We start from the raw sequence: 144,179 nt of genomic DNA, 5'->3' as shown, positions 1-144,179 counted from the left end.
ACTTCAACTGCGTCGTCTCCCCGATAGCCATTTTGTGGTTTATAACGCTTCCATATGGATTTTACTGACAAAAATAACTTCCAAGCTGGCACAAGACATTAAAAACAAGGTAAAGTACTTGTCGAATTAGGTCCTGAGGTTGAGAAACTCAAACCTAACGTTGGAACAACGTGCTCTTTGACAACGTTTAGTCAACGTTGTGCTCTGGCATTGTTTTGGCCATTGAGTGCTGGTCATTTTCCAAACAATATTTTACAATAACGTTGAAACAACATGCTTTTTGACAACGTCTATTCAATGTCAGGTTATGGGGTTGATTTGACCATTCCAACCAAACAACGTGGATCCAACGTTGGGACATCAACATTGTCTCAATTTACAAATTACTATTTTGCAACGTTGTTTCAAAGTCAGTTTTTAAGGACATGTACTGTAAGTATAATCAACGTTGTATCAATACCTTGTGCCTGCTGTGACAGAGGGCAGCCAGAATACGTTGGTAAACCTTACTATCTGACAACTTGAAGAGTAGTGCTGGCTCTTGAGTGGAAATGCTTGCCTCTCATGCCGGCGACCTGGTTTGGCGCCCCGCTCTGTGCAGTAGATATAAAACACAACGCAGCCGAGAGAGACTACACAACCGCTTCATAAACGCTACTTTGTATTTGGATTGGCAAAAGCTGTGGATGCATGTGCATGTACGAGCCAGTCTGCCCTACAACAGAGGATATAAGAAAAAAGGAACTTATGGTGCGTTCCATTTGTACTGGGAGTTCTGATTTCTAGTCGGAATTTCAACTGGAACGACCATTGAAGTTGGATTTCCAACTCCAAAACTCTGCACATTCTTAGTTTCAAAGATGGCTGCCCTGGATATAAACACTGATTTGTGCTTGGGGCGGTATAGCTCGGTTGGTAGAGCGGCCGTGCCAGCAACTTGAGGGTTGCAGGTTCAATCCCCGCTTCCGCCATCCTAGTCATTGCCGTTGTGTCCTTGGGCAAGACACTTTACCCTCCTGCTCTCAGTGCCACCCACACTGGTCTAAATGGAACTTAGACATTAGGTTTCACTAAGTAAAGCGCTTTGAGTGACTAGAGAAAAAGCGCTATATAAATATAATTCACTTTACTTCTATAATATTCGTTTATAGCACTTCAGATTTGTTTTTGTCGCACTAAATAGAGTACAATGGCACAGAAAATAATGCCTTTTATTGGCACTATACACAGGTACAATGAGATTAAAGGCAACTCCAGTTTCAGTGCAACAGTCTACAAATATGCGAAACATAGGAAGGAAAGTAAAAAAAATAGTGCAAAAGGAGGTAAGGTGCAGTCCTGTGAACGAATTTTCTGAATGTTGTTTAAATATTTAATATACTGTACACATATATACAGAAGCACACAGACTGTGGGTGGAAAGTAAAAATTGCACACAGAGAGGTGCTGAACTATAAAATCAGTGCACCAGCCATATAGGATGGATGGTAAATGTTTATATATGGTAACGTTACTGTAGCGTAAACCAGTGGTCCCCAACCACCGGGGCGCAGAAGAATGTTATTAAAAAAATATATATATTTATATTTTTTTAAAATCAACATAAAAAGCACAATATGCACTTACAATTAGTGCACCAACCACAGAGACCTCCCTTTTTCATGACAAAAACGTCCCTTTTTCATGACAATGAAGAAAAGAAAAAAAAAAAGGATATCTAGTACACTAATTCCAAACCATCAGCCAGGACCTTTTCGTCCAAATAGCAACTGAGTCCAAGTCAAGCTGCTGGTGTTATTCTCATACTTGCCAACTATCCTGGATTTTCCCGGAGACTCCCAAAAACTTCCCGGGACAAATTTTCTCCCGAAAATCTCCCGAAATTCAGGCGGAGCTGGAGGGGGCCCTCCAGCTCCATGCGGACCTGACTCAGCAATGTTGTGACCCTCTTAAACAGGACCATACTGCCATCTACTGTGCATAGAATAGAATAGAATGTACTTTATTGATCCCTGGGGGAAATTCAGCCCCACAGTTCGCTCACAATAAACAATGATAATAATAAATTATATAAGATATGATGTATTATATATATAATATATGAATAACATAAATATATTCTACATTTAAGTGCAGTCAAGGAACATATGCATTAGGGACTCTGTTCTGAAGCCCACAGTAAAGAGACGTAACTTCATCACGTCACCTGGTTATTGACTCCAACCCAATATATTACACCCTCGACGAGCAAAATGAAGAAATACGCTTGCAAGTTCCAAAACGAATGGAAACAAGAATTTCAGTTTATTCAGGTGAGTTCGAAGGGGAAGGGGTATGTTTCCTGTAAATTTTGTAGAACAGACTTCTCCATTGAACACGGTGGCCGAACGGATATACTCAGTCATGAACGGTCAGCGAAGCACAAAGAGTCCGCAGCGCAGAATCATTCACAACCCAGTATTATGGGCCACCTCGCAAAATGGAGACCCGATGGTGTAACTTATGCTGAGATAAAATGGCTATGCTGATAGCTGGAAGCAACATCCCGTTCTCATTTGCGGATGTCTACAACAAATCTGTGAGGGATACGTTCCCGGATTCGGAGATCGCTCGCCAGTAAGCAAATGGCAGAACAAACGTTACTCAAATAGTGAAAGGTAAGTGTTGTTGTTTTTTTTAGTAACCAGCAAGCACAGTACATTTAGTAGAACAACTGTGTTTTTATTACTGTGTATTTGATAGGTGCCGTCTGAAATTCAACCATTTATTTAATTTATATATATAATAAATATATATAGCTAGAATTCACTGAAAGTCAAGTATTTCATACATAACTGAAAGTGAAGTATTTCATACACACATATATATATATCTATATATATATATATAGATATATATATATATATGAAATACCCGAGTTGGTGAATTATACTCCTCCCCTCTTAACCACGCCCCCGCCCCAACCATGCCCCCAATCACGCCTCCGTCCCACCCCCGACCACGCCTCCCCACCTCCCGAAATCGGAGGTCTCAAGGTTGGCAAGTACGGTTATTCTGGAAACGATCGTAACGTTGTTTGTGTGACGCACCTCCTCAAAGTGCATGACCAGCATTGGCGGTGGGACAGCATCGCCCTCATTGGTCCCCCCGGACGATTTCTCCTCCTCATCACTCTCTTCGTCCTTGTCGAGGGCATACTTGAAGACGGCCCTTTCCTCCTCGGAGCCTGGGAGGAGGAAGCGCACGTAAAGGTGTGAGATGCTGGGATGGTTGGGGGACAGGGGTTGGGTGTCATCTCAATACTCACCTTCTTCATGCTTGTAGAGGTGGGTGATGTTCACTCTCTTTTTGGAACCCACCGCCTTGGTGGAGATTTTCTTGCCAACTCGCTTGGTGTCAGAAAACATGGAAAACTTGGTCCCGTCCGATAAAACCTGACACAAAAACACGCGCATGCACAGGTTTTATTTGATTTAAATTGTGCTATTCTCACTTCACGCTCTTTAATACAATAAATCTATGTTATTAGCTCTGGGAAATATATCGATATACTCGATATATCGTGGGTTTGTCTCTGTGTGATATAGAAAATCCCTATATCGTGATATTCGAGTATATGTTCTCACGCAGTTATAGCTGCAGGCATTACACTGCAAGTTTTTTTATCACTATTTCCTGTCTCTCCTGACAGACAAGCGCACCTTCTTATACATGTCACATACTATCGCGTAATACGCCCTCGCATGAGAGGTAGCAGCATGGGTAACATTAGCTGTAATGCTAGCGGAGTGGTAATACGAGGGAGAGAAGGTGCCGATATGGTAACAAATGGAGGAAGAAATAATTCCTAAGAAAAACAGCACACAATCCATCGTCTGGCGGGGGTTTGGCTTCAAGGGGGAAGATATCGAACAAGTGTGCGGCAAAAGCGTTAAAGTAGCACCCACTGCTAATTTGTAGCATCATTTGAAAAGATCCCCGTTAGAGAATGAGGAGTGCTTGAAACTGCATGTCAACATCTCCCTTCCGTGCCATACCCACAAAATGCCGAAGCAACCATTTCCAGATCGTATGAAAAAAATAGTCAACAACAGAATTTAATCACGTCGGTAGTTACCTACAACATAGCAAAGGACATACACTATTTTATTTCCTGTTATGCAGCTCATTCTTATTTGACGGTTATTGAAATATCTTGTGTGACATCATGCACAAAAGTGCGCTTTATTTGTTTTAAACTATTGTAGTTGCCTTCTGTCCAAAAAGTGCACTTTAATTTCGTGTTGTTTTGATATGTCATCTTAGTGACATCATGCACAAAAGTGCACTAATAACTTGTTTTAAAATATCTCTGACAATCTTGCACTTTCTGTTTTGACATAGATGGATAGTACTTTATTGATTCCTTCAGGAAGGTTCAGACAGAAAAATGTGTGCCACTAATTAATAACTGTTTAATAAATACAGTTTTGGCCAATTGACTTAGCTGTGGGTTCCCTCTCTGCATGAAGTTTAAAAGTAGCATATATTAATGCTGTATGAACAAGAATGTTTTAATGTAGACACATAGAATCATCATACTGCTGTGATTATATGCATCAAGTGTTCATTCAAGGCTAAGGCAAAATATTGAGATATATATCGTGTATCGTGACATGGCCTAAAAATATCAAGATATTAATAAAAGGCCATAGCACCCAGCCCTAGCTCTGAGATCAGGTGACTTGGATCTGCGTACTCACCATCCAGTCCACGCAATCGGCGTTGACCTCGGCGAAAACAAATGGGAGGTCGAATGGGAGAGTTATTTCACCGTCATGGATGGCGATGACTGAGGCGGGGCCACACTGGTAAATGCCTACAAGAGAGGAAACTGTTTAAGTCAGTGGTGTCAAATATATGTCCTGCAAACAGGTTTTATTCTGCCCGCGTGATGAGTTTGCCAAGTATAAAAATGAGCGGCTTTTCTTTTTGAACGAAAGAAACTGCTGTTCTAAATGTGTCCACTGGATGTCACAATAGCAATTATTTTAGGCAAGCAAACGGTTTATACCGGGGCCAAGCAAGAGGTACACAATAAAGGGGGACTGTGGCTCCTCCTCCTCGACCCACATGAAACCACAAACCTGCTGTTTTATGTCTAAGCTTCGAATGGAACTGGTGCTTTAAGTGGGACAATGAAAGAGGAGGGTTACCTCCAAATTCTTTAGGACAACCTAAAATAATCAGAATGGAGGTTGGGTCTTGGGCGCAGTTGGTTGTTCCAACAGGACAAAGACACCAAACACGTCAAAAGTGGTAAAAGAATGGCTCAATCAGGCTAAAATTAAGGTGTGGAGAGGTGGATCCTACGGTCTAGGTCTATTTTGGTTTCATCTGACCACATGACATTCTCCCAATCCTCTGCTGTATCATCCATGTATCCATTTTGGTATAAACTCAACTCGTGTTTGGAGGAAGAAGAATACTGAGTTGCATCCCAAGAACACCATAACTACTGTAAAGCATGGGGGTGGAAACATCATGCTTTGGGGCTTTTTTTCTGCTGAGGGGACAGGACGACTGATCCGTGTTAAGGAAAGAATGAATGGAGCCATGTATCGTGAGATTTTAAACCAAAACCTCCTTCCATCAGTGAGAGCTTTGAATGGTTGACCAAATACTTATTTTCCACCATAATTTACAAATAAATTATTTTTAAAAATTCCTACAATGTGAATTCCTGGATTTTTGTTTTCACATTCTGTCTCTCACAGTTGAAGTGTACCTATGACGAAAATTACAGACCTCTGTTATCATTTTAAGTGGGAGAACCTTACACAATCGGTGGCTGACTAAATACTTTTTTGCCCCACTGTATGTATGTATGTTAAATATTTTATCTTGATATTCAAGACAAATTTGTCCTCTAAGACAATAAAGCTAATTATTATTATTATTATTATTATCATCATAAATACGTACCATCGCTGGCTTCCTGTGGTGTCGGATCCAACACTTGCCAGCCGTCGTATTTTCCGTCTGTATTCAGGTCGGGACGGGTCATCCATGACTCCACCCACACATGGAAGTTCCTACAGCAGAAGGCAAAATACGACGTTAATTATCTTAATTTCATGTTGGATCAAATCTACAGAAGGAATTATGAATGTTAATGAATACAGTCATGGACACAATGACATGACGGGCCTGACGCTGACCAGATGCTGTCGTTCGACTCGATGTGCTCGGCGCCTTCTAACGGGTGGTACACGTCGATGGTCAGGTTGGCATCAGTGTCGTGGGCTGACTGGAAGTTAGTGATCACACGAGTGGGGATGCCCAGAAGCCGCATGACTGGTGGAAAAATGCATTGGGTTGTCGTCAAAGTTCAAAGGTCAGGCCTCAATGGTACCAAAAAACAAAGATCAAAGGAATAGGGTAAAGAGTGAACATGGGACTTAGCAAAATCTTGATTGAAAACAGAATCTTACAAAAAGTGCCGTGTACGAAAATCATGGTATCACTGTACTAATAATCCATTCATCCATCCATTTCCTACCGCTTGTCCCTTTTTGGGATCTCGGGGGATGCTGGAGCCTATCTCAGCTGCATTCGGGCAAAAGGCGGGGTACAACCCATTGCAAGGCCAACACAACAACATTCACACACTAGGGCCAATTTAGTGTTGCCAATCAACCTATCCCCAGGTGCATGTCTTTGGAAGTGGGAGGAAGCCGGAGTACCCGGAGGGAACCCACGCATTCACGGGGAGAACATGCAAATGCCACATAGAAAGATCCCGAGCCTGGGATTGAACCATGACTACTCAGGACCTTCGTATTGTGAGGCAGACACACTAACCCCTCTTCCACTGTGAAGCCTGTAAAGGAAACGATTTGGAGCAATTGTCATGTGACTATCAGGGATGTAGCTTCCCCAACATGTCAGGTAAACTAGCTTTTTTCTAAAGTCTTAGTTCTTTCCAATAAAGATCATTTTAAATATTTTACCAACTCATGCTTTAAAAATCTGTTGAATATTATATCTTTTACCGATAATTTCCATATATGTTGAATGAATCCATACAAAACAAGTTAGGCAAATACCACTGTTCCTATCGCGATAGCTATCGGGCTTTTAGTTTTAGAATTGCTTGCCTGACCTGACATACGTGTCATGATAGCAAAAAATAAGGTTACTTAATTAATTTAACTGTTTTAAATATTTTCAGATGGGACTGTTTGGTACAATTCAAAGTATACATTTGAAAATAATGTGATATGAGAAATGTGTATTCATTTAAATGGGAATTTTTGGGGCCAGAAAAAGTGGAATTTGGAATGTTGATAATAGAATGCGTGAATATTTTGAATGTGCTGAATTTTTTAGTTTTGGAAGGGTTTGAATTGGTTTAGAAATTTAAAAGTAATAAAAACTTTTATATGGATTTTTGCCAATTATTAATAAACCTTTTGTGAGACAAACACAACTATGTTTTTCTTTTTTTATGCATTCCAACTTGTAAATAAACAAGCAAATGTCAGCTAACAGTGGAGGTAATGGGGTTTGCTCTATTATGCCAATTAAGGGTTCTAAAAACATTCACAAATCTCTGTTAACGTTGTATATACATGATATAAGTATATATGTAATGCAGTAACAGGCACATTTATAAGAACATTTTATATTTACATATTTCAAATCAAATCAAATCAAATCAACTTTATTTATAAAGCACATTTAAAATTTACCACAGGGGTAGCCAAAGTGCTGTACAATGGGCAGGTTAAAAGATAATACAAGGACCGAGCAAACAACACAACACAAACAGAACGTGATAAAAAATTTAAAAAAAAATAAAACATAAAAACAGGTTCACAGCAGGTGTTTAATAGGGCGCCATTGCAGGATGGATATCACTTAGTGTTAAAAGCCAAGGAATAAAAGTATGTTTTTAAGAGAGATTTAAAAACAGGAAGAGAGGAGGCTTGTCTAACACTCAGAGGTAGGTCGTTCCAGAGATTGGGAGCAGCAGCAGCGAAAGCTCTGTCACCTCTAAGCTTCAGCCTTGTGTCAGGGACCGTCAGTAGCAGCTGATCGGGGGATCTTAGGGATCGAGTGGACCAGTAAGGCTGAAGGAGGTTGGAGAGATATGTTGGCGCGAAGTTGTTTAGACATTTAAAAGCAAGTAGAAGGAGTTTAAAATTGATTCGATAACGCACAGGGATATTTGGCTCATTTTAAAACGGCACACGACATGCGTATTAAATTCACAAATATTTTGCAACATTTGCTAGTTTCTTGAACTTAATCCACAAACATAAAAAAAATGGAAGACTTAATGAGAGCCAACAATAACTATTTGGGGACGAATGATGAATGAGCTTCAAATATTTTGATGCTATTTTAGAGGGCTTCATGTGCACAATAGACATTTCCCTTTAGCTTCATTGTTAGCCACCTCGTGCTTGCCATATATTACAAATTAGAATACATAAAAAACTAGAAAAAAATGTGTGGTATTATAGGGATTGTGAATGATAGGCAAAATACAAATAAAAAGTGCAGTTTTCCTTTTAATTCAAAGATAATCTGTGTAAATGTGAATTTACCAAACATAACTGGCAAATTGTGAGCTTCAATATTCTTTGATGCAGTTTAAATAGGTTAAGAAATGTTAAAAAATGCTATTTGTTTAAATGTCAATGCCGGAAAATGTAAAATTTTTTGGACGTAAAGAATCTCTGAGGATTTGAATGAACTTAATGTTGGAATTGATTGAGAAATGTGTAAATAAGAAGAATTATTTAGAACAAAAGGGAAATTTTGTTTGGAAAACTTGATTTAATTGAATTGAATATTGTAATGTTGATAATAGAATGCGTGAATAGAAATGTTAAGAAATGTTAAGAAATGTGGAAATGGATTTTTAATGGAAAAAATATCGCAGATTGTGCAATACCACCGGGATTTCCGGGCTTTTTGTGGTTGTTGAAAGATTGGCTTAAAATGCTTGATTTTTCTGCAGTATTTTTTAAAAGTTATATGCAAAAGTTGCCATGTTTTAAGGCTTACTTTATTCATCAACATTACATCCCCTTTTGATTAGGGGTATTTATAATTCATATGGGACAAATTCGATTGGAGAAAATGTTGATAATCGACCAAATTTAGTGGGGAAATAACGGAGATTTGACAAAGTTGCGCAGCTCTGCAGAATTTATGGGGTGTGGTTGAATTTGCGACTATTAGAGCTATCGCAACATCGTGAAAAAAAAATGTGGCCATTTTTTGGGGAGGGAATGTCTATTTGACGCCATTGTGTCCTGAATGAGTGGAACATTTTGATGTCGAATATAGTTTATATTAGTTGAGGAATGTGGAAGCGGTTGAGCTTTAATAATTTAACAAAGAGGACATTTTATATAGGAGAAGTCAAATGCAATTAGATCATGAGATAAGTACAAAAGTCCAGAGGTTACCTGAACACATCACGCCAGCGAACACCCAGCACTGACCAAACTTAACAGGGTGGCAGTCATTTTTTATCCATTTAGAAAGAATGTCATGGCTGCCGCTCCAGTGGGAAGGGGATTCTCCGCCCTCAAACGAGTCTGACCAGTTGCCCTGCAGGACGCCAGGGTCATCGAAATTGTTGATCTACGTATACGAACGACATCATCAAAAACGTCAACAAGTCATTAAACAACAGCCACTGCGTCCAGTCACCATGGAAACAAGCCGTACCATGGCGCTGACCACGCGGCTGATGTAGATGGGACTGCCGCGAGAGGCGAGGTCTTTGCTTGGGTTGTTTGTGTAATTGAGGTTCTTGTCCAAAATCATGAGGCAAATGTCCACCATGTCGTCTTCAAACTGGGCGGGAATACAAGACAAGCGTTTATGGAGTTTCTTATCAAAGAATACCATAGCGAAAGGTTAGCATTAAACCCAATGTTTACATACGTGGCCAAAGTCCCAGTTCATTCCAGATATGTAATCAGTACTTCCTCTGTAAATCACTCCTTGTTCATTCATCACATATTCCTGTCTCTCCAATTCATCAGACAGGAAGACAGAGTCTCCTGCAGAGGAAATGAATGAATGACTGAGTAGGTGAATGAATTATACTTGTGTGTCTGCAGCTGGACAGAGAGTAGACAAGCCTACCTGAGAACCAGGGGTTAAAGAGCACCACGAGCGTGGCCAGCTGTATTTCCTCATTCCAGAGACTTCCTGTCAAGGTGTATTTTCCGATAGGGGTGTCCGGCGGGGGGGTGATGAGCAGGATCAGGGACGTCAGCGAGGAGCTGTCATGAAGTTGGACTGTCCAAATAGCCTTTGCTGTCACTGAACGATCGGGGTAGTCTGGGATACCGAAGCGTGACAAGGTGCCCTGGTCCTCAGAGGAGAACTCTCCTGGTGAGGTGTTGGAATAATCATGTATATTATTATCACTCAACTTTAGTATGCTTAAAGTCCGTTGCTATGGTTATTAGCTATTGGGCTCAAGTTGCATTTTTGTATCTGTGCAAGGACAAAACCTATTGTCTGGGGGGGTGGCCACAGGTGCAGATGTTATCTTTGTTTTAGCCCGCTATCAGCCGAGGACTTCAAGGACCTTAACAAGGATAAGATGACAGCACGCAGACGAAGCAGAAACAGGGAAATCACAAGGCCCAGCACACTCTGTCACAAATTGTGCGTACTGGACCTGCTTTGCAAAATATATGTCACCACTCCTTTTAGAGGCGGCCTCAGTGATGTTGACAATGGAACCCCCGAATAAATAGAGGGACACATGAGCTGAACCTTAGAGCATGGGGCGAGACTGTGATTTAGTGCACAGCTCCATGCGTTTCATGAGCTAAATTGATCTCTGTCTCTGCATGGTTCCTTGCTTCTTGTCTGTTTAATAGATTTCATCAGTGTTTGAACCTGACATGAGGTAATATTTGTCCGATTTCACAATGAATTCTATCAATGTCAACACCCCTGAAGTCGTACAGTAATACTTGGTGCAAAACCTACAAATGACAGATTCCCCCTTTTATTGAGTTATTTTGTGCATAGCCGCCAAAGAAGCAAGGCCAAGATGATGATGATAACCACAGCAATTTAAAAAAATGCTTGTTGGAGAGCTAATGATTACCTACCCTGGGCCCCACCAGTTGCGGCAGTGAGTAAGAGGGAATGAAGGTCGGGCTTAAAAGGCTTCGCCACTTTCACGGTCATCTTAAAGGACTGGCCTCTCCGCACGATAAGCTGATCTCCAGAGAGTTCACTGGTGTGGTGCTCCTCATTATTGGTCTTACTATGGAGGTCCACCTCCTGGAGGACTGACAAAAGACAGAAAAATTATATATATATATATATATATATATATATATATATGTATATATATATATGACGTAATTGGATTATCCAGATAATAGAGCTCGATACCGTGGTAGAGCGCAACATGTATGTGTGGGAAAAATCACAAGACTACTTCATCTCTACAGAACAGTTTCATGAGGGGTTCCCTCAATCGTCAGGAGATTTCATCAAAATCATCAAAATCTCCTGATGATTGAGGAAACCCCTCATGAAACTGTTCTGTAGAGATGAAGTAGTCTTGTGATTTTTCCCACACCTACATATATATATATATATATATCCATCCATCCATTTCCTACCGCTTATTCCCTTTCGGGGTCGTGGGGGGCGCTGGCGCCTATCTCAGCTGCAATCGGGCGGAAGGCGGGGTACACCCTGGACAAGTCGCCAACTCATCACAGGGCCAACACAGATAGACAGACAACATTCACACTCACATTCACACACTATATATACAAGGCAGTCCAGAGACTGAGGTTGCAAATCGGCTGGCTACAAACTTTATATGCCACACATATTATCACGGCATTGGCTGTGATAAATATGCGTAATATTGTGTGCTGCATTGTCACTGACATACTAAACAAAACAAAAAAACACAATATACAAATGAGTTGTTTAAAAAAAAAAAAGAATAAATGTATAAATAATACAATAAGTATAATTCAATAACATTCTATGAAAATATATAGAATAATGTATTTATGTAATGAAAAATATATAACACAAATGCATATAACAATATATGCATTTTTTGTTTTTTAAATAATTATATTATGCTTGTGTCTATACCTCCACCATGTGATCAGTACTGTTAGTTTGTCTGTTAGTTATTTAGTTAGCACCGTAACTAAAAATGTTAAGGTCGTATTTTCATCAAACTTTCTGGAAATGTCCGAAATGGAACAAGGAACAACTGTGTCACGATCTTCTTGAAAGTTTTATTTTGTGTTGTTTTTCCTGTGTTTAGTATTTCTTCCTATCTAGTTCTTATTTTCATTCAACTTTTTTGGGGGGTTTGCATTATGCAGTACTTTGGCATTGGAGTATCTAAGCCTCTAGCTTCAATTCCGCCCATAAGACCCGATAAAAAAAAACATCCAAAGCCGCCCACAATACTCCATCTACATTTCTCGACTCGAGTATTAACCGAGTATTAGTGATATTGTTATTATAAGTGCTAACGCAGATGATCTATAGCAGTGATTCTGAACCTTTTTTCAGTGATGTACCCCCTGTGAAAATGTTTTTAATTCAAGTACCCCCTAATCAGAGCAAAGCATTTTTGGTTGAAAAAAGGACATGAAGTAAAATACAGTATATTCTCACTAATAACAAGCGCACTTTTCTTGGTAGAAAAAAAAAAATGAGACCTTTTTTCTTAATATGTTGAAAAATAGTCTTAAATATTTGCCAATAGAACAAGAAAATGTGGCTTGTCAAGACTTTCCAAAACAATTTGAACCCCAAAATACAGTACCTTACAATAAGTATATTCTCACTTATAACAACCGCACTTTTCGTGGTAGAAAAAAAAAAGAGACCTTTTTTCTCAATATGTTGAAAAATATTCTTAAATTACGTAAACGCTAGTGCCATTATCTTGACAAAATGATATGCGCTCGGCATTACATTTCTTGAAACCAGTAAATTTATACTAAAAACAAATGTATTGTTCTTAATGGAAAGGCAACAAGGCAACCGCTAGTTCAGTGGTTCTTAACCTTGTTGGAGGTACCGAACCCCACCAGTTTCATATGCGAATTCACCGAACCCTTCTTTAGTGAAAAATCTTTTCTTTTTTTGTTTTTAAATTCAAGACAAAGTTATGTTGTTGTTTTTTTTACTGGTGCATGAACATCACCTTTTTCAAAGAACAAAACCAACACAGTGCTTGAACTCACAAAAAATGGCACTGGCAAATCAAATGGAAAATTATAGGGAACATTGTTTGATGGTATCCATAATACGCCGATAGGGAGAAGTTTTTATTTACACGATGAGTCGGGTGTGTCTGGACCTCCGCGAACCCCTGAGGCAGACTCACCGAACCCCTAGGGTTCGATCGAACCCAGGTTAAGAACCACCGCGCTAGTTACTCCCGGGGTCTCCTAGCCGCTCAGGAAAATCATATGGTCTAAAAATGCATTTTTCCATCGACAACATGTCATCATTGCGCCAAGTGCGTGCTCTTTCGTTAATTAGTGTGCATGTATACAGCCCGGCCCCCAGCCAAAATTGTAATTTTGAAGAATTTATCTGAATGTGCATGGACTATTTCTGTTCAAAACTGTTAGAAATGTCATATGTTGAATGTTTAAATATTAACTGTCAGTTTACTGTACTGTGCCAACTGTACTACGATATGAGTACGTGGTTTCTATTGTTTCTGTCACACCGCGGTGAGGGATGTCTTGTCTTGTTTTTTTGTCTTTTGAATTGCGTGTTTTATTTTGAAAAGCAACTCCTCTTGTTTCAGATCACTTGCCTTTCCTCTTGTGTCATCAGTCTGACGTCATTCCTGACCCCTGCTTGTTTCCACCTGTTTCCCATTACCCTCATGTGTCATATAAGCCCACGCCTCCCATTGTAATGTGCCAGATTGTCTCGAGTTTTCGTGCCTGTCTCGCGTCCATGCTTTGCCTCGTCCCACGCTTATTTTCCTGGATCCTAAATTCCTAGGCTGCTATTTTGAGTTTGGCTTTTTCTCCTCCTCAGTAGAGTGAATTTGGTTATTTGGTTTTTTCAACCGAAATGGAAATGAGGTTTTTTTTTTCCCTACGAATCTTTCCATCCTCAAATTTCTTGAGTGATTTTGTGTTTACCAATATGAGATTATGATTAAGTGTAGAAAATGTCATAGTCATTGTTTTCTTCCTCCTGTTGGAGCGTTTTATGTTAATAAGTTTCATAGTAGATATGGCGCAAATTAAAATTTGTCTTTTTTTTTGTATTTTCCTCCATTTAGGAGTGATTCTCGGTTATTACCTTTTTTGGAACCTTTTTCGCTGACCGTTTTTGTTATTTGTAGATTTTGTATTACTCTGACTCTGGAGGTGAAAGAGCCGTCAAAATAAAAGCCCTCTAAAGTATCCCTACTCTGCATCGGAGTTCATTCCTTTGTCCAAGCCTGACAGTTTCATTGAAAATAAAACAGCAAAGTTAATTTGGCTGTCATCTTTTTTAATTATGAGACACAATTGTGTCAAAATCATGATTTTTTTTTTTTTTCATGCTTGATATAAGAAATTATTACTTTAAAAAAGTAGTTTTATACTTGTGAGTGTTGTTGACACAGCTTTGCAACAGTTGATATTCTAGTTTCAAGCATGTTTTACTCAATGTAGGTCATAAAATCTCAGCAACAAGCCGCAATATATTACTGAGATCATTTAGGACCAAAACCCTTCAAACAAGTAAAACACTCGAACATAAAATCTGCTTAGTGAGAATAATTATCTTATCAGACAAAAAATAAGCAAATATCACCCTTATTTGAGATATTTAATCCTAATTAGATTTCAGTTTTTGCAATGTTTTTTGAATACGATCGCTGTAGAACCTCCACCTGATGGAACAACTTTGACCAGCAAGACTTTTTGCTCTGTCGTAGGAAAGGTGCAACATTATTTTATGTTTTTAGTCCTTGTTTAATGACAAATCATGAAGTTAAGTTGCGTGTCTTTGCATCCTGGGTCTTCCCCGTGGCCTCCTACCGGTTGGACGTGCCCTAAAAACCTCCCTAGGGAGGTGTTCGGATGGCATCCTGACCAGATGCCCGAACCACCTCATCTGTCTCCTCTCGATGTGGAGCAGCGGCTTTACTTTGAGTTCCTCCCGGATGGCAGAGCTTCTCACCCTATCTCTAAGGGAGAGCCCCGCCACCCGGCGGAGGAAACTCATTTCGGCCGCTTGTACCCGGGATCTTATCCTTTCGGTAATGACCCAAAGCTCATGACCATAGGTGAGGATGGGTATGTAGATCGACCGGTAAATTGAGAGCTTTGCCTTCCGGCTCAGCTCCTTCTTCACCACAACGGATCGGTATAAGGTCCGCATTACTGAAGACGCCGCACCAATCCGCCTTTCCATCTCACCATCCACTCTTCCCTCACTCGTGAACAAGTCTCCTAGGTATTTGAACTCCTCCACTTGGGGTAGGGTCTCCTCCCCAACCTGGAGATGGCACTCCACCCTTTTCCGGGCGAGAACCATGGACTCGGACTTGGAGGTGCTGATTCTCATTCCGGTCGCTTCACACTCGGCTGCGAACCGATCCGGTGAGAGCTGAAGATCCCGGCCAAATGAAGCCATCAAGTCCACATCATCTGCAAAAAGCAGAGACCTAATCCTGCAGCCACCAAACCGGAACCCCTCAACGCCTTGACTGCGCTTAGAAATTCTGTCCATAAAAGTTATCGACAGAAGCCTATGTTGGGAAGACTATGTCTCCCGGCTGGCTTGAGAACGCCTCAGAATCCCCCGGGAAGAGCTGGACGAAGTGGCTGGGGAGAGGGAAGTCTGGGCTTCCCTGCTTAGGCTGCTGCCCCCGCGATCCAACCTCGGATAAGCGGAAGAAGATGGATGGATGTAAGGATGGTCTTTGCATCCATTTTTGTAGATGGAGCCGGGCGCGACCGTGCTCACGCGTAAAAAACGACCAAGTAACTAAAAAATGATGATGTTGCGTCCTCCTTGTAGTGTGTACTGATGTTAAAGACAATATACACTTCATGACACATGTACCATAATCACTATATCAATGATTAAATGCTTTATAATTCCACAAGAGTTTTGCAGCGGTACACGCACGTTCATGCACTTTGTAATGGCACCAAAACTCGTTAGTGCGTGCTGATTTTACAAATAATGTAGACTTCACTGCACATGTAATACAAACCCCGTTTCCATATGAGTTTGGAAATTTTGTTAGATGTAAATATAAACGGAATACAATGATTTGCAAATCATTTTCAACCCATATTCAGTTGAATATGCTACAAAGACAACATATTTGATGTTGAAACTGATCAACCTTTTTTTTTTTTTGCAAATAATAATAAACTTTAGAATTTGATGCCAGCAACACGTGACAAAGAAGATGGGAAAGGTGGCAATAAATACTGATAAAGTCAAGGAATGCTCATCAAACACTTATATGGAACATCCCACAGGTGTGCAGGCTAATTGGGAACAGGTGGGTGCCATGATTGGGTATAAAAGCAGCTTCCATGAAATGCTAAGTAATTCACAAACAAGGATGGGGCGAGGGTCACCAATTTGTAAGCAAATTGTCGAACAGTTTTAGAACAACATTTCTCAATCAGCTATTGCAAGGAATTTAGAGATTTTACAATCTATGGTCCGTAAAATCATCAAAAAGTTCAGAGAATCTGGATAAATCACTGCACGTAAGCGATGACATTACGGACCTTTGAGCCCTCAGGCGGTACTGCATCAAAAACCGTAATCAGTGTGTGAAGGATATCACCACATGGGCTCAGGAACACTTATTAAAACCACTGTCAGTAACGACAGTTGGTCGCTACATCTGTAAGCGCAAGTTAAAACTCTACTATGCAAAGCCAAACCCATTTATCGACAATATCCTGAAACGCCACAGGCTTAGCTGGGCCCGAGCTCACCTAAGATGGACTGATGCAAAGTGGAAAGGTGTTTTGTGGTCTGACTGGTCCACATTTCAAATTATATTTGGAAACAGGGGACGTGGTGTCCTCCAGAACAAAGAGGAAAATAACCATTCGGATTGTTTCAGGCCCAAAGTTCAAAAGCCAGCATCTGTGATGGTATGGGGGTGTATTAGTGCCCAAGGTCTGGGTAACTTACACATCTGTGAAGGCACCCTTAATGCTGAAAGGTTCATATAGGTTTTGGAGCAACATATGATGTCATCCAAGCAACGTTATCATTGACGCCTCTGCTAATTTCAGCAAGACAAGTGTTACAACAGCATGGTTTCGTAAAAAAAGAGTGCGGGTACTTTCCTGGCCCGCCTGCAGTCCAGACATGTCTCCCATCGAAAATGTGTGGCGCAATATGAAGCGTAAAATACGACAGCGAAGACCCCGGACTGTTGAACGACTGAAGCTCTACATAAAACAAGAATGGGAAAGAATTCCACTTTCAAAGTTTCAGCAATTGGTTTCCTCAGTTCCCAAACGTTTATTGAGTGTTGTTAAAATAAAAGGTGATGTAACACAGTGGTGAACATGTCCTTTCCCAACTACTTTGGCACGTGTTGCAGCCATGAAATTCTAATTATTTGCAAAAAAAATAACGTTTATGAGTTTGAACATGTAATATCTTGTTTTTGTAGTGCATTCAATTGAATATGGCTTGAAAAGGATTTGCAAATCATTGTATTCCGTTTATATTTACATCTAACACCATTTCCCAACTCATATGGAAACGGGGTTTGTACGTCACCATGTTGCTGAACACGTTATAATTCTATGAGTGTTGGGTTTCAGCAGCACAGGAGTGCATTCGCTCTTTAATAATGTTCCCAGGGCTGTGTGTACGTGAAGGCTGGTTTTAAAGATAATGTCATTGTATGTCTAAAGTCCATCAAAATAAACATAATAGGAGGTGTAATGCCACCAAGTCAGATATGGCTGCTTTTTTTCAGGCTTCTGATTGGACAAAATGTGCATGACATCAGGTGTATGCGTTTGTGTGTAGACATAGACAGTTTTGAAACTACACGTTTGTGGATGGAGATTGTTTTAACCCCAAATATGTGTTTTTGAAACTGTCTGTGTTTGAGTAGACATGACAGCTCATGTTTCGCACGGACTGTCTAGGTGTTGCACCGCGTCTTTACGTCACAGATCATCATTGTGCACTGCACAACACTGCTCTTTTTAAATACGTTTGAGTTTAGAAAACTTTTGCGCCGACATAACTTGCAATGGCACAGGCCGCAGAAAGCAGAAAGAGCCATAGCAAAACGAGGAAATTAAGGAGCAAAAAATGTTGTCTAAGGCAGTGTTTTTCAACCTTTTTCGAGCCAAAGCACATTTTTTGCGTTGGAAAAATCCGGAGGCACACCACCAGCAGAAATCACTAAAAAACGAAACTCAGTTGACAGTAAAAAGTCGTCATCGCAATTGTTGGATATGACTTTAAAGCACAGCCAAGCATGCATCACTATAGCTCTTGTCTCAAAGTAGGTGTACTGTCACCACCTGTCACATCGCACTCTGACTTATTTGGACTTTTTAGCTGTTTTCCTGTGTGTAGGGTTTGTTCTTGTCTTGCACTCCTATTTTTTGGGCATTTTCCTGTAGCAGTTTCATGTCTTCCTTTGAGCGATATTTCCCGCATATATTTTGTTTTAGCAATCAAGAATATTTCAGTTGTTTTTACCCTGTGATGAGGTGGCGACTTGTCCAGGGTGTACGCCGCCTTCCGCCCGATTGTAGCTAAGATAGGCTCCAGGGCCCCCTGTGACACCGAAGGGAATAACCGGTAGGAAATGGATGGATTATCCTTCTTTGTGGGGACATTGGTGATTGTCATGTACGGATGTACTTTGTGGACGCCGCCTTTGCTCCGCAGTAAGTCTTTGCTGTCGTCCAGCATTCTGGTTTTGTTTACTTTGTAGTTCAGTTTTAGTTTTGTTCCGCACAGCCTTCCCTAAGCTTCAATGCCTTTTCTTAGGGGCACTCACCTTTTTATTTTTTTCGTTTAAACATTAAATACCTTTTTTACCTTCACACTGCCTCCTGCTGTTTCCAACATCTACAAAGCAATTAGCTACCGGCTGCCACCTACTGATATGGGAGAGTTTTACACGGTTATTCTAGACAACACCGACACAACACATCATTTGCAGACTACAATTACTGGTTTGCAAAAAACATTTACCCCAAATAGGTGGAATTAGATCATCTCCCACGGCCAGAGGTGGGTAGTAACGCGCTACATTTACTCCGTTACATTTACTTGAGTAACTTTTGGGATAAATTGTACTTCTACGAGTAGTTTTTATGCAACATACTTTTACTTTTACTTGAGTATATTTATAGAGAAGAAACGCTACTTTTACTCCGTTCCATTTATCTACATTCAGCTCGCTACTCGCTACTTCTTTTTATCGATCTATTAATGTTTGTTTTGGTTAATGACAGAGCTTCAAAGTACAATCTACGCATGCCTGCGTTTCACCAATCACATGCAGTCACTGGTGACGTTGGACCAATCATACAGATCCAGGCGGTCACATGACCCGACTTAAACAAATTGAAAAACTTATTCGGGTGTTACCATTTAGTGGTCAATTGTACGGATTATGTACTGTACTGTGCAATCTACTAATAAAAGTTTCAATCAATCAATCAAAAGTGCAAAGGAAAAAAGACACTTTTTATTTCAACCGTACTTCCCGTCAAAAGCCTAAAGACTGATCGCACAGTTCCTTTCTTCACAATAAAAGTGCCGCTCCATCGCGTCTGCGCTAACAAAATAAGAGTCTCCAAAAGCAGCGCAAACAAGCTAGCAAGCCACGGAGTTTGCCGCCAATGTATTTCTTGTAAAGTGTATAAAAACAAATATGGAAGCTGGACAAATAAGATGCCAAAAACCAACGACTTTCATGTGGTATTAGACAGAAAAGAGGAACTTTTTTTCTCCTCCATTTGAAAACGTGAACGTCTGATTCCAATCAATGCAAGTCATCAAAATCAGGTAATACACCAACTTATATTCTTGTTAAACATGTATGTATATTCATTAAAACACCCTCAACATGTGAACAAAAACGGTAAAATAAATAAATATAAATTATATACTGTGTATATAAATGTATATATATATATATATATATATATATATATATATATATTTAGTATATATATATATATATATATATATATATATATATATATGTGTGTGTATAAATGATTTGTGTGTGTATGTATGATATGTGTGTGTATAAATGATTTGTGTGTGTATGTATGATATGTGTGTGTATGTATACGCATATATGAGGTAGATCACCTCGACTTGGTCATTTACTAAGTAATTGATAAATGTTGAAAAACTTATTGGGGTGTTACCATTTAGTGGTCAATTGTACGGAATATGTACTGTACTGTACAATCTACTAATACATGTTTTAATCAATCAATCAAATCAATCAATGCCTACTGAGGCTATGGTGCTGTTAAGTTATTGTGGCTCAATGTGCCATTTTTTCATTTTATTTTGATGTACTATTATTTAATATATATTATTGTTTTAGTTGCTTAAGAGATATTCCTGGCTCTGAATTTGTTCATTGCTATTTTTATGTTTTTGTGCATTATTTTTTGCCGTAATCAGGTTACTCATCAGTTACTCAGTACTTGAGTAGTTTTTTCACAACATACTTTTTACTTTTACTCAAGTAAATATTTGGGTGACTACTCCTCACTTTTACTTAAATATCTAAAGTAACTGTACTCTTACTTGAGTACAATTTCTGTCTACTCTACCCACCTCTGCCCACGGCACACCAGATCTGGTCTAAGGTGTGGGAACACTTCACACTAAAATCGAAGGAAAACGCAGTAGTATGCAAATATTGTAAAGTGGGGCTCGCATACCACAATAGCACAAGTTCGATACTGTAGCACCTGTCGGGAAAGCATCTGATTGAAGGACGTCCAGAGGTGAGGCAAGTCATCTATTATCAAATGTAAACGCAAAAGTTGTATTTGTAAAATAAATGTTATTCATAATGACATAGGCGCCGATCTACAAAATTAACTACAACAAGATTGATTTTTCTAAAATTATTTCAAATACTGACAGTTGTCATCAATCCCACGTGGGTGCTCGGCATTGTCCGTGGGTACCTCATGCCTTACCATGAATTGATTAACGTGGACCCCGAATTAAACAAGTTGAAAAACTTATTGGGGTGTTACCATTTAGTGTTCAATTGTACGGAATATGTACTGAACTGTGCAATCTACTAATAAAAGTTTCAATCAATCAAAATCAATCAAAAACGGGCCGAGCATTACGATAACCAGAATGTCATCAAATGCCGCCAAAAGGTATTGAAAACTAACAATGCCATCCGAGATGTCGTTTTCAATTTTCCTTTCATCAGTAACCACGCGAAAATAGTCGTGCGAAGTTATTTGGGTTATTCACGTCATGCAACCACATGTTACTTGGATAGCTGGCACTTGCACACACTATAGGTTCTGTAGAATGCAAGATTTCAAGTCCTTCTTCACAGTGGTAGCACTTGTGTGCCAAGTTCCTGTCAGCCGGATTGGTTCTGAGTATGAAGTTACACATTTCAAATGCAGTATTAAAGGCACTTCCCAATCCACTTTTTATCTGTTCTTATTGTTTTATTTTTGATTCTAAGAATCTAGTTTTTTTTTTAACTTTCTCAGGGAATATTCATTTTGAACTATTTCTATACACATGTTTTCATCTCAGACATGTTATGATGGCAAAATGAACATTGATTACTATTTTGCATGCAAAGAAGGCAATGAACGGTATTGCATTCTTAAAATTTAAGAACTGTTGTCGTCATTATTAAGTGGTTTGTCTTTTTATATTTTTATGTATTGTTGGCAGGTTGAAAACAGCTCAGCGGATTAAACGGCACCGTATAATAATCAAAAACGCTGGAGAAACAACAATTCGATTTATGCGGTGACACCACACAGAACGTAGGGCTGTGAGTGCACCTGTTTTTATTAGCACACACAAATTGGGACAATCAACCACGGACGCATTTCAGCTGTGCATGTCAGCCTTCAACAATGAAAACAGGCGTTTAGGAATTTAAAGACAATTAGGCCAAATCCAATAATTGAGGGCACATCTTAACATGTATAATTAAACCTTAATTAAACAAAAATATTGCTACGCCTGGCTGCACCAAACATAAATATAATTGCGTTTAATAAAGTCGAACTACAAATAAGGCAACAAGAGACATATCCCACAATTTGTACAGCCGATATGGGCATCTACATCAACAATATCATTTGCCTGAAAAGCTGGACAGGACCAAAAAAAAAAAAAAATATATATATATATATATATATATATATATTTAAATTTTTTGTTTTATTTTTGAGCAAAAATAAGATTTATTCGTATATGTGTGTGCGTATGCGTGTGCGATAGAATACTCGATTACTAAAATATTCAATAGCTGCGGCTCTAAGCTCCATTCACCTTTTCTTTGCAAGGACTTTTAGTCATTCTTCATCTAAAACTAACCTGACTCTCGCCCATACTTGGCAACCTTGAGACCTCCGATTTCAAGAGATGGGGGGTTGAGGTGGGCGGGGTTGGCGGGGCGGGGTTTGGTGGTAGCAGGGGTGTATATTGTTGCGTCCCGGAAGAGTTAGCGCTACAAGGGGTTCTGGGTATTTGTTCTGTTGTGTTTGGATTAGATTAGATTAGCTAGTACTTTATTTTTAAATTTTCAGCGCAATCCCATTCAAGATCAGGCAAACATTACAGGGAGACAGAACAGGATGGCTGACGGGTCTGCCGGCTTCCAGCGCCCCTTACAAAAAAGGTGAGATACAGGTAAACCATTGGGTGGAGGTGTGGGGGGGGAATGGGAGAAAAAAATAGAAGATTAGAATAAAATATTTAAAAAATCAGTCTAAGCCTGAGCCCTGGAGAGGGGGTCCAGACTGAGGCCAAGGGAAAAAAACAACTCATAGCTATAGTACACATCCCTCTTACATGCGTGTAAGAGGGAAACATCAAACATCAAAGAACACAAAGAACATTAAAGACATTAAAGTAACGGAGCTGATACAACCAGCCAATTCTACATACAGCTATGAATAAAAACTAAAAGAAACATACACTCTGGTGGCCTCTGCGGGGTTCCACTCCATCGTCCACTGGGGTGGAGGGAGCATGGCCAGAGACAGGAACCAAGAGAGCCGACTCCACTCTTGGCCGCCAAACAATCCCGGCCAGTGTCCAGTCCGCATGGATGAGAAGAGATACGTCCAAGGAGACTGAGGTGTCCGACACCTGCTTACCCAGCCAAGACACCGCAAAGCCTCTCCGTCCCGGCGCTCAGTGCTAGCTCCGCAGCCCTGTCCCCTCATCTGCCTCTCCTCCAGTCCCTCCAAACCGACTACGGTGTGGCAGAGACCCAGCAGCTGGTCTCCATGGCCAAAAGGCTCCCGGGAGACAGATCCAAAAGTCCACAAAAAAGCACCACAGAAGTCACGAAAGTGCCACCCCATCCAAAAGGCAAAAAAATACAATAACACATGAAAACAAGAGGGAAACACGAAAGGATGACACAAGAGCACAGAGCTCCTGCCAACAGCAGCCACTACAGTAGCGCCATCTTGGGAACAAATTTATATTGTGTTACGGTGTGGATGTTCTCCCGAAATGTGTTTGTCACTCCTGTTTGGTGCGGGTTCACAGTGTGGCGCGTATTTGTAACAGTGTTAAAGTTGTTTATACGGCCACTTTCAGTGTGACCTGTATGGCTGTTGATCAAGTATGCCTTGCATTCGCTTATGTGTGTATGTTAAAGCCGTATGTGTATCGTGACTTGGCCGACACGCTGTATGTACGGAGGAAAAGCGGACGTGACGACAGGTGAGAGAGAACGCTAAAGGCAGTGCTTTTAAGGCATGCTCCCCGATATTGTTGTCCGGGGTGGAAATCGGGAGAAATTCGGGAGAATGATTGACCCGGGAGATTTTCGGGAGGAGCACTAAAATTTGGGAGTCTTCCGGAAAAATCGGGAGAGTTGGCAAGTATACTCTCGCCAGAGCCTTGTAGTTTGCTGAGCTCCACACAAGGATCTGGGCTCAAAGGCATTGCAATTCCAGATAGCAAAAAATAATGAACCAATCAGGATTGCCGGGCGGTGTTTCATAGATGTGACATAGCGCGGAAGCGACTGTTTGATTCAAACAACAATTGCTATTGCAACTATTTTGTCGAACCTATCGAATTAATTGTTTAAAAGATGAACAGAGAACTTTTCGCTCTGTCGGTATTCAATATGTCGGCTGTTCTGTTTTGGATTTCGCAGCGTGGCTCTCATCAGCGTCACGTTTTGATTTCGATGTTAGTGGTTGAAGTAGCACGTCATTCAAGATAAAATACAAGTGGTTTATCCAATCAAATAAAATGATTATTTTACAAGGCCCCTCTTTCTGAAATACATCTCCTATTAAGAACTCCCACATCCTTGTGTGGAGCTCAGCGAACTACAAAGATCTGGTGAGCGTCAGGTTAATCTAAAACAGGAATATAACTAAAATCTATCCCTCAGCATCTAATGACAGCCGACTTTGTACAGTAAGTGATGTTTTATTAGGTTTTTGGCTCTGCAGTGAGTAATGATCAGTGACGTTGTTGAATAAAGTTGTGAGGCATTTTTTAAAGTAATTTGTCGCGTATGCTTAAATAATTAAAATAGGACTTATATTACATGTGTCTTACTACAATACATATATACTTACAGGATGTATATAAAACCTTAATGGAGGTGTTTTTTTTTAGGTCTTTATAGGAAGAATAGAGTGACTCCCATAGCCTCCATTCTAAGATGACTTTTGATCACATTTTCACAACTACATGTCTTGATAAACACCGCCAACGTTTGTGTGTCAAAGGTAACTCCAGGTGTCTTTCTTTCAATTTCGCTTTACAAACGCAACGATATACATATTTATTCCTGTTTTCATTTTAAACCTGCAAAGTGCAATGAGTATGATGCTATTTCTAAACCACACCACAATGTGTTAGATCAGTGGTTCTCAACCTTTTTTCAGTGATGTACCCGCTGTGAACATTTTTTTTAATTCAAGTATCCCCCAATCAGAGCAAAGCATTTTTGGTTGAAAAAAAAGAAATAAAGAAGTAAAATACAGCACTATGTCATCAGTTTCTTATTTATTAACAGTGCAAAATATTGCTCATTTGCAGTGGTCTTTCTTGAAGGATTTGGAAAAAAAGATATAAAAGTAACTAAAAACTTGTTGAAAAATAAACAAGGGATTCAATTATAAATAAAGATTTCTACACATAGAAGTAATCATCAACCTAAAGTGCCCTTTTTGGGGATTGTAATAGAGATCCATCTGGATTCATCAAATTCATTTTAAACATTTCTTCACAAAAAAATAAGTCTTTAACATCAATATTTATGTCCACAAAAGCTGTCAACACTGAATATGGCTGTGTTGCATTTCTTTTCACAGTTTATGAACTTACATTCATATTTTGTTGAAGTATTATTCAATAAATATATTTGTAAAGGATTTTTGAATTTTTGCTATTTTTATAATATTGAAAAAAAAAACTCACGTACCCCATGGCATACCTTCAAGTACCCCCAGGGGTATGCGTACCCCCATTTGAACCACTGTGTTAGATCAATGTTCATGTGTATCTAAAGACATTTACATTTGTGAAATAATTTAAAAAAACAAAAAATGTCACGACCCTCCTGAAATACCTAAAGTTGTGGACCCACTGTTGAAGACCCCTAATCTGGAAGGAAGTGTGTTACTGTAAATATAGATTCAAAACATCACAGGTCCTTTTTAAAGTTGAAAAACTCCAAAGGCTTATGACACTAGAATAAAATTATAAGATGTCAACAAACACAGATACTGTAGCATGAGAGGTGGGACAAAGACTGTATAAATGAAAGAAGCATGGAAATAAAATAAAACAAGTAAAAGGACTTACCAGAGTGGTTGCCTACTGAAGTCATCTTTACTCTGCTTGTTCTCAAAGAAGCACAATGGTGCAAACACTACTAGAGGACGCAATCTTGAAATACCTGTCAAGCTCAACCCTCTTCTTTTTTTTTTTTTTTTTGGCTTGGTCCTGTCCAGCTTCTCAGGCACATCATATAGTTGATGTAGATGCCCATATCGGCTGTTCAGATTTACTTTACAAAAGAAAGGTGTGGAATATGTATCTTGTTGCCTAATTTGTATTTGACTTTATTAGATGTATTTATATTATCATTTGGTGCAGCCGGGTCAGAGCAGGAGGGGATAGAAAGAGGAATAAAAGTTAGAGGGGGAAATTGCGGGGATAAGAGGATGAATAGACGGAGAGACGACAACAACAACAGCAAACACAACAATAACAACAACAACAACAATAGAGGAACATCAGCAAATATGATATGTACAAATATGATGGTAAAAGTGATAGCAAAGAAGCAGTTAGTGAAATAAATAATAATACAGAAATGACAATGAGCCTTTTTACAAATGGATCAATACAAATACCAATAGAAATAGTGCTATTGATCATGAATAATAACAATAATTTACCTCTATTATCAACAATACAATTCTTCAAATGCAACAATAAATATATGTAATGATAACTAGAGATACAAAAGAAAGCAGATACTGTAAATGGAGGGGAAGAAAGAGAAGCCATCTATATTAACCTTGTAGATTGTTATAGTGTTAATAGGTTAAGCTTTGTCAGTGTGCCATGTGTTACCCAGTTTACCGTAGTTTAACAACGTTAATTTATGTTTGATGAAAGGTGATTATATGCATGAGTGTATGTATGTGAAGTGGGGCAAAAAAGTATTTAGTCAGCCACCGATTGTGCAAGTTCTCCAACTTAAAATGATGACAGAGGTCTGTAATTTTCATCATAGGTACACTTCAACTGTGAGAGACAGAATATGAAAAAAAAATCCAGGAATTCACATTGTCGGAATTTTAAAGAATTTATTTGTAAATTATAGTGGAAAATAAGTATTTGGTCAACCATTCAAAGCTCTCACTGATGGAAGGAGGTTTTGGCTCAAAATCTCACGATACATGGCCCCATTCATTCTTTCCTTAACACGGATCAATCGTCCTGTCCCCTTAGCAGAAAAACAGCCCCAAAGCATGATGTTTCCACCCCCATGCCTCACAGTAGATATGTTGTTCTTGGGATGCAACTCAGTATTCTTCTTCCTCCAAACACGACGAGTTGAGTTTATACCAAAAAGTTATATTTTGGTTTCATCTGACCACATGACATTCTCCCAATCCTCTGCTGTATCATCCATGTATCCATTTTGGTATAAACTCGACTTGTCGTGTTTGGAGGAAGAAGAATACTGAGTTACATCCCAAGAACACCACACCTACAGTGAAGCATGGGGGTGGAAACATCATGCTTTGGGGCTATTTTTCTGCTAAGGGGACAGGACGATTGATCCGTGTTAAGGAAAGAATGAATGGGCTTATGTATTGTGAGATTTTGAGCCGAAACCTCCTTCCATCAGTGAGAGCTTTGAATGGTTGACCAAATACTTATTATCCACCATAATTTACAAATACATTCTTTAAAATTCCTAAAATGTGAATTTTTCACATTCTGTCTCTCACAGTTGAAGTGTACCTATGATGAAAATTACAGACCTCAGTCATCATTTTAAGTGGGAGAATTTGCACAATCGGTGGCTGACTAAATACTTTTTTGCCCCACTGTATATTTACTTGTATATGTACAGTATGTAAATATGTACGTTTGTACAGTGAATGTATATGTACAGTATGTACATATGCATGTTTGTACAGTGAATAGATATGTACAGTATATGATTATGTATGTTTGTACCGTGAATGTGCTTGTGGATGTATTAACTTTGAGTATGTATTTGTGTATATATGTGGGAGCGTAGGTAGCCATGTATGTATGTATGAGTAATGGTGTGTGTGTGAGTATACATGTGTATTTGCATGTACAATATATTTGACTCCCAGTTTGTGTGGGAGCCAGCCACCCAGAGAGCCCAACCCACAAACAGCAGGTTTGGCGCCCAGGGAACAAGGGACCACCAGCCCCACCCAGCCAGGCCGGCCAGCCACAGGAAGCCCAGAGCCCGGCCCACCGTGCCACCCGGAAGAGCCTACAGCAGGCCGCAGACAGACGCACCCGGCAGAGGACAAGGTACGGGAGAAGCAGGGGACAGCCAGCCCTCAAACCAGCAAGAAACCACGTCCCCCACACGGGCAGAAAGGCGGGACGCCCCGCCTGAGGGGCCCAGACAATCGCTGCAATCGGACGGGAAGACAGTCCCCGCCCCGCCAGCAACCGGGCCCCTACGAGCCCCCCCCTTTCCCGGAGAGCACAGCGCGGCCCGCCCCAGGCCACCCCACACAAGTCGGCTGCCGCAGTACCGCCCAGCACAGGGATTTAGATGGAACAACCAGCAACCACTTGGTCGAATCCACCCTCTGAGGGAGGGGAAAAAGAATAATCCAAATAATAATAATAAAATATATAATAAAATAAATAAATATATATAAAAAGGAGAATTAAAAGAAGATCACAGACACGCTGACACACAAGATCACTACCCCAACAGATGGCTGACTTGCAGCACCCCGGAATATCTTTGCAGCAACAAGCTACCACAATAGACGCGGGGACTAGGCCCAGCAGGCCCTAACCAAGACAGGCACCCGGAAGGGATGTACAGTGGGACCCAGGAGCTCCAGACACGCAGCCCGGATGCAGTAGCCTGAGGCGCCGAGCCCTGTCTGACAAGCAGGCCCAGAGCGTACATATATACTGTACATATATACATACACACATATACCCATATATATATACTGTATGCATACACATATATACATATACATATACATACTGATACATATACACATACTCACACACACACATATATATATATACATATATAGATATATATATATATATATATATATATACATATATATATATATATATGTATATATATATACACATGCACACACATACGCACACACACATATATATATATATATATATATATATATATATATCTATACAACAACAAATCTATACACAGGCCGGCGGGACAGCGATCAAGCCCTGGCACCCACTGAGAACCAGCCGATTTCCTCCCCCCAGCTCCACAGGTCCGGCCGCACACCCAGGTACAACCCCTGACAAGCCCGGCCCAGACAACGACATGACACCGGGCGTGAAGGGCGGCGTCCCAGGCCGCAAGGGCAGCCCGGGCCTACAACCAGTACGACAATAAACGAATATGAAGCCGGCAAGTTTGCCAGCCCCGACAACTACCATGTGCACGCACTGCCACAAGTCACCCCCCTGTACCGGACCCAGCAGCCACGGGCGCCCACAGCACAAACAAACAGCAGCAGAAACAGCAGCTGCAATACTCCATGACAGCCAGCTCCACTCGATCAAATCAAAGCGATTGAAAAAACTGCGACCGGCAACCACACGCCAACAGGATCATGGAGACCAGCCAGCGCCAGCCTGCCAATCAACCCAAACGCCAACATGCAAACAAGAGATATTAACACTTCCCACACCAAAAGACCCCCCCCCCCCCCATAACCCAAACCCGCACAAACACACCACCACTCAAACAGCCAAGACACAGCATCTAGACCAGACAAGGGGGCTGTGGCTCCACCACATTAGGTCAGCAACACAGACCACACCGCGCAAGGCCAGGCCACACGGGCACGGACCCCACCCAACAAGAAGCGAAATCCCTGCGACTCCACACAAAAATAAATAAATACATTTAAAAAATAATTAAAAAACTAAATAATAATAATAATAATAAATAAATACAAGTACATTCAAAAAATACTTTAAAAACAAAATAATAACAATAAATAAATACTAATACAATTAAAAATAATAAATTAATAAAAGCCTCGCACCCTAAGCGAGGTCTCTGCCCGGGAATGGCAGGCCACCAGACCAGAGTCCCCGCAACCCGCCGCCGGCCGAGGAGGCAATGAGTGGTGCGCCGTACTCCCGAACCCCAAGCCCCCCATGCATGTGTACAAGGCCCCCAGAGTGTCTACTGTGTAGTTAAAATTAGGAGGTCAGCCGTTAACAGCCGACCTCCATCAATCAATCAATCAATGTTTATTTATATAGCCCCAAATCACAAATGTCTCAAAGGACTGCACAAATCATTACGACTACAACATCCTCGGAAGAACCCACAAAAGGGCAAGGAAAACTCACACCCAGTGGGCAGGGAGAATTCACATCCAGTGGGACGCCAGTGACAATGCTGACTATGAGAAACCTTGGAGAGGACCTCAGATTTGGGCAACCCCCCCCCCCCCCCCCCTCTAGGGGACCGAAAGCAATGGATGTCGAGCGGGTCTAACATGATACTGTGAAAGTTCAATCCATAGTGGCTCCAACACAGCCGCGAGAGTTCAGTTCAAAGCGGATCCAAGACAGCAGCGAGAGTCCCGTCCACAGGAGACCATCTCAAGCGGAGGCGGATCAGCAGCGTAGAAATGTCCCCAATCGATACAGGCGAGCAGTCCATCCTGGATCCCGACGAGCGGTCCATCCAGTTCCTATTGATGTGTGTACTCTAGCGTGAGTGAGATAGGTATGCTTGTGGGAATTTATAATCCGATTAAAATTGGGGGACATCAAAATCATGGTGGGTCCCTAACAAGCCAAGCCACTCAAATCCTAAGTGTGTAATATGCAGTCAAGATTGAGGGATGGATGAGCAGGGGACAAGACAGGAGGACTGGAGCCCCCGCCGTGCACTTCATCCTCCGCCATGCCTCTCCGCAGGACAATCCCCCACAGTCTTAAATGTGTGTGTGTGTGTGTGTGTGTGTGTGTGCGCTATAAGTAGGAGGAGCATACCCCCCGCCCTCCAGTCAATGCAGGCGACAAACAGGAATTACGGCCACCCCAGCGGCCCATTACCCGCAGCTCAACCCTCTGAAAACTAGTCAGCTTATCAGCATGTCAGTGATTTGACAGCAACCAGTCAGTCAGGTTTGTTTCTACTTTTAGCGACCCAGGAAGCAATTACAGTCTTGATGTTGTGACTTGACCTTCAACCTGCTACCTCACCCTTTTATGTCGCTCACTACGTTATTCCTCTCCACAACCGCATTAATTGTAAGCAATTATGCAAATGAGGCAATGGTGTCTTTTCGCAACTTCGAGCAGTTTCTATGACAGCCAAAAGCAACTTTCCTTACTGAGGAGTTGGCAACACTGGAAGATGAAGAGAGATCAGAAGAGATTGAGGACTGAGTTGTAGAATGGATGCAAATTAAGAACACAGATGCAGAGGATGAGTCAGAAGAGCCAGCAGAGAAAACTGTGGAAATGATCTTCATTTTGAAATTTCTGCATAATTAGACTTTCGGAGGCCACAGTGCAGGTGAGAACGTCCGTCTTAAGGTAAAAATCGATGTCAAAACAGGCCAAATCGGTGTTAAAACAAAAGTTGGAGGTGAGAACGTCCGTCTTAAGGTAAAAATCGATGTCTAAACAGGCCAAATCGGTGTTAAAACGAAAGTCAAAATGACAGGGGAAAAAACCCTGAATAAAACCATTAAAAAAATATTAATATTTGTCCATTAAACTACTATGAATGCATTTTATGTATGATTCAAATCTCGTTTTAACATTTACTCGAATGCATCTTGCCCCTTAAGTCTCACTCTTGTCGTTTTCTGAAACTTGGCAGCCCTGAACATGTTTAGCTTGATCCTAAAGTGATGATGACACTTGAGAACGATAATTAAGTTACTAAAAAATGCAATTTGATTTCCCTAATTGAGGTAATGACTATTATTAACTTACAGGAGTGGCTTCACAATCTGTGTGGAGACGGGTAATTAAGTCAATACAATACAATGCCAACCAGAAGTACTGGTAGTTTGTGTTTTACGATCGTCATTGTGGGTAAGTGCGCAACGATAAAAATTTAAATTGTACACAGTATCGTAAATATTGAAGTGTACTATTGGAAGTATTCCCTCGCTCATCCATGCAGACTGGACACTGGCCGAGACTTAGTGGGCAGCCGAGGGTGGAGTCGGCTCTCTTGGTTGCTTTGTTGGGTCTGCTCCTGTCTCTGGCCATGCTCCCCCCACCCCAGCAGACGATGGCGTGGAACACTGCAGAGGCCACCAGAGTGTATATGGGCGTTGAAATTATGTTTTTGTTTGGTTGCATGGTGCAATTGTTTGATTTTTTTTTTCACTTATGTAGCTGTATGTTGAAATGTATGTTGCATCAACTCTGCTCTTTAATGTCTTTAATTTCCTTTGTGTTCTTTGATGTCTCCGTTTTACACACGTTCATGTGTGCTATGGCTATGCGGATTTTTTTTCTTGGTCTCAGTCTGGACCCCCTCTCCAGGGGCCCAGGCTTAGACTGAATTTTTTTTTTCACCCCCCCCCCCCAAGCGTTTACCTGTTTCTCACCTTTTTTGTAAGGTGCGCCGGAAGTTGGCAGACCCTTTAACGATCCTGTTCTGTCTCCCTGTAATGCTTGTCTGCTCTTAAATGGGACTGAGCTGAACATCTTAATTTCCCCTCACGAATTAATAAAGTACCTCTGTTTAGGATACCACTTGATCTGCCGTTTCTTTTCTTTTCTTTTCTACTCTGTCCCCCTCTCCCTTGTGGAAGGGGGGGCACAGGTTCAGTGGCTATGGATGAAGTGCTGGCTGTCCAGAGTCGGGACCCGGGGTGGACCGCTTGCCTGTGCATCGGTTGGGGACATCTCTGCGCTGCCGACCCGTCTCCGCTCGAGATGGTCTCCTGCTGGCCCCACTATGGACTGGACTCTCACTATTATATTAGATCCATTATGGACTGGACTTTCACAATATTATGCTAGACCCACTCGACGTCCATTGCATCTAATCTCCCCTGGGGGGGGGGGGGGGGTCCACCCACATCTGCGGTCCTCTCCAAGGTTTCTCATTGTCATTGACATTGACATCCCACTGGGTTGTGAGTTTTTCCTTTCCCTTGTGTGGGATCTGAACCGAGGTTGTCGTTGTGGCTTGTGCAGCTCTTTGAGACACTCGTGATTTAGGGCTATATAAATAAACATTGATGGATTGATTGATTCCGGACAGGCAGGTATTTTGTTTTAACAATCAAAAAAGGAACACCTCGCCACCTATAGCGTTGTGGAAGTGTAATGGATACAAGCTGGCGCAAGTCTCTGCACAAGTATGTTGTGGCTTTTAGCTCCTTGGCTAGCACTGCTTGGCTTAACTCTCAACCGGTGAGGATTTCTTTAGGGCTGGACAGGCGTTACAATTGTGCCGTGACAGGAGTGAGTGTAACAGATATCAGCAAGTGTGGCCTTGTGACAGTATGTTGCGTAAACCTCACTTCCCAGCGCCTTCGGATCGCTGCTAGACAATGAGTTGACAGCCTGTGGCTTATAGCTCATGGACTGCCACTACTTTAAATTACTTTCAGTCAGTGTGGATTTGTGAAGCCTAGTTGAAACCCAGCATGTGCCAGACAACCACAGTTACAGAAGCAGAAAGACAACATTTCAAAAGTATCTGATTACCTCAGGGCTACAGAAGAAAGGTGACCAACGTCTGCAGGTTAACTTTAGCTTTCAATGAAAACAGTGCTCACCGGATGATTGCCGCAAAGTTCTTTATGTCAGACTTGGATTTGGATTAAGGTTGTTTCTTCTGCGCAGAGGGAATTTAGCACGAGCGAGATGTGAATGTGAGTATATATTTTTATTTTAACACTATAACTAACAAAAGACAAACAAAAAGCTCTCACAATGGAGGTACAAAACTTGGCTATGGAAACAAACACTTGCACTATGGCATAAACTATGGACATAAACAAAAGACTTAGCACAAAGGCAATTAACTATGAACTATAAACAAAAACTTACACGACATAGAACTGTGAACGATGGCATGAAAGTAGGAACAGCATGGGTAGGGTGTAGATGCCAGGACAAAAACGGAAAAAGATTGACTTAAATAGCAGCTGTGATGATTGGTGAAAACAGGTGTGAGGGTGAGGACAGGGACGTGACTAGGAGACCAGGTGAAACTAATGGGTCGGCATGGAGACGAAAACAAACCAGAAAGTGCAAAGACAGAACTAAATGTCCAAACAACTAAACATAACCTGACCAAACATGGCAAAAAACAAAACATAATCTTACAGGCATGACACTTTATCAGTGCAGCCAGTTTTGTCACCTGCAAACATAGGCACAGGTTTATGAGGGGCCGTTCGGGACATTTTTCAGAATTACCTCTTCCATACCCTACTGAAGTGCTCTCACATAAACAACTGAAATGTTTTTCTCTCACACACACTACTGAAACACTCTTATATACAACGATACAGGTGTATTATTCTGGCTACAGTGTAGTCCATCCATCCATTTTCTATCGCTTGTCCCTTTCGGGGTCGCTGAAGCCCATGTCAGCTGCATTCGGGCGGAAGGCAGGGTACACCTAGATATGTCGCTACCTCATCACAGGGCCAACACAGATAGACAGACAACATTCACACTCACATTCACACACTAGGGCCAATTTAGTGTTGCCAATCAACCTATCCCCAGGTGCATGTCTTTAGAGGTGGGAGGAAGCCGGAGTACTCGGAGGGATCCCACGCAGTCAGGGGGAGAACATGCAAACTCCGCACAGAACGATCCCGAGCCCAGGATTGAACTCAGGACCTTTGTATTGTGAGGCAGACGCAGTAACCCATCTTAATTGATTGATTGATTGATTGATTGATACTTTTATTAGTAGATTGCACAGTACAGTACATATTCCGTACAATTGACCACTAAATGGTAACACCCGAATAAGTTTTTCAACTTGTTTAAGTCGGGGTCCACGTTAATCAATTCATGGTACAAATATATACTGTCAACATAATACAGTCATCACACAAGTTAATCATCATAGTATGTACATTGAATTATTTACATTATTTACAATCCGGGGGGTGGGATGAGGAGCTTTGGTTGATATCAGAATTTCAGTCATCAACAATTGCATCAACAGAGAAATGTGGACATTGAAACAGTGTAGGTCTTATTTAGTAGGATATGTACAGCCAGCAGAGAACATAGTGAGTTCAGGTAGCATAAGAACAAGTATATACATTAGAAGTACATTTGAGTTGTTTATAATTCGGGTAGATGGGATGTGAATGGAGGAGAGTATTAGTAAAGTGTTGAAGTTGCCTGGAGGTGTTGTTTTAGAGCGGTTTTGAAGGAATATAGAGATGCACTTACTTTTATACCTGTTGGGAGTGCATTCCACATTGATGTGGCATAGAAAGAGAATGAGTTAAGACCTTTGTTAGATCAAAATCTGGGTTTAACGTGGTTTGTGGAGCTCCCCCTGGTGTTGTGGTTATGGCGGTCATTTACGTTAAGGAAGTAATTTGACATGTACTTCGGTATCAAGGAGGTGTAGCGGATTTTATAGACTAGGCTCAGTGCAAGTTGTTTTACTCTGTCCTCCATCCTGAGCCAGCCCACTTTGGAGAAGTGGGTTGGATTGAGGTGTGATCTGGGGTGGAGGTCCAAAAGTAACCGGATTAGCTTATTCTGGGATGTTTGGAGTCTAGATTTGAGGGTTTTGGAGGTGCTGGGGTACCAGGAGGTGCAAGCGTAATCGAAAAAGGGTTGAAATAGAGTTTCCGCTAGAATCCTCAAGGTGCTTTTGTTGACCAGAGAGGAGATTCTGTAGAGGAATCTCGTTCTTTGGTTGACCTTTTTGATCACCTTGGTTGCCATTTTATTACAGGAAAGATTGGCCTCTAGAATGGAACCTAGGTAGGTAATCTCATCCTTCCTGGTGATCACAATGTCACCCACTTTTATAGTGAAGTCACTGACCTTCTTAAGTTTGATATGGGACCCAAATAGGATGGATTCCGTTTTACCTAAGTGTATGGATAGCTTGTTGTCAGCGAGCCAGGTGCAAATATTGAGGAGTTCAGCACTGAGGATTTGTTCCACCTGTGACTTGTCCTTGCCGGATACCAGCAGGGCCGAGTCATCCGCAAACAGGAACAATTCACAGTGGCATGCTGATGGCATGTCATTCACGTATATTAGGAACAGTAAAGGTCCTAGTATACTGCCTTGGGGGACTCCACAGCTTACTGAGAGGGTTAGGGGACATGGTGCCGTTCACCTCTACCACCTGTTTCCTCCCCTCCAAGTAAGATTGCATCCAGCTTGATGAGGTTTCGTCGAATCCGATTGCTCGGAGCTTATCCAACAGTATAGCGTGGTTAACGGTGTCAAAGGCCTTCTGAATGTCCAGCATGACCATGCCGCAGTATTTGCCCGCGTCCACCTCATGTTTGATGTGGTCGGTCAGATAGAGAAAGGCATGTGTCAGTGGAGTGGTTAGTTCTGAAGCCGGATTGGAATTTGTACATTAGTTTATTAGTAGCAAGGTATCTATCAACCTGTTCATAAACTATTTTCTCCATTACTTTCGAAATGGAACTGAGAATAGAAACAGGTCGGTAGTTACCAGGTTCTAATTTGCTTCCTTTTTTATAAAGGGGGGTTACTCTTGCTATCTTGAAATCCTTGGGTACTTGTCCTTGTTTGATTGAGAGGTTTATTATATGAGTGATTATTGGGGCAATGGTGGTGGCAGAGTCCATGAGGAATCTGGAGGGGATATTGTCAAGGCCGGTGGCCTTGTTTGGGTGGAGCGCGCTCAATTTATTAAGCACCTCGTTAGCTGAGACCATTTCTAATTTGAAATTGTTGTTGAATACTCCTAGCTTTCTGTAGAAGGCTTTAATGTGTTCTACACCAAAGCGACCAGAATGTTGGGATAGCTTGTTTACGAGAGTTGTGGCTATGTTGGTGAAAAAGATGTTAAGTCTGCTTGCTACCTCTATTTTGTCTGTAATGAGGGCGTCACCCTCCTTGATGTTGATGTTGGTGAGTATGGTTTTAAGTTTCTGGCTACATCCAGGAAGCTGGTTGTTGAGAATTTTCCAGAGCTCACGTGGCTTATTTGTGTTTTCCTCTATTTTGTCATTGATATAATTTTTTTTTTTAAGGATTTAGTCAGGTTGTTTGTTTTATTTCTTAATTTATTGCATTGCTTTTTGAGCGTTGAAAGGAGTGATTTGAGGTTATTATTATTGGGTTGTTTATTTACTTCGGTTTTACACCTTTGGTATTCGAAATATTTTCTGTCCCTGTCTTTTATGGCAGCTAATAGGTCTGGATTGATCCACGGTTCAGAGCGGGCTTTGATCCTGACTGTTCTCATGGGAGCCATATCATTTAGTATAGCTAGGAACGCTCTTTTGAAGCGATCCCAAGCATCCTCAACCAGGTTGCTTGTGAGCACAGGGGACCAGTCCCACTCATCTAATTTGAGGTTGAAATTATCACTGTTGTATTTTTTAAGGGATCTGGATTGAGCTGTTATGTGGCCATTGGCTTTAGGTTTTCTTATTTTGCGCGTGCAGAAGGTTATATAGTGGTCGCTAAGACCACAGATCATGACCCCACTATTTTTAATATTATGCCGGTCCGATGTGAGGATGAGATCTATGGTTGACTGGGTGGAAACACACACCCGTGTGGGGAGTGTTATTAGCTGGGAAAGAGCATGCAGATTACAGAATTTGCTGTAAGATTTGAAGACAGGTGCATCTCTGCGTTGAATATCTGTGTTCAGATCTCCAGTTATAATAATCTCCATGTTTTCTACACCAGCTAAGCACTCCTCCAGGGCACCATAGAAATCACTCTGATTGGGGGGTCTGTATATAGTCCCTATTAGTACCAGCTTAGCGTTAGTGAATTTGATTTCTGCCCACACAGATTCAAGGGTATTGTGGTTGAGATCAGAGCGAGTTATGTATTTAATATCCTGGTGAATATTCATACAAACACCACCACCATGTTTATTCCTGTCCTTTCTGATGACCGAGAAGTTTTCTATCTCTATCTCTGAATCAGAAACACTATCATCTAATTTAGTTTCGGAGAAACACAGGATTTTTACCTTATTGTTGTGGAACATTTCTCTGATTTGGTCGAGTTTATTTCCAGAGAGGCTGTTCACATTAAGATGGATGATGTGTAGTCCACCGGAACCAAAGAGAACATCAGAAACTTGTTAAACTGTCTTCAATGTATTCTTTTTTTAAGTCCTTAATGCTGTTGAATAAAGGTTGGGAAAAGTTTTTTAATCACTTTCCAGTGCCACCCACGCTTGATCGTCTGATTTTACAGCCAACAAAGTTATTGCTCAATAACCCTTTCTGGCAAGGTGCTGCCTACAAACTGTTCCCAGCAGTTTCCTCCTGGGCATGACATGAAGGTGAGGTATCACGCTTCGTTTGCTTGACTGTAAAGGAGACACGAGTGGTACGAAAACAGGTTATAAAAAAATAATGGGAGCTGCCTTTTTTAACGCAAGGTGTAGGTGACAGAATTGAGGTTTCGAGAAGCATGTGTGGATGCGCCTGCTGGGTTGGAATGTGGTCGCTAGTCATGTGGTTATAGGTGGATGAACACATACGGGAAAAATTTAAGCAAAGTGCATTCACCTTTGAGCCAGGAAAGTGGAAAGATTGAGTTGGCCGTACTTAAGTTGACTTCTACATTACACTAGACGCAATATTTTTCACTCTGTGTGCCACAGTATGAATTATTGCCGTGACAAAAATTGTTAATATATTCGTAAAAGGCATTTCAGAATTATTATTAAAAAAGAATATAAAATTACCAAGTTAAAAGATTAAAAATAAAAATATATATATCATAAAAATATTACAAATATGTTTAAATAAATTAAATGAATTCACTAAAATATATTTAATTATAGTGTACAAAAAACAAACATTTTAAAAATTAATTTAAAACATTTCCTAAAACATTTTCAAGAACTCCCTTGATTTGTGGAAATTGTGCTTTTCTCAGTATTTTATGACTCATCTACTACTTATAATAAATCATATTATATTGTTCCACTGTGACAACCCCCCAAAAAACACAAGAACACAATAATCTAGAAATGTTGCACCTTAATCAATATCTTTGGAATGTGAATGTCTACATTTGCATTTCAAAATATGGGATTTCACCCGGGAAAATGGATACATAATAAGGGAGGTTCCTTTTCATCACAGATTGCCGTTAAATCAATAATTTAAAAAAAATGTATAGCCAGTACTGACCCATGTTACTAACGTTACAAAAGCATATTATTTATGGATTTAATACAATATGAGGTTTCCTCATGAAGAAGCTTGAAATATTATGTACGGTTCTGTCAGAAACTGCTGGAGACGAACCCCAAGATGCAGAGATGGCAGGTGTGTTGCAAGAAAACATGACTTCAATGTCAAAATAAAATTCAGGGGAAACAGGAAGTAGGAGACAAGCAAACAATCCTCGAGCACTAACTGGAGGGCGAGGCAGGCATATAGCAGCCATCTGAAAATTTTAATTTCCCCTCGGGGAATAATAAAGTATGTCTGATTCTGATTCTGATTGACACCAGGTGTGGCCAGGCTGCCACTCAGCAGCAGGTGAGGGGAAACGGCGCTCAGGGAGACGAGCAGGAAATGGAACCAAAAACAAGAGCGCTGACAGGAAATAAACACAAACACAGAAGAAAACCCAAACCTAACCAAAATGTCAGTGACGAGCCTGACAATTGCAAAGTTCTGGAATCCTTCAGGAATCGCATGCTTGAGACGTGTTTCAAGCTGGCTCAAGTCATGTCTACCTCAATGTTAAGGAAAGTATAAATAAGTGTTCCAGTTTAGGTGAATACAATCATAAAAGCCGATCAACATTTCTGTCAGTGGGTGCTCGATGTGTGTGTATTAGGGTTATCCCGATACTAATATTTTGGTACCGGTACCAAAAGTATTTTGGTATTTTTCGGTACTTTTCTAAATAACGGGGAGCACAAAAAAGGTCATTATTGGCTTTATTTTAACAAAAAAGTCTTACGGTACATAAAATATATTTTTCTTATTGCAATTTTGGTGGCAGAGGGGTTAGTGCGTCTGCCTCACAATACGAAGTTCCTGCAGTCCTGGGTTCAAAATCCAGGCTCGGGATCTTCCTGTGTGGAGTTTGCATGTTCTCCCCGTGAATGCGTGGGTTCCCACCGGGTACTCCGGCTTCCTCCCACTTCCAAAGACATGCACCTGGGGATAGGTTGATTGGCTACACTAAAATTGGCCCTAGTGTTTGAATGTGAGTGTGAATGTTGTCTGTCTATCTGTGTTGGCCCTGCGATGAGCTAGCGACTTGTCCAGGGTGTATCCCGCCTTCCGCCCGATTGTAGCTGAGATAGGCGCCAGCGCCCTCCGCAACCCCAAAAGGGAATAAGCGGTAGAAAATGGATGGATGGATGGATGCAATTTTGTCCTTAAATAAAATAGTGAACATACAAGACAACTTGTCTTTTAGTAGTAAGTAAACAAACATCCATCCATCCATTTTCTACCGCTTATTCCCTTTCGGGGTCGCGGGGGGCGCTGGCGCCTATCTCAGCTACAATCTGGCGGAAGGCGGGGTACACCCTGGACAAGTCGCCACCTCATCGCATACGTCAGCAGCTAAATTAGGAGCCTCAGTAAACAAACAGAGGCTCCTAATTTAGCTGCTGACGTATGCAGTAACATATTGTGTCATTTATAGTTCTATTATTTTGTCAAAATGATAAAGGACAAGTGGTAGAAAATTATTAATATTAATCTACTTGTTCATTTACTGTTAATATCTGCTTCTTTTATGTTTCAACATGTTCTATCTATACTTTTGTTAAAACGTAATGATCACTTATTCTTCTGTTATTTGATATTTTACATTAGTTTTGGATGATACCACAAATCTGGGTATCAATCCGATACCAAGTCGTTACAGGGACATAAATTGGTCATATTCAAAGTCCTCATGTGTCCAGAGACATATTCCCTGAGTTTATAAACATAATATAAATAAAAAAAAAAAAACGAAAGAACATTTTGTGATTGTGACGGACTCCTGCCGTCGTCATGCGGGTTGCATGGACCATTCAGGAAGGACATTTTGCTCAAGCAGGTTTAACTCTTGTTTTTTCTTTCAATAAATCAAGTATTTTGCCGGGTATCTTTTCAGCTCCTCCTCTGCTGCTCGCTTTCGTCGTCGCCGTCTTCTCCATGTCGCTCTTGCGCTGCATGTGCCGCGGACTCTCCAACTCCTTCTCTCTGTTCTCTCCTCCTTTGCCTCTTTTATACATTGTCAGGAGAAATGTTAATAATTTCCCGGTGTATGAGCCACGCACCTGAATTTGATTGCAGCGGCGTCGCTCCCGGTACGCCTCGCCTCTCCGTTCCGCCACATTCTCCGCTTCCTTGCTGCCATTTCGAGCAGGGCTACAGCGTGTCCTGCCCCGCCGTCGGCTCCGCCTCTCCACAGTGATGTTAAAAAATATCGATGTAATCATAGTAGTATCGACTAGATACGCTATTGTACGTGATATCATTACAGTGGATGTTAGGTGTAGGTTTCTATTGTAGCGTCCTGGAAGAGTTGTTGCTGATGGGAATTCTGGGAATTTGTTGTATAGTTTTTATGCTGTGTTGCAGTGCAAATAATGTTCCAAAATGTGTTTGTCGTTGTTGTTTAGTGTGGTTTCATTATATGGCACATGTTAATGACAGTGTTATTATTGTTCATACTGCCACTCTTAGTGTGACATGTATGGCTGTTGAGTAAGTATGCCCTTCGTTTGCTCGTGTGCTATGTGTCCATAGTCAAGATGATGTCATTAGTTCTTATACGGGCACAATGAAATCTTGGTCAGGCTTTGTTAATTATTTACTATATGATTTGTGACTTTTTTAGTCTGTAAAACGGATCAAACCCGCCACTAAATTAACAATAACAAGATTAATTTATTAAAAAAAAAATTAAATATTGAAAGTTGCCATCAATCCCAAGTGGGTGCTCGGCATTGTCTGTGGGTGCTGGGGGCCCGAACAACCCAGGGGACCGCTGCCTATGAATGGAATAAGTGCCCTCCCTATTTGTCAGAAGATTTACAGAAGTTTGCATTTTGGCAGAAATGTCATTTGTGTCCTCTTCAAGTCAAGCCATCTCTCTCACAGTTACTTTGATGAACTTACATGACATGCAACTCGCCGCACTCCTCTGATGAGAACCCCCACGCCGCCGCCTACATAGATTCACCCCGCCTCCTCCAAAAACATTTTCAGTAAATGTGCCTGTAATTATTGGATTAGACAAAGCTACATTCCACATCACTTCACTTGTTTGATTGATTTGAATCGACCACAAAACAGTTTGAGGCATACTTCTACCTTTTTGAGGGCGTGCTCTATAGTACAGTAAGAATCTTGACAATTACCGCCTGACTCGACTCTCCCAATGCAAACGTCAATCCAGTCATGGTGCAACCGAAACAGAACAAGTACCACATGGTTTCTCATTGTCATCCCATTGGGTTGAGTTTTTTCTTGCCCTGATGTGGGATCTGAGTCGAGGATGTCGTTGTGGCTTGTGCAGCCCTTTGAGACACTCGTGATTTAGGGCTATATACTGTAAGTAAACATTGATTGATTGATTGATGACATATGGAACACACAATGTAACAGCACCACGCAGACTACGGTGAACCATCGTTTATGGCTTCTAATGCAGTGGTTCTTAACCTTGTTGGCGGTACCGAACCCCACCAGTTTCAAATGCGCATTCACCGAACCCTTCTTTAGTGAAAAATAAAATGTTTTTTTTTCAAATTCAAGACAAGGCTGTATGTTTTTGGTTACACTTTAGTATGGGGAACATATTCCAAGTAACAAAGACTTAATTTAGAGTTTTTTGGACACTAGAAGAACATATTCAAAGTAATAAAGACTTCATTCAGAGTTATTTGGTTAGGGTTAGGGTCAGGGTTAGAGGGTTAGGGTTATAATAAGGCCTTGCTGAATAATCAATCAAACAATCAATCAATGTTTACTTATATAGCCCTAAATCACTAGTGTCTCAAAGGGCTGCACAAACCACTACGACATCCTCGGTAGGCCCACATAAGGGCAAGGAAAACTCACACCCAGTGGGACGTTGGTGACAATGATGACTATGAGAACCTTGGAGAGGACGGAAGCAATGGATGTTGAGCGGGTCTAACATGATACTGTGAAAGTTCAATCCATAATGGATCCAACACAGCCGCGAGAGTCCAGTCCAAAGCGGATCTAACACAGCAGCGAGAGTCCCGTCCACAGCGGAGCCAGAAGGAAACCATCCCAAGCGGAGGCGGATCAGCAGCGCAGAGATGTCCCCAGCCAATACACAGGCAAGCAGTACATGGCCACCGGATCGGACCGGACCCCCTCCACAAGGGAGAGTGGGACATAGGAGAAAAAGAAAAGAAACGGCAGATCAATTGGTCTAAAAGGGGAGTTTATTTTAAGGCTAGAGTATACAAATGAGTTTTAAGGTGAGATTTAAATGCTTCTACTGAGGTGGCATCTCGAACTGTTACCGGGAGGGCATTCCAGAGTACTGGAGCCCGAAATGAAAACGCTCTATAGCCCGCAGACTTTTTTTGGGCTTTGGGAATCACTAATAAGCCGGAGTCCTTTGAACGCAGATTTCTTGCCGGGACATATGGTACAATACAATCGGCAAGATAGGATGGAGCTAGACCGTGTACTATTTTATACGTAAGTAGTAAAACCTTAAAGTCACATCTTATGTGCACAGGAAGCCAGTGCAGGTGAGACAGTATAGGAATAAGGCATTGTTTAGTACCTAATGACTAATTAAGAGCCAATATGTTACTAATTTGCAAGTTAATAAGCAATTAATTAATGGTGAATATCTTCCCTATACTAAAGTGTGACCATATTTTTTTTACTGGTGCACAAAATGAACCGTGTATGAACATCACCTTGTTCAAACAACAAAACTAAGACAGAGCATAAACTCACAACAAATGACACACCTCCAAATCAATCAGCTGTTGCCGTATCTGTAATATGGCAACAGGGAGAAGTTTGTATTTGACCTCAGGGTGAACCCTGGTTAAGAACCACTGTTCTAATGGGTTCGAGGATTGACTGAGGTAAATTATTTTTCCACCTGGTAGGAATCATTACAATGAACTTTTCGGTTTACAAACCACAGGCCAAGTAAAAAGGGGCTTTGTTGTACAAACCTTGTCTCAGCGTACCAACGTTTCATCCACCCATTTTGTGCCCAGCAGCAGATCGATCTCCAGTGCTCAGTTAGTGAGCACAGCAGTGATGTTAATAGCTTCTGTGTTAGTTGTTACCTTCTTTACATCATTTTCCCAGATTTGTTAGAGTCATATGAGCCCACAGACAGCAATGGACAAGCTATGTCTCCCGTCCAAAGGCAAAACCCAGTAACTCAATTTTGGTCAAAACTCAGCTGATAATTTTGGAGTTCCTAGGTGATATGCGATATTGTAATTTGTTCCGTAAGTAAGCTGTTGCGCGCATGGCAGGACCTAGCAACTACCACATAACCGCGTGGATACAACAGAAAAACCTAGTATCTCAAGGGACCAATCGAAGCTTCTTTGTCAGTCGCCTTATTGTCTTTAATGAGACATTTGCACGAATGGGGGCCGACGGTCAACCTGATTATGTGATATTATGGCACGAGGAGATATTTGGAAGATTGGCCCAGGACGTTGCAAGCACCTTCATTAAATGTATTGTTCTTGATTCTTCCCCTTGCATACTCTTTTGGGCAGATAACTGTGGAGGTCAAAATAAAAACTGGATGCTGTGCACGGCTCTTGCCCAATGTGCAAACGCAGAATGGGGCCCACCCGAGATTGTGGTAAAATATTTGGAGAAAGGGCACACGTTCATGAGAGCAGATTCAATCCAAGGCTCAATCGGCAAGAAAATGAACGCTCAAGAAAACATCTATACGTTTGATGACTTTGTAGATCTTTGTAAGACAGCATCAAGATAGATTGGTTTACCTTTGTTTTCTCAAAATCAGCTAGAAGTGAGTTACTAGGTTTTGCCTTTGGACAGGAGATGTGTGGTTTGAAACATATCCACAGCATTGTCGACACTGCCTCAACCCTCTCTACCTCTGCATGCCATTAACATTAACCAACAAAGTACGGTGTTTTCTTGATTTTTTTTTTTTATGCCAAATTGTTGTAACGACCTGGTGTTACGTTCCACGTAATGGTGGTTTGTTTTTGTGTTTTTTTCTTCTTTTGTTTGAACAGGTCACACTCAATCATGACCTCTGGTGCCAATCAACCGGTTCCTGTTCCCATCTGTTCCTCATTTCACCTGTTAATCAGCCAGCCAATCCCGGTCCACTATTCATCCTGTGCTGCTTAAAACCACCTGCTCACCACTGGAAAGGGGGAATTCTTTTTCTGACATGCTGTCTGAAGCTTTTGAGAGACCCTACTTTGTCTTTGTCTTCAATTTTTTGGACTTTTCAACCTCTGTAAGTATCTGCAGCCTAGTCTTGGGAAAGGTTTGACAGAAGCCTCTATACACTACACACGTAGAATTTGTTTCTGTATAGAGACACCAGGCTTAGTGGTGGCAGTCACCCTTGTAGGTTCTGGACCCCCTCTTTGGTTAGTTAGGTAGGTTTTTGGTTTATGCTAATTAAATAGCTTTAGTTAGTCAGCTTACCTTTGTTTTCGAGAGGTGAATTTTGGTATGTTTTGTTCATTTCTTTGACAGCACCTGTATTCCCAAGCTAGGCTAGTGTTTGTCTTTGTTGTAACACTTCCCCCCCCTCCATGGTTACTTTTCAATACACTACTTTTTGTTTTCAATTCCTGGCTTTAGTGTCTTTAATTTACAACTCATTTGATGTATACACTTATGTTGCGTTCCCGTACGTTCCCTAGACTTTGAGCCATCTGGGAACGTAACACCTGACTGTCAAAGTTAGGGAGTTTTGTGATTTCAAACTGTGAATGCACCACAGCGCTAGTGACCGTGTGTCGGTGTGTCAGCAGGGAGGCTGTATAAGAGGACGTCATTTTAGTTGTTTTTGTTTAGTCTTTGTTATTAAACAAAATGTTGATCCATCACCCCTTGGTATGTTTGTTTGATATACAGTACTGTATAACATTTCATGACCTGAATATTAACCAAGTGTTAGTGATATTGTTATTAAAAGACAAACTATTTTATCAGCGCTGTGATCACAGAGAGCTAACTAGCTCTGCAGGTATTGACAGGTGTTGGTTGTCTGTGAGTGTTTCATTTTTATTTAAGAATTTAACAGTTTTTCAGTAATTTTTGAAAATTATGGAAGTAGAAAAACAGGTTTGTAGTTTGTAAACTGGTGTTATAAATCAGTACGACTTTTGCCATTTTCATTTTATCTGGGAATTTGCCAGTTTGAAATCATAGGTTGCTGATATATGTTAAACGTTCTGAAATCTCATCAATGACCTTTTTTTATCGTTTCCATATCATTTTCAGTTGAGGTCTTGGATTTACATTTTGATTATTCCCCCTTTTGTCACTTCTTCTCGGACAGGGGTCGGCAACCCAAAACATTGAAAGAGCCACATTTTACCAAAAATACAAAAAACAAATCTGTTTGGAGCTGCAAAAAATAAAAATTATAAATAGGGGTGTGGGAAGAAATCGATTCGAATTTGAATCGCGATTCTCACGTTGTGCGATTCAGAATCGATACTCATTTCTAAAAAATCGATTTTTTATTTTTTTTATTATTTGTTTTTCGTTCTTTTTTTTAATCAATCCAACAAACCACTACACATCACTACCATAACAATGTAATCAAATTCCAAAACCAAACCTGACCCAGCAACACTCAGAACTGCAATAAACAGAGCAATTGAGAGAAGACACAAACATGACACAGAACAAACCAAAAGTAGTGAAATAAAAATGAATATTATCAACAACAGTATCAATATTAGTTATAATTTCAGCATAGCAGTGATTAAAAATCCCTCATTGACATTATCATTAGACATTTGTAAAAATTAAAAAGAACAATTGTGTCACAGTGGCTTACACTTGCATCGCATCTCATAAGCTTGACAACACACTGTGTCCAATGTTTTCACAAAGATAAAATAAGTCATATTTTTAGTTCGTTTAATAGTTAAAACAAATTTACATTATTGCAATCAGTTGATAAAATATTGTTCTTTACAATTATAAAAGCTTTTTACAAAAATCTACTACTCTACTTACATTTCACTGAATTCATTGTCCCAACTGTTTTCTCAGATAATTTTTGAAAGCTCTCATACTTTATTCTGTGCATATTCTTTGAAAAGTGTTTTTGTCATCAATTTTTACTCTTCTTGTACAAACCCCGTTTCCATATGAGTTGAGAAATTGTGTTAGATGTAAATATAAACGGAATACAATGATTTGCAAATCCAAATGTTCAAACTCATAAACTTTATTTTTTTTGGCAAATAATAATTAACTTAGAATTTCATAGCTGCAACATGTGCCAAAGTAGTTGGGAAAGGGCATGTTCACCGCTGTGTTACATCACCTTTTCTTTTAAAAACACTCAATAAATGTTTGGGAACTGAGGAAACTAATTGTTGAAGCTTTGAAAGTGGAATTCTTTCCCATTCTTGTTTTATGTAGAGCTTTAGTTGTTCAACAGTCCGGGGTCTCCGCTGTCGTATTTTACGCTTCATAATGCGCCACACATTTTCGATGGGAGACAGGTCTGGACTGCAGGTGAGCCAGGAAAGTACGCGCACTCTTTTTTTACGAAGCCACGCTGTTGTAAAAATTGTATCAATTCATCAGGCAAATAAAACTTATACTTTGACCTGATGGCCAGAATGTGTAATCTTTATTGTGGTTCAAATAGCAAACAATAAAATTCTGCCCATTGGAAAATATATGCTTGTCTGTTCCTCAATAATTTGACTTTACAATAAAATGTCATTAAAAAACACGATAAATCTTGTGTTTTACATTACTTAAAGCTTTTCTTGAAAAAAAAATATTAAAATGCACCTTTTAGTCCCTGGTTTTCGCTCAGTCCTGTTACCCTATGTATTATCATATTCAGAGTTGGAAAAAGTGACTTTGAGGGCTAACAAATAGCAAATGGTTGAATGGTTATTTATGGACTATTGTGTGTGTGTAGGCCTGTAGGGGTGTGTAATTGTGCATTTATCTTGAAAGTATTTTTCCTGCAGTCTACATAGAAAAGCAATTGCATAACTATATGCAAATACTGTATGATACTGTATAAATTATCCACTAAATAACTGTAGTTGTGGTAGCCAAAATATTATTTGACATGTTCTGGATTATAAAAGCAATGCAGTGAATGCATAAAAAGGTAATTAAAGTGGTTGAGTTACAGTTATTAGTTTAAAGTTATGTAAATATGGAAGCTTTATTTTATGTTTAGGTTGCTACTATTAGTGAAGTGAAGTGAATTATATTTATATAGCGCTTTTCTCTAGTGACTCAAAGCTCTTTACATAGTGAAACCCAATATCTAAGTTCCAATTAAACCAGTGTGGGTGGCACTAGGAGCGGGTGGGTAAAGTGTCTTGCCCAAGGACACAACGGCAGTGACTAGGATGGCGGAAGCGGGAATCGAACCTGCAACCCTCAAGTTGCTGGCACGGCCGCTCTACCAACCGAGCTATGCCACCCCCATTAGGGGATTAGCATCGATGTTGTCTCTGAGAAAATGATTTTCTTGAGCACCTTAGATGCATTTCAGTTCATTGAGAACCAAGCTACTCAGTTTTATTATTGTAGTGTTTTGGTTTGCTAATAACCTGTTTATTATTTTTTTCTCCTCTCTTAGCTCTCACGCTGTCATGGTGGAAGAGTTTGCGTGTCCCAATGATCTCAAGAGGCATGTTGTCTGGGGCTTCGATGCCCGTGGTAGGGTCTCTCATGACAAACAGGTCCTAGGTGAGAGACCAGACAAAGAGCAGCTGAAATACTTTTATGAAGAGACAAAAGCAAGGATTGAGGTTTCCCTCGCCCCGGACGCGGGTCAAGGGGCCCACCCTCTGGAGCCAGGCGTGGAGGTAGGGCTCGATGGGGAGTGCCTGGTAGCGGCCGGGCACTGTTCAAAGAGGTAACATGGGTCCCCCCTCCTATGGACTCACCAGGATGGTCTATAGAAGTTGAGTGCTTTCCACAAGTCTCGTGGGGGGAACATCCCCATGCTGCACAACAGGGCATAGAAAAATTAACGAGAAAGCGCCGCAAACATATAGCACCAGCTCAAAGTTAGTAGCGCTCATGGCGGCCTGTAGTCACATGAGTGACTTTTGACCAATCACTGAGGAAATCCAGAGTTGGCCATACTCTCTTTATACACAACTTGTGTATTACCGCCATCTAAAGGACAGTAGCGGCACAGCATCTTCTGGCATGGGTTTCTTGCCAAATACATTTATCCCTACATATTTTAAACAAACCTTAAATCAGCTGGGATACGCTCTCGCTCACCCTTGACCCGAATGAGAACAAGCAGGGAATCATTGTGGAAACACCAAACAGACTTCCAGCAAATGTTTTAATAATGCAAGCCTCTCCTTTAGGCAAGTGTCAATAATTTTAATTACCGAGATGTTTCAACCAAACTGCATGCCAAAGCAGGACACATTCTGCCGATATTTGCTTTCAAAGCACCATGTGGAAATCCAGCTACACACATCTGGTCTCTTTTGGAGACAAAGCACCTGTTGATTTAAAACACACACACGCAAAAGCATCTAAAAGCGATTAACTTTAAAGGTGCAGTTGCCCTTGAAATCTTTAAAAATGAAAGAGTGAATGTCGGCCACCAGCGTCTTCTCTCCAGCCCGATAGGGGACGAATACGAATCCGACGCGGATGCGATTATTGGGAGGCAAATCTGGAAGCCTAGGAGTGGGGATGGAGGAGGGAGGAAAGACTTAAAGATTCAAACTGATGATTCCATGTTTCATATCTTCACTATGAATGATACTTAATGACAATCACAAATGTATGTCGCTAAATCAATGTTTTCCAAATCTTGTAAAAAAAATATTAAAATTTGTAATCAGATTGATTACAAGGATGGGATGATTCCAAATGTTTAACTGACAAAAGAAATAGACCAAAAACTGTTTTTGTGACATAAAAATTGTCTCAAAAAAGTTGGAACACAAAAGACTCTGACCTGAATTCCTTCTCCTCCTTCATGAGACCACTTCCAGACAGAGCCAGCGTCATGCCCGTCATGGCCACAGTGGTGGTGTTCATGAAAGACACTGCTCCGGACGCCTCTTGGTGCTGTGTGACATAGCCGTTAACCTGGAATACAGACGTTCAACTTTTATTTCTTCTCACAAAGTCATCGTTGTTTCTGCTCTTATTTGGGAGGGTATGTTTGGGTCTACCGACCGACACGTGGACGGGCAGGTCCTGCAGCAACACATTGTCCTCCGCAAGGTAGATTCTATCAGGATGTCGCATATCTGTGACCATGGCCGACACCTTCAAGCTGTCACACACGTGCATGTGCTTGTAGTAGGTCTGGAAGGGGATCAGGATGGGGATGGACAGCTCTGCAGGAAAAGGAAGAGGACACGTCAGTCTTTAATTAACAGTCCATGTCCACATGGGGAGAACAAAACTAAATCTGGTGCTCTATCTCAATTGGCGCACTTCCAAAACAAGTTACATATTTAATTACAGATTTGAATGTAAAAATACACAAACTAGAAAAAAAACTCAGATTTACCCTAAAATTACATAGAAAACTGCTAGGATTGTTAGTATGGATGTACACTTTAATACAACAAGCTACATATTTGATTGAAGATAATTACCTTCATATTACAGAGAAACATTTTCAATTGTTAGTTTGAGCATAAACCTTTATATAACAGGCTACATATCTTTTTCAACTTGAATGTAAAAATACACAAATATCAAAAATAAGATTTATCTTAAAATTACATATAACACTGTTAGACTTTTATATAACAAGCAACATATTTAATGAAAGATAATTACTGTAATTTTACATGAATTTGAAAGTAATTTAAGAAAACAGAAAATGCTATGTATAATTAATTTGGTATAATTATGTAAAAAAAAATAGAAATAAACATAGTTTGTCATTACTGGTATATTACTTAAAATAACAGGCAGATTGTTTATATACAGATATTGTCTGCAATTCTACAGTTTTATCCATCCATCCATCCATCCATTTTTTACCGCTTATTCCCTTTTGGGGTTGCGGGGGGCGCTGGCGCCTATCTCAGCTACAATCGGGCGGAAGGCGGTGTACACCCTGGACAAGTCGCCACCTCATCGCAGGGCCAACACAGATAGACAGACAACATTCACACTCACATTCACACACTAGGGCCAATTTAGTGTTGCCAATCAACCTATCCCCAGGTGCATGTCTACAGTTTTACACACTATTTAAATTTTTTTTTTAAAAAACAGTACAAATTTAGAGTAATTTACCATAAAAATTAGATTTTTTTTTTACAGTGTACTCACACTTCTGATTGCACTCTGTGTGTATGGAAAAAAACAGTGCACTGTCAATACTCTGATGTTGCACTCAAATGTTGAATACGTTATACTTCCACTAGTACACTTCATTAAGTATGCTTAGGCAGGGCACACATTTTGACAGTGGACCGCTGTTGCAAATTTATTACTGTTGTTGCGCACCTACTCAAAATATTTAACAGCTTTTTCATCTATTCACTAGGTACAGGTTGCTCCTCAGCTGCCATTATTTTAAGTTAGTCCATTCCCTTTCGCCAAGTTGAGAGAGTTCAGTTTGGAGCACTGCGCGCTCACCATTTCGAGTGAAAAATATAGGTACTGACATCTCGGTGAGAATGCACTAATGCACTCAAAAGACTAAGTACCTGATATACAACGATTCAAACACCACGCGCTAAACAGTGTGTGCGATCTATAAAAAAGCATGTACTATTGCTGGCGATGTACCAAGACTGCATGCGCAATGGAAACGTGATGCCCATCCATCCATCCATCCATTTTCTACCGCTTATTCCCTTTCGGGGTCGCGGGGGGCGCTGGCGCCTATCTCAGCTACAATCGGGCGGAAGGCAGGGTACACCCTGGACAAGTCGCCACCTCATCGCAGGGCCAACACACTGCCTTATTTAAAGGAGTATTTTGTGAGTAGTACAGCAGAACTCATGAATTAAAAAACTGTACTCTACTGCCTCTTAAAAATATTGGTACTTTTTTTTTTCACTGACATGACTGTATAGGGCAGTGGTTCTCAAATGGGGGTACGAGTACCCCTGGGGGTACTTGAAGGTATGCCAAGGGGCAAGTGAGATTTTTCAAAAATATTCTAAAAATAGCAACAATTCAAAAATCTTTTATAAATATATTTATTGAATAATACTTCAACAAAATATGAATGTAAGTTCATAAACTGTGAAAAGAAATGCAACAATGCAATATTCAGTGTTGACAGCTAGATTTTTTATGGACATGTTCCATAAATATTGATGTTAAAGATGTCTTTTTTTGTGAAAAAATGTTTAGAATTAAGTTAATGAATCCAGATGGATCTCTATTACAATCCCCAAAGAGGACACTTTAAGTTGATGATTACTTCTATGTGTAGAAATCCATCCATCCATCCATTTTCTACCGCTTATTCCCTTTGGGGTCGCGGGCGGCACTGGTGCCTATCTCAGCTACAATCGGGCGGAAGGCGGCGTACACCCTGGACAAGTCGCCACCTCATCGCAGTATGTGTAGAAATCTTTATTTATAATTGAATCACTTGTTTATTTTTCAACAAGTTTTTAGTTATTTTTTATATCTTTTTTTCCAAATAGTTCAAGAAAGACCACTACAAATGAGCAATATTTTGCACTGTTATACAATTTAATAAATCAGAAACTGATGTCATAGGGCTGTATTTTACTTCTTTATCTTTTTTTTTTCAACCAAAAATGCTTTGCTCTGACTAGGGGGTACTTGAATTAAAAAAATTTTCACATTTCACTGAAAAAAGGTTGAGAACCACTGGTGTAAGGTACCAAATGTAAAAGTTCAGTCCCACTTGTCTAGCAGATATATTTCTCAGAGTTAACTCACTTTTCTCAGATTTAGGTTTTCATGTAAGTTTAAATTAAATATATCAACTCTAAATATTATATATGCATGTTAAATCTAAACTTAAGTCATATATATGAATCTATGTTAAATCCAAACCTAAATGTTGAATCTAAACCAAATGTTAAATCTGAAACTAAATGTGCTGGCTAAACATGAAATCTAAACCTGAATCTTAAATCTAAACGTAAGCGTTAGATATTAAATGTGAGCGCTAAATTTTGAATCCAAACCTAAATCTTATATTTAAACTTAAATATTAAAACTACATTTAAATGTGAGCACTATGTGTTGAGTCTAAAGCTAAATGTTGATTCTAAACCTAAATGTTAAATCTAAATGTGAGCGCTAAATGTAAATCCAAACCTAAATATTAAATCTAAACCTAAATAATACATCTAAACCTAAATGTTAAATCCAAACCTAAATATTAAATCCAAACCTAAATGTTAAATCTAAATCTAAATTTTATATCTATATCTAAATGAAAGCGCTAATTGTTAAATCTAGAACCTAAATCTTAAATATAAACCTAAATTTTAAAATGTTTATCTTAATGTGAACGTTAAATGTTAAATCTAAACCTAAATGTCAAATCCTAACCCAAATCCAAACGTAAATGTTACATCCAAACCTAAATGTTAAATCTAAATCTTGAATATTAATGTGAGGGCTAAATGTTAAATCTAAACCTAAATCTTAAATTGAAATCTAATTGTGAGGGATAAATCTCTTGCCAAGTGTAAAGATAAATATTTGTAGGGAGTCAATATTCCACCCATCCAACGCCTCTCAGCCACAAAGCCGCGCCCACATCTCTGCCTGTCAGTGCACACTACACCTTCACAAATAGTGCCAATAAATTTGCATATATTTTTTCAAATGTTAGCTCCAAATGTGTGGGCGTGTAAGGTGTGTTGAGACAATTAGAGACTCAAACACATCGAAACTGCACTTCCACGTTTGACAATGAAATGAATTGCTTCTAATCACACCAAAGCATGCAGTTGGCATGAATACACTCATTTATATTTGAATGTGTCTTTCATAATTTCGCTGTGTTCTTAATTCATGTCACATATGAACTGCACTATCGCTGTAAACATCTGACAGAATCGCTGTGGAAGAGGCCCAGGGGAAGACCCAGGACACGTTGGGAAGACTGTGTCTCCCGGTTGGCCTGAGAATGCCTCTGGATCCCCTGAGAGGAGCTGGACGAAGTGGTTGGGGAGAGGGAAGTCTGGGCTTCTCTGCTTAGGCTGCTGCCCCCGCGACCCGACCTCGGATAAGCAGAAGAAAATGGATGGATGGATGGATGGATGGACGGAGGGTTCTAAAAAATGTCTCAATTGCGAGCTAAATGGTAAAAACATGATTATAGTGAGTGTAACTTTCATTCATCTTCTCACTGAAGGTTGAATGTCACGGTTCACCCGTGGCACCAATTCCATTGTTTGTGCTAGTGTTTGTGATGCCTGGTGTTCTTATCCCCCCACTCTTAGGAAATACACTGATTTTTCACCAGTTCACCACTCATTCTCTTGCATTGACTACTTTTTAACAAGTACATGTAGATCAATTTTATCTGACATCTCAAACATTCACATCCACCCTACCATCATCAGTGACCATTCAGCTGTCTCACATTCCCTCACGAATACCATGAATTGATTTACGTGGACCCCAACTTAAAAAAGTTGAAAAACTAATTTGGGTGTTACCATTTAGTGGTCAATTGTACGGCATATGTACGGAACTGTGCAATCTACTAATAAAAGTTTCAATCAATCAATCAAAAACGAACAAAACTATCACTGCACCTACAGAACAATGGAGACTTAATACATCACTACTAAAGGACCCAGACTTTCTAAACTACTTTGAGAAAGAATGGACAGATTTTTTAGATTTTAAGAACAAACCACAAACCCAGGTTACGTTCTTTGGGAGACCGCGAAAGTAGGTACTGTATGTGAGGAAAAATGATTTCTTATTTATAAAAAAATGAAGGTTTATTAGAGCAGAGACTTGAAAATGAAAATGAAATAAAACTATTAGGAGTAGCTTATGCTAACTCACAAAACAAACACATTCTGAATAAATTGAGAAAACTCAAATTAGATTTGGGAGAAAATAGGTTGATTGGCAACACTAAATGGGACCTAGTGTGTTAATGTGAGTGTGAATGTTGTCTGCCTATCTGTGTTGGCCCTGCAATGAGGTGGCGACTTGTCCAGGGTGCACCCCGCCTTCCGCCCGATTGTAGCTGAGATAGGCACCAGCGCCCCCCGCAACCCCAAAAAGGAATAAGCGGTAAAAAATGGATGGATGGATGGATGGATGGAAATAATTGATTAAAAAAAAAAAACCTGGTTATACTTGGTGAAGTTTGAGCATGACAATAAACCAAGCACATATTTGGTTAAACAAATAAAACTGAACAAAGAAAAAAGCTCTATACCATCGATTAAGGATTCAGCTAGTAACATTACGTACTTTCCTTGGGAAATTAACTCCATCTTTAGAGACTTTCACAGAAATGTATACACACCCCAGATTAACCCATCTCTTTAAGATATTGAGACATTTCTTAATAATATAGACTTACCTAAATTAAATACAATGCAGGCATCACATTTAGATTTGACTATATCAGTAGCTGAAATCCATGATGCTCTTCAACAGATGCCAAACAATAAAGCACCAGATTGGTTCCCTGTTGAGGTCTACAAAACATTCTGGTCACTGATAGCTCCAACATTTACAAAAATGGCTTTAGAGATGAAAGAAAATTAATTCCTTTCTTTAATCTCTGCTGTAATAAGTCTCTTGCTAAAACCTGATAAAGACCCAACTCTTCTATCCAGTTACCGGCCAATCTCCCTGATTAATGCTGATCTTAAAATTATCTGCAAAGTATTAGCTGAAGGATTAGAAAAAGTAACACCATGTAAATTTTCAAACAGAGAGACAATCATCCAACAATGTTCGCCGTCTACTCAATCTGATTGACTATTCTGTTATTCATAATCTAAAAACTGCTGTTGTTTCATTAGATGCTGAAAAAACGTTTGATAGAGTGAATTGGAATTGTAGTCTAGCTACTCTCTAGAAATTTGGATCTGGAGAATCATTTATAGCATGGTTCAAGGTTCTATATAATTTTCCCACAGCTTTAGTTTGTCCAGTGTCTGTCAGTGCAGCGAGAGCACTGATCCTGCAGCCGTGTGTGGAACTGTCAGTTTGCACGTCCTCCTGACACGTGCTAAATAAAACGCTAAATAATTATCCAAAATGGTGATGAATGTTGATAAATCACATTGCGTGTGCTAAATAATTATATTTGCGTCTTCTCCTCCCAGAACTGTGGCCGTTTTGATGATCATCATATATTTTGCATGTTAATGAAGACAGACCCGAAATTGATTGCACACCTTATTCTGCTCTCTTCACAGACACAATCCACTGTGCACACATTTAATAAAAAAGTTTTGCATGTGCTATCAACAGTGATGGGCAGTAAAAAGCTACATGTAGCAAAGCTAAGTAGCTTACTTAAATTTCCCAGGAGTTTCACAGTAGCTCACTACTTTTTGAATGATTAGCAATTCCTGTAGTTTAGCTACAGTATTTTTAGATCCATGTAGCGAGATAGCTTACATTAAAGCTACAAGCTACAAAAGAGAAAATTGACTGCCAATCATGGACAAAAACTATGGTAAAAATACAATGATCTTGATGAATGAGTACATCAATACACACGTAGAAAATCCATGATGATGGGTTGGTGTTCGTATGATGAGTCCTAATTGGCTAATTTTAGGGCAAAAGATTACGGGCTGGCCAATCAGAGGCAAGATAAGGTGGGTCATCGAAACCAGGAAACAAAATCATAACAGACAAGCACTCATGCACTCATGTCACTTGACAAGGGAGTCGGAGACGGACGGGCGCTTCAAGCTGACGAATCAAAAAAAAAAAAAAAGAAACATACTTGAAAATGCCAGAGGGATTCTCTCCCACAGATTCGATTTTTTTCCTTTAGTAATGAGGAACGAAATCCAGGATGTCCGTATGCACATTACAATAGTGTGTGTTCTTAGCCATATTTAGACAAATGTATGTGTTTAGAGAAAACAATGCCCAAAATCTTAGTTCTTAGTTTTTATCTCTGTAAACCAATATCATAACAACTCTCTTCATCTAAAATGTTCAACACAAATTTAGGAAAAAACATGAAGGTGAGTTGAGCTAATTAAAAGTTTTACTGCACATACTGTATCCATTACCAAGTGTTTCCAAACAACACACAAGTCATAGTATTTTTTCCACTACGTTTTCAAAGTCTCTTGCCAATCACTGGCTATCAAGTTTGCATACAATTTAGTACACACAAACCTTTGGTAAATCAGGCTATTAGTGAAAGTACAGAATGTGCCCCAGTTGAGACACAGATCATGTTTCAATTCATACACTACTTGCACTTCAGTGAGTATACTACGCACAGTGTGTACCTAGCTCTTGAGCGCACATACGCTCTAACTTGTATCTTGTTTACTGATGATTTTTCTCTTACTCTTTGTTAGATAGTGATTGACAGTGGACAGGGTGCCTGGGAGATAAAGCTCAGAGGTGGAGGTGAAAGCTTTATGTCTCTCTCACTTGCTCGCTCACTACAAGGAATTGCCAACCCAGATGTTCAATGCACACCTGTGTATGCTGCCAAGATTTGCTTTAGGCGCGACTAAATAATTTAACTAACTTTTTTTTTAACAAACTGTCCAATTAGAACAGGTAAGTCCATAGCGTCTGTCCTTTAAGTTACACATCCCTTTTTAGACCGAGCAACGGCAAAGTGCTGTCCCAAATCCTGAACTGTCATAGCGCACTTATAAGAAATAAGGATTGCATTTTAAATACAGTGTGCACAGCATACTTATTGAAGTATACTGACAGAATTACTCCATTTGATACATGAAAACACATCCACAGGCTTCTAAAACACATGCCAATGCAAGAGGTGGTGATATAACGTATGAGGACAATGTAAGAGTCTTTAGGGAAAAAATTACAAAAAACGACTTGCTAACTAGCACATACAAAGCCTAAAAAAAACGTTTTTCAGTGTCCTAAAAGCAAGAGTTACCTTTGCCAGGCTTCAGTGTCTCCTCTTTGGTCTCATTGAGGATGACGAGAACAGAGGTGCCGTTGTACTTCATTCCCTTCACTCTGATGCGAAGGGACATCTGCCTGTCCACTCTGCTCTCGCTGCTCAGCACCAGATTCAGCCGCACATCCTCCCCGTACTGCGGCATGGACAGCTGTGGAGACACGAGTCACTTTTTTTTTCCAAGCACGATAAACAAGGAGAAGGATGGCCTCCATTGGCGATCACTCCATTACTCTTTGGACGAAACACAATTAATTCTCGTTCATTAAAGGGGTTATATATATATAGATTTTTTTTTTCTACATTTAAAGCATTGCCCTATGGTCTACATAGCATGTGATGGTGGTTATTTGCTCAAAATTTAGCATGGGTTATGTTTTACAGTCAATCTTTAAGCCACTTTCTGACTGTCTCTTCAGAATTCTACGTTTCGTGAGCAATCTTATTTACATACCGAAGCCCTCTTCTCGGCCAAGCCCCCTTAAACTGTGTCTCCAACCTGTCAACCATGTTGTAGTTTTTAGTACTAGATGGATTTTAACCCTGGCCGAGTCATACCAAAGACTATAAAAAAATTGAACCCATTGCCTCCCTGCTTGGCACTCAGCATCAAGGGTTGGAATTGGGGGTTAAATCCCCATAAATGATTCCCAGGCGCGGCACCGCTGCTGCCCACTGCTCTCCTCACTTCCCAGGGGGTGATCAAGGGGATGGGTCAAATGCAGAGTACACGTTTCTCCACACCTAGTGTGTGTGTGTGTGTGTGTGTGTGTGTGTGTGTGTGTGTGTGTGTGTGTGTGTGTGAGACAATCATCGGTACTCTAACTAAATTTTGCTGACAGATATAAGTTAGACCTATACGCTACTTTGTATTACAAATGCCAACAGTGGAGGATGCATGTACATGTACGAGCCAGTTTGTCCCACAACAAGAGGATAGATAAAAAGGAATTTATAGACTACGTCGGAATACAATTGAAAAAAAATGGCAGACTTCCGCAAAGCTTTTTGGGAAAAAACTCTACCCCTTATGGAGAAATCCAATGATGTAACTAAGGCAATATACGTATAAATATCTTTGCCATGACTCTATAGTTTGAGTTCATATTGTCGGGACTATTGGGGATCCCAAATAAACAAATAACTGGTATGGTAAGAAAAGTTGTTTTGCATAATAGGACCCCTTTAAAAGGGGTACTACACTTTTTGGGGAATTTTGCTAATTGTTCGCAATCATTATCAAAGATGATAACACACATATATATGTCTTTTTTGGAGGGGTTGAGGGGGGAATTTTGAAGATGATAAAAAAGCTTGGAAGATGCAGCTAATGGGAGCCGAAGTTGGAGCTTTCAAAGACCTCTAAAACTACTTCAAAACCCTTTATCAACGTTTTATATACAAGCTGTAAGTCTATATATAATATAATAACAGATATGTTCATAACAATAGGTAATTTTAACAATATTTACCATATTTTGGTCATTTTAATCAACAGCGGGACTTCCTTCCCTGGCGCATTTATTTCCGTTTCCATAGCAGCGCAAGTTTCGACTTCAGGCAACAGTGTTCCTACTTCTGGAAACAAACACGCAACTGTGTTGTAATCAATGCAGACTTGGTAACAGACAACAAAGATGACTATTTTCGGACAAATGAGGATTCACAACCTTATCTTTTCGAAGCTGAATATAAGACCAGAGGATGAACTGCTGTTTATAGAAGAAAGCACGAAGAAGAGGATGAGATGTTGGAGCAGATGGAAGCCAAGAGAGTGAGGTCACGCTGCAAATCTGGAACTGTTGACCCAATTATTGGAGTGGCAAAACTGTCCATTAGATCACTTTTCGGATCTCTAGGTGAGGTGGCTTGCTGCAGTCAGCCAAATGTTTGAACTGTGCATATCGATTATTGACGTTTACTAATCAATTTTATAATTGCCAATGCCTGAATTGCGATGCATCAAAAAAATCTATCATTTACCCCACCACTAGGGCTAATACTTTACAAATACTGATCAATGATTGTTCATGTTTTTCAGTCAGTACATATTATCATATTGCAGGGTTGTGCATAACAAACTCAAGCACGATTTGTGCTGACGAACAAGCTAGTTTATCGCTCCACGTAGTTAATACCGAAGCATGGCGATTAATTACAATGCTAGAAAAATAGTTCCTCCGTGTTCGCTCTTACAATAACAATGTTATTGGTTATTATACAGGTTACGGAACGTACATGAAGTATTGTTGGCGGTTTTTGAATACATTTTTAAACTGATGTAGAGGTAGAACTGATTGCTCAGATTAGCTGTATTGCTAATCAACTGGAATAAGCCGATTTTTATGTTAGAAATTAAAAAAAAAAAACTTTTGTCTTCTTGTCTCTCATAATGATTGTGATCGATTCATTACCCTTTAGGAAAGTACTCCTCACTCATTAAAAATATAGGAGACACCAGTCCCAGAAACAGTCTCAAAACCAAAAAGCATTTAAAGGACCTTATGGACAAAGTTGTAGATCTGCGCAATAACTGAAACACTACATCTAAACCTTCAGCCATGGACCTTTTATGTTGGAAACGATCATAATGTTGTTTGTGTGACGCACCTCCTCAAAGTGCATGACCAGTAGTGGCGTTGAGACGGGGGGTGGTTTCGTTGAGGCTTGGTCGTAAGTCATGCTCCCCCTGGGTGCGTCCACTTCGTCATCGTTTTCTTCGTCCTTGCTGATGGCGTACTTGAAGACAGCCCTTTCCTCCTCGGAGCCTTGGAGAATGATGCAGTGCGTGAGCTCACGTAAAGGTGTGAGGTGCTGAGATGGTTGGGGCACAGGGATTGGGTGTCATCTCAATACTCACCTTCTTCATGTTTGTAGAGGTGGGTGATGTTCACTCTCTCTTTGGAACCCACCGCCTTGGTGGAGATTTTCTTGCCAACTCGCTTGGTGTCGGAAAACATGGATATTTTTAACCCGTCCGATATAACCTGACACACAAACACGCAAACACAAGCGCACGCATTCACACACAGGTTTTGTTTCATTTAAATGTTGCTATTCTCACTTCACACCTTGTCAGATGACTTGGATCTGCATACTCACAATCCAGTCCACGCAATCTGCATTGACCTCGGCGAAAACAAATGGGATGTCGTAGGGGAGATTTATTTCACCGTCATGGATGGCGATGACTGAGGCGGGGCCGCACTGGTAAATGCCTACAAGAGAGGAGAGCGTTTAAATCATTGCAGTGAACTAAACCAAAACCGTGTGTGTTTGTGTGTGTGCACAAAATAATTGCTCAAGGATGAAATATGTTTTTATTAAATCAATCTTAAATGTGAATTAGTAAAGCACAGATGTAGATTAAAATAATCATAGGTTCCCTTTAAATGTAAGGTGAATTTTGAAGTATTTTGCTATCTAACTAAAAAGAGTAACGTTTTCCTAATCAGCCAACTTTTTCAATAAAATAGCAAAAAGGGTAATATGGTCACTTAGTAAATCTAACAGTTTCAATTCATACATACATACATATATATATATATATATATATATATATATATATATATATATATATACATATATATATATATATATATATATACATATATATATATACATATATATATATACACATATATATACATATATACATATATATATACATATATATATATACATATATACATATACATATACATATACATATATATATATATATATATATATATATATATACAGACACACACAGTATATATACACATAAATATATATACACACATATATATGTACACCTACACACATTTATATTTTTATTTCTTCTGACATCACATGGACAATGATAAGACCTTCTGGAGAAAAATTCTGTGGTCGGATGAAACAAACATTGAGCTGTTTGGCCACAATACCCAGCAATATGTTTGGAGGAGAAAAGGTGAGGTCTTTAATCCCAGGAACACCATACCGACCATCAAGCATGGTGGTGGTAGTATGATGCTCTGGATCTGTTTTGCTGCCAATGGAACTGGTGCTTTAAATGGGACAATGTAAAAGGAGGATTAGCTCCGAATTCTTCAGGACAATCTAATATCATCAGCCCGGAGTTAGGGGCTTGGGCGCAGTTGGGTGTTCCGACAGGACAATTGCCCCAAACACACATCAACAGTGGTCAAGAAATAGCTAAATCAGGCTAGAATTAAAGTTTTATGCTGAAGAAAACAGTCCATGTCAGAAAACCAACATATTTAGCTGAACTGCACCAATTTTGTCAAGGGGAGTGGTCAACAATTCAACCAGAAGCTTGCCAGAAGCTTGCGGATGGCTATCAAAAGCGCCCTATTGCAGTGAAACTTGCCAAGGGACATGTAACCAAATATCCAGCAGATTTGGTCACATTTTCAGTCGAACAATAATAAATTCATAAAAGATTGAATGTTTTTTGTGACCAAGAAGTATGTGCTCCAATAACTCTATCACAAAAAATAAGATTTGTAGAAAGTATTGGAAACTCAAGACAGCCATGACATTATGTTCTTTACAAGTGTATGTAAACTTTTAATCACGACTGTGTATATATATAAATATATATATAAATATATATATATATATATATATATATATATATATATATATATATATATATATATATATATATATATATATATATATATATATATATATATTCACAGGGAGGACATGCAAACTCCACACAGAAAGATCCCGAGCCTGGATTTGAACCCAGGACAGCAGGACCTTCGTATTGTGAGGCAGACGCACTATCCCCTCTGCCACCGTGAAGACCTACACAAAACTTCACACAGTTTAATTTTTTTCTTTTTCTTTCTTTAGGGTTCTTACAAAGGGGAAAGGGGCGTCCCATCCCTGTGCGCTGAGTCGACCAGATGAACCATTTTTTTCCCAAGTTATTAACATTTTATGATCACTGGTGAATCACAAAACGTTAATAACTTAAAAACAATAGTATTTAGACCAAATATTTTTGGAGCACAAACCAGCAAACACATAGCATGGGACAAGTTTGCAGAGATTTTGGCATAGTTAGGGTATAGTCAAGGTTAATAATATGTTAATTACAGTCTAATAACAAAATAACATTAACAATTAATAACTCAAAAACCTTAACAGCACAAATGAAAATGTTTGCAGCACAAATATAGCACAAAAGTTTGGGACACGTTTGGGGAGATTTGGACACAGGTGACTGACAAAATGTTAAAGGGGAACATTATCACAATTAAAACCAATAAAAATCAGTTCCCAGTGGCTTATTTTATTTTTTTAAGTTTTTTTCAAAATGTTACCCATCCCGGAATATTCCTAAAAAAAGCTTTAAAGTGCCTGATTTTCGCTATCTGTGAAGCCAACGTCCATTTTCCTGTGATGTCGTCCAGTGATGCCAATACGGATAGCACAGCAAGGTATAGAGACATTAGCTCGGATTCAGACTCGGATTTCAGCGGCTTAAGCGATTCAACAGATTACCCATGTATTGAAACGGATGGTTGGAGTATGGAGGCAGATAGCGAAAACGAAATTGAAGAAGAAACTGAAGCTATTGAGCGAATAGCTATTGACGCTATTCGGCCATGTTTACCTTAGCATCGCCGGTAAAATGTGCAGACCAACGATCGGAAGTTTCGCATCTTGTGACACTGGATCAACTTAAATCAATCGATTGGTAGGTGTTTGTTTGGCATTAAATGTGGGTGGAGGGAAACGCTGGATGTAAATATAGCTTCAAATGTACATACAGCTAGCCTAAATAGCATGTTAGCATCGATTAGCTGGCAGTCATTCCGCGACCAAATATGTCTGTTTAGCACATAAGTCAACAACATCAACAAAACTCACCTTTGTGATTTAGTTGACTTTATCGTTGGAAATGCATCTGCAGGTTATCCATACATCTCTGTGCCATTTCTGCCTTAGCACCGCCGGTAAAATGTGCAGACACTCCGGCACATTCAATGGGGGTCTGGCGGCAGATTTCTTTGACTTTATCGTTGGAAATGCATCTGCTTTGAGTGTCACAGGATATCCACACAATCTTGCCATCTCTGTAGTAGCATAGCTTTCGTCTGTAAAGTGTGTGGAACAAACGACTGACCATTTCGTCGGCTTTCCCCACACTGTCGTATTTTGAACAAATTTCGTCCAATTTTTTGCCACTTTCGCATCTTTGGGCCAGTGGTGCAACTTAATCCCTCCCTGTTAGTGTTGTTACACCCTCCGACAACACACTGACGAGGCATTATGTCTCCAAGGTTCCAGAAAATAGTCGAAAAAACGGAAAATAACAGAGCTGAGACGCAGTGTTTGTAATGTTTTTTGAGAAAATGGCGGCTGTATTACCTAGGTGACGTCACGTTCTGACGTCATCGCCCCGAGAGCGATAAATAGAAAGAAGTTTAATTCTCCAAAATTCACCCATTTAGAGTTCGGAAATCGGTTAAAAAAATATATGGTGTTTTTTCTGCAATATCAAGGTATATATTGACGCTTACATAGGTCTGGTGATAATTTTCCCCTTTAACTTGAAAACTTTAATAGTTAGGCCAACCTTTTTTAGCAGCACTAACCAACAACAAATGCAGCACAAAAAAATTGGAACAAGTTTGGGGTGATTTGGACAAGGTGGAGGCTCTGTATGACATAGAATAGAATAGAATAGAATAGAGTTTTATTGTCATTATTGCAATGAACAGGTTCAAAGAACAACGAAATTGGAGCAGCTCCTCCTAAGGTGCATATACAATATGGTAGTATAAATTAAAAAAAATAAATAAATAAATAAAAAATAAATAAATAAAAAAAGATAGAGATGGCAGATGTATCTATGTATATCAAAATAATCTAAAAACTGTAATGGAACAAACTAAAAATGTTGCAGCACAAACATAGCATAAATGTTTGGGACAAGTTTGGGTAATTTCACAAAGATGTTGTTGAGTTTAATTCAAAGTATATATTTGTGGTACTTGGGACACAAGTGTCAAATTCAGGAATACAATTACCATGAACACCAAATGTAACATATATATATATAACATTACATTTCACATATCTTTGACATTAATTAGTCGTATTGAGCTTTTTAAAAACCCATCAAAAATGTCTTCTATGAACTTGACTTAAGCTGTGGTGCATAATTGTTCAGGTTTAATGTGAGTCCACTTGATATTAAAAGTTTGAAGAGGACATCACACTAACAATAATAATTATTGAAAGAATTGAGCAGCTTACAATATCCTAACCTCCAGTGGAGTTGTGTTAAAGAAAAAAAGAAAAAATATAAGAATAGCATAATATAATTGTTCCTGTATGTGACTCTTAACGGACCCTGTGCTCCGACCAGTCACTTGACTTACTGTATATGGAGCACAAAGTGTATGTGATCACATGGGTCAATCAATGCCACTGAATACGTACCATCACTGGCTTCCTGTGGTGTCGGATCCAACACTTGCCAGCCGTCGTATTTTCCGTCTGTATTCAGGTCGGGACGCGTCATCCATGACTCCACCCACACATGGAAGTTCCTACAGCAGAGGATAAAATACAACGTTGTATATCTTAATTTCATGTTGGATCGAATCTACAGAGAAATTATGACATGACAGGCCTGATGCTCACCAGATGCTGTCTGCTGACTCGATGTGCTCGGCGCCTTCTAACGGGTGGTACACGTCGATGGTCAGGTTGGCATCAGTGTCGTGGGCTGACTGGAAGTTGGTGATCACACGAGTGGGGATGCCCAGAAGCCGCATGACTGGAGGTAAAATGCATTGGGTTGTCATCAAATGTCAGGCCTCAATGGTACCAAGGGACAAACAAAGATCAATGGAATATGGTAAAGAGAGAACATAGGACTTAGCCAAATGATTACTGAAAACAGAATCATAGAAAAAGTGCAGTACACAAAAGCGCAGGTACTAATAATATTACTAATAACAAAAATAACTACAGAAGGGAATTTGTGTCGAAATTGCATGTAAATCCTGAGGAGCTTAATCTTATCTAAAATTGTGCATGAAAAGTGTGAAATTACAGGAAATTGTTGGCCTGGAAATTTTGATGGGCTGAGAAATTGCTAACAAACAAACAGACAAACATTGGCAATTGCATAACTTCTTGGTGGAGATAATTAACTAAACAATAACTAACTATAGGGTTCCCCTACATGTGTTTGATCATGGCGCACCACCAGAGCACAATAAAAGCCGCCACATCTTCAAAATAAGTTGTTTTTTTTTCAAACGAAAACTATTAAATTTAGATAATATATAGTATGAATGGCTATACTGTATATAGTCCATTATTTACATAATGTTGGCCATAATTAGTTTGAAAAACATCTCAAATATCATAAAAATGTGCATCCGAATCACTTGTTAGCAGCACTTCAGCTTGCCATGAAGATGAAGGGAGGTCGCGCTCGGCAAAGGGAAGGAGAGAAAGTTGAAGGGAATGGTATTTCAAGTTAATTAACACATTTCTTGGTCAAGCCTGTGTATACTACCAATGCCCTCCTTTTAATACATTTTGACATTATTAACTCCACAAATGTGTGGAGTGTGCATGTTGTCCCAGTGTGTGTGTGGGCTTCCTCGCTCATTCTAAAAATAACAATGGGAAACATTTGATTGGGGAAAATGTTCATGATTGACCAAAATGTGTGGGGAAATAGCAGGACTCAAACAAAGGTTGCACATAACTTGTGGGGATTGGTTGAATATGCGTGAATTCAAGCTATCACAACATTGTGAATAAAATGTGAGCATTTGTTGGAATGCCTATGTAAAGAAGGGGTATCAAACACACTTTTAGCTTAGGGGCCGCAGTGAGAAAAATCTATTCCCACGAGGACCAGACTGGTAAAATCATGGCATTAAATCTTTAAAATAAAGAAAACTTCAGATAGTTTTCTTGTCTTACTTTGGCCAAAAATTAAACAAGCACATCCTGAAAATGTATATATTACAAGCAATCCTCTTGGAAAAAACATTTTAAGTCAGCTGAAAATTCTGAGGAACAAATGGTGCAGTTTGAAAAACACCATGAAAAACACAATGAACTTAAGACTTTGTCTCAGTGTTTTTTTATAAAGCTATTAAACTTTAAGCACTTTCTGTGTAGAATTCTCATGTTGGCAGTTCACCATTAGAATATTTGGAAATGTAATCAAATGTTTCCTTAAATCGCTGTGGACATCAGCCAGTTTCGCCAAATCAGCCTTCTCAATGTTGAAGACAAAATATTTTTCAGTGTAGTGGCTCACAGGCTGGCCACCTACCTGGAAAGGAACCAATACACCGATACTTCCGTGCAAAAAGCAGGGATTCCAGGCTTCTTGGGGTGCCTAGAGCACATGAACAGGATATGGAGTCACATTCAAGCTGCCACAAAGGGTGGAAGAGATCTCCATGTTGTGTTCCTGGACCTAGCAAATGCCTTTGGGTCAGTTTTTCATGATCTCCTCTGGGTGGCATTCCACTATTTCAGAGTCCCCGATTCCATAACTGGTCTCGTCAAAGCCTATTTCCAAGACCTACAGCTATGCCTGACAACTGGTGAGTGTACCACAGCATGGCAGCGACTTAGATAGGAATAATGGCAGTGTGTACCATCTCACCTCTTGTTTTTACAATGGCTCTGGAGGTCATCATCCGAGCCTCTAGGTGGGTGGTAGGAGGTCAAAAGGTTCAAACAGGTCTTCATATCCCGCCCATCAGAGCCTATATGGATGATATGACCATCCTCACCACAACCAAGGCGTGTGCTAGGCGGCTGATGAACAAGCTGCAAGAAAACATTCAGTGGGCCCAGATGAAAAAAAACCAAGCAACTCCAGAAACATCTTGGTGGTGAGGGGGGAGCTGATGTAACATCAATTCTGTGTGGGTGAGCAGGCTATACCAACAGTGTCTGAAAAGCCTGTCAAGAGTCTTGGACATTGGTATTATGCCACCCTCAAATACACAGGGTAGGTGGACCAGCTCAAGCAGGATACTAAAACTGGCTTTGAAAACATCGGTAAGACCATGCTCCCAGGCCGGTTGATGATGTCGTGCCTCCAATTTGGGTTGCTACCCAGGCTAATGTGGCCTCTTACCATCTATGACGTACCAACCACAAAGGTAGAAAAGTTGGAGAGGGTGGTTAGCTCATCAGTGGATGAGCTGGGATGGACTTGAGAGGAGAAAGGTCTCATGGAGGGAGCTATTGGGCATGGAGGCAGTTCACATCAGCTTCATCTTACGCTCCACTTATGATGTCCCTCCCTCTCCCTCCAATCTCAAACAGTGGTACGGACAGGACCCCACATTCCCCGCTGTCCATCCCCAGCTAACCTCAAACACATTCTCATTGGCTGCAAAACAAGTCTGTCACAAGGGCGTTACACCTGGCGGCAAAACCAGGTTCTGAAGTGTTTAGCAGCCACGTTAGAGGCCAGAAGAGTGAAGATCAATGCCCTGCCCCCGCCAAAATTACATTATACATCCACAAAAGAGTTCATCCGAGAATGTGCAGAGTCAACCAAAGGCCATATACTAGACATAAGCCAGCTCAGAAGGGCTCGTGACTGAAAAATGAAGATGGATCTCGATACAAAGCTCTGATTTCCTTCAGAGGTAGTCAGATCAAACCTCAGACCAGACCTTGTGCTCTGGTCCTCCTCACTGCATATTGTGTACATAATAGAACTCATGGTTCCCTGGGAGGCTGCTGTGGAGGAGGCATTCGAACGCAAGAGCCTCAAGTACACCGAACTGGCAGCTGATGCTGAGCAGGATGGATGGAAAGCCAAAGTCTGCCCAGTGGAAGTTGGCTGAAGATGTTTTGTGGGCCGGACAAGCATCAGGCTGCTTAAGGACATTGGAGTTCGAGGCCAAACCCTGCGAAACAGCATCAAATCCCTCTCAAGAGCAGCAGAGAGAGTCAGTCGGTGGCTGTGGGTGAAGAGGAGAGACACCATCTGGAGCTCTAGTAAGACCTACATCACATAATGGTTAAGAGCAGAGGGGGCTAACCTGGGAGGCCAGGTGTTGCTGATGAGCCCTCTGGAGGTGTTGTGGGCCTAAATCATTGAAAAACGGGACCTGATGACCCCAATCAAGCTGTCAATAATCGCCCCCACCTCCTCTCTGTCCCCCATTTTGCAATACCACCCATCCAGGTCCAACACCATAACAGCTTTGAAGCAGCTCCGAAGGAGGCAGCCTACTGTTATCACTCTACTCAGGTTATTTTGTATCATGGGATTGTTCCATCTAGTCCTAAAATTGAACCAAGCACTTTCTGTGTAGAATTCTCATGTTGGCAGTTCACCATTAAAATATTTGGAAAGGTAATCAAATGTTTCCTTAAATCGCCGCAATGGTGAAATCCACAACTGTACAAACACATTCATTCATCATTATTCAAATATTGGAATTATAAAATAAACAACAATTATCAAAATGACACTGTAGGCAAAATCTAATTACCATAACTACTAACATAACTTAAACAATGTGAACATAGTAGATTTAAGCATAAAATAAAACAGAGAAAACAACAAACGTAGATATATACATTTTAACAGTGGTGTTCAGGGTGTGCAACGTGCATTCAACCAATTGCAAGCGCTGCATGGACTCATTCTACAAAAATGATGGTCAAGTTGACTTAAGTCTATGCAGTTTTATTATTTTGTCTGTTGAGTGGATCATTTCCAATGAAAGAAGGTATTGTGAGTCAATACTGCCGCCATCTGCTGCCAGCCACAACAGGAGCGGCTGATTGCTTGCACCTGCGCTTATTGGAGTAGCTGCAGCCAATCCAGGTGGTGCTTAAAGTCATCTGACAAATCATCTTTTAACCCTGTCATGTGTGACGTGGGTTACACTTGAATTGCCATTGCGGCATCCAGTGGACAAATTTAGAACAGCAGTTTCTTTCTTTAAAGTTCAGCTCTTTTTTACCTTAAGCAAACCGATCTTGTGGGCTGGATTAAACCTAATTGCTGGCCTTATACGGCCCACGAGCCGTACTTTTGACGCACCTAATCTAAAACCATTGTGTCCTGAATGAGTGGAAAATTTGGATGTTGGAATAGTTTATATTAGTTGAGGAATGTGGAAGCAGTTGAGTTCTCATAATTTGACAAAGAAGACATTTCATATAGGAGAAGTCAAATGCAATTAGAGCATGAGATAAGAACAAAAGTCCAGAGGTTACCTGAACACATCACGCCAGCGAACACCCAGCACTGACCAAACTTAACAGGGTGGCAGTCATTTTTTATCCATTTAGAAAGAATGTCATGGCTGCCGCTCCAGTGGGAAGGGGATTCTCCGCCCTCAAACGAGTCTGACCAGTTGCCCTGCAGGACGCCAGGGTCATCGAAATTGTTGATCTGCGAATACGACATCATCACAAACGTCAACAAGCCATCAAACAACAGCAACTGCATCCAGTCACCATGGAAACAAGCCATACCATGGCGCTGACCACGCGGCTGATGTAGATGGGACTGCCACGAGAGGCGAGGTCTTTGCTTGGGTTGTTTGTGTAGTTGAGGTTCTTGTCCAAAATCATGAGGCAAATGTCCACCATGTCGTCTTCAAACTGGGCGGGAATACAAGACAAGCGTTTTGTAGTTTATTGTAATAGAATACCATAAAATAATGTTAGCATTAAACTCAAGTCAGGTGTGTTCATTTGTTTCCATACGTGGCCAAAGTCCCAGTACATTCCAGATATGTAATCGGTACTTCCTCTGTAAATCTCTCCTTGTTCATTCATCACATATTCTTGTCTCTCCAATTTATCAGACATGAAAACAGAGTCTCCTGCAGGATAAATGATATGGGAGTATTATTGTTGAAAACAATATTTGCAAACATCTACTGTATTTCTATCTGTAGGTGTGTCATCCAATTCACATGTCCGTGTACTATAATGTGTGTGCCTGTATCTGAACCTACGCTTGTGAAATTCTATTCACATGTTTGTGTACTAAAGTGTATGTTTGTATCTCAATCTGTGAGTGTGTAATCAGATCCGCGTGTGCAAGTTATAGTTTGTGTATCCGTATTATGATTTGTGTAAAGCAAGAACCCATGATAGGCTGCCAATTTGGTTGTGACTTTTGCTACACTTCTGCCGTGGAATGTTTGTGTGTATGTATTCAAATTTGTGCACGTGTAATACCATGTGTCTACATATACAGATGTGTGTGTGCGTGTACTACAACGTGTGTATCCGTATTCAGATGTGTGTATCTTACAGCCACTCACACTTGTGTTGGTGTTGAAGCCAAGAAAAATTGACTTTCAATCACTTGCTGTACGTAAAGTTCATGTTTTAGCAGTAACTTAGTTTGCAGAAGTATTTTTGTCTTCAAATATGTTATCAGTAATGTTACAGCAAATAATTGAAAGTCTATTGTTCCTGGCTTTAATCCAACACTAGTGCGCGCGGCTGCAAAGCGCCGACTAGTGGCGAGTATAATGAAAGAAAAAGTGAAGCTGCAGACTTTGTAAACGTTCGGATCGCTCCAGACAGATCTCCCACGACAGATAGTGTAGCTAAAGTCACATGTTAAAAGACAGCCAATCGAGGGTTCCTGCTTCCCACAAATCTAAATATGGACACACACACAGATTTTATTACACGCACACATATCTGAATGATTCTACACAAATCTTCCATGGCAGAAGTGTAGAAAAGTCAGGTGTAAATAGACTATTGAAGGTTCTTGCTTCACATAATTTGGAATACGGACAGACATTTATTTTTTTACACAAACACAGATCGAAATACGGACAGACAATATAAGACATACAAACACGGATCTGATTACACACGCACGGGTATGCGCGCACACAAACACACACACACACAAAGATTGATATAGACACACATTGGTACACGGACATGTGAAATTGATTACACACGCAGATTGACATAAGTTTTTTCAAACATTTTTACTACAACAATTATAAAATGATTGAATGAGTCATTAAAGGAATTACTGTATTTTCCGCACTATAAGGCGCACTTAAAAATCTCAAATTTTCTCAAAAGCTGACAGTGCGCCTTATGATCCGGTGCGCCTTATTATATGGACCAATATTGAGCCACAACAGGTCTCGCAACTACGGTAAACCCGACTTCATTTTCCCCCGTAGAAGAAGTGCGCTTCTTCTTCTACCATAAGCAGCCGCCGACTTAATTTCCCCCCGCAGAAGAAGCGCGCAGTGCATGCTGGGATATATGACTGCGGGAAGCTTGCCGTTTCTGTGTGTTTATGTAAAGCGCGCGGTGCAGGCTGGGATATATGACTGCGGGAGGCTTGCCGTTTCTGTTTGTTTATGTAAAGAACCCAAAATGGCTCCTATTAATAGACACGCTTACGACGCAGAGTTTAAACTCGAGGCGATCAGTCACACAGTAGAACACGAGAATAGAGCAGCAGTGAGAGAATTTAACATTAACAGCAGCGACACTGACTCGTTTAATGACGACTTCATTGAGACGGAGCCGGGCATGTTGGATGTCGTATTCGCCCAACTGTTTAATTCGGACACTGAAGAAGAAGAATTTGAGGGATTCGTGAATGAGGAATAACTTAATAAAGTGAGTTTTACATGTTTATTTTGTGTGTTGTGTGACTATCGTTTGAGCAACGTTGAGATATTGATATATTATTGCTTTGCACTATGTCGAGTGTTACTATATTGTGATTGCACTAACGTTTGATTTACCCTAACAGTATCAGACTGTTTTTTACAAGTTCATTGAATTGGGGTAAATAATAAAACAGCTGTTTATTCATTTTGGGAGTGAACAAAGTTGTCAGAACGCTGGTTTGTAATCTATTAATAAAGTTTGACTGACCTATGTGACTGTTTTGTTGACAATCCCTTTAGCGCAGCTCCATTTAAAGGATGCATAACGTAACCCCAGCCTCTACTATAGCGTCTAATCTATGCGCCTTATAGTGCGGTGCACCTTATATATGAACAACGTTTTAAAATTGGCCATTCATTGAAGGTGCGCCTTATAATCCGGTGCGCCTTACAGTGCGGAAAATACGGTAATTATACTGTATTTGTATGTCTGCAGCTGGACAGAGAGTAAACAAGCCTACCTGAGAACCAAGGGTTGAAGAGGACCACGAGCGTGGCCACCTGTATTTCCTCATCCCACAGACTTCCTGTCAAGGTGTACTTTCCGATGGGGGTGTCCGGCGGGGGGGTGATGAGCAGGATCAGGGACGTCAGCGAGGAGCTATCATGAAGTTGGACTGTCCAAATAGCCTTTGCTGTCAGTGAACGATTGGGGTAGTCTGGGATACCAAAACGTGACAAGGTGCCCTGGTCCTCTGAGGAGTACTCTCCTGGTGAGGGAACATTCGTTTGATTTCACAATTAATTCTATCAATGTCATCACCCCTGAAATCGTACAGTTGGGAGTTCAAGTAAATATTTTGCACAAAAACTACAGATTCCCTTTCTCTTTGGGTTATTTTGTGCAATGCCGTAACAGACGCAAGGCCAAGATGATGATAACCACAAATTTCAAAGCAATTAAAACTGCTGTTTAACGGAACACACGTTGGAGAGTTGGAGAGCTAATGATTACCCACCCTGGGCCCCACCAGTTTTGGCAGTGAGTAAGAGGGAATGAAGGTCGGGGTTAAAAGGCTTCGTCACTTTCACGGTCATCTTAAAGGACTGTCCTCTCCGCACGATAAGCTGATCTCCAGAGAGTTCACTGGTGTGGTGCTCCTCATTATTGGTCTTACTATGGAGGTCCACCTCCTGGACGACTGTCAAAAGAAAGCAAAAAGTACTATGAGACGCCTAACATCTACACATTTAATATACATATAACATTCAAGGCAGTTCAGGGCCTTGGGTTGCAAACTAGCCAACTGTCTACAAACCTTACATCATACTGTATGTACTGTACACATATCATTATGGCATTGGCCTTAATTAATTTAAGCAATTGCTTGGATTTTATTGATGTCACATCTGACTCACATCTCATCCATTAAATATGTGTGGTGGTCAAGCTAGCTCTGTTCTCAATTGGTACTAGGAACCATTTAGCCTTTTTCCCGAGAAAAAAAAAAAAAAAAAAAAAGAAGCCCTATGCCTTTGTTATTTTCGGCTGTACGAATTATTAAAAACATGAAAATGATAAACATTTTTTCAGACTTCCTCAAGAGGTAATCAAAAAGGCCAGAAGAGTGCAAGATTTTACAAAACAAAGACAAGAAAAGCATGCAGCTCGGACTTCAGTTAATAGAGAGCAGAGCCAAAGAATGCATGAGTTTGCAGTGCTCTCTAGTGTGGAGTGAATTATATTTATATAGCGCTTTTCTCTAGTGACTTAAAGCGCTTTTACATAGTGAAACCCAATATCTAAGTTACTGTACATTTAAACCAGTGTGGGTGACACAGAGCAGGTGGGAAAAGTGTCTTGCCCAAAGACACAACAGCAGTGACTAGCAACCTGCAACCCTCAAGTTGCTGGCACGGCCACTCTACCAACCAAGCTATACCGCTCCATTTCAATAAAGGCTTGTTTGATATACTTTAAACAGTTATTTTCCATGTAAGTATTATCTTGATATTTTTTTGTATTTCTTATACACATGTTTGCCACGAGTGTTTCGAAAAGCACCAACTCAGCGTGTCTAAATAAAAGAAAGCAGCGGTTAGCCAAAACCTAAAAGAGTTAAGCTTTTACCAAAGGCAACAATCATAAATAGCACATACACAATGATGACATTTATAGTTTTATTTTGATAAAGACAGGGGGAAACACGCTACTTGTAAACGGCGCATGCGACAACAGAAGCAAAAACGATGAATATTTATCCGGGAGAGTCTTGATACTGATTTTCTTGACACAGCCACAAACAGATTTTCCAAGTTTCTATCTGTTTTGTCACGTAGAACGGCGCGAGGATTACAATAGTTCATGTAAGCCTCTTTTGTACTCGGATAGTTTGCGTGTTGCTTGCTGTACAACAGCCATCTTGGTTTGGTTGACCACCACGGGTTTTAACTTCCGTGTAAAAGTCACGTGTCGGAATACAATAATGTTCGCTGCATTGTCCCTGACAAATAAAACATGTATTTTAGTTCAGTTAATTTTTTTTCTCCATTCATAAAAATCAAAAAAGAATAAAAACATTTAAATAAAACAACCAACCAATTTTCCCTCCAATTTTTCATAAAAGTGAGCAAACGCCAAAACTCCTTGAGCATTCAGTGGCGCACATGTGAGCGACGGCAGACGTGCACACTGTTATGCGCTTATTTTTTTATTCGATTTTGTGTGCGGCCTTAATTTGCTGTGCGCAGAGGACACGTGAGCAGTGTGCAATTGCACAGGCGTGTACCTTAGACGGAACGTTGCAAGTGAAGTGAAGTGAATTATATTTTATCTAGCGCTTTTTCTCTAGTGACTCAAAGCGCTTTACATAGTGAAAACCCAATATCAAATTTTTACATTTAAACCAGTGTGGGTGGCACTGGGAGCAGGTGGGTAAAGTGTCTTGCCCAAGGACACAACGGCAGTGACTAGGATGGCAGAAGCGGGGATCGAACCTGCAACCCTCAAGTTGCTGGCACGGCCGCTCTACCAACAGAGCTATACCGCCAACATAACTAAAGTAAATTATGAATGAATAGCAGCAGAAAAATATTTAAAACTTATATCTGCTCCCCATTCTCATCCATACAGCAATTGACATTCAATGTGGCGACTACAAAGCCGTTTTTTGTATTTTACAACAGTTATCAATCAATCAACCAAATTTGACTTATATAGCCCTTAATCACAAATGTCTCAGCTCAGATCCTACATCAGGGCAAGACAAAAACTCAACCCAATGGGAACAAGTGAAACCCTGGAAGGGACCACAAATGTGCAAAAATATGTTAAAAAATGCGTACTTATGATTTATATATTTTACAATTGTATTATATATGCATTTATACCCCAGCCTTAAGGTTATGTAATAATTTCCCTTGGTTTGTCTGTTAGTTAGTAACATAACTAAACATTTTATGAGCTTATTTTCATGAAACTGTTAGAAATTGTCCAAAATTGAACAAGGAACAACTGTGTTACAGTCTGTATGAAGGTTTTTGGGTTTGTTTTGTTTTTCCTATGTTTAGTGTTTCTTCTTGTGTAGCGCACTTATTTTGCATCTATTTTCGGATTTGGGTATCCGGCAGCTTCTGAACGTTATTCTCCTCATTTGTCCCTGGTTGGCAATCAGGAGCGGTTATTTTCCAGTGTCATACATTAGACAGGGCTGGTTCATTGACTATTGTATTTCACTAGCTATTTGTTTGCCAATTATACTTTTGTCCCTGCATTTTTCCTGTTGAAAGACTTTGCAGCTTGTACATTGCTTGCTGTCTGTGAATCCTGAGGTCATACCCTTGAAACCTTGCATGTTGTTTACAAACTGATTAGGTTTTGGGCCTCATCCAAATAATTTCTACTACCATACTTTATGTTTCCATGTGTATATGCTAGCAACCTCGCATTGAATTCACTCCATTTCTTTCACACAGCAATACGTAGCTGAAAAAGTTATGGGTGGATTTAGATTGAACTTTCAGGAATGTTCTGGACAAAGGAAAGGAAGTGATTCAATCTTGGGAGTGATCCAGATCACCTTCTGGATGGGTGGGCCTGGCAGAGGTCTGCGCTCTACAATTGCTTTTCTAGTTGTATATGTACAACAGACTGCACTGATTTTACTAGAACTTTAAAAGGGGTCTATTTTGCTTTTCGTTTTTTTTTTTTTCATCTATAAATGTCAGATATTCGGGTTAAACAATTTCAAAGCATCACAAAGATTTATGTATTTAGAAATGAGCCCTGTGGGCAGTTTTGGATTGTTCTGCATGATGTTTTACATTCTTTTTTTTCTTTTTTTTTAAGTGGGGTCGTATCAATCCGAACCAGACTTATGGGCATGCCCTTGTAAATGCTCTCTATTCAATGCATCATAAAAGGTATTCAACTTTAAGCATTTTAACTGTTGTTTTTTTTCCCTATGATGTAAAATTGTTCTGCCATACCAAGAACTGATTCTTGACTGAACCCTTAGCTGAACATTTAAATCTCTTTTATTTACTTTAATTTTCATTTCCTATTAACTATCACCTTATTGCGACACATACTTTATTTGTTATGTGTGTCATTACTTGTCAATATTTCATTGGTGCACAGTGCATAAAACAGTAAAAACACAAACTAACTATTAATTAGTGAGCAGGAAGAGTAACCTCTTAAACCAGAAGTAGGCTTTGATCAGGTTTTAGGGAACAAACAGGTTCAACCACTGCTTATAAGTGTATGTTACATGTGTACATGTATAGTACTGTACATGTTCATGTCTTTACAGTGTGTAGAATAAAACAGGAACATGGGATCAGAGGAGCCAGGTCACGCACTTGTCATTATGAAGAACTTAAAAATGTATAATAACAACATAAAATAAATATTAACTTAAATCCAACATTGTGGAGAGATGGTTTCGAAAAGAATGTGAGGGAAGCCATCTACGTCAAAGTTGAAAAAACATTCCTGAACAGAGGAGGTGGTCTGTGACTCCCAGTGATGTGTGGTGATCTTTATACCATGTGAGGCATAGATGTCTTTGGAGTTTTTTTTTGTTTTTTTTTTAACTTAAATTCACATGCGCTGATCATTTTAATTCCAGAAGCACATTAAAATAACACAAAAAAGAAGGGATTAAAAAATTATGACCCTAGTGTGTGAATGTTGTCTTCATCTGTAATGGGCCTGCGATGAGGTTGCGACTTGTCCAGGGTGTACCCCGGCTTTCGCCAAAATGCAGCTGAGATAGGCTCCAGCATCTTCCGCGACCCAGAGAGGGACAAGCAGTAGAAAATGGATGAATGGATGGACAATGATACTATATTATAAATGGGCCCAAAGGGTATATATTTTTTTTTTAAGTTGTTGTCAAAAACGTTTCGGTCTCATTTATCTTTATATTATTGGTCTACCAATATGGAGGAATAAATATCAAAGATCAAATAATTATTTAAACTGGACTGGAAGACAAAACAAATGTGATCATACAAAGTATGTTTTTATGGAGGCTAGATAGTGCTGCTTCAGATTAAAAGACAGAAAAGTAAAAAATACAGCAAATATCTTATTCATTTAATTAAAGCATCTGGGATGAAAAAATACTCCACAACGACTTAACCAAATACTTTTTGATCACACATATTAAACTATAATTATATTTTAATGAAAGTGAATTTCTTCCTTCTTTTTCTTATTTTAATGTGCAACCTATGTTTAAAATTATTAGAGCATATGCATTTAGGTTAAACAAGAAAAAAACTCCAAAAGCCTAACCAGGGTCCTCGTGTAACTTGAGTAGCGTGGGGTTCCTACAAAAAAATAGACCTACGTTCAAATCCAGGAAAGTACGTACACAAGTAAAAATTAATATGTATTAAAGTGTGTGCACACAAATGTAAAACGCCTGTCTTTGTTACATTGCAATCAATGTAGAAAATGTATCTAAGGAGTTGGCTTGACATGACATGCCTAGTTTTACCATACCTTACCGTAAATTGATTTAACGTGGACTCCGACTTAAACAAGTTGAAAAAATTATTCGGGTGTTACCATTTAGTGGTCAATTGTCCTAATATGTACTGTACTGTGCAATCTACTAACAAAAGTTTTAATGAATCAATCAAAGGTTACCCCCTTTTGAAATATGCAAATCCTATTGGAAGTAAGTATCATGTTGTGGCCAATCACAAGTCAGAAGGAGGTGCTTCTTTCTGGTGTTTGGAGCGATCACCAGCATGTTGTAATAGCTTTGTGCTGCAATAAGATAGATGGTACATGCCAAAACAGGTCAGAGCTTAAAAAGATCTAGTTCCTGCAACTGGCGTAAAGGCAGGCAGTACCTCCCAACCTCACTGCTTAGTGGACCCCTTGTTGAAGACCCCTGATCTAGACCACAAAATAGTGTGTTAAATTTAAGTTTCAATCATATGTCCTCTTTAAAGTTGAAAAACTCCGAAGGCTTATGCCAATGGAAAAATACTTTACAATGTCTAACACAATTACCTTTGGGAGTGAGAGTCAACATCTGATTTATTGGCCAAGTTTGTATAACACACAACGAATTTGACTTGGTAGACTGTGCTCTCTTTGTTCATTGTAAGAAATGAAGAACAATCCAGAGAGCGCAGTAAAGACGACAAATAAAAGAAGCATGGACATAAAGGAAGTAAAAGGACTTACCAGAGTTGTTTCCCACTGAATTCATCTTTCTCCTGCTTGGTCTATCAGAAGCAGACTGGTGCACGAGAGCCTGAGGACGCTACCTTGAAATACCTGCCAAGCTCAACACCGCTGACAGACAAGTCAGTCAGGTTTGAAAAATTATCTGCTTTTACGGTGAATACCCACTGCGGCATTTATATTTTCTAGTATTGCTTTCCGTACCTAATTACTTGCCGCTTAAAAGACCCAAGAAACCAACACAGTCTCGATGTTCTGATTTGGCCAGCTACCTCGTTCTGGCTGTCATTCAAAACCAACACGATTCTTGAGGAACTAGGGCGGCACTCAATGGTTATGGTTAAGTATGAATAGTGTAAAGATTAGAATAATTAGGGCTTAAGTTTGAAGTCAGGTTTAGGTTTAAGGTATTTTTAAGAAAAGCACTGAGAAAATGAGACATTTCTGTAAATCGATTATGGTCATGACATTTTTATTTATAATGTGATCGTTGTGTTAATGAGTGACTGTACCAGTTGTGATACTGCATCCACAGCACAATTGAGGAATAAACCCCCTCAGAGAGTCACAAAAAATAGGAAAAGAAACATGCACTTATGTAATATAATTGAAAATCTATAATAATAATGAGCGTTGTTGTGTGTACTTGATCAGATGATCACTCAACACACCACTCCTTGTTACTGACTGTACTGCAATGAAACCAAACACACGCACGCGCACACGCGCGCGCGCGCACACACACACAAACACACACACAAACACACACTAGCTGTCCAGCTGAATGAGATCTTTGGCTTTTTGCAGGTTGTGATCGACAGCACCATCTAAAAAGTGAACCCACGTCAGCTCAGATTCACCGCAGACATGACTTGACCTACGTGGGGGAATACGGAGGGGCGGGGCAAATAGAAACATGAGGAAGATATTTAAAAAAAGCAACTTAATCATATCTATTAGATGAATGTTTATTAGAATTTCATATGAGCAAAGAGTAATAAGATATTGTTTTAAAAAGGCAGGAAATGTCTGGCATATTTTCCTGACAGCCAACACAACACACCCCGTCAGCTCTTTTTTTCACAATCAAGTCTAAGCAAGTTACTTCCAAAATCTTTTTATATGACGAGTGTTTTGTATTACCACTATAATTTCACAGTAATGATTAATATTATAATGTATTTGAATTAAGGGCTAGGGCTGGGGGAAATGATTGATTCTTGGATGCATAACCATTGGGAGGTGTACGATTCTGAATCGATGGACAAGCGTCCACATATTGATTATTTAAGTATGGTATAGTAATACAGCTGGTTCTAAAATATTTAACTAGCACAGACACACAAAGCAAAACACAGGCAGGAGAGGAGTAGCAATGCTAACTGTTAAGTTAGCTTACTTTGGATATTTCTCATTGCCCAGAGCTCAAACCATGCGTAAACGTTTTTGTGTCTGTATGCAGAGTAAAACTATGGAATGACTGGACTTATAACACAAGCAATGCCAAACTATTAATCGATTTAAACTATTATACAAACGTTGGGTCTGGTTCAACTACAGACATGAGGGTCTTTAACTTGATCTGCTCTGTTTCAAAGTGTTAACGTGTGCTCAATGTTTCCTTACCATTATTGCTATGTTGTCTATTACCATTGTTGGTATTTTGTTTATTACCATTGTTGGTATATTCATACTTCCTACATTGTTGATACAAATTATTGTTACAGTGTAATAATTAATGCTACCTGTGGTAATGCCACTCTGATACAACATTAGTACAAACCCCGTTTCCATATGAGTTGGGAAATTGTGTTAAATGTAAATATAAATGGAATAAAGGATTTGCAAATCATTTTCAACCCATATTCAGTTGAATATGCTACAAAGACAAGATATTTGATGTTCAAACTGATAAATATATGTTTTGTGCTAATAATCATGCCAGCAACACATGACAAAGTTGGGAAAGGTGGCAATAAATACTGATAAAATTGAGGAATGCTCATCAATCACTTATTTGGAACATCCCACAGGTGTGCAGGCCAATTGGGAACAGGTGGGTGCCATGATTGGGTATAAAAACAGCTTCCCAAAAACAGCGCTCCTTTCTTCACAAGAAAGGATGGGGCGAGGTACACCCCTTTGTCCACAACTGTGTGAGCAAATAGTTTAAGAACGTTTCTCAAAGTGCAATTGCAAGAAATTTAGGGATTTCAACATCTACGGTCCATAATATCATCAAAGGTTCAGAGAATCTGGAGAAATCAATCCACATAAGCCGCATGGCCAGAAACCAACATTGAATGACCGTGACCTTCGATCCCTCAGACGGCACTGTATCAAAAACCGACATCAATCTCAAAAAGATATCACCACATGGGCTCAGGAACACTTCAGAAAACCTCTGTCACTAAATACAGTTTGTCGCTACACCTGTAAGTGCAAGTCAAAGCTCTACTATGCAAAGCAAAAGCCATTTATTAACAACATCCAAAAACGCCGCCGGCTTCTCTGGGCCCGAGATCATCCAAGATGGACTGATGCAAAAGTGTTCTGTGGTCTGACGAGTTCACATTTCAAATTGTTTTTGGAAATATTCGACATCGTGTCATCCGGACCAAAAGGGAAGCGAACCATCCAGACTGTTATCGACACAAAGTTCAAAAGCCAGCATCTGTGATGGTATGAGGGTGCATTCCTGCTCAAGACATGGATAACTTACACATCTGTGAAGGCACCATTAATGCTGAAAAGTACATACGGTTTTGGAACAACATATGCTGCCATCTAAGCACCGTCTTTTTCATGGACGCCCCTGCTGATTTCAGCAAGACAATGCCAAGCCACATTCAGCACTTGTTACAACAGCGTGGCTTCGTAAAAAAAAAAAAGAGTGCGGGTACTTTCCTGGCCCGTCTGCAGTCCAGACCTGTCTCCCCTTCGAAAATGTGTGGCGCATTATCCATCCATCCATCCATTTTGTACAGCTTATTCTCTTTGGGGTCGCGGGGGGCGCTGGTGCTTATCTCATCTACATTTGGGTGGAAGACGGGGTACACCCTGGACAAGTCGCCACCTCATTGCAGGGCCAACACAGAGAGACAGACAACATTCACACTCACATTCACACACTAGGGCCAATTTCCATCCATCCATCCATTCATTTTCTACCGCTTGTCCCTTTTTGGGGTCGCAGGGGGCGCTGGTGCCTATCTCAGCTACAATCAGGCGGAGTACACCCAGGACAAGTCGCAAACGCATCGCAGGGCCAACACAGAGAGACAGACAACACTCACACTCACATACACACACTAGGGCCAATTTAGTGTCGCCAATCAACCTATCCCCAGGTGCATGTCTTTGGAGGTGGGAGGAAGCCGGAGTACCCGGAGGGAACCCACGCAGTCACGGGGAGGACAGACAAACTCCACATAGAAATATCCCGAGCCCGGGATTGAACCCAGGACTACTAAGGACCTTCGTATTGTGAGGCAGACGCACTAACCCCTCTGCCAACGTGAAACCGTGTGGCGCATCATGAAGCGTAAAATACGACAGCGGAAACCCCGACTGTTGAACGACTGAAGCTCTACATAAAACCAGAATGGGAAAGAATTCCACTTTCAAAGCTTCAACAATTAGTTTCCTCAGTTCCCAAACGTTTGAGTGTTGTTAAAAGAAAAGGTGATGTAACACAGTGGTGAACATGCCCTTTCCCACCTACTTTGGCACGTGTTGCAGCCATGAAATTCTAAGTTAATTATTATTTGCAAAAAAAAAATAAAGTTTATGAGTTTGAACATCAAATATTTTGTCTTTGTAGTGCATTCAATTGAATATGGTTTGAAAAGAATTTGTAAATCCTTGTATTCTGTTTATATTTACATCTATCACAACTTCCCAACTCATATGGAAACGGGGTTTCTATAATCCTTAAAGTAACAGTGAAACTCAATGTATTAATCACTGAATTGAGAACTGGAGGTGGGATTAAATAAATGATCTTCCTCCCACTCCCTTTCAGGCAAAACTGGACCATCATGCTTCATGCTTACATACATTACCTTTCGCATTATATTAATTTATATTATTACGTGTTGTCAACCTTGTAGTTTTTCATTGTCTGAAATTAATTGATAAATGAGGAAAAAAAAATGAAAAAGAAAACTGCACTTTTTTTTGTGAATTTTGCCCATCATTCACAATCCTATGTAAGACAAGAACACATATGTTTTTCTTTTTTTTATGCATTCTAATTCGTAAAATATGGCAAGTACGAGGTGTTTAACAATAAAGCTAACAGGAGTGCTCTATTGTGCTTATGAGCCCTCTAAAAATATCCAAAAACTGCCAACAAGTATTAGCGATATTTTTGTTATATGCGCTAACTTGAGGAACTATGTTTAGCGGCGTCGTGATCAACGAGAGCTAACTAGGTGGCAAAAAACACACAAAGAGATGCTGTGTTTAGTCACCTTTTTTTTTTTTAACTGCAGGAAGATTATGATTAATTATTTTATGTAAACGGGAAAATATGAACATACCATCAGTAGCATCACAGTGAGAGCAGACATTGTGCAGTAACTGATTGAATTATTATGTTCATAATTTGCATTTATTGTTTAGCACGTGGCCAGCGATCAGGTCTGTTTGACTCAAGCCTCTGCAACACTCGGCATCACTAAGAGCAACACGCGTTCATGACAGCAGCCTGGCGGGCTGCAATTTAGCATACAACAACGCGAGGGAGAGAGAGATGCAATTGAAAACGATGGAGAAGACAGTTCTGTCAAAATACCAACTTTGTGTAAATACATATGCTCGAAAAAGCAACGGTATGAAAAAAATGGATGTAAAATGCTGCCAGAAATAATTATTATCTCGTTATAAGCTTCCCAGTCACAACTAGTTTACACAAGAAGCCCTGCCACAACAAATGTATCCACAATCTGAAAGGGTGTTTTGCTGCAGTGGCAATATTGTCACCTGGCACACAGCATCCTGCAGTTGACAGTTCGGTGATCCTGTCTTAAATATTTAAGGGAATAATATATTCCTAAAATGTTGAGCTAAAAAACGCTATTATTTTCAAGTTGCTGCTGATGTTTCAAATGTCCCCTTAAACAAAAGACTGTATTCTATATTTTGTTCTTGGGTGTTTGTGTTATTAGCTGAGTATTTGAGCATAGATAAATGTTCGCTTTGAAGCAGTCGTTCTCAACTGGGGGTACGCGTACCCCTGGGGGTACTTGAAGATATGCCAAGGGGTACGTGAGATTTTTTTAAAATATTCTAAAAGCACCAACAATTCAAAAATCTTTTATAAATATATTTATTGAATAATAATTCAACAAAATATGAATGTAAGTTCATAAACTGTGAAAAGAAATGCAACAATGCAATATTCAGTGTTGGCAGCTAGATTTTTTGTGGACATGGTCCTTAAATATTGATGATAAAGATTTATTTTTTTTGTGAAGAAATGTTTAGAATTAAGTTCATGAATCCAGATGTATCTCTATTACAATCCCCAAAGAGGGCACTTTAAGTTGAGGATTACTTCTATATGTAGAAATCTTTATTTGGAATTGAATCACTTGTTTATTTTTCAACAAGTTTTTAGTTATTTCTATAACTTTTTTTTCAAATTGTTCAAGAAAGACCACTACAAATGAGCAATATTTTGCACTGTTATACAATTTAAAAATCAGAAACTGATGACATAGTGCTGTATTTTACTTCTTTATCTCTTTTTTTCAATCAAAAATGCTTTGCTCTGATTAGGGGAGTACATCACTGAAAAAAGGTTGAGAACCACTGCTTTAAAGGAAAATTGGAGGATTCTACTTTACTATTCCCATAATATTTTCAAGGTTTTTTACTATTTTTTTGTGCATGTATCTATAAATTAAACGTTAAAATTTCCAGAAAATTACTCTTGTCAAGTATTTGTTAGAATAAAATAACTTGACATGCATATTTGGGTGTGACTTTGTCTAAATTCATTTTCTAAAAACAAACATATTGTGATACATATCGCATATTAGTATTCAGCAAAAACATATCAGGATATGAGTTTTTCTCCACTGTCACCCAGCCCTAGGTACCACTACCTTAAATTACTTTCTGTTAGTGTTGATTTGTGAACCCTAGTTCAAACCCAGCATGTGCTGGACGACCAGAAGCAGAGACAACAGTTCAAAAATATCCTAAAACCTCATAGAGACAGCAGAAAGGTGACAAATGTGTGCATGTAAACTTTTGCCTTGAATAAAAACGCAGCTCACCTGATGATTGCCAGAAGGTTCTTCATCAGAGCAGCCAGTTTAGACAACTGCAAACATAAGCACATGTTTATTATTATGGCTGCAGTGTAGTACTTAATTGTTAAACTGTTTTCAATATATTCTTTTTTTCATTCTTTAATGCTGTTGAATAAAGGACGCAAATTTTTGTTGAATAATTTTCCAGTGCAAAAGGGTCCTGTTCGTCTGCTTCAAAAACCAACAAAGTTTTTGCTCTTAAAGGGAAACTGCAATTTTTGGGGCATTTTGCCTATCGTTCACAATCAATATGAGAGACAAGAGAACACATTATTAATCAATTCATTAATAATCAATTTTATATAACTAAAGCATTTTGTAAACTGTTCACAACTTTTTTAAAATAAGGTTTTGTCATGAAGGCGGTTCTCTTGCCTTTTTTTCCCCGTTTTCGTACTGCCCTCCCCTCTTGTGTCTGTAAGTCTCCTACGCGGTCATCAGTTGCAGGTGTGCTGCCAGTCATCCAAGCCCACCTGCTTCTAATCAACCACCTGACTTAAACCCTGGATCTCCACCCAGCCAGGGCCAATTCGTCCGTTGCCTGCGGTAGAATTTAGCCCCGAACTCACTAACTCTGACCTTTGCCCTGAAACTTTTGTAATTCCTGTTTTTTAGTATTTCCTCAGGTGGTGGTCAGACTTTTGACCCGGTTTTGCCGGAGCTGATTTTTAGTTACTACTGATTTATTTTCTGCATTTGGATTCTTTTTTTTTTTTGAGACCACAACAGGTTTTTAACATTATGGGTGCATTTTAGGCAAGAAATAACACCCACATAATCAACATTACATTATTTATCAGTTTAAAATACATTTATAGTAATGATGCATGATGCTGAGCAAATCAGTGGCCATAATACTGTGCAGTCAGTCTTTAGAGTTTTGACGGCAGGTGAAATAAAAAGTGTTTCTCGCCTTCCTGTCATTTTTTCTTAATAATAATCTGGCAGCAGCCAGCATCATTTCACAAGATCCTCGGGTGCTGTGAATGTCAATCAAGCGACGAAAGAGATGATGATGGCTAATTTTTAGGTCTATGTTTTAAGTGCCTGGCTGGGATCACAGGCACACCCTCCACAATCGACTGGTAGCTCGCGATCGACGTAATGGGCACCTTTGGAAAAACTGCAAGAGTGAAGTTGCTCACTTCGACGACTGTACGAAGAAACGAAACATCCATCCATCTATCCGTTTTCTATCGGTTATTCCCTTTAGGGTCGTAGGAGGCTCTGGTGCCTATCTCAGCTACACTCGGGCGGAAAGCGCGGTACACCCTGGACAAGTCGCTACCTCATCGCAGACAAAACAAACACTCAAACGCTAATATATGCTGTATATTAAACTATCTACAACCAGCAAGGCAAAGGGGAAGGTCAGTGTGTTTCCCAGCATTCCTTGAGTTTGTGTTGTCCACACTGAGAGCGAGTGGTTGCAATTGAAGACCGTATGTTTTGTGCTTGGCGGGTAAGGTAAAGATAAATTGATTGACTGTACTGTATATTACATGTATATTATATAAATATATACTTACATTGTTTTCCACACCATTGTAGTCCATAGGGGGGTAAAGACAGAGAGCCAGGTCATCAACTCTGACAAGAGCAAACAAAAGGAGGAACAAATCTTAAGGGATACGTTTCCATTTTCCAACAAAAATACTAGTAAGTTAAAAAAAGCCTGATCTTGTTCTTCAAACACAAACAATACTGACAATAAAAGCAGCTAAGCCTTTAATAGTTTCACATTCATGTTTGAAATGTGACAGGTTTTAATAACCACATCAATAAAAGTATTTCTTCTTCTCATTCCTATCATGCAATAGTGTATGTCTTCATAGCAAGTATGTGCGTTCGTCACAAGAAACATTGAAAATGTTCTACTAGACTTTATGGTGGGGCTTTGTGTGTCCTAAGGAAAAATGTTGATAAAAAAATCAGGTTGGCTTAAGTGGTTTGTAATGCACATCACCACCACCTATAGGACTGAAGTAGCAACTGTCCTCTGCAACTTGCTCTACAACTTTAATATTCCATGGCTTTGAGATGATGCAATGTGTGTGTGTTTGCATGCGTGCGTACTCAGGGCTGATCTGCTTTACAATATCCGCCAGGTCATCAAGCTGTGCCACCTTCTGGGGCGTACCGGCGTCCCCGTTTGCCTTAACAGCTGACGTCAGTTTTCTTAGGCACGCTGCCGACACTTTCATCATCCCCTGGCACGAGCCAATCACACGTCGGTCCTTTTCCGACCAATAGGTGTCTTGGTTACCACGAAGCTCCTCCTCCTCATCGTCGAGGACGTCGCTAAATGGGTCGTGTGCCTCGGACAGCGCCTGGTTTTGGGAGATGATGCATTTCACTTTCTGTCTGATACTGTGTCTTATTCTTCTCACTTAATCTTGCATGTCGTGTGTACCTGTTCCATCTCCCCAATGGCGTCTTTGACAACTCCAGTCTGACTGGAGAGGACCACCAGTGCCGCCGCTTTGTTGTCTACAAATTTAAAAATGAATCAACTTTATTAGAAGCATATACAACTATAAAAGTGCTGCAATATAACATATTTGAAAAATACATGTTCATCCATTTATATTCAGCATATAATCATATTGAATAAATTAAATTCCCACTTAAGTGTTTCTTGTTAAAATCAAATTTACCACATGGAATATTGAATTCTTGTTATCATATTTTTCTATTTCAGTATTTGGATCTGGAAAGTGGTAGTTACAATATTGCCACAAATGGCTATTGTGCATTGGTAAGAAAAACAACAGCATGTTAGATATAGGTTATCTTGTTAGATACAGTGGCTAGCTTGATTAAATTAAATCTGTACCGCCACAGAAGAATTGTGTGCTTCTTTTTGTTTTCCCTGACTCTGTAGCTTGTCATTCTAACTCCGTACAATAAATGGCATTGTAACTCTGCTTCTTAACACACCTCATAAGCACACAGGAGTTACAGTAAGTCGAGCAGTGTTAGTCAGTGAGGTTCAAGCTCACGGCTGTTAACCAACTGTCCAAGCAGCTCTTAAACCATCCATCCATCATCTTCCGCTTATCCGAGGTCGGGTCGCGGGGGCAACAGCCTAAGCAGGGAAACCCAGACTTCCCTCTCCCCAGCCACTTCGTCTAGCTCTTCCCGGGGGATCCCGAGGCGTTCCCAGGCCAGCCGGGAGACATAGTCTTCCCAACGTGTCCTGGGTCTTCCCCGTGGCCTCCTACCGGTTGGACGTGCCCTAAACACCTCCCTAGGGAGGCCTTCGGGTGGCATCCTGACCAGATGCCCGAACCACCTCATCTGGCTCCTCTCGATGTGAAGGAGCAGCGGCTTTACTTTGAGTTCCTCCCGGATGGCAGAGCTTCTCACCCTATCTCTAAGGGAGAGCCCCGCCACACGGCGGAGGAAACTCATTTCGGCCGCTTGTACCCGTGATCTTATCCTTTCGGTCATGACCCAAAGCTCATGACCATAGGTGAGGATGGGAACGTAGATCGACCGGTAAATTGAGAGCTTTGCCTTCCGGCTCAGCTCCTTCTTCACCACAACAGACCGGTACAACATCCGCATTACTGAAGACGCCGCACCGATCCGCCTGTCGATCTCACGATCCACTCTTCCCTCACTCGTGAACAAGACTCCTAGGTACTTGAACTCCTCCACTTGGGGCAGGGTCTCCTCCCCAACCCGGAGATGGCACTCCACCCTTTTCCGGGCGAGAACCATGGACTCGGACTTGGAGGTGCTGATTCTCATTCCGGTCGCTTCACACTCGGCTGCGAACCGATCCAGCGAGAGCTGAAGATCCCGGTCAGATGAAGCCATCAGGACCACATCATCTGCAAAAAGCAGAGACCTAATCCTGCGGTTACCAAACCGGAACCCCTCAACGCCTTGACTGCGCCTAGAAATTCTGTCCATAAAAGTTATGAACAGAATCGGTGACAAAGGACAGCCTTGGCGGAGTCCAACCCTCACTGGAAATGTGTTCGACTTACTGCCGGCAATGCGGACCAAGCTCTGGCACTGATCGTACAGGGAACGGACCGCCACAATAAGACAGTCCGATACCCCATACTCTCTGAGCACTCCCCACAGGACTTCCCGAGGGACACGGTCGAATGCCTTCTCCAAGTCCACAAAGCACATGTAGACTGGTTGGGCAAACTCCCATGCACCCTCAAGAACCCTGCCGAGCGTATAGAGCTGGTCCACAGTTCCACGACCAGGACGAAAACCACACTGTTCCTCCTGAATCCGAGGTTCGACTATCCGACGTAGCCTCCTCTCCAGTACACCTGAATAAACCTTACCGGGAAGGCTGAGGAGTGTGATCCCACGATAGTTGGAACACACCCTCCGGTCCCCCTTCTTAAAGAGAGGAACCACCACCCCGGTCTGCCAATCCAGAGGTACCGCCCCCGATGTCCACGCGATGCTGCAAAGTCGTGTCAACCAAGACAACCCCACAGCATCCAGAGCCTTAAGGAACTCCGGGCGGATCTCGTCCACCCCTGGGGCCTTGCCACCGAGGAGCTTTTTAACTACCTCAGCGACCTCAGCCCCAGAAATAGGAGAGTCCACCACAGATTCCCCAGGCACTGCTTCCTCATAGGAAGACGTGTTGGTGGGATTGAGGAGGTCTTCGAAGTATTCCTTCCACCTATCCACAACATCCGCAGTCGAGGTCAGCAGAACACCATCCGCACCATACACGGTGTTGATAGTGCACTGCTTCCCCTTCCTGAGGCGGCGGACGGTGGTCCAGAATCGCTTCGAAGCCGTCCGGAAGTCGTTTTCCATGGCTTCCCCGAACTCTTCCCATGTCCGAGTTTTTGCCTCCGCGACCGCTGAAGCTGCACACCGCTTGGCCTGTCGGTACCTGTCCACTGCCTCCGGAGTCCTATGAGCCAAAAGGACCCGATAGGACTCCTTCTTCAGCTTGACGGCATCCCTCACCGCTGGTGTCCACCAAGGGGTTTTAGGATTGCCGCCCCGACAGGCACCAACTACCTTGCGGCCACAGCTCCGATCTGCCGCCTCGACAATAGAGGTGCGGAACATGGTCCACTCGGACTCAATGTCCAGCACCTCCCTCGTGACATGTTCAAAGTTCTTCCGGAGGTGGGAATTGAAACTTTGTCTGACAGGAGACTCTGCCAGACGTTCCCAGCAGACCCTCACAATGCGTTTGGGCCTCCCAGGTCTGTCCGGCATCCTCCCCCACCATCGCAGCCAACTCACCACCAGGTGGTGATTGGTAGAAAGCTCCGCCCCTCTCTTCACCCGAGTGTCCATAACATGAGGCCGCAAATCCGATGACACAACTACAAAGTCGATCATGGAACTGCGGCCTAGGGTGTCCTGGTGCCAAGTGCACATATGGACACCCTTATGTTTGAACATGGTGTTTGTTATGGACAAACTGTGACGAGCACAAAAGTCCAATAACAATAGTTCTTAAACCATCTGGGAGTAAAAAGTACATTGACAATTTATTTGATAAGGTGTATAGCGTGAGTTTATATTTAAAAATCACAAAGCCAAACATGGGCTTCACGGTGGCAGAGGGGTTAGTGCGTTTGCCTCACAATACAAAGGTCCTGAGTAGTCAGGGTTCAATCCCGGCCTCGGGATCTTTCTGTGTGGAGTTTGCATGTTCTCCCCGTGAATGCATGGGTTCCCTCCGGGTACTGGCTTCCTCCCACTTCCATAGACATGCACCTGGGGATAGGTTGATTGGCAACACTAAATTGGCCCTAGTGTGTGAATGTGAGGTTGGATGTTGTCTGTCTATCTGTGTTGGCCCTGCGATGAGGTGGCGACTTGTCAGGGTGTACCCCGCCTTCCGCCCGATTGTAGCTGAGATAGGCACCAGCGCCCCCCGGGACCCCAAAGGGAATAAGCGGTGGGAAATGGATGGATGGATGAAAGTTAAACATAATTACAAATCACTTTGCCACACTAGTGTTGTCCCGATACCAATATTTCTGTATCGGTAATAAAATTATTTAGATACATTTTGAAACCTGGGCACCACAAAAAATTGCATTATTGTCTTCAACAAAAAATATTATGGTAATATTTAGGGTGATATAGGGCTATATAAGTAAACATTGATTGATTGATTTGCAATTTAGTCCTTAAATAAAATAGTGAACATACAAGACAAATTGTCTTTTAGTAGTAAGTGAAGAAACAAAGGCTCCTAATTTAGGCTGCTGACATATGCAGTGACATATTGTGTCATTTATCACTATTATTTTGTCAACATTATGAGGGACAAACTGTATAAATTGATTATTAATCTACTTGGTCATTTACTTTTAATATCAGCTTAATTTCTGTTTTGACATGTTCTAATTACACTTCTGTTACAATGTAATAATCACTTATTATTCTGTTGTTTGATACATTATTTTTGGATGATACCAAACATTTGGGTATCAATCCAATACTAAGTCGTTACAGGGTCATATATTGGTCATATTCAAAGTCCTCATGTGTCCAGGGACATATTGCCTGAGTTTCTAAACATAATATATATTTTTTTAAATTGAAAGAAGATGTTGTGATGACCAAAAATATCGACGTAATCATAGCAGTATTGACTAGATACGCTCTTGTACTTGGTATCATTACAGTGGATGTTAGGTGTAGATCCACTCATGGCATGTGTTTACATTTTGACGCCGGTGAACTACGGTGTGTAGTGAAGCATGTTTAGCAATTCCTTGTTCTGCAGGAATAATAGTTGTAAGAAACATACTTTTTTTTGTCCCCATCTATTGATTTAGAAGTAGCTAAAACACTGCCGACTGGATTTTAGCCTGTAGCTAGCTAGCCATGTCTTAAAGCACCTCTTCCTGAGGGCGCTTCAGTGCTATAGCTTCACATTTATAGTTAGTTTTTAAGCCAAAATGCGTCCATTCTTAATTTTCTGTCCAAACATATTGTCTGGTTGTAAGTACTCCGTGATTGTACGCTATACCGAACATTCTTGTCTGATTGTAAACCAGCAATGACACGACGTGACGACGACGAGGGGGCAGGGAGTAGCGGACCGGTACTTTTCAGAGGTGATACAGTACCGAATATGATTCATTAGTATCGCGGTACTATACTAATACCGGCATGCGTACACCCCTATGCCACACTTATTGATAATATTTTTACCAATGATTTTGAAAACAATACTACAAGTGGTCTGTTGATATCTGATATTAGTGATCATCTACCAGTTTTCACAATTTATGATGGAAACCACAAGTAGAGGAACATGGATGACAAACAGACATTTAAAAGATTATGTACAAAGGAAAGTATGACCGCTTTACAGAATGATCTAAACCAGTGGTTCTCAAATGGGGGTACGCGTACCCCTGGGGGTACTTGAAGGTATGTCAAGGGGTACGTGAGATTTTTTTAAAATAGCAACAATACAAAAATCCTTTATGAATATAATTATTGAAAAATACTTCAACAAAATAAGAATATCATTTCATAAACTGTGAAAAGAAATGCAAAAATGCAATATTCAGTGATGACAGCTAAATTTTTTGTGGACATGTTCCATAAATATCGATGTTAAAGATTTCTTTTTTTGTGAAGAGATGTTTAGAATTAAGTTCATGAATCCAGATGGATCTCTCTTACAATCCCCAAAGTGGGCACTTTAAGTTGATTACTTCTATGTGTAGACATCTTTATTGATAATTGAAACACTTGTTTATTTTTCAACAAGTTTTTAGGTTTTTTTTTTAATCGCTTTTTCCAAATAGTTCAAGAAAGACCACTACAAATGGGCAATATTTTGCACTGTTATAAGATTTAATATATCAGGAACTGATGATATAGTGCTGTATTTTACTTCTTTATCACTTTTTTTCAACCAAAAATGCTTTGCTCTGATTAGGGGGTACTTGAATTTAAAAAATGCTCACAGGGGGTACATCACTGAAAAAAGGTTGAGAACCACTGATCTAAACGAACAACAATAATGTCCATCCATTTTTTACCGCTTATTCCCTTTTGGGGTCGCGGGGGGCGCTGGCGCCTATCTCAGCTACAATCGGGCGGAAGGCAAGGTACACCCTGGGCAAGTCGCCACCTCATCGCAGGGCCAACACAGATAGACAGACAACATTCACCACTAGTAATGTGTGCAGTGAAAATTATGTAAACTAAGCTTATGGTCATTTTTTCAGTATGTCCATGACGCTTAATGATAAACATTGTCCATGGAAACAATTAGGTAGAAGGCAGAAAAAGAACAATCAGCCATTGTTGACAAAAAACATGAAAAATGCTTGTAAGAAAAAAAAAAATTATATACAATATTTATAACACACAAATCTATAGAGGAAGAAAAAAGTTACAAAAAGTAAACAAATAAGCTGACCAACATTTTACAAACATGTACAAAAGAATCATAACAGTCATTTATTAGACAAGAACAAAAATAACATGAGCCTACTCAGTGGCCTAGTGGTTAAAGTGTCTGCCCTGAGATCGGTAGGTTGTGAGTTCAAACCCCAGCCGAGTCATACCAAAGACCCATTACCTCCCTGCTTGGCACTTTGCATCAAGGGTTGGAATTAGGGGTTAAAACACCTAAAATGATTCCCAGGCGTGACCACCGCTGCTGCCCATTGCGTCCCTCACCTCCCAGGGGGTGAACAAGCGAATGAGTCAAATGCAGAGGACAAATTTCACCACACCTTGTGTGTGTGTGACAATCATTGGTACTTTAAAAAAAAAAAGTTACATGGGGCATACTCAATAGAATCATTAAAAACAGCGCTAAGAAGAATTACCCTAAATACTTCACAGATGGAAATGTATCAAACGACAATATGAACAAAGTAATGGTACACTTTAATAACTACTTTGTAAATATTGGAACCAAACTAGAGAAAAGGATTCCAGTTACTGGGTCAGTTGAAGACTGGAATGACTCTATAGATATAAATCCCATTTCCTATGTTCCTCATTAATGTGACAAAAGAACAAAGTACAAATTGAGAACAGAAAGTATGTGTTAGTAATCGCTATGAATAGAAAAAGGGGGAGGATTAGATAAGCCCTGCTTCTTCCTACTCCTTTTTGGACATGTTGTAAAGAAAATATGTAAATTATCTAATATTATCATGTTCGAAATAAAGTTCAACCAACCAACAAAGGTTTAAGCAACATATTGTCATACAGCCACACATTTGCAGGCATCCATTAATTAGACACATACCACAACTGACTTGGCATGCAGCATAACACATCGGTTTACATATATAGCAATACGTTAAATGTACATGTACAATGTCCGGTAAGTTATCTTTAAAGTCAGCACTTAGGAAAACATCATAATCGTTCGTTTTATTGCTTCTCCGTGTTTGAAGGCGTATGCATAGGCATCTAACGCTGCACAAAATAAAACAAAGTTTGAAAAATATTGGGAATAAGTCGCACATTTCTTCCGATACCAACAAAAAAGGTCTGTTTTACCCGTTTACTCACAAACACACACTTAAGCGTCGTTGCTCATTTTTGTAAATAGACAATTACATTATACAGATGGATAGTGACTAACCTTGAGGCAATTGGGCAAAGTGATCACAAGCTGACCACACACTTCCTGTAGACGTCAACTGCTCCTGGGTCAGACTGTTCAGAAGGAGAATGAAGGCAGAGAAAAAGAAAAAAAGGTTAACTTGTGGGAAAATAATATTCACAACAGCCTTATTTTCCCATTGGCCCTTAAAATGGTAAATGGGTTGTACTTGTATAGCGCTTTTCTCCCCATTTTTAAGGAGCCCAAAGCGCTTTGACAGTATTTCCACATTTGCTCATTCACACACACATTCACACACTGATGGCGGGAGCTGCCATGCAAGGCGCTCACCAGGACCCATCAGGAGCAAGGGTGAAGTGTCTTACCCTAGGACACAACGAATGTGACTAGGATGGTAGAAGGTAGGGATTGAACCAGTAACCCACAGATTGCTGGCACAGCCACCTTACCAACTTCGCCACGCCGTCCCAGGGAACTGCACTATTCAATTCTTTTTATGTTTTTGCCTATCGTTTACAATCATTTTGAGAGACAAAAAGACACAACTTTTAGGTTTTTTTGCATTCGACTCTTGTTCTAGGTGGCAGTGCAGCAAATGGGATTGATTTATTTTGCCTCTAAATCACTTTAAAAATGCATTCAAAAACCTCCAACAATACTAACTTTACCTTCCCTAACCTGTATAATACCCAAGCTGTAGCGACATTGATATGGTAAGAGCAAATACTGGGGAACTCTTTTTCTAGTGTAGTAACACAAAATCGGCATTAGCCGTAAACTAGCTGCAGCAAGGGGTAAGTTAGCTACTGCGTCAACAGCTGAATGGCTTTTGAGTTTGTAATGCACAACACAATGCGATCGGACAGCAATCTGTACAGACTGAAAAACGTGTACAAACAAAGCAGTTCATAATGTATTTGTAATAACAAGAATGATGTGTATCATGATGAATATTATAGTAATTTACTCGATGGACAATTGTCTGTTTGGGCTAGCTGGCTGAGGACGTTTCCAGTTGATTTTGGGTAACCAATCCATTTATGTCAGCATAGCTTGGCTCCAAATTAAGGTAAATGTATTTATATAGCACATTTTTACTACCAAGTACAGTACACAAAACATTTACATTACTAAACTCTATTGAGACAGAGAACAAGTACAAAACACTCGCAAAGAATCAATACGGTTACAAGGCTAATATTTCTTCATCGATTGCATTAATAGAAATAACAGAAGAAAAATGCCAATGCAATAGATGAAAAAGTTTGCAGCAGCAGTATTTATGGTTTTAACAAAAACATTTGACACAATCAATCACAACATTTTATTCATAAATTAGAACTGTATGGCATCAGAGTACTAGCCCTGAACAGAATAAGAAGCTACTTAACAAACAGGAAGCAATATGAGAAGCTGGGCGAATACACATTGATGCCTCTAAAAATAACGTGTGGAGTACCCCAATGATCATTACTGGGACCAAAATTGTTTAATCTATACATAAAAGAATATTTGTAAAGTTATAAAGAACACAAAATTAGAACTATTCACAGACGACACGACAGCATTTTGTTCAAGAGAGAACACACAGAAGTTAATACAAATAACAGAAGAAATTAACTAATTGAAAAAATGGTTAGACAAAAACAGTCTATCTTTGAATCTCAGTAAAAACAAAAAGAACGCTATTCGGTAACAGAAGAATAGTATGTAAAATAGATGGAAAACATGGAGAAGCATTTGAGTAGATATTAAAAGAGTAAGGGAAAACACATATTTGATCTTAATAATAGATGATCAAATAAACTGAAAATCTGATGTAAAAATATATACAACATTAATGACCAAGAAATATTTCTATAATGAATAAAGAAAAATATGTTCTGGACCAAAAATCAATTCATATTCTCTACTGCTCACAAGTGTTACCATATTGTGAGTTATTGTGCAGAAATATGGAGAAATAACTACAAAAGCTCATTACGTTCACTAATCCTGTTACAAAAAAGGTAAATTAGGATGATACACAATGCTGGAAATAGTTAACATGCAAACCCTTTATTTATTGAATAAATAATAATGAAATTAAATGACTTGATGAATTTGCAAACAGCAAAAATGATTTACAATGCAAACTATAACCTGTTACCCAATAATGTACAACAATTCTTCCCAAGGAAAGAAGATAAATATAACCTTGGAGAAAAATGTAACCTAAAACATTTGTATACACACACAACATTAAAGGCTTTTAGCATATCAGTATGTGGAATTAAATTATGAAATTGATAAAATAAAGAAGTGAAACAATGTACTAAAAAGATCCACTTTAAGAAACTGTTCAAACTACAGGTGTTTACAAAGTACAAAGAAGAATCAATCTATCCATCCATTTCTACCGCTTGTCCCTTTTAATTATACTGGTAAATGTCCTAAATTTGAGTTAAAAAAAAAAAAAAAAGATTTTTATGTCATAAAAATTGACTTACCTTGTTATGAAGAAAACTGTTGTATTAACACAACACCGATTGTAATGTGTAAAATGTTTGAAATGTAAACATACAAAGTACAGAGAGTGAACATATGTGTGAGTAATTGATATTAAGTGGAAAAAGGTTCAAGTTAAATAAGGACTGCTTCTTCATACTCATTTTGGACATGTTGTAAAGAAAATGAAAAAAAATGTATTATGTGATGCATCATTTTGAACCTATATATGTTCAAATAAAACCAATGTGAATCTGAATTTGAATTTACGCCGACCTCACTCTCTCGGCTTCCGTCTGCTCAAACGTTACAGCCTCTTTTCGTGCTAGCTTCTATAAACAGTAGTTCACATTCCAGTTATTCAGCTTCAAAAAGATAAGGATGTGTATCCTCATTTGTCCAAAAATTATTCGTTGTCTCTTACCAAGTCTTCCATGATTAAAACGCACTCACGTTTGTTTCCGGAAATAGGAACACACATTTGTCGCTGGAAGTCGAAAATGTGCTGCTATGGAAACCGAAATAAATGTGCTGCAGAAAGAAGTTCGGTATTGCAGACAATGACCAAAAAAATTCCACCGAGTGCTTGTTTAGTACGGCTTTAGAGTTCCACTATAATTAATATTTCAACTTTCACCTACTCCCTTGCGTTGTGTGTCCATTCCGTCGCCAGCAAATACTCAAGGCTTCTATTTGCAGCAAAACCAAAGCAATTTTGCACGGATAAGTCCAACACATAAAATAAATCAGGTTTATTTTCTTTTTTTTTTTAAATCGCACAATGTTTAATAATAGGCTACTAACTCGTGTTAAAAGCAAAAAAAAGAAATCAGGTGCAAAAACAAATTTAAGCAAATCCTCCCCTATTCTCTTTTTCTAGCTGGAGCTTATGCCTGTTTTTTGTTGAATTTATCCCCCATATCAAATTTCTCCTGCAAATGTGCCAAATTCCTTAAAGAACTTTTCGGTCTCATCACTCCAGCTGGTTAATGTCAGCGGAGCACGTAACACCCAGCAAACCCAGAGCACGGCCACAACGCAACACAAATGCACCTGGTGGAATCCCAGGGTAAGATGTCAATGTGCCCTTACTAAGCATACCTCTGTAGCGGTGAAGTCAGGATGACCTCCAGCAGCTGTGCGATCCCCTCTAAGACCTCGACGGTAGCGTCTCGGACTTGCTGCCGCAGATTAATGCCTGCGATGACAGGAGACAAATGCGGTAAAAGCTGTTCACTGGTATTTTTGGATTAATGCTAGCTTAGCTACAGCAAAGTAATCAACAGGACATATTTAACCACGTTTCAACAGAAAATCTCTGGAAAGTATTCATAGCACTTCCTTTTTGCACATTTTGTTATAATAAATTCATTTCTGTCCTCAAAATTCTACACAAAATACCCTATAATGACAATATGGAAAGGTTTTAATATTTTTTTGCAAATGTATTAGAAATAAAACGCTTTATTACATGTACTTAAGTATTCACGGCGTTTGCTCAATATTTTGTTGATGCACCTTTGGCAGCAATTACAACCTTAAGTATTTTTGAATATGATGCCACAAGCTAGGCACAACTTTTTTTGTGAAGTTTCGCCCATTCCTATCTTTCCTTCCTCTTTGCAGCACCTGTTACTCTCCATCAGGTTGAACGGGAAGTGTTAATTGTCATCCAGGATGTCAATGTCAATGTCAATTGCTGCATTCATTTTGGTCTATAGTCAGGTAGGTGACCAAAAACCTGATCTCCTCCTCATTCCGGAGAAGGCATTACACCCTTTTCCGGGCGAGAACCATGGACTCGGACTTGGAAGTGCTGATTTTCATCCCAGTGGCTTCGCACTCAACTGCGAAGAAGTGAGAGCTGAATATCCTGGTCAGATGAAGCCAGCAAGACCACATTTTCTGCAAAAAGCAGAGACCTAATCCTGCAGCCACCAAATCGGATCCCCTCAACGCCCTGACTGCACCTAGAAATGTTAGCCATAAAAAGTTGTTAACAGAATCAGGGACAAAGGGCAGGCGTGGTGGAGTTCAACCCTCACTGGAAATGGTGCTGACTTACTGTCAGCAATGCGGACTAAGCTCTGACACTGATCATACAGCGAACGGAATGTCACAATCAGGCGGTCCAATATCCCACACTCTCTGAGCACTCTCCGCAGGACTTCTCGAGGGACAAGATCGAATGCCTTCTCCCAAGTCCACAAAACACATTTAGACTGGTTGGGCAAACTCCCATGCCCCCTCAAGGATCCTGCCATGACAGAAACGAGGAGACTAGTCAGGACAGTGGGAAAGATGAATGCAGAAATGTACAGAAACATCCTGGATGAAAAAGAATGCTTCCCGTACAATCCAATGGATCTTGAGAGGTGCTGCGAAGACGAATGGGCAAAGACGAATGGGCAAAGGCAAATGGGCAAAGAGGAATAGGCGAAACTGCCCAAAGATAGGTGTGCCAAGCTTGCGGCATCATATTCAAAAAGACTTGAGACTTCATTGCTGCCAAAGATGCATCAACAAAGTATTGAGCAAAGGCAGTGAATACATATGTACATGTGATTGTTTTATTTTTTCATTTTTTATAAATTTGCTAAATAAAATAAAAAAACTTGTCACATTGTCATTATGAGGTATTATTCAATTTTGGAATGAGGCTGTAACATAACCAAATGTGGAAAAAGTGAAGCGCTGTGAATACTTCCCAGATGCACTGTGTTTTCATATGTATTATAACGTTTTTATGATGACAGCAAAGGCCACAAATATTACTAGCTGGTGGTGATGTTGGTAACGGTGGTTACCTTGACTCTTAGGAAGCCAGTAATAAACTGTGGAAAGGCTCAGAACACTCTTAAGGATGGACTCAGCCAGGGTCTCTCCATCCTGCAGGACAGAAACACAAAAGAGTAGTGTCACATTTTCTCTGATCTAAGTCAAAAGCACCATATTCCCGAAGTGTCTGGTGACACCTGCGGTGAGGGCAGCGGTGGCTTGGAGAATGCGAGGCTGACTTTGGTGGCTTCCTGAGACACCACTTTCCCTGCCTGGTCTGGGACACACAATCAAAATACAACATCCATGTGAGTTAATCATATACTATGGAAGAAATAGTCAGCACAATCCTGAAAAAACAAACAGCGGGAGTAACAATGACTCTATTTAGGTAGCCAAATTCCTCATCAGCTAATTAGTGGCGCACATGAATGCTACATCTGAAGCAAAATGTGCATTACATTTTTAAGTAAAGGTTTTAAATGTATGAGATGTTGTCCATTTTTGTTGTTTCTTTCAGGACAGCAAAAAGACACCATGTTGTGACAAACTATACTCAACTCAAAGTGTCCCAAAAGGTAGAAAGGTTGAAGTCTCCATCGGACTCATTGGACTCTCCATCTGCGACAGAAAGATTTATATTACACATTGATGGACATTAGTATGTAATTTAGAAACAATGTCGACGTAATGGGGCAGCACGGTGACACAGGGCATGTGCCTCACAAGACGAAGGTCCTGAGTAGTCCTGAGTTCAATCCCGGGCTCTGGATCTTTTTGTGTGGAGTTTGCATGTTCTCCTCGTGACTGCGTGGGTTCCCTCTGGGTACTCCGGCTTCCTCCCACCGCCAAAAACATACACCTGGGGATCGGTTGATTGGCAACACTAATTTGGCCCTAGTGTGTGAATGTGAGTGTGAATGTTGTCAATCTGTGTTGGCCCTGCGATGAGGTGGCGACTTGTCCAGGGTGTACTCCGCCTTCCGTCCGAATGCAGCTTAGATAGGCTCCAGCACCCCCCGCGACCCCATAAAGGGACAAGCGGTAGGAAATGGATGGATGGATGTAGATGTAATGCAATGAAGGCCTCAATGAAAGGCTTAAGTTATATAATTGCAGCGTGAGGTGGCTGTGTTTCATGCAATGTTGCGCACTAACTGGAAAGAATTATATTTCCATCCATTTTCTACCGCTTATTCCCTTTCGGGGTCGCGGGGGGCGCTGGCGCCTATCTCAGCTACAATCGGGCGGAAGGCGGGGTACACCCTGGAAAAGTCGCCACCTCATCGCAGGGCCAACACAGATAGACAGACAACATTCACACTCACATTCACACACTAGGGCCAATTTAGTGTTGCCAATCAACCTATCCCCAGGTGCATGTCTTTGGAAGTGGGAGGAAGCCGGAGTACCCGGAGGGAACCCACGCATTCACGGGGAGAACATGCAAACTCCACACAGAAAGATCCCGAGCCTGGATTTGAACCCAGGACTGCAGGACCTTCATATTGTGAGGCAGACGCACTAACCCCTCTTCCACCGTGAAGCCATATTTATCGATGTTTATTCACTTTTTCTCTCCTTTAAGCACTCTAGTTAGCCCCAACCCCTTCCACCAGTAGCCAAGATGACGATGATTGAGTTTTTTTAATTGAACAATTGAACACACTGATAATATGTATTCACAATGTACAAACAAATTAAGGCCCTTCTATCCATCCATCCATTTTCTACCGCTTGTCCCTTTTGGGGTCGCTGTAGCCTATCTCAGCAGCATTCGGGCCAAACGCGGGGTACATCCTGGACAAGTCGCCACCCAATCGCAGGGCCAACACAGTTTGACAGACAACATTTAAACTCACATTCACACACTCGGGCCAATTTTAGTGTTGCCAATCAACCTATCCACAGGTGCATGTTTTTGGAGGTGGGAGGAAGCTGGAATACCCGGAGGGAACCCACGCAGTCACGGGAAGAACATGCAAACTCTACACAAAAAGATCCTGAGCCCGGGATTGAACCCAGGATTACTCAGGACCTTCGTATTGTGAGGCAGATGCACTAACCCCTCTACCACCGTGCTGCCCAAGGCCCTTCTAATACATTTCAATATTTTAAAATATCCACTAGGTTTAGCTATCAACACCCTAATACAAACACAACTATGTTAAAGAAGGTAAAAGTAAGAGACAATACAATAAAAAATATAAATAACTACAATATATATAGATGTATACAGTACAGGGCAAAAGTTTGGACACCTTCTCATTCAATGAGTTTTCTATATTTTCATGATTATTGTTGATTGTTACTGCAGGCATCAAAACTATGAATGAACACATGTGGAGTTATGTACTTAACAAAATAAGGTGAAATAGCTGAAAACATGTTTTATATTCTAGTTCCTTCAAAGTAGCCACCCTTGGTTTCGATTTCTACTTTGCACACTCTTGGCATTCTCTCGATGGGCTTCAAGAGATAGTCACCTGAAATGGTTTTCACTTCGCAGGTGTCATTATTTTCATGCCTTCAGTGGCAATCGACAACGTAAATAGCAGTGGAAATAAAGTAAACACATTGAAATGATAAGGTGTGTCCAACCTTTTGGCCTGTACTGTATATCCTTCCGACTTTGTTTTCCAACAATTACAATATGGCAGCTACAAATTTTAAAAATAAATGACGTCATAGAGTGGCCGGATGTTCCACACTACCCATGCTTTAAAGGCCTACTGAAACCCACTACTACCGACCACGCAGTCTGATAGTTTATATATCAATGATGAAATCTTAACATTGCAACACATGCCAATACGGCCGGTTTACGTTACTAAATTGCCATTTTAAATTTCCGCGAAGTATCCTGTTGAAAACATCGCGGAATGATGACGCGTATGATGACGCGTGCGCGTCACGTCTCGGGTTTTAGCGGACATTTTTTTCCAGCCCGATCCAAGCTATAAGTAGTCTGCTTTAATCGCATAATTACACAGTATTCTGGACATCTGTGTTGCTGAATCTTTTGCAATTTGTTCAATTAATAATGGAGAACTCAAACTAGAAAGATGGAGGTGGGAAGCGGTGTATTGCAGCTGCCTTTAGCGTCACAAACACAGCCGGTGTTTCCTTGTTTTAAATTCCCAAAGGTGAAGCTTTACTATGGAACAGAGCAGTGAAGCGAACATGGATCCCGACCACATGTCAACCGGCAGGTTTCGGTGCAAAAATTGTGGTAATAAGTCGGCTCTTACCGCAGACATCAGCAGAGCTTGCGTCTTGCTGCAGCTGCGTGGCTTCCCTCAGAGACACTGGCGGTCACCACACCCGTGGCCACGCCCCTCTGACTTTAAAGGCCGACTGAAACCCCCTAATACTCACCACGCAGTCTGATAGTTTATATATCAATGATGAAATATTAACATTGCAACACATGCCAATACGGCCTTTTTAGTTTAGTAAATTACAATTTAAAATTTCCCGGGAGTTTCGTTTTGAAAACGTTGTGTAATAATGACGTGTACGCGTAACGTAACGGGTTTTTAGGAAGTATGAGCGCTGCACACACACACAGCTAGAAGTCGTCTGCTTTAACGCCATAATTACACAATATTTTGGAGATCTGTGTTGCTGAATCTTTTGCAATTTGTTCAATTAATATTGAAAAAATTGCAAAAGACAGTAGAAAGATGGAGTTGGGAAGCTTTAGCCTTTAGCTACACAAACACACGGGGATTCCTTGTTTAAAATTCCTGGAGGTGAAGCTTTACTATGGATCACAGCGCGGTCAATCACGACGGAATGTCAACCAGCAGGTTTCGGTGAGAAAATCGTGGTAAAAAGTCGCTTCTTTCCGAGAAAGGCTGAGCTTGTGCCATCCATAAAGCTGCCATCGGCTCCACTGAGACATTGGCGTCAAGACACCCTTGGACGTACACCTCCGACTATCAGGTACTTTTTAACTCACTAAAACACTAGCAACACAATATAATTATCCTAGTAAATGTCTCTAAAAACATCGGAATCCGTCCCAATGCAATCGCGTTTTTTTTTTTAACTTTTTTTTTTTTTCTAGTCCGTCGCTATCAATATCCTCAAACACAAATCTTTTATTCTCGCTCAAAATAATGGGGAAATTGTCGTTTTTTCGGTCCGAATAGCACTTTTTGTTGGAGGCTCCCATTAAAATCAAAGTGAATATGTGAGGAGCCCCCACAAGTGTGACGTCATCGTCTGCGACTTCCGGTAGAGGCAGGGCTTTTCTCTGAGCACTGAAAGTTGCAAACTTTATCGTGGATGTTCTCTACTAAATCCTTTCAGCAAAAATATGGCAATATCGCGAAATGATCAAGTATGACACATAGAATGGACCTGCTATCCCGGTTTGAATAAGAAAATCTTATTTCAGTAGGCCTTTAAGGTACTATGTAATCTCACTAAAACACTAGTAACACAATAGGCAGATAAGGGATTTTCCAAAATTATCCTAGTAAATGTGTCTAATAACATCTGAATCGCTCTCAGTGCCCTCACCTTTTTTTTTTCTTCCCCCTAGTCCTTCACTCTCATTATCCTCATGCACGAATCTTTCATCCTCGCTCAAATTAATGGGGAAATTGTCGCTTTCTCGGTCCGAAACGCTCTAGCTGCTGGTGGCTATGATTGTAAACAATGTGAGGATGTGAGGAGCCCTACAACCTGTGACGTCACGCGCACATCGTCTGCTACTTCTGGTACCTACTCAGTGGCCTAGTGATTAGAGTGTCCGCCCTGTGATCGGTAGGTCGTGAGTTCAGATCCCGGCCGAGTCATACCAAAGACTATAACAATGGGACCCATTACCTCCCTGCTTGGCACTCAGCATCAAGGGTTGGAATTGGGGGTTAAATCACCAAAAATTACTCCCAGGCGCGGCTACTGCTGCTGCTCACTGCCCCCCTCACCTCCCTGGGGGTGATCAAGGGTGATGGGTCAAATGCAGAGAATAACTTTGCCACACCTAGTGTCTGTGTGTGTGTGACAATCATTGGTACGTTATTTTTTTTTTTTTGTACAGGCAAGTCTTTTTTATCAGCGACTAAAAGTTGCGAACTTTATCGTCGATGTTCTCTACTAAATCCTTTCAGCAAAAATATGGCATTATCGCGAAATGATTAAGTATGACATAGAATGGACCTGCTATCCCCGTTCATTTCAGTAGGCCTTTAAAATGCAGTAATATTTCCCTTCGTCCAACTCATTTGGTATAGTTTTAGAAGTGCTGTCAGGGCATGTTTATGTAGGTCAAACATATGTACATATATAGTGACTCGTGGCTTTAACACACAAGCGGACATGTGTGATGTTCTTGTTGTTGGCTATTACCAAAACAAACCCAAAGGGAACGCCTTCGTCACCAGTGGCCAATCATAAAACACACAAAACAACCGCCCAGTTTGTACAAATTAACGTGATTCGAAAGTTAGACCGCCAGCGAACGCGCATATCGAAATACGTAAGGAGAGGCTGGCAAACACGCGTTGTGTGGATGCTAACCATGCTAACGTTCACATTTGAGCTCGGTATCACATCACGCCAGCACGTTCCGAGCTAAATACGTGCGTCGTCACACTGACCTCTGACCCGGGCTGTGACGCACTGGATGGTGTTCAGCAAATTGCGTAAAGTGACACAAACATCTTCAGTCGTGTTATCCACACTCATGTCGACAAAAACGAGTTTCCACTCAGCCTCAACCGTGCGTGTTGTGGAACTAAAGACAGGAAGCTTGTTTGTTTACCAGGGGAAGACTAAAGACGAGGCAACAGGAGGAAGTTAATAAATAAATTAAAAAATATATATATATGTATATATATATATATATAGTAGTATATATATATATATAGATATAGTATATATATAATATCCATCCATCCATCCATTTTCTACCGCTTGTATATATATATATATATTTATTTATTTATTTTTTTTTTCAAAAGGCATGCAGTAAAAATTTGAGTGTGATGTAAGCTTTTTTTTATTTATTAACTTCCTGAGTCTGAAATATATATATATACTATATATATATATATATACACACACACATATATATATATATATATATAGTATATATACACACACACACACATATATATATATATATATATATATATATATATATATATATATATATATATACATATATCGGGGCGCTAATTAATTTAAAACCTCTTTTCAGTCCTGCGCTTACCAAAGGCATGCGGTAAAAGTAAGCATGCGCTAATTATTTTAAAACCTCTTCTCACTCCCAGGCACTTACCAAAGGCATGCAGTAAAATTTTGAGTGTGATGTTGTGATGTAAGCTTGGACCTTAAGTCCTACTGAATAGCTCTTAATCTTCTTCGCTTTATGCGATTTTAAATTACCGGTATTGAAATCAGCCTCCTCCATTTTGAAAATGATGACAGGGGAAGTGTCACTCGTGACGTCACAAGTTTGACCAGGCGGTAATACTAAGCATGCGCTAATTATTTTGAAAAGCGAGTTTGACCCGGCAGTTATTCAAGGCAGGCGCATACTATATATATATATATATATATATATATATATATATATATATATACAGTATATACAGTATATACAGTGAAGAAAATAAGTATTTGAACACCCTGCTATTTTGCAAGTTCTCCCACTTAGAAATCATGGAGGAGTCTGAAATGTTCACGGTAGGTGCATGTCCACTGTATTAGAGATAACCTAAAAAGAAAATCCAGAAATCACAATCATGATTTTTTTTTTAACAATTTATTTGTTTGATACAGCTGAAAATAAGTATTTGAACACCAACATTAATATTTGGTTGAGTAGCCTTTGTTTGCAATTACAGATGTCAAACGTTTCCTATAGTTCTTCACCGGGTTTGCACAGACTGCTGGGAGGGATTTTGGCCCACTCTTCCACACATATCTTCTCTAGATCAGTCAGGTTTCTGGGCTGTCGCTGAGTAACACAGACTTTCAGCTCCCTCCAAAGATGTTCAAGTCTGGAGACTGGCTAGGCCAATCCAGAACCTTGATATGGTTCATACAAAGCCACTTCTTTGTTTTCCTGGCTGTGTGCTTTGGGCCATTGTCATGTTGGAAGATCCAGCCACGACTCATCTTCAATGATCTGACTGAGGGGAGGAGGTTTTTGGCCAAAATCTCACAATACATGGCTGCAGTCATCCTCTCCTTAATACAATACAGTCGTCCTGTCCCATGAGCAGAAAAACACCCCCAAAGCATGATGCTACCAGTAGGGATGGTGTTCTTGGGATGGTACGCATCATTCTTCTTCCTCCAAACACGCATTTTGGAATTATGACCAAAAAGGACGATTTTGGTCTCATCTGTCCACAAAACTTTCTCCAATGACTCCTCTGGATCATCCAAATGGTCATTGGCATACTTAAGACGGGCCTTAACATGTGCTGGTTTAAGCAGGGGAACCTTCCGTGCCATGCATGATTTCAAACCATGACATCTTAGTGTATTACCAACAGTGAACATGGAAACAGTGGTCCCAGCTCCTTTCAGGTCATTGGCCAAGTCCTCCCGTGTAGTCCTGGGCTGATTCCTCACCTTTTCTTAGCATCATTGAGACCCCACGAGGTGATATTTTGCATGGGTTGTCCACTCCGATTGAGATGGACCGTCATGTTTAGCTTCTTCCATTTTCTAATGATTGCTCCAACAGTGGACCTTTTTTCACAAAGCTGCTTGGCAATTTCTCCAGAGCGCTTTCCAGCCTTGTGGAATTGTACAATTGTGTCTCTGGTGTCTTTGGACAGCTCTTTGCTCTTAGCCATGCTGAATGTTTGAGTTCTTACTGATAGTATGGGGTGGATAGGTGTCTTTATGCAGCTAACGACCTCACACAGGTGCATCTGGTTCAGGATAATACAGTGGAGTGGAGGAGGACTTTTAAAGGCGGACTAACAGGTCTTTGAGGGTCAGAATTCTAGCTGATAGACAGGTGTTCAAATACTTATTTTCAGCTGTATCACACGAATAAATTGTTAAAAAATCATAGATTGTGATTTCTGGATTTTTCTTTTTAGGTCATCTCTCATACAGTGGACATGCACCTACCGTGAAAATTTCAGACCCCTCCATGATTACTAAGTGGGAGAACTTGCAAAATAGAAGGGTGTTCAAATACTTACTTTCTTGACTGTATATACTGTATGTATATATATATATATATATATATATATATATATATATATATATATATATATATATATATATATATATATATATATATATATATATATATATAAACAGAATAGTTTCCGCATTGGGTGCTGTGACGCAGAAAATTCGGCTGCCACCTTGAACCAGTAGTTTTTTAATTGTTTTATTTACTAATCATTTTTATCGAGCAACGTACACAAAATACAAAGCACTTTCAACCAACGTTCCCTCTAGGTACGCGCCTGTGCAATTGTACACTACTCACGTGTCCTCTGTGTACGGCAAATCTAGGCCGCACACAAAATCGAATAAAAAGATAAGCGCATAACAGTGTGCACGTCTGCCGTCGCTCACATGTGCACCACTGAATGCTCAAGGAGTTTTGGCGTTTGCTCACACATTTGAAAAATTGGTGGGAAAATTGCTTTCAACATATCCGAACAATTTCAAACGGTTGAGTAAGTGCTGTCTTTCGTGAAATAGAATAGAATAAAATACAATAGAATAGAAAGTACTTTATTGATCCCTGAGGGAAATTCAGCACCACAGTTCGCTCACAATAGACAATAATAATAATAAATAATATATAACATATTTTATCCATACAATATATTATATATGAATAATACAAATATATTCTACATATATTCTACATTTAAGTGCAGTCAAGAAGGAACATATGCATCATACAGTTTGATGGCTGTCGGTATGAAGGACCTCCTGTGTCGTTCCGTGTTACATTTTGGGAGTCTGAGCCTTCCACTGAACGTGCTCATTCTCTCCGCAAGGTCCAAAGTGTAGTGGGTGGAAGGTGTTGTCCATAATGGCTAGGGGTTTTGCTAGACTTCTCCTCTCTGACACCACCTCTCTCTGACACAGCTCATCTCTGACACAGAAATGTTTAAAGGAAAGAAAATTAAAGCAAATACAAATAGAATATAAAAATAACGATTAAAAAAATAATAGGACAAGATACAAAATTCAAAAATACAATAGAAGGCTAATCTAAATCACTTTAAATTTCTCCAATAAAGATATCAATTTAAGGGCTTTTGTACTTTTAACCATTTTCCAAGATTTAATTGATCATTTGAAACCATTAAACGAATGAGAAAATGTAGGTTTCACTTTCAGAAATCGACATTTATGTATGAAAAATTTAGCATGCTGCATTATAACATTGTCAAGGATTTCTATGTTGCCAACTTGCCGTCATTTGTAAATATGCCAAATTTGATCTCTTCCATTGTAAATGGGGACATCGCCACACCCTCTCTCAGCCAATTTCTGATCTCCTCCCAAAACAGATGTACAGTATCACATTCCACAAACAGATGATTGACAACCTCTACAGCTCCACAGATATAACAGCCGTCAACCTCAATGTTCAGGTCTCCCCATGTCTAGCATTAAAAGATTACAGTTGGTACAAAATGCGGCTGCTAGACTTTTGACAAGAACAAGAAAGTTTGATCACATTACGCCTGTACTGGCTCACCTGCACTGGCTTCCTGTGCACTTAAGATGTGACTTTAAGGTTTTACTACTTACGTATAAAATACTACACGGTCTAGCTCCATCTTATCTTGCCAATTGTATTGTACCATATGTCCCGGCAAGAAATTTGCGTTCAAAGGACTCTGGCTTATTAGTGATTCCCAAAGCCCAAAAAAAGTCTGCGGGCTATAGAGCGTTTTCATTTCGGGCTCCAGTACTCTGGAATGCCCTCCCGGTAACAGTTCGAGATGTCACCTCAGTAGAAGCATTTATGTCTCACCTTAAAACTCATTTGTATACTCTAGCCTTTAAATAGACTCCCTTTTTAGACCAGTTGATCTGCCGTTTCTTTTTTTTTTCTCCTATGTTCCACTCTCCCTTGTGGAGGGGGTCCGGTCCGATCCGGTGGCCATGTACTGCTTACCTGTGTATCGGCTGGGGACATCTCTGCACTGCTGATCCGCCTCCGCTTGGGATGGTTTCCTGCTGGCTGCGCTGTGAATGGGACTCTCGCTGCTGTATTGGATCCGCTTTGGACTGGACTCTCGCGGCTGTGTTGGATCCATTATGGATTGAACTTTCACAGTATCATGTTAGACCCGCTCGACATCCATTGCTTTCGTCCTCTCCAAGGTTCTCATAGTCATCATTGTCACCGACGTCCCACTGGGTGTGAGTTTTCCTTGCCCTTATCTGGGCCTACTGAGGATCTCGTAGTGGTTTGTGTTGTGGTTTGTGCAGCCCTTTGAGACACTAGTGATTTAGGGCTATATAAGTAAACATTGATTGATTGATTGATTGATTGATTGATTGATTGATTGATTGATTGATTGATTGAATCATTTCAAAATGTGTTTCTTTAACTTTTAGAACAATTGGGTATTTAACATAAATTATCCTTATTTTCCTTAGCTCAACTTTTGTAAACTCCTTTAGGATATATTGTCAATGACTTGTGCCTGGAAAATATTATTTCACTAAAACTGCCCTCATATATTTGTTTGAAAATTTTTCATCACAGAAAGGAAAATCTTCAATATTAAGGATTCTCAAACAAGGAGTCGTGTTTGAATATAAAACATCTTGAGATCACCATAGTTTTTAAGGATAGAGATACTTTGGTGATCTTCTGAAAGTGAATTTTTGAACAACGTTGATACTTTTCACAAACTTTAACATACGTTAACAAAGTCCCACAGCTATCCATAAAGTGTCTGACAGCCCAAATACCTACAGAGTAGCATTCTTCTATATACTGTATATGAATTTTGTATAAACTACAATGTAACAGTTATTCCATATAGGTGTGTTGTGTGGAGAGAAATTGTGTTTAAACAATCATTTCCAGTAAAGTAGGGTCCGTTGGTGGTTAATCAGACGGTTAGTCTGGTAATGAGTTTACATGAAAGTCACAAAGCTACAGAAAATGTATACCTCCCAATCTGTGGAATATGACATTTGGAATTTTTTACCATATTGAACATGAATTCACAAGATCATTTTTTAAACCATTTTAGCTTTAAGACTTCATTCATTATATTCAAGTAAATCATATTTAAACCACCCTCTTTAACCAAATGTATTTTCTTATATTAAATGACTTTTATTTTTCAAAATAAATTTTAGGTTGATATCATTAATCGTTTTAACAATCTTGGTTGTAGTTGGCAGGAAACAAGCCGGGTAGATAAACCTGGATATGCTATTCATTTTAGTTAGCAAAATTCTTCCGAAGATGTATAAGTCCCGCTGAAACCACCTGTTTAGGATTGATTTACAGTGATCAATACGGTTTTCAAAAATTACCTTATCTGTTCTGATGTAATTTTTACATAAAAGAATGCCTAAATATTTCCCCTCATCTTTCACTTTGCAATGTTGTGCTTGGACAATCATGCAAGTTGATTTCACACTTGTCCGTGTTTAAGTAGAGTCCAGGGGCGTCACTAGACCTAATACTGTACTGGGGCACACCTGGGGCACAAATAATTCATGTGAGCATGCAAAGCGCGCAAGCAAAACATTTTTTAGCACTTATTTATCATAAAAAATACATAAATAGTGCTTAAAACTATGAAATCATATCAGATTATGTTGTATGGATCTATGATTAACCACCTGAAATTAACTAATGCATTTGACCTACTTGTGCACTTTTTTACTCCAGACTTCTAAACTGCTACTGGTAAAAGCAAAAAGGAAGAGCAATGAATCTTTTTGAAATATATATTGCAGTAATAATCTGCAAATTTAACATCTACAAAAGTAAAACAAAAAATAAAGCACCCCGAACATCTCTGGGTTCTTTTATATTATTTAATTTCCATTCATGGCAATGTGGCTAATCCTATTTCAGATACACAAAACTATAAAATATACACAAAACAATAAAGCCACAGTAGTAGAATAAATGAACAACTGTTGTGTGTCTGTTCAGAGAATCATTTTCTGAGAAGTAAACTGTAATGTCTCGTTTTCATTTTTGCAAAGTGGTCAATCACTCTGGACAGACATGGAAATATTACAGTAACTGTTATACAGTTGACCAGTGGTTCCCAACTGCTGGGTCGTGACATAAAAGTGGATTGTGTGTCATTTTCAGTGAGTCGCAGTCATATGTGTGCATGAAAAAAAAAAAAGTTTAGGGAGAAAAAAATTCGATTGTGGCAACACAACCAGATATTTTTAGCCATTTTTCTAGTGACTATTAGTGAGTATTTTAGCAAAAGGCAAACCGACTAACAAGTTGGAGGAGGACTCAGGACAGACATGGAAATATATATTTTTTAAATCTAAATGGGGCAACAAAACCCGATATTTTCAGCCATCTTTCTGAAAACAAATAAAGAAATGTTACTATTTTTTCTGGAAACAAAACCAGATGCTTTAGCTGTAGCCATTTTTCTGGTGACAAAACAAGATTATTTTAGTCAAAGTCACACCGATTAACAAGCCAAGTCTACTGTGCTATTTTTCTGTGAAATAAACTTGAATGATTTAAAAATTTGGCTCACGACTTGATGATATGGAAAAATGTTTTCCTTCCTGAAGATAAACCATTTGAGAAGCACTCAACTCACACATGCTTACTCCAAATCATCATTGATGCAGAACCAGCAGACAATAACCAACATTATGTTTCATGTTCATTAGAAATTCCCCCGACAGCTCGTACAGCAAATGAATATGTTTGTCTTGATACAAGGAATAATGTTAGCTAACTTAGCATCAACTTAAGACATTGATGTTGCCGAGCTAGCTAGGACTTCACTTACATCTCTCATTCCTGCTGCTTCTTGCTGCTGGCGAATAACTTTCTTAAATCCATCTAGGAGTTACAGTTTGAGTGAAATCAAAATAATGTAATTAACAAATTGTTGTTGGCTAATGTCACCTACCTCACGCAGTGATTCGAATACCCCTCCCCCCCCCTCTCTTTCTCTCTCTCTCTCTCTCTCAACCGAAGTCTCGATCCACGCGTGAATAAATTACCATATTAATTAGCCATGTGCTCATTGTTACTTGGAGTCAATACAGTAGCAATCAATTACCATGCTAAGTAGTATGTGCGCTGTTGTCTATGTCATGTAGACTTAAAACTCTGAAGCGTTTTTTTTATTGGTGAAATTTTTACTGGGGCACTGCAGATCAACAGTGGGGCACGTGCCCCAGTGAAATTTGTCTGGCGACGCCCCTGGTAGAGTCCAGAAGCTTTAGAAAACAAATCAATTGCTTGTAGGGATTTGATGATGATTTTTTTTTTTAAAGTGTGGTGTCGTCAGCCAGTTGACTTATCAATATCTCATTTCCCATGACTCTAATGCCTGCTATAAAATAGTTCTTAATGAAAATAGTTAACATTTCTGCCACCATTATAAATAGTAAAGGTGAACTTCCAAAGCCTTGTCATATTCCTCTTTTGACATCAAATCTTGGACATGTCCCTTGGTCTAAAGCAGGGGTCACCAACACGGTGCCCGCGGGCACCAGGTCGCCCGTAAGGACCAGATGAGTCGCCCGCTGGCCTGTTCTAAAAATAGCTCAAATAGCAGCACTTACCAGTGAGCTGCCTCTATTTTTTTAATTGTATTTATTTACTAGAAAGCGGGTCTCGCTTTGCTTGACATTTTTAATTCTAAGAGAGACAAAACTCAAATAGAATTTGAAAATCCAAGAAAATATTTTAAAGACTTGGTCTTCACTTGTTTGAATAAATTCATGTATTTTTTACTTTGCTTCTTATAACTTTCAGAAAGACAATTTTAGAGAAAAAATACAACCTTAAAAATGATTTTAGGATTTTTAAACACATAACTTTTTACCTTGTAAATTCCTTCCTCTTCTTTCCTGACAATTTAAAATCAATTTTCAAGTATATATATATATTTTTTTTATTGTAAATAATAATAATTACATTTTAATTTAATTCTTCATTTTAGCTTCTGTTTAATTCGACAAAGAATATTTGTGAAATATTTCTTCAAACTTATTATGATTAAAATTCAAAAAAATTATTCTGGCAAATCTAGAAAATCTGTGGAATCAAATTTAAATCTTTTTTCAAGTCTTTTGAATTTCTTTTAAATGTTTTGTTCTGGAAAATCTAGAAGAAATAATAATTTGTCTTTGTTAGAAATATAGCTTGGTCCAATTTGTTATATATTCTAACAAAATGCAGATTGGATATTAACGTATTTAAAACATGTCATCAAAATTCTAAAATTAATCTTAATCAGGAAAAATTACTAATGATGTTCCATAAATAATTTCTTAAATTTTTTTCAAAAAGATTCGAATTAGCAAGTTTTTCTATTCATTTTTTTCGGTTGAATTTTGAATTTTAAAGAGTCGAAATTGAAGATAAACTGTGTTTCAAAATTTTATTTTAATTTTTTTCGTGTTTTCTCCTCTTTTAAACCGTTCAATTAAGTATTTTTTTCATCATTTATTCTCTACAAAAAACCTTCCGTAAAAGGAAAAAAAAATGTACCAGGGAATGACAGACAGAAATACCCATTTTTTTTAATATGTATAGATTTAATTATTAAAGATAAATTGAGCAAATTGGATATTTCTGGCAATTTATTTAAGTGTGTATCAAACTGGTAGCCCTTCGCATTAATCAGTACCCAAGAAGTAGGTCATGGTTTCAAAAAGGTTGGTGATCCCTGGTCTAGAGCTACCAAACTATTATTATTGACGTACAATAATTGAATTATGGCAACAAATTTGTGTCCAAATCCAAAATGGTTCACGGTTTGTAGAATAAATGGATGTTCAACACAGTCAAATGCTTTAGAGAAGTCTAAAAACAACATGAGACCTTCACCATTGATATCTGGATAAAGTCCACCGAGTCTAAAATTTGCCTGATGTTATTGTGTATAGAGAATCCTTTTAGGAAACCAGACTGTTTCCTCAATAACACTTTAAATTCCTTTTCTTAATCAATAACGCCTGGAATAATTTTATAAGCTGTTGTGTACTCCTCTCCAGACTACTAAAGTACGAATATTTTTTCCACCTTCCTCTATCTATTTAGCACGTGACGTTATGAAGGCCCCCTCTGCTTATTCCAGATAAAATGGATCTATCTTAGATTGTAATTCTATGAATATGTTACTTTCTAAAGTATTACCACCAATATCAATGCACACTTTGCTTACTTCCTGGAGCTAATTATAGTCACTGTATGTACGTTTTATTTCTGTTAACACAAGAGTAATATGTTCCAGTAAAGTTTTGCTTGGTTGCTCATTATCTAAGCCATAAATGTTTGTCCATATGATAAGTTGACTTTCAATTTTAACTAACACGATCAACCATGACCATTTTCATAAGCTCTGTGCATCACAATCTCTCCTGGGAATTTGTAAAAACAAATAGCAACCCCGCCAGAGCGATGAGAACTATGGCTGAACAGGAATTTGTCTCCCCATTGGGTCATCCAAAAAGAAGAGTTCACGTCGGAAGAGTGAGTCTCTTGTAGGAAAATACAATTACCTTTGCCTTTTGCAGTAAAAGAAAATAGCTTTCCTTTTAACAATATGTTTAAGCCTCTAACAATCAACGATCCAGAACATTTTGGTTTGTAACATAACAACAAAAAACACACGTAAACGCTAATAAATTGAAATTGGCCTGGTAACCTTTTACCATAAATGCTGTGAGCTCAAGGAAGTTTTCCGGGCTCATTCAAATGTTCACAGTAGTCATATTTGAATCTTCTTTACCTCCAATTCTCTGCCCATTGATGTAGATGTGTGGCCCACGGAAGAAAGCCAGCTTCCCATCTTTTCGTGAATGTTCGATCAGTTGCCACACTCTATTCCTCTCCTCTAAATGTTCTCATGGAAGACTCCATACTCTCTGGGCCTCTCCCCAGGACTTCCCGAGGGACACGGTCGAATGGGTTTTGCAAGTCCACAAAACACTCGGACACTGGTTGTGCAAACTCCCATCCACCCTCACGGATCCTGGTCCACAGTTCCACCACAAGAACAAAAACCACAATGCTCCTCCTGAGTCCGAGGTTCGACCAACAATGTAGCCTCCTCTCCGGTACCCCTTGAATAGACCTTACCGGGAAGACTGAGGAGTGGGATCCCACGATAGTTGGAACACACACTCCGGTTCCCCTTTTGAAATAGAGGAACCACCACCCCACCATCCCCGATGTCCATGCAATGTTGCAGAGTCTTGTCAATCAGGACAACCCCTCAGCCCCTAGACCCTTAAAGGGGAACATTATCACCAGACCTATGTAAGCGTCAATATATACCTTGATGTTGCAGAAAAAAGGCCATACATTTTTTTAACCGATTTCCGAACTCTAAATGGGTGAATTTTGGCGAATTAAACGGCTTTCTGTTTAGCCCTCTTGAAGCGATGACGTCAGTACGTGACGTTGCCTAGGTAAGAAAGCCGCCATTTTAATTTTCTCAAACACATTACAAACACGGGGTATCAGCTCGGTTAGTTTCCATTTTTTCAACTATTTTTTGGAACCTTGGAGACATCATGCCTCGTCGGTGTGTTGTCGGAGGGTGTAACAACACTAACAGGGAGGGATTCAAGCTGCACCACTGGCCCAAAGATGCGAAAGTGGCAAGAAATCTGCCGCCAGACCCCATCGAATGTGCCGGAGTGTCTGCACATTTTACCGGCGATGCTAAGGCAGACATGGCACAGAGATGTATGGATAACCTGCAGATGCATTTGCAACGATGAAGTCAACAAAATCACAAAGGTGAGTTTTGTTGATGTTGTTGACTTAAGTGCTAATCAGACATATTTGGTCGTGGCGTGACTGCCAGCTAATCGATGCTAACATGCTATTTAGGCTATAGCTGTATGTACATTTGAAACTATATTACGTTTCTTTCCACCCACATTTAATGCGAAAAAAACACTTACCAATCGACGGATTTAAGTTGCTCAAGTGTCACAAGATGCGAAAGTCCTGATCGTTTGGTCCGCACATTTTACCGGCGATGCATACGCAGCTATTTGGCCATGCTATGGCTATGAATAGCGTCAATAGCTATTCGCTCAATAGCTTCAGTTTCTTCTTCAATACTTTCATACTCCAACCATCTTTTTCAATACATGCGTAATCTGTTGAATCGCTTAAGCCGCTGAAATCCGAGTCTGAATCCGAGCTAATGTCACTATATCTTGCTGTGCTATTCGCCATTGTTTGTTTGCATTGGCAGCACTGTATGACGTCACAGGAAAATGAACAGTGGCTTCGAGAGAGCGAAAATAAGGCACTTTAAAGCTTTTTTTTAGGGATATTCCGGGCCCGGTAAAATTTTGAAAAAACCTTCAAAAAATACAACAAGCCACTGGGAACTGATTTTTATTGTTTTTAACCCTTTTGAAATTGTGATAATGTTCCCCTTTAAGGAACTCCAGACTGATCTCATCCATCCCACCGAGGAGCTTCTTAACTACCTCTGCAAACTCAGCCCCAGAAATAGGAGAGCCCACCTGTTGTTGCCAACGTGAACGTTGAAGTCCCCTAGTAGAACATGGGAATCACCAGAGGAAGCACTCTCCAGTACTTCCTCTCTTGACTCTCTAAAGGGCAGGTACTCTGAACTGCAAAATACACTGCCATAATGTTCTTCCTTGTTATTTCTGCTTCTCAAAGAGGAGTAGAATACCGATTCAAGATGGCGGCCGAATTTCCTGCACCACAGTTCCCAATGCGGCATCCATTCATGTATGAAATCTATGAAAAAAACTGGAAAGTTTTAGCTTAATTGTGTCTACCTATTAAGCTCACACTTATGTTTTTTGTAAGCACTGCAGGTTTGTACACATTTCTGTAAATTGCCTCAAAGTCAGAATCAATGGACCAAAAATGCAGTAAAATTCGAAAAACAGGTTTGAGGATTAACTTGTATTTGACCATTTGTATACTCACAGCTACATTATGTCCCATAACATTAGGCAAAAGCTGCATAAGCAGTGATTGGCAGAAACAAGCTACATGTTGCTATGCTACGTATAGCTTAACTACATTTTCCAGTAGCTTGGCGGTAGCCTATCTACTTTTTTAACGAGTAGCTTTTCCTCTAGTTTAGCTACTTTTAGACCCTTGTAGCGGTAGCCTATCTACTTTTTTAACGAGTAGCTTTTCCTCTAGTTTAGCTACTTTTAGACCCTTGTAGCGAGTAGCTTAGCCTCTAAGCTACAAAGAGAAAAAAAATGGACTGGGAATCCAGGTTTAAAAAAAATTGAGAAAATACAATTACCTAGATCAATGAGAACATCTATACATATGAAGAAAATCCATGCTGAGTCACAATTGACTAAAGTTAGGGCAAAACATTACGGACTGGCCAACCAGAGGCAAGCTATCGAAACTAGTGAGCAAAATCATAACAGACACGCACTCATGTCACATGATGACCAGGGAGTCAGAGACAGAGGGACGCTTCAAGCTGACCACTCAACAAACAAAACAAACGTCATGTCAGAGGAATTCTCTCTCGTAAATTAGATCTTTTTCTTTAGTGATGAAGGCGACGTGCAGGAAATCCACAATAATGCGTGTCCTTAGCCACATTTAGACACAAGTATGTATTTAGAGAAAACAAGGCCCAAAATCTTAGGTTTTAGTTATTCACTCTGTCAACCAAAATCATAACTGCTCTCCTCATATAAGATTTACAACACAAATTTAAGAACACACATTAAGGTGAATTGAGTTTGTGAAAGGTTTTACTGCACATAACCGTTACCAACTGTTCCCAAACAACACACAAGTCTTTTTTTTTTAGATAGGCTCCAGCACCCCCGCGACCCTGAAATTCGAGTTCAAATTTGAACTTAACTGTACAGATAAGAACGAAATGTTGCTGGATTAGCTCATGGTAGTGCAGGATAAAAGAGCAATAAGGCGCATATATAAATAAATAGATTACTGTAACGATAAATATATTGCGCTTTTGCATATGCATCCACGTTTATGGATGTATGTTATGTTGTCTTTATATTCCAGCGAGTTCATCCATTTTTGGGGGGAATTGAGGGAATTATTTTGATGCGTTTAAGAGTCTTATGGCCTGAGGGAAGAAGCTGTTACAGAACCTTGAGGTTCTGCTTTAAGGCTGCGGAACCTCTTTCTAGAGTCCAGCAGTGAAAACAGTCCTTGATGAGGGTGGGAGGAGTCTCTGCAGATTTTCTCGGCTTCTGGTCAGGCAGCTTTTTGCAGTCTTCTGGATAGGAGGAAGAGGAGTCCTGAAGATCTTTTCTGCTGTCCTCACTACTCTCTGCAGAGACTTCCAGTCTGAGGCACTGCAGGCTCCAGTCCAGACAGAGATACAGTTGGTCAATAGGCTCTCTATAGTGCCTCTGTAGAATGTGGTGAGAATGAGGGGAGCTGTGTTCTTTTCATCCGATGCAAAAAGTTAATTCGCTGCTGAGCTCTTTTTACAAGAGCTCCAGTGTGTAGGGACCAGGTCATATAGTCGGTTATCAGAACCCCCAGGAACTTGGTGCTGCTTACGATCTCCAATGCTATGCCGTTGATGAAAAGTGGAGCATGGCTGGACTGGTGCGTCCTGAAGTCGACGATGATCTTCTTGGTCTTCTCGGCGTTCAGGACAAGGTTGTTGGTTCTGCACCAGTCATCTGGATGTTTCACCTCCTCCTGTAATCCATGTCGTTGTTGTCACGGATTAGGCCCACTACTGTTGTGTCGTCCACATACTTCACAATGTGGTAAGTAGTGGACCTGGTGCATCAGTCACGGGTCATCAATGTGAACAGCAGCACACTCAGGACTCACTCCTGCTATATATATCAAAATCAGAATCAGACATACTTTATTAATCCCCGAGGGGAAATTAAAATTTTCAGCACAATCCCATTCAAGATCAGACAAACATTACAGGGGGACAGACAGGACAGGATCGCTGACGGGTCTGCCAACTTCCGGCGCCCCTTACAAAAAGGTGAGATACAGGTAAACAAGTGGGGGTGAATGGGAGAAAAATATAAAAGATTAAAATAAAATAAAAATAAAAAATCGGCCTAAGCCTGGGCCCCTGGAGAGGGGGTCCAGACATAGGCCAAGGGAAAAAAACAACAACTCATAGCCATAGTAGACATCCCTCTTACAACATCAAACATCAAAGAAAACAAAGGACATTAAAGACATTAAAAGAGCAGAGCTGATGCAACCAGCCACTTCTACATAGAGCTATCAATTAAAAGTATATACATATATATATATATATATATATATATATATATATATATATATATATATATATATATATATATATATATATAGTACAGGCCAAAAGTTTGGACACACCTTCTCAATCGATGTTATTTTCATGACTATTTACATTGTAGATTGTCACTGAAGGCATCAAAACTATGAATGAACACATGTGGAGTTATGTACTTAACAAAAAAAAGGCGAAATAACTGAAAACATGTTTTATATTCTAGTTTATTGAAAATAGCCACCCTTTGCTCTGATTACTGCTTTGCACACTCTTGACATCCTCTCGATGAGCTTCAAGAGGTAGTCACCTGAAATGATTTTCACTTCACAGATGTGCTTGAAGCTCATTGAGAGAATGCCAAGAGTGTGCAAAGCAGTAATCAGAGCAAAGGGTGGCTATTTTGAAGAAACTAGAATATAAAACGCGTTTTCAGTTATTTCACCTTTTTTTTTTATTAAGTACATAACTCCACAAACATTCATAGTTTTAGTTTTTAAAATAATATTGTATCCTAAGTAATATTTCATGAATTGCTATGTTAATTGTCCATCCATTTCCCCTTGTGACCCCAAATGGATGGAAAAACCCCTTGTCACCCTGAAAGGGTCACAAAGAGGTGGAGCCCCATCACAGGGCCAACACAGATAGAAAATCAGTCACTCACATTCACACATTAGGGCCAAATTGGTGTTGCCAATGCCAATTAGTCTATCCCCAGGTCCATGTTTTTGTGTTTTTTAATTTATACTTATGTTACCCTAGCTGCATAAACCCTAAATTTCAGATTATTGTAAAGGTCCAGTTTTGCAAATCTATAACCACACCACCCATCAAAAATCGAAGGTTTATTTGTAAGACTTACGAAGCACAAAATAATACCTGAGAGTAACATTTTACGCCAATGTTAACGCAAATTCTTCAGTGGTTGTATGCACATTTTGGAGGTGGTGAGAACTGGAAACTCAAATGGGGACGGGATGAATTAAGTCACATGACTCACGCACATAGTTTACTTTGTAACCAACTTGAGCTCTTATTTAATCAAGGATGCCCTTTGATATGTATATGACTTTTCTTACCAAGTATGTGGATATCATACCGTAACTATTTCCCTACTGTTTCAAAATTAAAAACAGCAGTTATGGGTGTTCTGAACTTCCAACACATTGCCAATACTGAAGCCTAGAGTATTGGCCGATATTAATCTGATACAATATCAGCACGAATCATAGTAGTGTACATACTTTTATGTTTTAGTGTGGAATGTTAGGTTTGATTGAGTAAAATTATTCAAACAACTGTTCTTGTTTGTGCACCAGTGAGTTTGTTTAGTCACCATGGAAACTTATGATTTTCACCTGCCATTTACGTTCACCTGTTATTCATTAAAGACTCTATTTAAGCCTGCCTTTTCCGGTCACTCGTCGTGGCTTCATTATTTGCTATACGCAGCTGTTACGTCCCATGTTCCTGTGTCCTGCTCCAGTATTTCCTGTGCTAAGGTAATGCCCTAGCTTCCCGTGCGATCGGCAAGTTTTTCTTCAGCATCTACATGCTGCCGCTAGGTGACATCATACGCAAATACGGTATTAGCTTTCACTGTTATGCTGATGACACCCAACTCTACATGCCCCTAAAGCTGACCAACACGCCGGATTGTAGTCAGCTGGAGGCGTGTCTTAATGAAATTAAACAATGGATGTCCGCTAACTTTTTGCAACTCAACGCCAAAAAAACGGAAATGCTGATTATCGGTCCTGCTAGACACCGAACTCTATTTAATAATACAACTCTAACATTTGACAACCAAACAATTAAACAAGGCGACACGGTAAAGAATCTGGGTATTATCTTCGACCCAACTCTCTCCTTTGAGGCACACATTAAAAGCGTTACTAAAACGGCCTTCTTTCATCTCCGTAATATCGCTAAAATTTGCTCCATTCTGTCCACTAAAGACGCTGAGATCATTATCCATGCGTTTGTTACGTCTCGCCTCGACTACTGTAACGTATTATTTTCGGGTCTCCCCATGTCTAGCATTAAAAGATTACCGTTGGTACAAAATGCGGCTGCTAGACTTTTGACAAGAACAAGAAAGTTTGATCACATTACGCCTGTACTGGCTCACCTGCACTGGCTTCCTGTGCACTTAAGATGTGACTTTAAGGTTTTACTACTTACATATAAAATACTACACGGTCTAGCTCCATCCTATCTTGCCGATTGTATTGTACCATATGTCCCGGCAAGAAATTTGCGTTCAAAGGACTCCGGCTTATTAGTGATTCCCAAAGCCCAAAAAAAGTCTGCGGGCTATAGAGCGTTTTCCGTTCGGGCTCCAGTACTCTGGAATGCCCTCCCGGTAACAGTTCGAGATGCCACCTCAGTAGAAGCATTTAAGTCTCACCTTAAAACTCATTTGTATACTCTAGCCTTTAAATAGACTCCCTTTTTAGACCAGTTGATCTGCCGTTTCTTTTCTTTTTCTTCTATGTCCCACTCTCCCTTGTGGAGGGGGTCCGGTCCGATCCGGTGGCCATGTACTGCTTGCCTGTGTATCGGCTGGGGACATCTCTGCGCTGCTGATCCGCCTCCGCTTGGGATGGTTTCCTGCTGGCTCCGCTGTGAACGGGACTCTCGCTGCTGTGTTGGATCCGCTTTGGACTGGACTCTCGCGACTGTGTTGGATCCATTGTGGATTGAACTTTCACAGTATCATGTTAGACCCGCTCGACATCCATTGCTTTCCTCCTCTCTAAGGTTCTCATAGTCATCATTGTCACTGACGTCCCACTTGGTGTGAGTTTTCCTTGCCCTTATGTGGGCCTACCGAGGATGTCATGGTGGTTTGTGCAGCCCTTTGAGACACTAGTGATTTAGGGCTATATAAGTAAACATTGATTGATTGATTGATATTACGTTTCTTTCCACCCACATTTAATGCGAAAAAACACTTACCAATCGACGGATTTAAGTTGCTCCAGTGTCACAAGATGCTAAAGTCCTGATCGTTTGGTCCGCACATTTTACCGGCGATGATAACGCAGCTATTCGGCCATGCTATGGCTATGAATAGCGTCAATAGCTATTCGCTCAATAGCTTCAGTTTCTTCTTCAATACTTTCATACTCCAACCATCTTTTTCAATACATGCGTAATCTGTTGAATCGCTTAAGCCGCTGAAATCCGAGTCTGAATCCGAGCTAATGTCACTATATCTTGCTGTGCTATTCGCCATTGTTTGTTTGCATTGGCAGCACTGTATGACGTCACAGGAAATTGAACAGTGGCTTCGAGAGAGCGAAAATAAGGCACTTTAAAGCTTTTTTTTAGGGATATTCCGGGACCGGTAACATTTTGAAAAAAACTTCAAAAAATACAACAAGCCACTGGGAACTGATTTTTATTGTTTTTAACCCTTTTGAAATTGTGATAATGTTCCCCTTTAAGGAACTCCAGACTGATCTCATCCATCCCACCGAGGAGCTTCTTAACTACCTCTGCAAACTCAGCCCCAGAAATAGGAGAGCCCACCTGTTGTTGCCAACGTGAATGTTGAAGTCCCCTAGTAGAACATGGGAATCACCAGAGGAAGCACTCTCCAGTACTTCCTCTCTTGACTCTCTAAAGGGCAGGTACTCTGAACTGCAAAATACACTGCCATAATGTTCTTCCTTGTTATTTCTGCTTCTCAAAGAGGAGTAGAATACCGATTCAAGATGGCGGCCGAATTTCCTGCACCACAGTTCCCAATGCGGCATCCATTCATGTATGAAATCTATGAAAAAAACTGGAAAGTTTTAGCTTAATTGCGTCTACCTATTAAGCTCACACTTATGTTTTTTGTAAGCACTGCAGGTTTGTACACATTTCTGTAAATTGCCTCAAAGTCAGAATCAATGGACCAAAAATGCAGTAAAATTCGAATAACAGGTTTGAGGATTAACTTGTATTTGACCATTTTTATACTCACAGCTACATTATGTCCCATAACATTAGGCAAAAGCTGCATAAGCAGTGATTGGCAGAAACAAGCTACATGTTGCTATGCTACGTATAGCTTAACTACATTTTCCAGTAGCTTGGCGGTAGCCTATCTACTTTTTTAACGAGTAGCTTTTCCTCTAGTTTAGCTACTTTTAGACCCTTGTAGCGGTAGCCTATGTACTTTTTTAACGAGTAGCTTTTCCTCCAGTTTAGCTACTTTTAGACCCTTGTAGCGAGTAGCTTAGCCTCTAAGCTACAAAGAGAAAAAAAATGGACTGGGAATCCAGGTTTGAAAAAAAATTGAGAAAATACAATTACCTAGATGAATGAGAACATCTATACATATGAAGAAAATCCATGCTGAGTCACAATTGACTAAAGTTAGGGCAAAACATTACGGACTGGCCAACCAGAGGCAAGCTATCGAAACTAGTGAGCAATATCATAACAGACACGCACTCATGTCACATGATGACCAGGGAGTCAGAGACAGAGGGACGCTTCAAGCTGACCACTCAACAAACAAAACAAACGTCATGTCAGAGGAATTCTCTCTCGTAAATTAGATCTTTTTCTTTAGTGATGAAGGCGACGTGCAGGAAATCCACAATAATGCGTGTCCTTAGCCACATTTAGACACAAGTATGCATTTAGAGAAAACAAGGCCCAAAATCTTAGGTTTTAGTTATTCACTCCGTCAACCAAAATCATAACTGCTCTCCTCATATAAGATTTACAACACAAATTTAAGAACACACATTAAGGTGAATTGAGTTTGTGAAAGGTTTTACTGCACATAACCGTTACCAATGTTCCCAAACAACACACAAGTCTTTTTTTTTAGATAGGCTCCAGCACCCCCGCGACCCTGAAATTCGAGTTCAAATTTGAACTTAACTGTACAGATAAGAACGAAATGTTGCTGGATTAGCTCATGGTAGTGCAGGATAAAAGAGCAATAAGGCGCATATATAAATAAATAGATTACTGTAACGATAAATATATTGCGCTTTTGCATATGCATCCACGTTTATGGATGTATGTTATGTTGTCTTTATATTCCAGCGAGTTCATCCATTTTTGGGGGGAATTGAGGGAATTATTTTGATGCGTTTAAGAGTCTTATGGCCTGAGGGAAGAAGCTGTTACAGAACCTTGAGGTTCTGCTTTAAGGCTGCGGAACCTCTTTCTAGAGTCCAGCAGTGAAAACAGTCCTTGATGAGGGTGGGAGGAGTCTCTGCAGATTTTCTCGGCTTCTGGTCAGGCAGCTTTTTGCAGTCTTCTGGATAGGAGGAAGAGGAGTCCTGAAGATCTTTTCTGCTGTCCTCACTACTCTCTGCAGAGACTTCCAGTCTGAGGCACTGCAGGCTCCAGTCCAGACAGAGATACAGTTGGTCAATAGGCTCTCTATAGTGCCTCTGTAGAATGTGGTGAGAATGAGGGGAGCTATGTTCTTTTCATCCGATGCAAAAAGTTAATTCGCTGCTGAGCTCTTTTTACAAGAGCTCCAGTGTGTAGGGACCAGGTCATATAGTCAGTTATCAGAACCCCCAGGAACTTGGTGCTGCTAAAGATCTCCACTGCTATGCCGTTGATGAAAAGTGGAGCATGGCTGGACTGGTGCGTTCTGAAGTCGACGATGATCTTCTTGGTCTTCTCGACGTTCAGGACAAGGTTGTTGGTTCTGCACCAGTCATCCGGATGTTTCACCTCCTCCCTGTAATCCATGTCGTTGTTGTCACGGATTAGGCCCACTACTGTTGTGTCGTCCACATACTTCACAATGTGGTAAGTAGTGGACCTGGTGCATCAGTCATGGGTCATCAATGTGAACAGCAGCAGACTCAGGACTCACCCCTGCTATATATATCAAAATCAGAATCAGACATACTTTATTAATCCCCGAGGGGAAATTAAAATTTTCAGCACAATCCCATTCAAGATCAGACAAACATTACAGGGGGACAGACAGGACAGGATCGCTGACGGGTCTGCCAACTTCCGGCGCCCCTTACAAAAAGGTGAGATACAGGTAAACAAGTGGGGGTGAATGGGAGAAAAATATAAAAGATTAAAATAAAATTAAAATAAAAAATCGGCCTAAGCCTGGGCCCCTGGAGAGGGGGTCCAGACATAGGCCAAGGGAAAAAAACAACAACTCATAGCCATAGTAGACATCCCTCTTACAACATCAAACATCAAAGAAAACAAAGGACATTAAAGACATTAAAAGAGCAGAGCTGATGCAACCAGCCACTTCTACATACAGCTATCAATTAAAAGTATATACATATATATATATATATATATATATATATATATATATATATATAGTACAGGCCAAAAGTTTGGACACACCTTCTCAATCGATGTTATTTTCATGACTATTTACATTGTAGATTGTCACTGAAGGCATCAAAACTATGAATGAACACATGTGGAGTTATGTACTTAACAAAAAAAAGGCGAAATAACTGAAAACATGTTTTATATTCTAGTTTATTGAAAATAGCCACCCTTTGCTCTGATTACTGCTTTGCACACTCTTGACATCCTCTCGATGAGCTTCAAGAGGTAGTCACCTGAAATGATTTTCACTTCACAGATGTGCTTGAAGCTCATTGAGAGAATGCCAAGAGTGTGCAAAGCAGTAATCAGAGCAAAGGGTGGCTATTTTGAAGAAACTAGAATATAAAACGCTTTTTCAGTTATTTCACCTTTTTTTTTATTAAGTACATAACTCCACAAACATTCATAGTTTTAGTTGTTAAAATAATATTGTATCCTAAGTAATATTTCATGAATTGCTATGTTAATTGTCCATCCATTTCCCCTTGTGACCCCAAGAGGGTTACAAGGGGAAATGGATGGAAAAACCCCTTGTCACCCCGAAAGGGTCACAAAGGGGTGGAGCCCCATCACAGGGCCAACACAGATAGAAAATCAGTCACTCACATTCACACATTAGGGCCAAATTGGTGTTGCCAATGCCAATTAGTCTATCCCCAGGTCCATGTTTTTGTGTTTTTTAATTTATACTTATGTTACCCTAGCTGCATAAACCCTAAATTTCAGATTATTGTAAAGGTCCAGTTTTGCAAATCTATAACCACACCACCCATCAAAAATCGAAGGTTTATTTATAAGACTTACGAAGCACAAAATAATACATGAGAGTAACATTTTACGCCAATGTTAACGCAAATTCTTCGGTGGTTGTATGCACATTTTGGAGGTGGTGAGAACTGGAAACTCAAATGGGGACGGGATGAATTAAGTCACATGACTCGCGCACTTTGTAACAAACTTGAGCTCTTATTTAATCAAGGATGCCCTTTGATATGTATATGACTTTTCTTACCAAGTATGTGGATATCATACCGTAACTATTTCCCTACTGTTTCAAAATTAAAAACAGCAGTTATGGGTGTTCTGAACTTTCAACACATTGCCAATACTGAAGCCTAGAGTATTGGCCGATATTAATCTGATACAATATCAGCACGAATCATAGTAGTGTACATACTTTTGTGTTTTAGTGTGGAATGTTAGGTTTGATTGAGTGAAATTATTCAAACAACAACTGTTCTTGTTTGTGCACCGGTGAGTTTGTTTAGTCACCATGGAAACTTATGATTTTCACCTGCCTTTTACGTTCACCTGTTATTCATTAAAGACTCTATTTAAGCCTGCCTTTTCCGGTCACTCGTCGTGGCTTCATTATTTGCTATACGCAGCTGTTACGTCCCATGTTCCTGTGTCCTGCTCCAGTATTTCCTGTGCTAAGGTAATGCCCTAGCTTCCCGTGCGATCGGCAAGTTTTTCTTTTGTTTGTTTTGTCTTTTTGGTACATGTCTGATTAAACAATCATGTCCTACCTCACGCTGTCGTCCCGAGCCGTCCGTTCTGCATTCCGGGAGAACATACATTTTTAGCCAAAAAGTTTGGCTCGATTTTTGAATGATATCTTAGTCATATGGCTGTACATTGCCCGTAACAAACTACTCAGTTTGCCCGTGAATCATTTTGCGCAATGGAGAGCCCAGACCGGGGGTCAGCAACCTGCGGCTCTTTAGTTCCGCCCTAATGGCTCCCTGGCGCATTTTTAAAAACAGGACTGAAAATGAAATAAGATGGGGGGAAAATATTTTTTTTGTTTTAGTATGTTTTTGTTTAAGGAGAAACATGAAACAAACCATCCCAATTGTTAGAAAGACCACTTTTTAAAATGTTTTTGTGTATGCTTCACTGTTAAGCGTATTTGGTGAACATTGTTTTGACCTATTAATTTTGGCGGTTCTTGAACTCACCATCGTGTGGACTGTGACACAACAGTTTGTTTAAATGTAAAATCTTCCACTTCTTCTTTGTCTCATTTTGTCCTCCAAAAGTTTCATGCAGTGCGTCAATGCACCAAGGTGCGCTTTGTTGATGTTATTGACTTGTTGGAGTGCTAATCAGGCATATTTGGTCAGTGTGTCCTGGGCATGACGTTAAAGTGCATCCGGCAGTGCAGGCTCCTCTATGGGGTCTTGGGGCACTAGGAGGTTAACCCCTTTACTACTGTTACCCCAGGTGGCTCTTGGCAAAGGCCTCGTGTCTGACTGTCCCCTAGCAAGGTATACAGTGAAGGCCACAACGGCTGCGATGGCGGAAGAAGGCTTCAGCAGAAAAGCGTCCCCAGTCGTCTTGGACTCCACGCCACTGGAACCTGACCCAGTTCCGTCAAGGATCGTGTGGTGACTGTCGGTGCACCAGTCTTTCACGTCAAACAAAGTCACACACAGGCATCCCCCATAAAGGGATACACCCCTACCAGGAGGATCATCATACTCGTTCGAGTGACCGCCGATGATGTGATTTGGTAATTGCATGACTGCAAGCTAATCAATGCTAACATGCTATTTAGGCTAGTTGTATGTACATATTGCATCATTATACCTCATTTGTAGGTATATTTGAGCTCATTTAATGTATTTTACTTTTATCTTCTTTGTGTATAATTTAGTTTTGCATGTCTCATTACATATTTCATATAGTTGTTTGTGTGCCATGTTGTTCCAGACCACAGCAAACATTACCTAGCTTGCCAAAGATTGTAATAAATCTATTAAAAGAAGACAGCCTGCTGTTTCCTTTAACTTGGACACACACATCTATACCTTTGACCATTAAAAAGCCAGTAATTTCCACAAGTTATCTCACCTTTTGAGTAGCCTCTGATTTACTAATGTTTTCTAGTGTTGTAAAATTGTGTAGAATAAATATACAATTTCAACATTTCTGTCAACGAAGACTTGCTTCAGCCTGTGACACATAGTCATTTTGATAGTAGGCTATTATAGCTGATATAGACACTTAAATAATGTGTTGCCTTCATTATAAGACTTATGTATGTCAGAGTTAGTTGTTGACTAACCCCAAGATGCAGAGATGGAGGCAGGCATGGAGTGAGAAAACATGATTTAATTAAAACATAGAATAAGAACAAACAAAAGGGTACTTACTAACAAAGGACGCGCACGAGGCGGATAACAAACAAAAGGGTCTTTAGCATGGAAGCTAGCAAGAAACAAAAAGGGGCCTAGCGTGGCAGCTAGCGGGTAGCAAACAGGAAAACAAAAGTCGTTACTTGTAGAGTGAAAACAAAACGGAAGTAGAGAACAAAAAACAGTAAGCTAAAAACAGATACCGAAAGATAGCTTACCGCTACGCTGCAATGACTCGACATGAAACGACAAGACAGGAGCGACAATACGGAAGTCATTGACAAGACAAAAATCCAACACTGACTGGAGGACACAAGCAGGTACAAATAGTAGCGGGCTGATTGACACCAGGTGTGGCCAGGTGCCAATCAACCACAGCTGAGGTGAAACAGCGCTCAGGGAGAAAGACAGGAAACAGACAAAATAAGAGCGCTGACAGGAACTAAAAACAGGAAATACTAAACACACACGGAGGAAAAACTGAAACACAAACAAAATGTCAGTGGCAAGCCTGACAATATACGGCGTTTCACTTTTTGCGGCTCCAGATGGATTTTTTTTTTGGTCCAATATGGCTCTTTCAATGTTTTTGGTTGCCGACCTCTGGCCCAGACAAATAATTCCACATGCTGGTAAGGTGGTAAGTCAGTGTCTCTGTGTTTTTTTTATATTGAGTACCACTGCAAAAGGACCTACCAAGTAGCCAAATAAAGTTTTAAGTGCCAGGACTTTGATAAAGAAGGTGAGAAGCATATTCCAAAACACAATGTGTAACATTTGTTCCATTTGCATACCTTGCCGCTCACCTCTCCGCTCATCGCCGTCTTTGCCAACAGGAGTTCATTAAAGAACTTATTCATTTCCTTTGTCATTTGTATGGGTTTTACATTATTTTCTGCAGTATACTAAGGTAAGCTCCAGTGGTATAGATAATGAACAAATGGGTGTAATGTCCATGTATATCAACATGGGTTGGATTTTGCCTGTTTGAAGAATAAAAATGATCAAAATAGGCTTTGATTTGTTAGTATGCCATCCTTGATGGAAAAAGTTTGGACCCCCTGCTGTATGTAATATTCTGCCTTTATAATAATAATAATGTGTTTATGAAGAAAGGAGGTCCTCGCCAGCATAAAAGTTATGACAAAGCTTCATCTTGTCAAGCTGCAGTCTCTTCACCACCTGTCTTTCATCTACATCACTTCCTCCCACTCCCCCCTCTCGCCTTCTCTTCATCTATTTTAAAACACATAAGTTCTGTCACCTCTTTTTTTCCCTTCCTTTCCCATTTTCTCTCTATCGCCCTCCCTCAGGTGTGATCTGCGTGGGGAGTGTGTGCACTGTCTAGACGACAGATTATACTGAATAATGAGGTGGGGGTTGGAGGGGCGCACGGCGGGGAGGAGGAGGAGAGGGAAGAGGGAGACGCCGAATGGATGAGAAAAAAGATGCAAGAAGAGAGGAGCTGGAGGGGAACATGTTCCAAATGGCAGACAACAACAAAACGATGGCAGTGAACATAAGAGCGTGTACACTTAACCTCCAGAATAATATATAATCTTTGAATATGTGTCATATTCATATTCGTGTAAATTTCATGATATATCCCAAAATAAAACATACTCTGATAAACAGGTGGGCAGGCAAGAGGCTGATTTGCTGCACACAAGAAGACAAGGGCGGGGTTACTGCGGCTAATAGATCCAGGTGAGAGCACAGACACACACACACACCCACACACACGCACTTCAATATGTACACTGTGCACTTATTTCCCCTTCCGCTTCGAAGTCAAGATTCTGACAATTGAGGGTGGTAAGTGTCACCAATTTGTTCAATTTGACTGCAACATTCGCGCACTGACGATGCAATGCATTTTGCCCTACTTCTCAGTGTAAACTCACTTACAGTGGGGCAAAAAAGTATTTAATCAGCCACCGATTGTGCAAGTTCTCCCACTTAAAATCATGACAGCGGTCTATAATTTTCATCATAGGCACACTTCAACTGTGAGAGACAGAATGTGAAAAAAAATCCAGGAATTCACATTGTAGGAATTTTAAAGAATTTATTTGTAAATTATTGTGGAAAATAAGTATTTGGTCAACCATTCAAAGTTCTCACTGATGGAAGGAGGTTTGGGCTCAAAATCTCCCGATACATGGCCCCATTCATTCTTTCCTTAACACGGATCAATCCACCTGTCCCCGTTGCAGAAAAACAGCCCCAAAGCATGATGTTTCCACCCCCATGCTTCACAGTAGGTATGGTGTTCTTGGGATGCAACTCAGTATTCTTCTTCCTCCAAACACGACGAGTTGAATTTATACCAAAATGGATACATGGATGATACAGCAGATGATTGGGAGAATGTCATATGGTCAGATGAAACCAAAATAGAACTTTTTGGTATAAACTCAACTCGTCGTGATTGGAGGAAGAAGAATACTGAGTTTCATACCAAGAACAATAAACCTACTGTGAAGCATGGGGGTGAAAACATCATGCTTTGGGGCTGTTTTTCTGCTAAGGGGACAGGATGATTGATCGGTGTTAAGGAAAGAATGAATGGGGCCATGTATCGTGAGATTTTGAGCCAAAACCTCCTTCCATCAGTGAGAGCTTTGAAGGGTTGACCAAATACTTATTTTCCACCATAATTTACAAATAAATTCTTTAAAATTCCTACAATGTGAATTCCTGGATTTTTTTTCACACTCTGTCTCTCACAGTTGAACTGTACCTATGATGAAAATTACAGACCTCTGTCATCATTTTAAGTGGGAGAACTTGCACAATCGGTGGCTGACTAAATACTTTTTTGCGCCACTGTATGCACTCAACCGTTTAATGTAAGTATGAAAGTGTGATAGCCCTATTAAAAGCTGGCAAATCTGGATTCTGCAGGCAAAACTGGAATCTGCCTATAATGCTATATAGCATCAGACAAGAAGTCAATACATCCATCGATCCATCTTCTTCCGCTTATCCGAGGTCGGGTCGCGGGGGCAGCAGCCTAAGCAGGGAAGCCCAGACTTTCCTCTCCTCAGCCACTTCGTCCAGCTCCTTTGGGGAGATCCTGACCAGATGCCCAAACCACCTCATCTGGCTTCTCTCGATGTGGAGGAGCAGCGGCTTTACTTTGAGCTCCTCCCGGATGGCAGAGCTTCTCACCCTATCTCTTAGGGAGAGCCCCGCCACCCGGCGGAGGAAACTCATTTCGGCCGCTTATACCCGTGATCTTGTCCTTTCGGTCATGACCCATAGCTCATGACCATAGGTGAGGAAGTCAATACAATCAATTGAAATTTACTTCAGCAAAGTCAGTCAAAAACCTAAAAAATTACTGTTGCTATGGGAACTGGTAGGTTATTTTTTCCTGTAAATCCACTGGCATTAAATTAACATAAACTGCAGATGTGTGCCATAATTTTCAGTAAGGCAGGGGTGTCAAAGTAATGTTCATTGAGGGCTACAGCACAGTTGAGACTGCCCTGAGAAGGCCGTTTGTAACTGTAAATAATATATGGATTTGCTTCATTATATTATTACACAATTTCCTACGCGGACTATAAGCTGCTACTTTTTTTCCTACGCTTTCAATCCTGCGGCTCATAAAACAGTGCGGTTAATTAATGGATTTTTCTTCGCTGACTGCCATAATGCAAATATTTTTCAAAAAAACAAGCAAAGACACCACAATGGTGTGTTATTGTTTGTGCTATGATGCCATCTTTTGGATGAGTTTTCTCGCTGCAGGTGCAGCAGCACTGCAGTCCACTTTTCATTAGAGCAGGGGTGTCAAACTCATTTTAGATGGGGGGCCACAGGGAGAAAAATCTACTCCCAAGTGGGCCGGACTGGTAAAATCACGGCACGATAACTTAAAAATAAAGACAACTTCAGATTGTTTTCTTTGTTTGAAAATAGAACAAGCTCATTCTGAAAATGTATAAATCATAATTTTGTCGGGGTTATTTACACTTACATGTTGCGGTTAATTCTACGCTATCTTTTTTTTGTCTTTATTTATACTTTCTGAATAACTTACATGATAATATTGTATTTATGTTGCAATTTCCGTTTTGGCGTCATATGCTCTGTTATCTGTTTAGATCAGGGGTGTCGAACTCATTTTAGATGGGGGACCACATGGAGAACAATCTACTCTCAAGTGGACCGGACTGGTAAAATCACGGCACGATAACTTAAAAATAAAGACAACTTCAGATTGTTTTCTTTGTTTAAAAATAGAATAAGCACATTCTGAAAATGTACAAATCATAATGTTGTTGGGTTTTTTTACACTTACATGTTTGTGTTATATCTTTATTTGTTGTTATTTATACTTTCTGAATAAATTATGTGATAATGTTCATCAGTCAACTCATTGGTGTTATTTTTTAATCCATCAAAATAAAAAAGAATAATATCAAAATCTAATTACAGCAGGCCCTGCGATGAGGTGGCGACTTGTCCAGGGTGTACCCCGCCTTCCGCCCGGTTGTAGCTGAGATAGGCACCAGCGCCCCCCACAACCCCAAAGGGAATAACTGGTAGAAAATGGATGGATGGATAATTACAGCAAGTTATTTATGTACTTTGCTCATTTTCCACGACTAGTGCACTAACATAATGTGGTTTATTTTTATTTTTTACATGTGTAACATCATCTGCAAAGATACAAAAAAATTGCTATTGCGACATCCAGTGGACACATTTAGAACAGCAGTTTCTTTCATTAAAAAATGTCGACCATTTGTTATACTCATGGTGGACATATCGGGCCGTTTTGGACTGATAGACTTGCGTGCTAGACTTGCTAACTAGCATGGGAATACGGCGGCGGCTACATCCAGCGGCCTGTGAAGCAGCGGAGTCTAGTAGCAGCGGGGGCCGTCTACGGAGCAGACGCCAGCGGTGTGATCGGAAACGCGGATGCCGAGCGGGGCTAAAAACAAAGCAGAAGGCTAATCCCCACAGAACACCACTTTCCTCCATCCCGAAGACGGATTTAGATGGAAAATGCGAGACTACTGGTCTGGGTAAGGAGTCTGTTAAATTAGAACAAGTTTTTTCTGCTTTGAGTGTTTCAGAGTTGGACATGTGTTTTACTGAGGTGGCTAACTATGATGCGTGCAGTTTATCAAAGCAACAAACAAACAATCGGAAAATCCCCGTTACTGAGGAGGCTAACTATGATGCGTGCAGTTTATCAAAGCAACAAACAAACAATCGGAAAATCCCCGTTACTGAGGTGGCTAACCATGATGCGTGCAGTTTATCAAAGCAACAATCAAACAATCGGAAAATTCCTGTCGTATCAATTCCTAGATATGGTCGTAACTATACTAAATGCACTGGGCATAATAAACACAACATTATTAATATTGCTACTACGGATAATTTGATCAAAAACTCCCTAAAACAGCCCACTACCTATAATATAGGTTTTTTAAACATAAGATCATTGTCTCCTAAAACGTTGTTAGTTAATGATATTATCAGAGACAACAATCTTAACGTCATCGGTCTCAGCGAAACCTGGCTTAAACCAAACGACTTTTTTGCGCTAAATGAGGCATGTCCTCCTAACTTTACACATGCGCATATTGCCCGTCCGCTCAAAAGGGGTGGGGGGGTCGCACTAATATACAACGAAAACTTTAACCTTAGTCCTAACATAAATAATAAATATAAATCGTTTGAGGTGCTTACTATGAGGTCTGTCACACCGCTGCCTCTACACCTGGCTGTTATCTACCGCCCCCCAGGGCCCTATTCGGACTTTATTAATGAATCTCAGAGTTCGTTGCTGATCTAGTGACACACGCCGATAATATAATCATAATGGGGGACTTTAATATCCATATGAATACCCCATCGGACCCACCGTGCGTAGCGCTCCAGACTGTAATTGATAGCTGTGGTCTCACACAAATAATAAATGAACCCACGCATCGCAACGGTAATACGATAGACCTAGTGCTTGTCAGGGGCATCACCGTTTCAAAAGTTACGATACTCCCGTATACTAAAGTATTGTCCGATCATTACCTTACAAAATTCGAGGTTCAGACGCATGTTCGTCAAACTAATAATAATAATAACTGCTATAGCAGCCGCAACATTAATACAGCCACAACGACAACTCTTGCTGACCTACTGCCCTCGGTAATGGCACCATTCCCAAAGTATGTGGGCTCTATTGATAACCTCACTAACAACTTTAACGACGCCCTGCGCGAAACCATTGATAACATAGCACCGCTAAAGTTAAAAAAGGCTCCAAAAAAGCGCACCCCGTGGTTTACAGAAGAAACTAGAGCTCAGAAATTATTATGTAGAAAGCTGGAACGCAAATGGCGCACGACTAAACTTGAGGTGCACCATCAAGCATGGAGTGATGGTTTAATAACTTATAAACGCATGCTTACCTTAGCTAAAGCTAAATATTACTCAAATCTCATCCACCGTAATAAAAACGATCCTAAATTTTTGTTTAGTACGGTAGCATCGCTAACCCAACAAGGGACCCCTTCCAGTAGCTCAACCCACTCAGCTGATGACTTTATGCAATTCTTTAGTAAGAAAATTGAAGTCATTAGAAAGGAGATTAAAGACAATGCGTCCCAGCTACAACGGGGTTCTATTAACACTCACACGATTGTATATACGGCGGATACTGCCCTCCAAAATAGTTTCTCTCGTTTTGAGGAAATAACATTAGAGGAATTGTTACAACGTGTAAATGGAATAAAACAGACAACATGTTTACTTGACCCTCTTCCTGGGAAACTGATCAAGGAGCTCTTTGTATTATTAGGTCCATCAGTGCTAAATATTATAAACTTATCACTCTCCTCGGGCACTGTTCCCCTAGCATTCAAAAAAGCGGTTATTCATCCTCTTCTTAAAAGACCTAACCTCGATCCTGACCTCATGGTAAATTACCGACCGGTGTCTCACCTTCCCTTTATTTCAAAAATCCTTGAAAAAATTGTTGCGGAGCAGTTAAATGAACACTTAGCGTCTAACAATCTATGTGAAACCTTTCAATCCGGTTTCAGGGCAAATCACTCCACGGAGACAGCCCTCGCAAAAATGACTAATGATCTATTGCTAACGATGGATTCTGATGCGTCATCTATGTTGCTGCTCCTCGATCTTAGCGCTGCTTTCGATACCGTCGATCATAATATTTTATTAGAGCGTATCAAAACACGAATTGGTATGTCAGACTTAGCCCTGTCTTGGTTTAACTCTTATCTTACTGATAGGATGCAGTGTGTCTCCCATAACAATGTGACCTCGGACTACGTTAAGGTAACGTGTGGAGTTCCCCAGGGTTCGGTCCTTGGCCCTGCACTCTTCAGCATCTACATGCTGCCGCTAGGTGACATCATACGCAAATACGGTGGTAGCTTTCACTGTTATGCTGATGACACCCAACTCTACATGCCCCTAAAGCTGACCAACACGCCGGATTGTAGTCAGCTGGAGGCGTGTCTAAATGAAATTAAACAATGGATGTCCGCTAACTTTTTGCAACTCAACGCCAAAAAAACGGAAATGCTGATTATCGGTCCTGCTAGACACCGAACTCTATTTAATAATACAACTCTATCATTTGACAACCAAACAATTAAACAAGGCAACACGGTAAAGAATCTGGGTATTATCTTCGACCCAACTCTCTCCTTTGAGGCACACATTAAAAGCGTTACTAAAACGGCCTTCTTTCATCTCCGTAACATCGCTAAAATTCGCTCCATTCTGTCCACTAAAGACGCTGAGATCATTATCCATGCGTTTGTTACGTCTCGCCTCGACTACTGTAACGTATTATTTTCGGGTCTCCCCATGTCTAGCATTAAAAGATTACAGTTGGTACAAAATGCGGCTGCTAGACTTTTGACAAGAACAAGAAAGTTTGATCACATTACGCCTGTACTGGCTCACCTGCACTGGCTTCCTGTGCACTTAAGACGTGACTTTAAGGTTTTACTACTTACGTATAAAATACTACACGGTCTAGCTCCATCCTATCTTGCCGATTGTATTGTACCATATGTCCCGGCAAGAAATCTGCGTTCAAAGGACTCCGGCTTATTAGTGATTCCCAAAGCCCAAAAAAAGTCTGCGGGCTATAGAGCATTTTCCGTTCGGGCTCCAGTACTCTGGAATACCCTCCCGGTAACAGTTCGCGATGCCACCTCAGTAGAAGCATTTAAGTCTCACCTTAAAACTCATTTGTATACTCTAGCCTTTAAATAGACTCCCTTTTTAGACCAGTTGATCTGCCGTTTCTTTTCTTTTTCTTCTATGTCCCACTCTCCCGTGTGGAGGGGGTCCGGTCCGATCCGGTGGCCATGTACTGCTCGCCTGTGTATCGGCTGGGGACATCTCTGCGCTGCTGGTCCGCCTACGCTTGGGATGGTTTCCTGCTGGCTCCGCTGTGAACGGGACTCTCGCTGCTGTGTCTTGGATCCTCTTTGGACTGGACTCTCGCGACTGTGTTGTATCCATTGTGGATCGAACTTTCACAGTATCCTGTTAGATCCGCTCGACATCCATTGCTTTCCTCCTCTCTAAGGTTCTCATAGTCATCATTGTCACCAACGTCCCACTGGGTCATTATTGTCACCAATGTCCCACTGGGTGTGAGTTTTCCTTGCCCTTATGTGGGCCTACCGAGGATGTCGTGGTGGTTTGTGCAGCCCTTTGAGACACTAGTGATTTAGGGCTATATAAGTAAACATTGATTGATTGATTGATACTCATCCCGCGGGCCGGATAAAACTGTTCGCAGGCCTGATCCGTCCCGCGGGCCGTACGTTTGACACCCCTGATTTACAGCTTATAGCCGGATGTACAATAGCCCTTCCATCTTCTAGCCGTCCCTAGCGTTACTACTTGTATGGATTCTTCATTCATCACTTCAAGCCACGTTTGTAAGTTTTACTAAACCATCCCATGTATGATGTCAGTACTAGTGTTTTCATGCATAGTTGTACGTGTCATTGTAATATAATCGAGCTAGCGTCGTTAGCATTAACTAATATGCTAACACATTTACGAGTGTCTGTGTTAGTATTATTAACTTACAATGGAATTATTTTTGTTTTGTTTCAGTTTCACAAATTCCTCAGTAAATTCGCCAAAACGTCTTTGTGAAGTAATTGACTCTGTTTAGCTGATTGGAGAGCGAGCTTTTGCAACTAGTGGGTCCATGACGATGACTTCTGTTTTATTTGATCAGACGTTTTACTGTCGTGTGTCATGAACTGTTTGGAAACAATTAACGAATGTTAATAAACATTCATTAAATATTTCTGTGTAAATAACTAATTTTGCAACGTATCTGTGGCTAATAGTCTAGTGTGGCTAAAATACGGAAAACATTTTTTTAAATAAAATTTTGTGGGTATGGCTTATATACGCTCTATAGCAGGCCTGGGAAAATTAAGGCCCGGGGGCCATATGCAGCCCGTTAAGCTTTTCAATCCAGCCCGCCGGACATTCGCACAATTTTTTTTAGATCTTTAAGATGGAAAGTGTAGCTGCCATTATGATGTGCAGTGATGTTTTCTAATGACCGTAAGTCTGAACTATACAAAGTATTTCAATGGTTGGAATCTGCATGATATACTAATTACTATGGTCATCTAATTAGTTACTGTGGTAATCAAATGACTTACTCTGGTAATCTAATTAGTTACTACGGTAATGTAAGTCACAGCAGCTCAGACGAGGCACCAAGCAGTGTGGGTTGGGAGCGTTTCCACAGAGTGTTTCCAGACTGGCCAGCCAAAAGTGCGGGTGTCAGGGACAGCCACAGAAGGGGACAGTTTTACAACAAAGTTCTAAATCTTAGTGACATATCAAATACAGTGGCGCAAAAAAGTATCTAGTCAGCCACCGATTATGCAAGTTCTCCCACTTAAAATGATGACAGAGGTCTGTAATTTTCATCAAAGGTACACTTCAACTGTGAGAGACAGAATGTGAAAAAAAAATCCAGGAATTCACATAGTCGGAATTTTAAATAATTTATTTCTAAATTATGGTGGAAAATAAGTATTTGGTCAACCATTCAAAGCTCTCACTGATGGAAGGAGGTTTTGGTTCAAAATCTCACGATACATGGCCCCATTCATTCTTTCCTTAACACAGATCAATCGTCCTGTCCCCTTAGCAGAAAAACAGCCCCAAAGCATGATGTTTCCACCCCCATGCTTCACAGTAGGTATGGTGTTCTTGGGATGCAACTCAGTATTCTTCTTCCTCCAAACACGACGATTTGAGTTTATACCAAAAAGTTCTAATTTGGTTTCATCTGATCACATGACATTCACCCAATCCTCTGCGGTATCAACCATGTATCCATTTTGGTATAAACTCAACTCGTCGTGTAGCCCAGACCTGTCTCTCAGTGAAAATGTAGCCTAAAATACCACGACGGAGACCTCAGACTGTTGAACAACTTAAGCAACATTTTATCAACATTTTTTCCACCCCCATGCCACACAGTAGGTGTGGTGTTCTTGGGATGCAACTCAGTATTCTTCTTCCTCCAAACACGACGAGTTGAGTTTATATCAAAAAGTTATATTTTGGTTTCATATGACCACATCACATTCTCCCATGTGCTCTCTGGCAAACTTCAGACGGGCCTGGATATGCACTGGCTTAAGCAGGGGGACACGTCTGGCACTGCAGGATTTGATTCCGTCGGCGTAGTGTATTACTGATGGTAACCTTTGTTACTTTGGTCCCAGCTCTCTGCAGGTCATTCACTAGGTCCCCCTGTGTGGTTTTGGGATTTTTGCTCACTGTTCTCATGATCATTTTGACCTCACGGGATGAGCCCTAGATCAAGGGAGATTATCAGTGGTCTTGTATGTCTTCCATTTATAGTTAATATTGTAAATCCTACATTCTTTATTTCCATGTACATTCTGGGTGTGTCATTCAGTAAAAAAAAAACCTCAAATTCCATTCTGTTTTTCAAGGCGGTCTGTTATAATGTTTTTAGCATTCAATCAGACATTATTGTGAGGTTTTGTTGCCAAAAATAGACATACTGGGCCCCAGACACATTTATTTCTCAAAATTTGGCCACCGAGTCAAAATAATTGCCCAGGTCTGCCCTATAGTCTGTAAAATAAAGCATTTATTTTTATTTTAGCAAAAAAAGGTTTGAAATGTATGATAACATTATATTAAAATACTAACACAGTTTAAAATATATGCATTTGTATGCATTGCTTAATTTTTTTCTGTCAAACACTTTATTTCCACCGGGCTTTTTCAGGCCAAATAAAATGATGTGGCGGTCCAGATTTGGCCCCCAGGCCTAGAGTTTGACAATTGTGCAGTAAAAGAAGGTGGAGTACCCCACAGCGTGAATGTGGACTAGCATTTATACCCTGGTAGCATGGGAAACACACAAACACACACTATAAAGCTTGTGTGACTGATAGGGTTTCCTAACACAGCATTTCAGTGTGTGTGTGTGTGTGTGTGTGTGTGTGTGTGTGTGTGTGTCTGGGCTAATTACACATTGCCAAGCTCTTTCTCTCTCTCTCTCTCTCTCAGTCTCTCTCTCACACACACACACACACACACACACACACACACACACACGCTCTAATCGGCTTAGCTAGCGCTGCAGATTCATGCTGTAAACTGGGATGCAAAGTATTTACCAATTTGCTGGAACAGTATCAACTTCTAAAGAAACACATGTCTGTGTCTCTGTCTGTGCCTATACATGGACATGTGGTGGTGTGTGAAGGTGGAAAGTGGCTGTGGGGGACAGGGGGGGTTTGTTGTTGAGGGCAGACGGTGTCAGGTAATAAGATAGAAAAGGGATGAGAGGATTTGTTCTTCTTGCACACTGAGACAGACATTACCTCACACACTGCTGCAGTGTGCGCGTGCGTGTGCGCGCGTGTGTGTGCATAGTCCTCATTCTAATGTCCTAAAACTCTGATTTAACATCAAATGTGGAGTAAGCAAGAAGTGGAATGCATTCATAATGAAGGAGTGCTGACATAGCATCTACAACTTACAAGGTATACACAACACATCTATATTCCCCAGTGTGTTTTCCCAATATGCCTCCGCAAATGTCACCCAGTGAGTTTCCCCAGCACTGTGTCAACATCCACACACCACAACGACACCATGACGCACAACACGGCAATGTTACTCTCTATCTAAGGCATTATTTCATTCACTATGTCAGGGGTCACCAACCTTTTTGAAACCAAGAGCTATTTCTTGGGTACTGATTAATGCGAAGGGCTACCAGTTTGATACACGCTTAAATAAATTGCCAGAAATAGCCAACTTGCTCAATTAACCTTTAATAAACGTATCCCCATGCTAACTAGCATGGGGATACGTCGGCGGCTACATCCAGCGGCCTGTGAAGCAGCGGAGTCTAGTAGCAGCGGGGGCCGTCTACGGAGCAGACGCCAGCGGTGTGATCGGAAACGCGGATGTCGAGCGGGGCTAAAAACAAAGCAGAAGGCTAATCCCCACAGAACACCACTTCCCTCCACCCTGAAGACGGATTTAAATAAAGGATGCGAGACTACTGGTCTGGGTAAGGAGTCCGTTAAATTAGAACAAGTTTTTTCTGCTTTGAGTGTTTCAGAGTTGGACATGTGTGTGTACTGAGGTGGCTAACTATGATGCGTGCAGTTTATCAAAGCAACAAACAAACAATCGGAAAATCCCCGTTACTGAGGAGGCTAACCATGATGCGTGCAGTTTATCAAAGCAACAATCAAACAATCAGAACAGTCCCGTCGTATCAATTCCTAGATATGGTCGTAATTATACTGAATGCACTGGGCATAATAAACACAACATTATTAATATTGCTACTACGGATAATTTGATCAAAAATTCCCTAAAACAGCCCACTACCTATAATATAGGTTTTTTAAACATAAGATCATTGTCTCCCAAAACGTTGTTAGTTAATGATATCATCAGAGACAACAATCTTAACGTCATCGGTCTCAGTGAAACCTGGCTTAAACCAAACGACTTTTTTGCGCTAAATGAGGCATGTCCTCCTAACTTTACACATGCGCATATTGCCCGTCCGCTTAAAAGGGGTGGGGGGGTCGCACTAATATACAACGAAAACTTTAACCTTAGTCCTAACATAAATAATAAATATAAATCGTTTGAGGTGCTTACTATGAGGTCTGTC

At 40.2% G+C, this 144,179-nt stretch overlaps 3 protein-coding genes and 2 long non-coding RNA genes across 6 annotated transcripts in view; 1 reads left to right on the top strand and 4 right to left on the bottom strand.

Moving 5' to 3' along the window:
* Positions 1–26,217, bottom strand: part of LOC133535337 (protein-glutamine gamma-glutamyltransferase E-like) — a 31,088-nt gene extending 4,871 nt beyond the window's left edge. Inside the window, exons 1-12 of one of the 2 annotated variants that reach the window (XM_061875060.1) lie at positions 26,092–26,149; positions 11,661–11,736; positions 11,139–11,321; positions 10,153–10,401; positions 9,949–10,067; positions 9,730–9,858; positions 9,465–9,642; positions 6,201–6,336; positions 5,965–6,074; positions 4,743–4,858; positions 3,308–3,434; positions 3,090–3,226 (exon numbers count right to left, since the gene is read on the bottom strand). In XM_061875060.1, coding sequence (XP_061731044.1) covers positions 3,090–3,226; positions 3,308–3,434; positions 4,743–4,858; positions 5,965–6,074; positions 6,201–6,336; positions 9,465–9,642; positions 9,730–9,858; positions 9,949–10,067; positions 10,153–10,401; positions 11,139–11,217 — 1,380 coding nt within the window. In that variant the 5' untranslated portion in view covers positions 11,218–11,321; positions 11,661–11,736; positions 26,092–26,149. Of the gene's footprint in view, positions 1–3,089; positions 3,227–3,307; positions 3,435–4,742; positions 4,859–5,964; positions 6,075–6,200; positions 6,337–9,464; positions 9,643–9,729; positions 9,859–9,948; positions 10,068–10,152; positions 10,402–11,138; positions 11,322–11,660; positions 11,737–26,091 lie in introns of both variants that reach the window. The other variant, XM_061875059.1, reaches the window with a different exon arrangement.
* Positions 26,218–49,735: 23,518 nt separating this feature from the next.
* LOC133535333 (protein-glutamine gamma-glutamyltransferase E-like) lies at positions 49,736–80,168 on the bottom strand. Its single transcript, XM_061875057.1, has 15 exons — positions 79,852–80,168; positions 74,162–74,344; positions 73,664–73,912; positions 71,242–71,360; positions 71,008–71,136; positions 70,747–70,924; positions 66,160–66,295; positions 65,956–66,065; positions 61,606–61,721; positions 61,364–61,490; positions 61,114–61,271; positions 58,480–58,654; positions 50,604–50,767; positions 50,380–50,513; positions 49,736–50,099 (listed from the first exon to the last, which is right to left on the bottom strand). The coding sequence occupies exons 1-15, from the start codon at positions 79,874–79,876 to the stop codon at positions 49,949–49,951; spliced, it is 2,154 nt and encodes a 717-aa protein (XP_061731041.1). The 5' UTR covers positions 79,877–80,168; the 3' UTR covers positions 49,736–49,948.
* Positions 72,734–77,120, top strand: LOC133535335 (uncharacterized). Its single transcript, XR_009802203.1, has 2 exons — positions 72,734–73,149; positions 73,639–77,120. It is a non-coding gene; the product is annotated as an uncharacterized LOC133535335 (long non-coding RNA).
* A 134-nt stretch (positions 80,169–80,302) lies between the features above and the next one.
* On the bottom strand, positions 80,303–106,780 carry ccndbp1 (cyclin D-type binding-protein 1). Its single transcript, XM_061875058.1, has 11 exons — positions 106,620–106,780; positions 101,569–101,628; positions 101,205–101,284; positions 101,037–101,118; positions 99,331–99,427; positions 95,761–95,834; positions 88,588–88,664; positions 88,251–88,504; positions 87,704–87,764; positions 86,139–86,185; positions 80,303–80,728 (listed from the first exon to the last, which is right to left on the bottom strand). The coding sequence occupies exons 1-11, from the start codon at positions 106,705–106,707 to the stop codon at positions 80,620–80,622; spliced, it is 1,029 nt and encodes a 342-aa protein (XP_061731042.1). The 5' UTR covers positions 106,708–106,780; the 3' UTR covers positions 80,303–80,619.
* Positions 99,678–100,752, bottom strand: LOC133535336 (uncharacterized). Its single transcript, XR_009802204.1, has 2 exons — positions 100,295–100,752; positions 99,678–100,199 (listed from the first exon to the last, which is right to left on the bottom strand). It is a non-coding gene; the product is annotated as an uncharacterized LOC133535336 (long non-coding RNA).
* Positions 106,781–144,179: the final 37,399 nt, after the last annotated feature.

The sequence above is a fragment of the Nerophis ophidion genome, linkage group LG16 (genome assembly GCF_033978795.1).
Source record: "Nerophis ophidion isolate RoL-2023_Sa linkage group LG16, RoL_Noph_v1.0, whole genome shotgun sequence".
NCBI classification, from domain to species: Eukaryota; Metazoa; Chordata; class Actinopteri; order Syngnathiformes; family Syngnathidae; genus Nerophis; species Nerophis ophidion.
The sequence above is the reverse complement of the archived record's forward strand: the minus strand, read 5'-3'. Positions and strand labels throughout refer to the sequence as shown.

Excerpts from the sequence above, each read along its gene's own strand:
- LOC133535333 (XM_061875057.1), bottom strand. The coding sequence starts at position 79,876 with ATGAATTCAGTGGGAAACAACTCTG. Across the intron at positions 71,361-73,663 it reads CTTCAACCCTTGGTTCTCAG|GAGACTCTGTTTTCATGTCT; the intron begins GTAGGCTTGTTT and ends TTTATCCTGCAG. Across the intron at positions 66,066-66,159 it reads GAGTCAGCAGACAGCATCTG|GAACTTCCATGTGTGGGTGG; the intron begins GTGAGCATCAGG and ends CCTCTGCTGTAG.
- ccndbp1 (XM_061875058.1), bottom strand. The coding sequence starts at position 106,707 with ATGAGTGTGGATAACACGACTGAAGATGTTTGTGTCACTTTACGCAAT. Across the intron at positions 101,629-106,619 it reads CGTCACAGCCCGGGTCAGAG|ATGGAGAGTCCAATGAGTCC; the intron begins GTCAGTGTGACG and ends TTTCTGTCGCAG. Across the intron at positions 99,428-101,036 it reads CTGGCTTCCTAAGAGTCAAG|GCATTAATCTGCGGCAGCAA; the intron begins GTAACCACCGTT and ends CTGTCATCGCAG.